The 144,179-nt window shown below is 41.0% G+C and overlaps 2 protein-coding genes and 1 long non-coding RNA gene across 11 annotated transcripts in view; 2 read left to right on the top strand and 1 right to left on the bottom strand.

Moving 5' to 3' along the window:
- RTTN (rotatin) overlaps positions 1-26,504 on the bottom strand; it is a 106,737-nt gene extending 80,233 nt beyond the window's left edge. For 2 of the 3 annotated variants that reach the window (XR_004984390.2, XM_036418611.2), the window contains exons 1-11: positions 26,366-26,504; positions 25,815-26,002; positions 24,168-24,345; positions 21,690-21,779; positions 19,195-19,285; positions 17,762-17,876; positions 16,423-16,573; positions 13,694-13,859; positions 12,463-12,644; positions 9,032-9,147; positions 1,965-2,135 (exon numbers count right to left, since the gene is read on the bottom strand). Coding sequence is in view for 2 of the 3 variants with exons in the window: in XM_036418611.2 (XP_036274504.1) it covers positions 1,965-2,135; positions 9,032-9,147; positions 12,463-12,644; positions 13,694-13,859; positions 16,423-16,573; positions 17,762-17,876; positions 19,195-19,285; positions 21,690-21,779; positions 24,168-24,345; positions 25,815-26,002; positions 26,366-26,396 (1,479 nt within the window). In the remaining variant the exon portion in view is untranslated. Of the gene's footprint in view, positions 1-1,964; positions 2,136-9,031; positions 9,148-12,462; positions 12,645-13,693; positions 13,860-16,422; positions 16,574-17,761; positions 17,877-19,194; positions 19,286-21,689; positions 21,780-24,167; positions 24,346-25,814; positions 26,003-26,365 lie in introns of those variants that run through there. The other variant, XM_045574297.1, reaches the window with a different exon arrangement.
- A 30,806-nt stretch (positions 26,505-57,310) lies between these two features.
- Positions 57,311-85,570, top strand: SOCS6 (suppressor of cytokine signaling 6). 6 transcript variants are annotated; one of them, XM_045574861.1, is made up of 4 exons: positions 58,877-58,998; positions 63,020-63,213; positions 64,013-64,144; positions 83,001-85,570. In XM_045574861.1, exon 4 carries the CDS (start codon positions 83,130-83,132, stop codon positions 84,735-84,737), a length of 1,608 nt encoding a protein of 535 aa, XP_045430817.1. In that variant the 5' UTR covers positions 58,877-58,998; positions 63,020-63,213; positions 64,013-64,144; positions 83,001-83,129; the 3' UTR covers positions 84,738-85,570. The 6 variants fall into 6 exon arrangements, with proteins under 6 accessions (XP_036273596.1, XP_045430815.1, XP_045430817.1 ...); XM_036417703.2 differs by lacking the exons at positions 58,877-58,998; positions 64,013-64,144 and adding an exon at positions 57,311-57,434; XM_045574859.1 differs by lacking the exons at positions 58,877-58,998; positions 64,013-64,144 and adding an exon at positions 57,755-57,865.
- A 15,298-nt stretch (positions 85,571-100,868) lies between these two features.
- On the top strand, positions 100,869-122,164 carry LOC118707443. Of its 2 annotated transcripts, XR_004984282.2 has the most exons (3): positions 100,869-100,930; positions 102,519-102,584; positions 120,450-122,164. It is a non-coding gene; the product is annotated as an uncharacterized LOC118707443 (long non-coding RNA). The 2 variants fall into 2 exon arrangements; XR_004984283.2 differs by lacking the exons at positions 100,869-100,930; positions 120,450-122,164 and adding an exon at positions 104,696-106,075 and having other exon boundaries at positions 101,538-102,584.
- The last annotated feature ends 22,015 nt before the right edge of the window (positions 122,165-144,179 follow it).

The raw sequence follows: 144,179 nt of genomic DNA, 5'->3' as shown, positions 1-144,179 counted from the left end.
GTTTACCTCTGCTATAAACCTAAGGCATGAGATCTCTTCCTCTAAGTATTTTGTATATGTACACACAATCACACACACACAAAAAATGCAATAATCTCCTGAAAACAAGAACACTTTGCCACCATAGCTGAGCACATACCTCAGGGCTCAGTAAGTACCGTATTTTTCGGACCATAAGACGCACTTTTTTTCCCCCAGAAGTGGGGGGAAAAAGTCCCTGCGTCTTATGGTCCAAATATAGCCTACACATATACTTTAAAAAAAAAGTTTTTTTACTTGCCCGGCTCTGTGTGGTCTCTGTGTGCTTGCCCGGCTCTAAAATGGTTCTAAATGCTGCTGTTTACTTTACAGGGTTAATTACATGTGTTTATGACTGTGATGTTGGGTTTTAATGCACATAAAATATTTTAGGACACTATTTGTTTCAGAATCTTTTTTTCTTCATTTCCCTTCTCTAAAAACTGGTGCGTCTTATGGTCCGGAGCGTCTTATGGTCCGAAAAATACGGTACATGCTGCTTTGAAAAACACTAAACCAAGTATAACTAAAGACTGATTTAAACAAAAACCACTTTTTATTTGGTTTTGTTTATACTGAGGGGGAAGGAAAAATTCAAAAAAATATTTAAAACAGTTCTATAACACTCACAGAAAACTGATCCTTAACTAGTACAAAGTCAACAGGCCCCAAATGGAATTAGATGTTTTATAAACTTAAATCAATTATTTAAACTGAAAATATTGTGTGTGTTTTTAATAATTGTCTAACTTCATGATAGAATTTTATACATCAATTAAGAAAATAAAAAGTTAAAAATTCAATATTGGGCAGAGTAACTCACTGGGCAGAGCTTACTTGCTGAAATGCTGTCTTTATTAAAGAAAGTTTGAACATGATTTATTTCATAAGTAATCTATTTTAAAAATAATCATTAACCGCCTGAAAGACTAAGATTAAGAGCTGAATCAGCTAAATAATTCCTTTTAATCAAAGAAATTTAAAGTTACCAACTAAATATCAGAAACAATAGGAATCAAATGTTTAGGTTACTAAGCATAAAAATAAAACCGGACTATTAAGACAATAGCTATTGGGAAGTCAAGCAAAATTTCATTATTCTGTGAAGAACTGTCCTAGTGGGGGAAAAGAGAAAGCAACTGAATTACCTGAACACCTACTATTCCCTCTCAGCAAATACTTATGGGCCCCTGCTGCATGGCAGACACCATTGCAGGTCTGGAAACACTACAGGAAGCAGAAAGAAACCTCTGCCCTCATGAAGCTAACACTCAGTGGAACTGGCAACTTCATGAGGTAGAAAGTTTCACAGTCAAAATCTACTTCCATTTTTGGTGGGCTAGAAACAGGCAGAGGGCAGCATAACCTTGTCTTTAAATAAACGGAAGGAGAAATTTAACAGCACTGGAGTAACATCTTTGTTTAGATCTCATGTTAAAGTTCTTAATCAATCAAAACAATTACAAGCATCTATAAATCAATACTTTGGTTACAGTCTCTTCAATGACCATATTCACTATTTTAATGAACTTCCAAGTTTTAAATATATTTAGAAGAGCTACCAAAAATTACAGGTATTGATTTGCCTTTAAAAACAAAACCAAATAAATAAAAAATAACTACCTTCAAAAAAATTGGAGAATTGGCTTTTCATTTTTCTAACACTCACGTAAGTCAAAATAAAACAATTTATTGATTTCTGTTTTAACTGACTCCTGCCCAAATAAGTACCTGTCTAAACATGTTACACCATCATCTTTAAAAGTTCCTAAAAAAAAAAAAAAAAAAAAAAAAACTTTACAGAATTAATGTTTTTTTCTATCATATGATTTGTCAAAACTGTTAGCCATTTTCCACTTTGTACACCTTGGAATGATCAGAAGGGATTTACAATGTGTATATGTAACATTCAGTAAGCTACAGGTGAGTGCCACTCCCTGCCTTACCTTTTCAACAGGGAGCAGCATCTGCAGCAGCCGAGCTGCAAACAGTGAGACGCTGACAAAGGCCATTCTGTGGAGCTTGCGAACAGCCTCTGGGTGCTCCACACTGAGGCTACTTTGATGGTAGCACATGGTTTCTCCCAGGGACCCCAGCACTGCGAGCAGCTTCTCTTTCTACAAACATTTAAACACAAAATGGGAAAACAACCAATTTGGGGGCCAGTATGCAAATGTCATAGAGGACAATTTAAAACATTATCATTAAATAACAAAAACGAACAAAAAACAATTATTCCTCTCAATAAGAAGAGCCACCAATACTGCTAACAAAGAATGATAAACACACCTAATTTTTTTTTAAAAACTAACAGTTTTTTAAGCATTTACTTTGATGACTTTTAACAAAAAGTAAAAAATTAAATGTGCAGTGAAAAAATACATAAAATACATAACAAAATACATAAAATATAAGTATTTAATAATTCATTATTAAAAAAAGGATTGGGTAAAAGGGGTCGTCTGTTGATGAAATGCATAATTAATAGTAAGGACCAAATATGAATGAGTCTGAATAACATACAATAATATCAAGTACAACCTGTTACTGAAATGAAGGTGGATTTTACAGGTTCTCACTCAGTCTTTTTGAGCCTAATTAATAAAATAGATATAAACTTAAAAATCGCAAAGAATACAACTCCTCAAGTTTCCAAGGACATTGACAAAGACCAACCATTTACTTAATCACAAAAAGAACTTGAATATATGTATACTTAAGGCTATATTCTCTAATCCCAAGGAAATAAAAGTAAAATTAAAGCCAAAATGAGGGCAAAGCTTACAAAACTAAAATTAAAAAAAAAAACGAAGAGCCATTATATTAATAATAACTACTGGACTAGAGAAAACTCAGAAACATAGTGACAATCTTATCACATTAGCTGGCAATAATTTTACACACTTCTTTATTAAAATAATACTTGTATATTCCTACAACATATTTTTTTACTCAAGATTAACTTTGGCAATTTACAATTTACTAGGTGTACTGGTTATTAATGCAGATTTTTTTCAATAGATGGAGCTACACATATGTTGGTATATATGCAATTTGACATGTATGCTATTTTGTAGTATTGACAGCAAGCTTCAAAACTTTGTATGTCAAATCTGCTGAAGGTGTTAACATAATAGATATTTTTATGCTTAAAAATGTTGAATTTTGTGCCTAAAAAAGAGCATTTGCGGGGAGTTATAATTCATTATTTTATTTTGAAAAAAAAGTTATTGTATACTTCGGGAAGCTTATGGTGAATATGCTGCATCTCAAGATGCTTGTGAATGCTGGTTTAAATGCTTTAAAAGTGATGATTTCTATGTGAAAGACAAAGAATGTCCAGGTCAATGGAAAAAGTTTGAAGAACAATTACAAGCACTATTGGAAGAAGATGTGTGTCAAACTCAAAAACAACTTGCAGAAAGATTAAACGTTGCTCAGCAGACAATTTCCGATCATTTATAAGCAATGGGATTTTAAAGGAAGGAAAATGGGTGCTACATCAACTGAAAGACAAATGGAAAATCGAGAAGTCATCAGTAAAATGTTGCTTCAACAGCATGAAATAAATTCTTTATTACTTCGAATTGTGACTGGCAATGAAAAGTGGATTTATTTTGAGAATCCCAAATGCACAAAATCATGGGTTGATCCAGGTCAACCATCAATACCGACTGCAAGGCCAAATCGGTTCAGAAAGAAGACAATGCTTTGTGTTTGGTGGGATCAGGAAGGTGTAGTGTATTATGAGTTTCTAAAGCCAGGTGAAACCATTAATACTGATCACTACTGACAACAAATAATCCATGTGAACCACAATTTGATCATAAAACGACCAGAATATGCCAGAAGACACAGCAAAGTAATTTTCCTTCATAATGACAACCATCATACACTTCAAAACCAGTTAAAAACACATTAAAAGATTTTGTGGGAATTACTAACCCACACACCATAACCAACAAACCCTGCGCTTTCAGATTACCACTTGCTCTGATCGATGGCACATGTACTTTCTGAGCAGCACTTCAAAACATACGAAGAGCTGTGGCTGGTTTGGCTCAGTGGATAGAGCGTCGGCCTGAGGACTGAAGGGTCCCAGGTTCGATTCGGGTCAAGGGCACGTACCTTGGTTGCAGGCACATCCCCAGTAGGGGACGTGCAGGAGGCAGCTGAGCGATGTTTCACTCTCATGGATTTTTTAAACTCTCTATCCCTCTTCCTTCCTCTCTGTAAAAAATCAATAAATTAAAAAAAAAAAAAAACACATACGAAGAAGTGAAAAATTGGGTCTCTGAATGGTTTGCCTCAAAACAAAAAAAGTTCTATTGGGACAGTATCCACAAATTTCCTGAAAGATGGGAGGAATGTGTAGATAGCTATGGACATTACTTTGAATAAAGCACTTTTGATGTTTCTCTTGAAATTATCATGTTTTCTTTGATTACAAAATCCGGCATTATTAACAAGTACACCTAGTAAATCAATGAACATATTTATTTTTTCCCTCATTTTTTTTATTAAGGTATTATGTGTGTACATATCTTACCATTACCCCCTCCCCGAGTTTTGTGTCCATTGATTATGCTTATATGCATGCATACAAGTCCTTTGGTTGATCTCTTATCTCCCACACCTCTCCCTAACCTTCCCGCTGTAATTTGACAGTGTGTTTGATGCTGTACTGTCTCTGTATCTATCTTTTTGTTCAATAGTTTATAATGTTCTTTATTATCCATAAATGAGTGAGATCATGTGGTATTTTTCTTTCATTGACTGGCTTATTTCACTTAGCATAATATTCTCCAATTCCATCCAGGTTGCTGCAAATGATAAGAATTTCTTCTCTTTTTTTTTTTTTTTTTTTTGAACATATTTAATATCTCAGTATCAGAGAGCTTTTATTAGAAGTCTATCTACTTGTGCCGAAACCAGTTTGGCTCAGTGGATAGAGCATTGGTCTGCGGACTGAAAGGTCCCAGGTTCAATTCCGGTCAAGGGCATGTACATTGGTTGCGGGCACATCCCCAGTAGGGGGTGTGCAGGAGGCAGTTCATCAATGTTTCTCTCTCATCAATGTTTCTAGCTCTCTGTCCCTCTCTCTTTTCCTCTCTGTAAAAAATCAATAAAAATATATTTTAAAAAAAAAAGAAGTCTATCTACTTGTGAAATTGTTTCAAATAATTTTCCTTATTCTAATGATGAATTGAGTGCTTCTCAAAATAGTGCAGAAAGGAAGTATAATACTATGTGAATCAGTATTGGATTTTCACAATTTCCAGCATTTTTTCTAAGCCAAATAAAAGCGGTTTCTTTTTAGTTTTTAGGAGAAAAAAAAGGATTGAAAAATAGTAACTGGTCCAGTTTTAATTTGTTGGGCTAAAACAATGTTTAAAGACCTGTGAAGTAGTTGATGGGGGGTTGGGCAGTTTTCAGAAGATATTCACAGCTTTTACAAAAGAAGGTACAAAATTAAAATACTCGATTAGGATAATATTCTAAATATCCCCACTGAAACAGAATTTATAGTGCAAACAAGATTTCTCAGTCTCTGCACATCATGAAACAGATTGTGGACTACGTAAAGCATCTGAAATAGGGACTGGCACAGAATGTCCCCCATATGCTTCCAGCCTCACACCCCTCTACCTCCCACTCTGCAGCCCATCACTAGACTAAGTGTGGCCCTCACCAGGCACTTCCCCTCTGAAGGGCAGCTCACCTGCCTTCAGAATGACTGCCACCCACTCAGCACCAGCAGGAAGCAGAGCCTCAGCAGGCTCCCAGCCCTTTGTGCCATTTCCACCTCCCATAGTAACTTTCATTGCCCCACTAGCCCCACCCTTTACCACCAAACAGCCATTCTCTTCCCTCACCAGGTAAAACAGCCTACTTTAATTTGCTTAGCCAAGTCGTAATTGTACTGTAAGACTCAGTTCAGTCACGATTTACAAAAAGCCCTTCCCGAGATCCCAAGATGGCAATGTTTTCAAAGCACTCTTGGCAATAAAACATAGAACTGACCTTGAAAAAGAAACTGCCTCCATTTTCTCATCTATACATGGATATCTACCTTACTGGGTCGTGATGATTAAATGGTTTCATAAGCACGGTGTGGTTAAATAGTATCTATCTAGTAAGCAGAATGTCTAATGGATCTTTATTTAGCTATATTATTCATGCCTCCCTCCATTTTACTAGTGTCACAATAAATGGACCTACGTCCCACCAAAGTGAAAGCTGCCCCTCATTCACCTTGTACTGCAGTGCCTGGCCTATGACAGGCCATCAGAAATGTGTGGTGAACTAAAATAACTGTCTCTGACTAGGGCAACAGCAAGGAAGGTGTATGTAAGTTAGAGACCCCACTAACCCAGTTACAAGTTCACAGTCTGATCCATTCCCCCCAGTGAGTCCTCACTGGGTATGAAGCCTGCTCTCAACCCTTTCAGCCCACTTGAACTCCAATTAGCAAGTCTTCCCACGAGCCCAGACATCTACGTTACTGGCTCACAGCAGGTCTGGCATGAATCGAGAAGCAATGAAGCGTAGAGAAGGAGAAAAGACTGTTTTCAGTGGCACTGGGATGACAGGAGTGACAGAAGGCAAAATGAACAGAGCCCAACCCCACAGTCTGGGTTTATGCGGCAGGAGGTGAGGCTCCTTTCTCCCTGGACCTAAGTTAAGGTGTGAAAAAGGAAACAGCCTTGGCTTCAACGGAAGCAAAGAGAGGGCACCCTTCAGGTCAACCTAACTTTTACAGTGCTTATCAATGAATTTTTTATTTAACAAAATATAATAATTTTAATAAAAATCGTATTTCTTTGTTTACTTCAAATTAAATAAAAAATATTCAACTGTGGAGATTTTTTTTTCTTTTTTTGTTATGCATACACAAACTGAGTGACAGCGTTCCAGACATGAATGCTGTTAACACTATTTGGAAAGATCTAGAGTAGGGGTGTCGAACTCAATCAGAGAAGGGGCCAAAATCTAAAATCCAGCCTAAATCGCGGGCCGAATGGTTTACTGAACAGTCATAAACTGTCATTGTGATGGAAACGCAGCGGAGTGCAGTGATGACAGCGCGGTGCAGGCCACATTGCAAGGCCTGGCGGGACAGATTTGGCCCGCGGGCCTTGTGTTTGACACATGTGATCTAGAGATTTGATTCCTCGGGTATTTAATTTCTGAATTGGTAACAACACATTTATTATTTTGTTCCTTTAAGGAGTCAACAAAAACACTTCTTTCTTTTTAAACTTGGCAAAAGTAGAACATTAAGTAATTCTAATTGTTTATTTTTATTAATATACTAGAAGCCAGATGCACGAAATTCCTGCAAGGAGCTCAGCCCTCGCAGCACTGGCTTAGTCTGGAAGGTGGTTCGGCTGTCTGGTCTAATTAACTTATTATGCTTTTATTATTTAGATAGTCAAGGCACTGAGATTTTTCCTGAGGAATTTATTCTTTTAAACAAGTAGATCAAATATGATGTCAAACAATACTTTTTTATTTAACATTTTTAACATACCAACTGGCACTTATACAACAGATTTAACCTTTAAAGTAAAAGTAATTCACTGAATCATAAAAGACTAGCAGCCAAAAGTTAAAAGTGAACGACTAACTTTTACAGATAAATATTCTGGCCAACAAAATTTAAGTTAATTTAAGAAGCAACTGATAAAGCAGTCTTCACACATTTAAGGAAAAAACTCACTTGTTGAAATCCTTCAATATGTGAAAATCTTCTAAAAGTACTACAAAGTAGTATGGTAACTTTAAGAGCTAAAGAAAGACTTAAATGAAGAACTATCATCCCTATTTCATAAATAAAGAAATTGAAGGACTTGAACAGTATATTATACCAACTGAAAAATATTTAATTTGTTTCTTTTCAATAAATATTTGTTTTTAAAAGAAAGTTTGGGAGTTCTAGAAATGGGTATTGAATAGTAAGTAAATTCAGTATTTTGTTTGTGTTTGTTTTTTTCATGGTCTAACCTCTATTCATAACAATTTCAGGCAGCATATAACAAAGTTTAATAAAGCACAGACCTAGGTCAAAACAACATAAAAAGAAAAAACTTTCATAACTATAAGAGTCAATATATATTTTTATAACTAATAAATTTTACTTCCGCTTCTGACAATAAAAGAAAAAAGGCTGTTACAATTTACATTAAAATACAGAACATAGTTCTTCAAGAAAACAAAGTTTATCCAATAACAGCAAAATAAATAATATAAAATGACTAATGATTTATGACATTGAAATGTAAAAAAGGATACAATTTATAACTACATGGAAACACTCTAGTAGTTCATAGATATCTTAAATATTATATTACAATATAATATTTTAAGACTCTTGTACATGTACTGATTGCTCATGCAAAATATTACTTAATCAAAAGATTTCTTTCAAAGAAAATAAAATGTAATGCCATATTTCCCAAAATATTTCCCCTACTGAAATACAAATAGGAAAAAACAAAGCACTCAACAATAAAATTAATAAATGCAACAACATGGCTATAACTCAAAATAATCAAACTAAAGGGGGGAAAAAGAGGTGAAAAAAGCATACAAACAATGAATACATTCATATAAAATTCTAAAAAATGTAAGGTAATCTATATCATAGGTGTATCCATATGTCAAAATGCATCAACAAACTTTAAGAAACATGTGCAAGCTTATCATATGACAATTATACTTTATTAAAACTGTTAAGACCCACATAAATATATTCATACACCTACATGAAAAAAATGTGCAAAAAGCAGCCCTAATGGCTTGTTTTGGTCTTGATACATACTCCTCCATTAAAAGAAACCAGAATCTCTGGAGAAATGGCCTATTCCAGACTATTCACAAAATAAGCCTGGGACTGCTGTGTCTAAAAGAAAGAAATTCAAAGCCTAATGAGACAATGATGCCAGTTTTAAAGGACCAAAATAAAATAAAATGCTACTACCCAAATCCCAAGGAAATAACTGATTCTCACCATATCTATAGCAAAAAGACTGCTGTCGTCCCAGATATCTACTGAAATTGCTTCACCAATAAGTATTAAATCCTCTGCAAGCAATTCCAGAACTCTTATTATCATCTGTCTGCTACCTAGAAAAACAGTCAGGAGAGAGAGAAGAAAAAAGTTAACTTTCAAATCAATAACTAAATGCCATATTGCTCAATTTTCTAGTCCAGCCCCAAAATTCCTATTTCTCTTTAATATCTTATATGCTTTTAGAACTATTGAAGGAGATAAACAGGGAAGCCACAATCTACAGCCACCGTTAAAGACTTCTATTCTAATTATATTCTATTTAACTACAAAGAATCAAATGTGCTCATAGTGAGAAAGATACTCAAGAAGAGAGTGGCAGTAATTTAACTATAAGTATGGTGGGACAGATTAAACTAATTTTTCAAATTCAGAGACCATCCATGTCACATGGCACATGTGACAAAGCACCAGGGTAGTATAGAAAACACATTCTAAGGATTTCCTATGTAGTACCACAAGGCTTAAGCCTCGTCATAAACTGTATTTCCTGCACAGGAGCTGCCTGGGAAGCTAAGCTTGGACTGGAGCAACTGAAGAATAAATGTCCATGCTAGCATTAGCTGAAGAAACTTAAACAAGTTCTATCTGGCCAAAACCGGTTTGGCTCAGTGGTAGAGCGTCGGTCTGAGGACTGAAAGGTCCCGGGTTCGATTTTGGTCAAGGGCATGTACGTTGGTTGCGGGCACATCCCCAGTGGGAGGTGTGCAGGAGGCGGCTGGTCGATGTCTCTCTCTCATCGACGTTTCTGGCTCTCTATCTCCCTTCCTCTCTGTAAAAAAACAATAAAATATATTTAAAAAAAAAAAAAGTTCTATCTGAAATAGGTTCTCAAGCCCATGCTCACATTAAACTCTAAAAAATGACCCTAAGGAACTGTGCCACACCCACCAGCATAATGCCCTTCTCCATATAGCCATAATAACAAATTCTATATGCCATAATCCACAATTCTAAGTGAGACGGACTTTCCTCAGCCTTTCTGTCCACATACCAAAGGTCAATTTCTAATGAATAAAAGTAAATTACCAGATCATAAGGGTCTAGATTAATCATTTCATCAGAACAGCTGGAGAAAGTTCTTTTAGAAATCTCTTATGATATTGAACAATTATAAATTATGCAATAATTTACCACAAAAGAGCAAGAGAACATTTAGAAAATTTTATGTATCAAGATACAGCTTCATAATTATCAATCTGACTTTTTACAGCAAATTAAGGAAAGGTTAAATGCAAAATCATTAAATCTAAAACTATTCCTCTCAGTACACCATGCAGACAAACATATCTATAATAATAAAAACATAATATGCTAATTAGACATCCCTCCGGACAACCTCCAGGATGAAGCCATGGCTGCGAGGGCCAAGCCAGCCACTGTGGTTGCCTTGGCCCGAGGCAAACCACCAGGGCTGTGAGCATCCTATCTAATAAAGAAGGAATATGCTAATTGACCATCACACCCTCACAATATAATGGCACCCAAAGCCAATAAAAGGGGAATATGCTAATTGACTGCCACTCCCTCACAAGATGGTTGTGTCCACAGCCACAAGACGGCGGTATCCAGTCCACTCAGCCCCCCACAGGGGAAGACAGTTGGGGACGATCATGCCAGCAGGGGGGCAGTTATGCATCAATCAGGCTGGCAGGGGAGTGATAGGGAGGCAGAGTGGTTAGGGGCAATCAGGCAGGCAGCAGGAGAGTGGTTAGGACCCAGCAGTCCCGGATTGTGAGAGGGATGTCCAACTAAGGGACTGAGCCTAAACTGGCAGTTGGACATCTCCCAAGAGGTCCCAGATTGGAGGGGGTGCAGGCTGGGCTGACGGACATCCCCCTCCGTGCACAAATTTCATGCACTGGACCTCAAGTGTGTGTGTGTGTGTGTGTGTGTGTGTGTGTGTGTGTGTGTGTGTGTAAAATAGAATAGAATAATATGCTAATTAACCGGGATGCCAAACGGGTCAACCAGATAGGAGGAGGTTGTGCACACAGCATCAGGGGTAGCGTGGCTGGGGCCTCTGCTGGGGGAGGGCCTGATCAGCAGCAGCCACAACTGCTTCAAGAGCTGGAGAGGGAGGCAGGGCCGGATCAGCAACTCGAGGGTGGGCAGTGCCACATGATTGGGAATCACTCACTGGGTTCCTAGGACTTTATAATGCTAAGTTCAAATTTTCCTTCACCACATTATTGGTACCTGATTTACTATACATCCTATCTCCCAGAAGCAAAGTCACTCCATCAGAAGTTAGGTGTACAGTTTTCCTCAGGATAAAATAAAAATTTTAATGCTTTCCAAACAAATACCTACCTCCCACTTTGCTCCCCATCACCCTCAAGCAGGCAAAAGGTAGCCATAGGACTTAAGAGCCATTAGCATGTGATGCATTCTTTACTCAGCCAATATAAATGAAAAAAGGCAAAACTTGTATTTATATCTCAACAAGTTTATCAATTACTGAAAATGTATAGATTTAGAGAATAAAAATCATTATTGCTTCCAAATCTTTCTTTACCATCAAAATGCAAAGTGCTTCAGAGAGTGGACTTTGGCTTCAGAAGAACCTTGGATCAAGTCTGTTCTTAGCTGTCTGACCTTGGACTAGTTTCTGAATGACTCCTGATTTGTAACATGGAGATAGAAGCAGATCTACCACAATGGAAGAGGGCTGGTGTGAGGCAAGCATGAAACAATGCACATGAAACCAAGCAGCTCAACTCATAGTAACTGTTGTTTGATTGCTGGACTGTCTGCCACTCGCCATTTTGGTATCTTTCTATAACTAGTCACTAACATTACAACTACATTCCAGTGTATATATTATAATACACCTTTGCAACTTTACTTAGTACCTTGGAAAGAAAATATTAAACATTTGGCTTTTTTAAGTTTTGTTATTTGTCTGTTTTGGGGGGTTTTTTAGGAAAAATTATTGCAAAGGTAAAAATCCAGTTGTAGGTGTGTTTCTAACATGTTCATAGCTTAAATAACAACCGAGTAAAAAGAATGAACTGAAAGCAAATCAGAAAGTTCCTAAGAAGCAAAAGCCAGAAATTTATTTATTCTGGTCTATTCGTGTGGCTCACTTTCTCTAAATGACTGCAATAGCATGGATTTCTCAGTTATTACATTTAAAGCGGCCACACGGAGTGAATGCTGTGCACAAATAGCCAGATAGAAGCTGGCATCACATTTAATTGAGAAATAATAAAGGCTGTGTTTTCTTAGGAATTTGTTCCCCAATAAATGCAGGTGCTAAACGTCCCAGCATAGACAGAAGGTGAAAAAAAGAAAAATAAGAGTACCAGAAAACAGTCAAAACAATCACAGTTTACATAAAAAGTACTATGATTTCACAAACAACAGACCTGTTCTCAAAAGAGGCACTGTGGACTCCAGGAGGCAGACACAGAACTGGGGGAGGCTGAGCTGCTGGAACTGCAGCTGCAGAGTGTCTTCCGCCTCCAGCTCGGGCAGGTCAAAGTGTGCCACATCCAGAGGTGAGGGGACGGAAACCCTGGAGTTCACATGCTCATGACTGCTGCTCCCGCTGTGAAACAAACAGGACAACCCTGAATAAGGAGACGGCCCACACACAGATGGACTGCACTTCTGTGATGGTGCATTGGGAGCCTCAGGTTGGATAAGAGTCTAATGCTTCATGTAACAGTTCTGGTTGGATTTGTAGAAACTCTGACAAGTCACAGCATTAAATTCCATCAGCATGGCTCAAAATCGCCAATGGAACCAAAAATGCCTTTCTATTTTGCTTTTCAAACTGATGTTCTAGAAATGTGTCAACATTCTTACTATAGCAATCGGCATTAGCAAAGATAGCCTGTTCATTTAAGGAAACCAGGAAAATTCATTGCAAAGTTCTTCTGAAATTAACTCATAAAGTCAAAACTCGATAGTTAATTTAGTTGACTAGATTTTCTGTGATTTCCACCAAATATTCAAAGTAAGCCAATGTTACTAACTGAAGAATGATAGAAAATGCCAGAAAAGCAAGAGAAATAGACTACTTCAGTTAGTATATTCAACATCACATAATGTTTTTAAAAATACACCAAAAGATGAAACATCCCATCTATGTTGGCTTTCTTTATAAAAAGATCCTTACTTTGGGTGTAAAGTGGTATAGTGGAGATAAATATGTATAGAAGTTCTGAACTTACATTTGCAAAGACCCTAAAATTTGGACTTTTAATGTCATCCACAAGTGAATCTGAGTCACAGAGGTACACTAATGCTACTGGACATGTAGAACTTGTTCTGTCACTTCTTCAATTACCATATCCAAAACATCCCAAAAATATGGAAATAAGCCAAGTTCTCTCAAGCTCTGAAAGGCCCAATGAGGAAGTTGACACTTAGGAGTAAAATCTACAAGCGGAGTGTATGCTTGTGTGCTGAGTACAGAGTTGTAATATAATATTTATGTCTTTCTGTGGGTCGTGATCAAAGAGGTATGAAAGCCATTGGTTTAACCCAAGGCGATACCTGAGCTAATGTTACAAAAGAGAAGACAGAGAAAAATAATGATCTCCTGTGAAATTAAAACCCACACACAAGCTAACCAGGCTTTCCCACAGTCACCTGGACGACACTGCATCCCAATCCTGGCCATCTCCTCTAGGACGCTGGCCTGTGCGTCCAACCACAGAAGGCCGGGGGCTGCTGCTTCCTGGAGAAGGGTTCTGAGAATGATGAGTAACTCTTACTTCATAGCAGTAAGACAAGGAGGAATTTTGGGAAACTGTATCTGGAGGCGGGGGGGAGAGAAGAAAATTATCCCTTAGTAGAGACAGATTACTGATTATGTAATATTTCTAACAAAACTAATGTATTAGGAATACTTCTATAGGGGTAAAAATAAAAACAAAGGTCAACCTTTCCTGCAAGTATAAAATCAGTACATCTAGGTTTCTATCTAGTCTGATTATACGAAGTCGTCTAGCCAACACTATTCACTTATGACATAAGATTATCAAGACAGAACATCAGATCACACACTCCCTGCTGAAAACTCCCCAAGAAACCCATCTCAAACCACAGGCAAAAATTAACTCAAAATGGATCAGCAACCTAAATATGAGTTAAAATCCTAAAGCTAAGAGAGAAATATAAGGATAAATCCTCATAATCTTGAATTTGGCAATGGATTCTTTGATGACACCAAAAGCACAAACAACCAAAAAATAAACTGAACTTCCTCACAATTAAAAAGTTCCATGAGTCAAATAAAGAACATTATGAAAAAAGTGACAACATACAGAATGGGAGAAAGTATTTGCAAATTATATATCTGATTAGAGGCCCAGTGTACCAAATTTGTGCACTGGGGAGGGGGAGTGTCCCTCAGCCCAGCCTGCTCCCTCTCAGGCTGGGAGCCCTCAAGGGATGTCCTACTGATGGCTTAGGTGGGGAATAGGCCTAAGCCACAGTCTGGCCTCCCTCTGTGGGAGGCAACTGGGCTGATCAGGGGAAGGCACCACCCCCAGCACCCCACTGCTGCTGCCACTGCCAGCCACCACAGCCACCAAAGTGTTTTCATTAACATAGACTCTATCCCTTCACCATGAAAAAAATGACAAACTTTCTTTAGGCATTTTCAAGATGTCTCTTTCATTGGATATAACATTTCTTTCTTCTTTTTTATCCTCACCTGAGGTTATTTTCCCATAGATTTTTAGAGAGCGTGGAAGAGAGAGGGAAAGACAGAGAGAAACATCAATGTGAGAGGCACACTTCAATTGGTTGTCTCCTGCATGAGCCCTGACCTGGGCCTCAGCCAGGGAGGAGCCTGCAACCTAGGTACATGCCCTTGATCAGAATCGAACCCAGCCCCCCTGCAGGTTTGTCTCTTCTTCAGCCTCAGCACACCAGCGCCACAGCCGCAGGGCTGGGGTTACTGTGTGTTGTTCTCTCTGGCTCTGAGGCCACCCTGTCTATTGTTCTCACTAGGATGACTATGATTAAAAAAAGAAAAATAACAAGTGTTGGTAAGATGTGGAGACACACCGAAACCGGTTTGGCTCAGTGGATAGAGCGTCGGCCTGCGGACTGAAAGGTCCCAGGTTCGATTCTGGTCAAGGGCATGTACCTTGGTTGCAGGCACATCCCCAGTAGGGGGTGTGCAGGAGGCAGCTCATCGATGATTCTCTCTCATCAATGTTTCTAATTCTCTGTCCCTCTCTCTTCCTCTCTGTAAAAAAATCAATAAAATATATTAAATAAATAAAAAAGATGTGGAGACACTGGAAACTTCAAAAATTGTTGATGCAAATGTAAAATGGTGGCAGCCACTGTGGAAAATAGAGGGGCAGTTCCTAGGAAAGTGAAACATAGGATTAACATATGACCCAAAAATTGCATTCTCAGATATACACCCAAATGAAATGAAAATGAGGCTTGAATAGATATGCCAATGTTCACCAAACATTATTCACAATAACAAAAGGTAAGAACATCAGAGTCCATCAGCACATGAGTGAATAAATAAAATGTGGCATATACTAGAATGGAAAATTGTTGTCATAAAAAGAATGTCCTGGAATATGCTACAATGTGGATGACTCTTAAAAATATTATGCTAAGTGAAATAAGCCAAGTTCCCCTTGCATGGATTACACTTGTATGAGGTACTTAGAACACACAAATTCAATAAACTAGAGCAGCAATTTTCAACCAGTATGCCACAAAAAATTTTAAAACTTGTAATACCTGACTACTTAGTTAGGGTACCTCTTTTCCCTCAGACTGTCAAATAAAAAAATGACAACAGTCAACACAACAACAGCCATCCTATGTGAATGAATCAAAATAATACCCTGGAGTTACCAGGGGCTGCAGGAGGGATTAGCGGTGAAGCATGATCACCAATCACTCTAACTTAGTATTCAACTTTCAATGCACTGAAATACAGTTTTGAGAAGGCCAGCCTAGTACTATATTTGTCCATTAGGTGGTGCTTTTTCCATGAAAAGTCAGGGATTGTGATGATATAAACTCTGACATCAAAAGTTGCATAAAAATAGTTGTCATAATATAAAAAATCGGTATTTTTCAATCCAAACAATTTATTAACACAACATATAATTTGCTAAAATACCCAAACAGCTGGGCTCAGAATCCTAGTCCCTGGCTTCCAGCAACACTTCGTTTTCACAGTGTGCTTTCAAGGGTGAGTGATCATTAGCTGAGGAATGAGAGTTTACTTATGAGAATTTATATCCAGTAATTTCTAACAGTATGTATAATGGGGTTCTTTCTCAGAAGAATATGCAAAGACTACCAGTAACTAGTGGATAAATAAATATAAATACCTTGTTTGCTAGAGAAAAAGCCTGGATCTCGGTAGAAGTGAAGTCTGTGTCGTAAACACATGCACAGCTGCTGCAAGCAGGATACTGACTGCAGTGCCAAGCGAGGTGTCCCCTCACCTCCGAAAGCCAGCTTCAGCAGAGAGAAAAGGCTCTGAAATGAAGAACCATGAAAATGATAATGGGAACTAAGTGCTCAACTTCAAAGGAGGATGTGAAGCTGAAGGAAGGTTAAGTGAATAATCAAAGCAAATAAGTTGCCAAATATTTGAAGGCAAGAAACAGAAATGGGCAAAAAGTGATTTGGCATAATGCAAGAATATGGATCAAAATAAAATTAAATGTGAATAGAATAGTCAGTGTTTCTTATATCTAAAACCTGTTAGGGGAGCACCTATTCTGAGAGAACACAGGTATTAGGTATTACTCCCCATTCAGGACATGAAGTTTCACAGTACTTCCTAAAAAACACATCCAGGTTTCCACATCTCAAACAGCTAAGTCAGTTTACTATGTTTTGGTAATTAATAGCTTTTCCTCTGCTATCATTTAACAGTGGCCACATATGGATTAATAACTGCCATTCGCTGGAATGATTTTCAGCGCTGTGACTGTGGAGCTGCAGATATGCCCCAATTCCAGCCCTGGGTCCCAGTGCCTCTCCTGTACAAGCCTGGGTCCCAATGCCTCCGCTGTACAAGCCTGGGTACCAGTGCCTCCGCTGTACAAGCCTGGGTCCCAGTGCCTCCGCTGTACAAGCCTGGGTCCCAATGCCTCCGCTGTACAAGCCTGGGTACCAGTGCCTCCGCTGTACAAGCCTGGGTACCAGTGCCTCCGCTGTACAAGCCTGGGTCCCAGTGCCTCTGCTGTACAAGCCTGGGTCCCAGTGCCTCTGCTGTACAAGCCTGGGTCCCAAAGTCTCTGCTGTAGAAGCAACAGACCAGACTGCAAAGAACCCATCTTCATTCCTCGTATCACATTCCCTCAGCATCCAGCACTGTGCCTAACATACCAGATAATCAGAGAAACAAGCTATTCTTAATGTCAGGAGGGTTCCTGCTGCCTAACCTCAATTTCCAAAGCCTATTAGTATTCACCCTTTAAGTGACCCAGAAGTGGTAAATTCAGAATAGCCAAATTGGACTACATGTGTCAAATGAGACTACCTCCTATCAGAAGAACTACCACTACCCAAATAAGTCAGAGAACAAGTGGTTTAAACATTTTATCCTTCAAATACAGCAGTGCACAATTCTTTCCTAAGGACTGCTATGTTGCAAATTTTGTTTCCTTCCAAAAATTCTCTATTCCAAAACCTAAAACAATTAAAAAGCATACACACCTGAACAATTTTCGGCCTTTGAAGGAAAATCTCAGCAGGAAAATCTTGCATGATAACGTCCTTCAATAGTTCACAGGTGTTCCAGATCAAAGTGTGGTTACTACTTCTTAAAGAGCTACAAAAGAGCATTATTTGTTTTTTAAAAGAGTTTACCTATCCCAGATTCTAAGTCACTGAATAGCAAATGACTCTACTCACATCCTCCAGGTCTCAGCCAAGTCATCGCTTCCCCTGGGAAGCCTTCCTCGATCTGGTCTCTAAACAATAAACAACTGTGGACAGGCGCTTCTTCCACAGCCTGTAGTGGATCTGCTGCTATGTCAACTATGGGCTTTGTACCCCCACTAGACCCCTCTCAAGATGGCATACCCAGAGCCTATCACAATGCTGCTAAATGAGATTAAGGAGGTCAAAGGGCACAGAATTCAATAACATCTGTTATGCAAATTAAGAAATAAGACAGAAAAAATAACAGTAACTATAGAGTTTAATTATAGGAATTAGGCTCCTTATTGCTCTTCTCTATTCTAGGTGACTCAAGCTGGAAGGTCCCTCTGTACAGAGGATAACCCTCAGCTTCTCAGACAATAGTCTCCCTCCTAGAGATGTAGCAGTGGTTTACTCTCCACCCCAAGAAACCAACCCCCCTCTCTCAGCCCAGCTCCAGTCCACCAACCCCATCCCCCACCCATAGCTGTGCACTGGACAGCATCTCTCTCCCTAAGGGACTGACTCAGAACTGCCAGATCATGTCCGTCCTGCCCCTTTCCCATTGCAGCTACCTCTTCAATATGTTTTTCCAAGAGAGTTTACTGAGGCCTCAAAAGTGCCATCAGCAAAAATCACTTCACAGCATCTTCCTGTCTCTGGCCCTAATGCTAGCAAGTTGGTCTTTATTTTCCAGATTCATGTGTGTGTGCAGGTGTGCACGCATGTGCATGTTTGTTGTAGTAGTCACAGAAATTAAAGTTTCAGAAAAAAAAGAAACTAGACATTAAGATACTCTCCCAATTTCTATATATCAACTGCCTATGTTGGGATTGAGGGTAATGACATCCATTACATAAGATCAGGGGTCCCTAACCTATCACAAAGCCCAATTGAAATAAACATACTGTCTACTAAAAAGACTGCATTTATGTTTAATTTCTCCATTTTCACTAAGCAAAGGCACAGCAATGGCCAATCGGAGGCTGGTAAATCAGAGATGACGAATGAGCATGAGACTTCAGCCACAATCTGCAGCCTGATTAGAGGCAAACAGGAATTTTCTGGCTTACATTCTGAAATACTGAAAATCATGCATATCGTCCCATTACTCCATTCACTGGAGCCACTTGTGTCTTTCTTCCTGCTGAAATTGTATAGTAGTGACTACCAGGTGCAAGGCTAGAAGTGAAGCAAAAGTAGCTGAACCACATCAGGCACTGTACCTTTCATTAGAGGAGAGGACGTGTCTGTCAGTTGAGGTCAGGGGTAGCCAAGGAAATGTAGAAAACTTCAAACACCTCACAGTCTGAATCGCTGGTAATGGAAGAGCACAACTTACGCCATCAAAGAAGACAATGTTGACAGACTCACCTTTAAACTAAGTCCCCAAATGAAGCTACATATACAGGAGCCTACAATGCACCAAACAAGGCCAGCTGCAAATGTGTCCATCCACAAGATAAATAACAGAGCACACTTTTCGTATTTTAAACAAAACTCATAGGTTTTAATTAGAAGAGCATTAAACACAAACTCATACTGAATGACATTTAGTTGAGTGTGTTTTTTTTTAATTTAAATTCTTCATTGTTTAAAGTATTACATGAGTCTCATTTTTCCCCCATTGACCTCTCCCCGGCCATTCCCATGACATTTAGTTTCAATTACATTTCCTATTTTACTGACTGACCAGAATATAAAGCTAAGATAAAAAGAAATGGTATTTGAAGACCTTTAATTACAGAAATTAAAAATGACTTTAAAATCACATATTATATCTAATTAGTCATGTTTAAATATCCTAAATGGTGTTAGATGCTTAAACCTCTTTGAAGATGACTTGAAGACTGTAAGGTTGAAAATCAAATGTCTTCAACCTTAAAGATTAAAAGAAATACGAGAAACCAACAAAATTTTAAACTACCACAGTTCAAACTAATTTTTAATAGGCGTATTTCCCCGGGTTCATTGAGATACAATTGACATCTAACATTGTATAAGTTTAAAGAGTACAACACGGTGATTTAATACACATACACTGCAAAATGATTATCACAGTAGAGTTAATTAACCTCTCCAACCTCTCACATAATTACTAATTATTTCTTGTGGTAAGAACATTAAAGATCTACTCTCTTAACATTTTTTTAGCAGATTTTATATAGTACAGGTTTAGGTAGCAACACTGAGAAATAGTATCTACAAAACCCTTCCAAATGATAAACAATCCTTGTTCCTAATGCTTTGAAAAGAGCATGGAATCTTTATATTCAGATAATTATTATTTATTTTTTTTCAAAATGACATCTTTTTTTTTTTTAATATATTTTATTGATTTTACACAGAGAGGAATTGAGAGGGACAGAGAGTTAGAAACGTCGATGAAAGAGAAACATGGACCAGCCGCCTCTTGCACACCCCCTACTGGGGATGTGCCCGCAACCAAGGTACATGCCCTTGACCAGAATCGAATCCGGGACCTTTCAGTCCGCAGGCCGACGCTCTATCCACTGAGCCAAACCGGTCCCAGCACAATTGCGTCTTTTAAAAGTGCTAACATAGCTGGGACCAGTTTGGCTCAGTGGATAGAGCATAGGCCTGTGGACTGAAAGGTCCCGGGTTCGATTCTGGTCAAGGGCATATACCTTGGTTGCGGGCACATCCCCAGTAGGGCTGTGCAAGAGGCGGCTGGTCGATGTTTCTCTCTCATTGATGTTTCTAACTCTCTGTCCCTCTCTGTGTAAAATCAATAAAATATATTTTTTTAAAAAGATTAAATTATTAAATAAATAAATAAATAAAAGTGCTAACATAAAAGCAGAGTTTGCTTTCTCAGAGAAAAGCAAAAGGTGGGTGGAGGGAAGGATAGGCTTACACTGCACATAAAAATGTGTCCAAAACAAGGCAGACCACTAATCCACACACTGCAACTCACCTGCATCCCCACAAGTGTCCTTATTGTTTTCAGCAGCTTCACTCAAGTACCACGCTCTGCTCCCTTCAGACACCTCTCACTGCCACTCAGCCACACACACAAAGGACTACCATCTCAAATCCAAAGCTCCCTATAAGCTTAACAAAATTGTTCCAGAAAGGGAAGATAAAGTGTTTTAACAGCTGAACAAATTTTCTGTTCTATCTTATGCTATTATTTAATCTGAGAGTTTCTAAAGAACCTTTTGAAAAACAAGCATCCAAACTGAGTTCAACTGAATCCCTGATGTCAGCAAATATACCCTAGAACACACATTTTTTCCAACCACACAGGACACAACCCAACACGAATGTCCCAGAAGAGATCTCTAAACAGAACTCTAGAATCAGCGGATGTTGGGATAAAGACAAATAAAGAAATGAAGAAGACGCTGTGTCTTGGCTTGAGTGTCTGGAAGACGCGTACACTGAGTGAGCTGGAGAATGAGATGAGGAACGCATAGTGCACAGCACAGTCCCTGATGAAGGGTTTGTGTCCAACAAGCAACGAAAGTACTACTGCCACTATCACCACCTGCCTATCCAGTTGCTCAAATGCAGTTAGAATAACATAAAATGTTACCATTTAGACTCTACATCCCAAACTAGTTTGAGGAAACTGAAATACTCAGCGTGGTGCTGAAACATTCAAGTTTGAGCACAATGTGTCTTCACAACAATGAGTAAAAGTACATTAATTTCTGATGTACCAGGTCAGCAGATCTACTTCCCTACATGTACTCACCCAAAGGTGCTGGAGGCACTTTCATCTGCTGGAAATGACTTCTGTCTTGAGGAAAATATCCTGTTAAGATTTCTGGCGGCTGTGGCAATTCTGAAAAGAAAATACATATTACTGCATGTATTATTATTGATTCATTATTTGCTACAAATGAAAGGTACTCGTTTCAAAATTAATGTTTTCTCTTGAGTTTTTAAATCATTTTAAAAATTAGAAACAACCCAGTTTTGTTTTGTTTTTCTCTGAATAGTCTGTCTTCCTAAACCGGTAAAAAATGTGAATGTTGAGCTAATTTCAAACTGAATGGTTTTTCCCTCCCTTTTTCTTTTACCATTAATATAATTATTTGTTAGAATAAAATATCTACAATGTACATAAAGAATCTGTTACAAAGTATTTATTCAAGGACTGTTCATCTCTGCTTCTAAGTCTACCTCCTTCCTCTCTTGTATTCCAATTACACAGTGCCTGGTCACTAAAATTTTCATTAACATCTTTTTAAAAAGTTGTCAAAGTCAAAGAGGTCAAGCACTATCTTTCAATGTCTTTCATGATTCTATCACATGATTACATATTCAGCAGTGCAGATACAATGACAATGAGAATGAGAAAAAGGCTAAAACTACATTTTCTAATTTTCTGTTTGAAGTTTTCACAACAGTTCTTAATATTAATTCAGATATTAAACATTTGCCTTACTTCTAACCTCATCTATAAGGAACTACCTTGAAAATTCACAATTTAAGATTCTACTTTATGGCTTACACTAGGGGTGTCGAACTCAATCAGAGAAGGGGCCAAAATCTAAAATCCAGCCTAAATCGCGGGCCGAATGGTTTACTGAACAGTCATAAACTGTCATTGTGATGGAAACGCAGCGGAGTGCAGTGATGACAGCGCGGTTCGGGCCACATTGCAAGGCCTGGCGGGACGGATTTCGCCCGCAGGCCTTGTGTTTGACACATGTGGCTTAGACAGAAATTGTACAATCCGTTGTTAAAAATCACAATCATGCAAGGACCCAATAAGTGGCATTTACCACTGTTCTTGTTAACAGTGGTACCAACAGTCACAGCAACAGCAGTACAGCACTAATACAGAGGAAAATGTGGTAGCAGAAACACTTTTTACCACCCCATCACATAAATTTTATGAGCCTTTTTTTTTTTTCTTTAAATCAATTCAAATGCCTTCCACATTCAAGGCACTCTATTGGGCATAAAATAACAAGAACACAAATAGAGTCACTAACAGCTCAATAGCTAATAGATGTCGGGCCTCATGCTGAGCTCTTTTCAGGCACTGCTCATTTAATCCTCACAATAATGTTATAAAATGTTCTTTCTCACTGTCCCAATTTTGGGCTGAAAAAACTAAAGGCTGGAGCTGTTAAGAATCTTAGCCAAGGTGACAAAATTAATGACAGAACTGGGCCTGAAATCAATGTCTCTTTGACTCTGATTTTATACACTATACCATGTGCAGCTCATTTTGATTGGACCCCATAAAAAAGTCATAAGCTAGGGCCCATATTAACATCCCCTTACATGAAAAACAGTCCAAAAATGCAAGTGTAAAACATTGAGAAAAATCTCTAGCTCATGGTAACGAGTGCTCAAAAAAATCTGTTACTGTTAAATAAATAATGTGTCAAACTGGTCTCACAAAAAGAAACTTTTAGGCCACTTCACCAAAAAAAGCAATAAATACAGCCCAGTCTGTGTGGCATGGTAGTTGAGCATGGACTCGTGAATCACGTCCAGTTCAATTCCAATCATGGCGCAGATCCGGGCTTCAGGTTCAGGCTCAATCCCAGTAGGAGGCCAGGCAGGGGGCAGTGGATAGATGATTTTTTCTCATCATTGGTGTTTCTCTCTCTCCCTCTCCCTTCCTCTCTCTGAAATCAATAAAAACATATTCTTAAAAACAACAACAATAATAAATACAAGTGTATCCTCCTCTGACAGTAGAGGAGAGAAAAAAGGTCAAGCACATGTGTGTTAACACAAGAAAAATAAGTTGGGGGATTTTTTTTTTTTTAATCTAAGGTCCCTTTCCTTATAATTAAACACTAGAACCAATTCCATATAATAAAGAGTTAATATGCAAATGGTCATCATGCCCTCATGCCCTCGTGCTGGGGCCAGGGGACCTGAGGCTGCAACCCCTGCCCTGCCGGGCTTGATGGGAGTGGGACTGGCCGGGTCTGGGTCTCACTTGATTTCCAGGTGCACGTAAGTGGGCAGGGATTTGACTCTGGGTCCTATGGTGCACCTCAGACTGTGACAAGAGGGAGATTTTCATATACATTTTACTAATTTTCTTTCATCTCTGACACTTCTATTATAGAGAAAGGGCAGATAGCAGTATTAAAAGATTTCCTCTAATTAATTCCCTTTTAATGTACACTAATTTCGTGCACCAGGCCACTAGTATATTTATATTTTAACTGAATGCATCAGAATGATTCCAAAGAGTTACCAATCTGATCTGTCTGGTAAGATGCAGAGCACAGGGCAGGGACTTCTGAAGGAAGAATAAAAAGTCCATCCAGAATGCCATCGATTTCAGCCTGTAGACTTGGCTCCACGTTAGCACGAAGTTTAGATAAGAATTCAACTGCACCAAGATCAACCAAATGCTGGACTGCTGGGGAATACTGAAAGCATAAGAAGAGTGTCTTGTGAATAACAGTATATATCAAAGACTAGACTTTATCTTACAACACTTTGGGTATACCAGATGCTCCTTTTTTAAAAACTAAATCTTGCACTTAAATACCCAAAAGTAAAGAACTTCCATGAATAGGACACAGGTTTATAGAGACATAAAACATTTAACAACAACTACGAGAGAAAAACCCAGACACTGAACACTATAATTCCTACTTATTACTTCTGTCTACTGACATTGACCCTATCTCTCCTACCTCCAACCAGCCAAAGGATGCAAAGTAATAAGAATCACCCTGGCCCTAGCCAGTTTGGCTCAGTGGATAGAGTGTTGGCCTGTGGGCCAAAGGGATCCCGGGGTTCAATTCTGATCAAGGGCACATGCCCAGGTTGTGGGTTCAATCCTTATGTAGAGCATGCAGGAGGCAGCCAATTAATGAATCTCTCTCATCATTGATGTTTCTTTTCTTTTTTTTTAATATATTTTATTGATATTTTTACAGAGAGGAGGAAGGGAGAAAGATAGAGAGCTAGAAACGTCGATGAGAGAGAAACATCGACCAGCTGCCTCTTGCACACCCCCTACCGGGGATGTACCTGCAACCAATGTACATGCGCTTGACTGGAATCGAACCTGGGACCTTTCAGTCCGCAGACCAACGCTCTACCACTGAGCCAAACCGGTTTCAGCTCATCATTGATGTTTCTATGTCTCTCTCCCTCTCCCTTCCATTCTGAAATCAATAAAAATACATCTTTTTTTTTTTTTTAAATCACCCACAACTGCGCAGCGATTGACAGTTTTGAACGGTTAAACTTGCAGTTTGACATCTGACTCTGGCAACTAACTATTCTCAAGTATGCTGAGGAACATAAATCTGAAAAACAAATATAGGAAAGGCAATTTAACACCCTTTGTGAGATGTATTAACCATAATGGTCTGTGTAACATTATCTTTAAAAGAGTCCTTTTTCATGTGGACACCGCCCAATTTTTAACATGCAAATAAAAGAACACCCGGAAAAACAGAATGACAGCTATTAATCTCCCCAAGATGATCCCGAAACCCAGAATCCACCAGAACTCATAAGATCTGTGTCACTTCAAAGCACAGTGGCGACAATGTGAGATTTAACATCACAAATCAAAGAAAAAAGGAAATGTGGTCCTATAACCAGATGAGTTAAAAATGCACCCTCCCCGGTTGTTTTTCAAAAACCTTTAACATTCCCAGGTTCGATTCCGGTTAAGGGCATGTAACTTGGTTGCAGGGCACATCCCCAGTGAGGGGTGTGAAGGAGGCAGCTGATTGATGTTTCTCATCGATGTTTCTAACTCTCTATCCCTCTCTGTAAAAAATCAAAAACCTTTTACATGAACTTTCCAACAAATGCTCCAATGCAATGATCTAGGAAACACTCGCTCCTCTGATTCTTTACGTCGAGATGCTCGCACCTTCACCAGCCTGCTCAGCAGGCCGAGAACCTCCGCTTTCATGGGGACCGACGGGAAGTTGAACCATTGCAGCAGGTGCACGAACAGCAGCCGGTCCCGAGCCAGGTCGGCAGCGGCGATCAGGCTGAGCTCCAGTTTGCAGAGCACGGTCCGCAGGGCGCGCTCGCGGATCTCCGCCAGCTGGTGACCTGCGGGGACACGCCGCTCGCAGCCGGTCTCCGCTCCCCTCCGCCCCGAGCCGCCCACCCGCCACCTGCCCCAGGACCGTGGTTACGCGAGACCGGGGGCGGGAGGGGGGGGGGGGAAGAGAGGGGCGCAGTGTCAGAGGGCGGGGGTCGGCGGGGTCAGGAGGACAGAGAGGAACCAATGCTTCCACCAGCTGGGCCGCTGGTGCCTCGGGCTAGCTCACTGCGGCATTGACATCAAGTCCGACACGGGTCCCCGGGGACTGCCCTGGTCAGGCCGGGATCGGAAGGGAAACGTGACACGGCCATTTCAGCCAGTGACAACGACAGGAAGGCGAAGCCCGCGAGGACGGCTCTGACTGTTACCGAGTTTCCTGATGAGCCCCGTCAACACCATCGCGTCCCTCTTTCGGCCGCCGCCGCCGGAGAATTAAACCGCCGCGCCACAGCGTCCGGTCACGATGACTGTCCCCCCGGAAACTCGGGCCGTGGGACAACGGGTTCCGCGACGCCGGGGCGAACCACCCGGCCGGTGAGAGCCATTCCGCGAGCTGCTCCCGGCCCTGCGTCCCAAGGGAAGCTTAAGAGTTTTTCTATAGTGGCTACCACGCAGTTCCCACACAGCCATCTCGCAGGTAGGGACTGGAAAGAATGAGGAGGCAAGCCGAGGTGGAACCGGCTTTGCCCGCTCGGCACGTCGGGACTTGTAGTTCAGGCCCAGCCGTGCTCCAGTCCAGGAATTCCGGGCCCGCCCCCGCGCCCGCCAGCCTGGGTTCCCGCGTCTGAGCGCGGGGCTGCGACAGAACCCCGGCCCAGCCATGACCCTCGCTCTGCAGCGATTCGCTTATGTCCCTGCCAATCTGGGTTCTCCAGGCCCAGAACTTTACAATTTAGAATGCAGAGGGGGGTTTTTTGTTTGGTTTTTTTTTTTTATATATATATATTTTATTGATTTTTTACAAAGAGGAAGAGAGAGGGATAGAGAGCTAGAAACATCCACCAGCTGCCTCCTGCACATCCCCACCGGGGATGTTCCCGCAGCCAATGTACATGCCCTTGACCCGAATGGAACATAGGACCTTTCAGTCCGCAGACCTACGCTCTATCCACTGAGCCAAACCGGTTTCTGCTAGAATGCAGAGTTTTGTTTTATTTTGATTTGATTCCCATACTCCGCGTTACTAAATGACTTACCCTCTTTAACTGCGTAATGTACCTCCAAAATCAAACAATGTCAGACAAGTTCAGTATAAACAAGCAACCCACAAGAGGAGAGAGATGGGGAAAAGGAGATAAGAGAGCAGAAAAAAAGGTGCTGCAGACAGAAGTAAAATTGGGTAAAGGGGGGCCGGGTAAAAGTTTAAATTTGTATTTGAATGCATCAAAGCTGACTTTTGCACTAACACATGTGAACAAAGAGGGGAAACATTCTAAGCAATGGGAAAGCAAGGACAAAACTGAATTTGTAAAATGGTTTGCATTTTAGAGAATATTTTATCTCACTGACCTTTTCAGTTTCCTGGGAAAGGGATGTCAAGGCAGCTATTCCCATTCCTATTTTGCCAAAAAAAAAAAAAAAAAAAAAAAGCGGGGGGTGGGGGGTGGGGGGTGGGGAGAGGAGGGGTTTACAATCAAAGAAGTGCCTCACCCAAGGTCACATCAGCTAGTAAGTGAGGAATTAAGCATCTGGCCTTAATTTTCTTTCTTTTTTTTTTTTTAATATATATATATTTAAATATATTTTATTGATTTTGTACAGAGAGGAAGGGAGAGAGATAGAGAGTTAGAAACATCGATGAGAAAGAGTCATCGATCAGCTGCCTCTTGCACACCCCCTACTGGGGATATGCCCGCAACCAAGGTACATGCCCTTGACTGGAATCGAACCCAGGACCTTTCGGTCCCTAAGCCGACGCTCTATCCATTGAGCCAAACCGGTTTCGGCTTTTTTAAATATATTTTATTGATTTTTTTACAGAGAAGAAGGGAGAGAGATGGAGAGCTAGAAACGTCGACGAGAGAGAAACATCAACCAGCTGCCTCCTGCACACCCCTTACCGGGGATGTGCCCGCAACCAATGTACATGCCTTTGACCAGAATCGAACCTGGGACCTTTCAGTCCACAGACCGACACCCTACCACTGAGCCAAACAGGTTTCGGCTGGCCTTAATTTTCTTTGTATTCTTAGGACCTTGCTTCCTTTGCGTGTGTAGAGAGTGACCTTTGAACAAATCTTGAAAGTTAAGTAGGAGTTTATTTGCCAGGCAAAGGAATGGAGTAAAGGGATTCTAGCTAGAGAAAACACTACATGCAAAAAAAGGCAAGGATTCAGGGGGAGTCTGTCAAAAGAAGGGGAATGAGAAATTATAGGTGACCAAATTAGCTCTGGGGGGAGGGGAGAGAGAGGAGAGTTGGGAAGGAGGGCTGATAGCCTGTTGGTTATTCTTGAGTTGCTGCCAACTCCTGCTCCCCCCTCAGCCATCCTCTGCAGTAGTAAGTGATCTGTACCTTCTAGCCTTCCAGGCCCTTGGCTTCCTGTCACTGTGGAAATCAGAGAGTGGGAGGAAAGAGAGGTGTGGGTATTTAATTGAGACTCCACTAGCCCATCCCTAGGCCTGCCTGGCCAAGATTTTAACAGTGGCTGCCTTCCCCCACCCTGGGTGACAGCTCCTGGTGGATGGGGCCCAATCGACCAATGGACAGGGCCCAATGGCTATAATCAAAAATAGAGGAAATGACTTCGGGGAGATAATTGGAAATCTCATACATTGTAGCACTATTTACATTAATCAACCTCGGGCCCTGCTGCAGTGCCTCAGTGCTGGAGGGTTGACCTTATGACACAGGAGATAATGGCTCAATTCCTGGTCAGGACACATGCCAAGGTTGCAAGCTTGGTCCCCAGTAGGGGGTGTGCAGGAGGCAGCCCATCAACGATTCTCTCTCATTATTGGTGTTTCTCCCTTCCTCTCGGAAATCAATAGTATATAGATATATAATTTTTTTTAATAGTCAATGGTAGAAGCAACCCAAATGTACCCCATGGAGGAATTTGTATATTCAGAAAAAATGAAGTAGTGATACCTGCTACAACATGCATGAACTTGGAAAACATTATATTAAGTAAAAAAAAAAAAAAAAAAAAGCAAGTCACAAAAGGCCACGAATTGTATGATTCCAGGTATCTATCTATTAGTCTGTTCAGGCTGCCATAACAAAATTCCACAGGCTGGGTGGATGAGACAACAGGAATTTATTTTTGCACAGTTCAGAGGCGAGAAGTCCAAGGTCAAGATGCTGGAAAAACTTAGTTTCTGGTGAGAGCCTTCCTCCTGGCTTGAAGAGAGCTGCCTCTAACTGAGACCTCAGTGGCCTCTCCTCTCTGAGTGTGGGACAGAGAGAGAGGCTCTCGGTTTACTCTTCCTCATCCTACAAAGACACCAGTTCTATAGGATTAGGGCCCTACCTTTTTAATCTCATTTATCCTTAATTACTTCCCTGAAAGAACTCTCTCCAAATACAGGCACATGGGGAGTTAGGATTTCAACCTATGAATTGGGGGGTGTAGGGGAGGGACAATTCAGTCCATAACAATATGAAATATTCAAAATAGGAAATTTGATAGAGCCAGAAAGCAGATTTTTGTTTATAGGGGCAGGTGGAGAGGGAATTGGGGGGGTGGGGGGAGGAGACTGATAAATGGGTACAAAGCCTGGTAGGAGTGATGGAAACGTTTTTTGGACCTAGTTAAGATGATGGTCGTACAACATTGTGAATTTACTAAATGCTGCCAAATTGTACACTTTACTTTTTAAAATAAAAGACAGTTTTATTAATAAAGAGATCTCATAGCCAATTGGAAAGCTGCAGATGCCACATTAAGAGCCAGGTCTTGCAAAAGTTATTTTCTTAGAGGATGTATAGATATCTCTTTATTTTCCACTGAATAGTACACTTAAAATTTTTTATTTTATGTTATGTGAATTTCCCCTCAATTAAAAAAAGTAAATGGAACTTTTTTTTTTTTAAGTCATAGAATAACTTTTGGCAAGTATATGGAGAAATTGCAACCCTTATGCACTGAAATGTAAAATGTTGCAACAGTTTTGGAAAATAGTCAACAGTTCCTCAAGAAGTTAAATGTAGAGTGACTGTATGATGCTGCAATTTCACTTCTAGGTCTACACCCCTCACCACCAAATGAAAGCATGTTATTCACAAAAACTTGTACATGAATGTTTATAGCAGGATTATTCAGAAAAGCCATCATGTACAGATAACCCAAGCATCCGTCAATGGAGCAATAAACAAAATGTGGCTCATTTATACAAGGACATATTCTTTAAAAGGAATGAAATTATAGGTCCTGGCAAGTTAGCGCAGTTGGTTAAGCATCATCCCATATGCCAAGGTTTCAGGTTCAATCCCTGGTCAGGGCACCTAGGAGAATCATCCAATGAAATGCATAAATAAGTGGAACAGCAAATCAATATTTCTGTGTCTCCCTTTCTCTCTCTCGAATCAATAAAATTTTTAAAAGAATGAAAAGAATGAAATCATAATACATGCTTGTGGAAGGTCACGGCCAGCGTGGCTTTCGGGTTCAAAGGCTTGGACAAAGAGCTTTGAACATACAAATGATACACACAAGCCAAGATTAATTTAATTATTATGGGGGGAGGCCAGGGCGAATTCCAGTAGGGCAGTCAAGTTCCACTGAGTCTCCTTTACCCAGCTGCTTTTGTTTACTAGAATACACAACTGCCTTTTAGGAATGCAAACAGACATATTAATGGTGATGTTTATAGTAAACAGTATGATTATCAGGTTTTGGGGTGTTTGCTTTAGGCCATTGAGGCAGCCTAAATGGTCATATGATAAAATGGAAGTTCACCCTGTGAGTTTCAAGGAGAGTCCAAATCCAGCCTTCTGGCCGACTCCTCACATTTATATTAATTACTGTTGATCTTCGTTTCCAGCACATGTTGCAACATGGATGAGCCTGAATATATTACAAGTCAGGCCAGACACATAAGGACAAATACTATAGGGTCCCACTTGTAGTCTTTGCGGACGTTCGAGTCAGGTCCAGAACCTGTATGAGGAGGTTAGAGTCCCAGATTGTAAGACTCCCAAATGGATTTAGAGAGTGCGGTCATAGTTTTGTTTGTTGACTTCTTTGTTTTCCACCCAGTGGCCATGGGCCTCCAGAGTGTCAGTCAGTGCCTAGCTTGTTTATAATATTTTTATCTGTACAAGTGCACTATTACTCTGTGGCTTTCACCAGACTCCCCAAGCATTACTAGTATAGCACCTGCAGATGTGGATAGAGCATCAGTCTGCGGACTGAGGGGTCCCAGGTTCGATTCAGGTCAAAGGCGTGTGCACTGGTTGCAGGCATATCCCCGGTGCGGGGTGTGCAGGAGGCAGCTGGTCGTTGTTTCTCTCTCATCGACGTTTCTGGCTCTCTGTCTCTCTCTCCTTTCCTCTCTGTAAAAAATCAAGAAAAAATATATTTTTTAAAAAAGAAAAAGAAGAACAAAGAGAGGGCTCTCGTCCACTCTCGCCTTTGTCCGATGTGGAAACCGAGGTCAAGGTCACAGAGTTGGCTGGAGGAGGTTCCGCTTCTCTTTCCCACCAAGGTATTCTGAGTTTCAGTTGGCTTTCCCTGTGGGAGCCTTTCCACTCTTTAAGGGCGCTGCTGGAACTAGCTGTCCTTGGAACAAAGGAAGGGATTGTGGCGCAACTCCTAACTCTGCCGGTCCTGCCTTCACCGAGTCCGGTGGGAGTCCTCTAACGAGGGAGGGAGGAGGGCGGCCAGAATAGACACAGAGAAAGGGTACAGTGTCTGCTGACAGCTGCGGCCGGGAGGGAGAGGTGCCCACTGTAACTCTCTGGATGTCCTCTGGCCTGAATGACTCCCCTGAGAAGGAGGCAGGAACTAGAACAATGGCTCCCATATCGGAGCACAATCTAGATGCAGCGCTGGGCACAGCAGGCCCGGCTTCCAAGGGAGAGGATGGAGAGCTCTCTGCAGTGGGGCCTTCCCAGAACAAAAGGAGAAGGGGCAAACCTGGGCTCAGCACAATGACCACACAGACAAAACGGGCCGCTGATGCAGCACCCAGCCAGCCGAAGAGACGTAAGCCCTCTTCTTGGCGCGAACTGGCTGTTTTGGTAATAAGATCCTTTCTCAGGTGCGTCGCAGACCGTTCGTCTTCATGAACACACATCAATAAGTTTGGCTGAAAACCTCACAACACAGAAGAACAGAATACTTAAATCCAATAGTGAAGGTGCCAGAGTGGTCCAGTAAGTGACGGCTGGATGCCCAGAAATGGTGCCCTTTTCCAATAAGTCTCAGAAATGTTGTGCCAAGTGGCACAATGCTCAAAAGAAGTGTTAGTTAAATTAGTAGATTAGAATTGCCATCTAATTATATTGTGGGGCACAGTCTCTCCAGCCTGAAGGGGCAGTCAGGAAGAGCCGATTCCAACAGGAGCAATGTCCCTCCTGGGACGAGAAGGGGTGAGCTCAACACAGCTGCTCCTGCAGCGGCCTCAGGCCTCAGCCCACCAGGCTCACCTGGGGGTGGTGAGAGACACGGTGACGGATGTGAAGATCCCAGCAACAAGTCACTGTCCTGTCAGCGGCTATTTAAAAAGTCCCAGGTTCAATTCCGGTCAAGGGCATGTAAAATATGTAGTACATAGATACAATTTGTATACAATTATCTAAACATCGTATAGGTAAATATTACATGGCATTAGAAATTGCAAAAATATCTTATGTGATTAACTGGTGTACATTTGACAGCAAATGAAGCAATTTTATTTCCAGCATCATAAGAATAAACATGCAGCCTGGCTGGTGTGGCTCAATTGGTTGAGTGTTGGCCCATGCAAGAAGTCACCAGTTCAATTCTAGGTCAGGGCACATGCCCAGATTTCAGGCTTAATTCCACTAGGGGGCGCGCAAGGAGCAGCTGATCCATGTTTCATTGATGTCTCCTCTCTCCTCCCTTCTACTCTCTAAAATCAATAAAAACATTTCTTTAAAAGTATACTGAATAATATATAAGTTCCTTTGTGGCCGCATCTACAGTGTACTCAGTGTCACTTTACATTAAAGAACCGAAATCCTATTTCACAGTCACAAAATTCTGTGGCTGTTTTCAGACAATCTTTTCTGGCCATATATTACCTTTCTTCACACAGAATAATAGGCAATGAACAAGTGTTGTTCCCAATGGAAAAGCTGTCCCTCAAGACAGTGTTGAATTCGATGCTATTAAGTGGCTGAGGAAGGATAAAGATCTTCCTTGTTAAGATCTTGTTTTACCAAACTAGGTTTTCCACTTAGAAGTATTGATCAGTTCCGCAGGAAATCCTAGTGGCTAGGAGTTTTATTTTATTGCAAAAAAGGACACATTCCCTTGGAAACTGTTAGCCTTTTTCCTAAACAAGCTAAATTGGGTAACACTTGGGGGAAATAAAAACAAATTTATATTGTGGAGCAATCAAGTATATGCATTGTGGGTGAGAAACACACTTTCCTGTATGCCCAAAGTTCTTCTGGCTGGTCTAATAATCAAACAGACCTGAGACAGATTAGCAAATAACCAAATGTAATGCATACATACAGGAACCCCGCATACATGAGAGAGGCAGGCACCCCAAATGCACCAGAGGTTCAGCGACAGAAGAAGAACATGGGACATAATACATCCTGAGCCAGGGAGGAGGTGAGGTGCTTTGGGGGCTTCTGAGGGTTACTGCAGGATGGTGAGACAAGCAGATGCTTAGTGAATGAGTTTGACCTGTTCTATAGACAGGTCAAAAAAGGTTATCTCAGACAATCACTTGTCATGGCCAAGGCCCCTATTTCAAATTCTTCTAATCTAGGCAGTTAAGGGAGGGGCAGAAGTTTCTTTTGAACCTGAGACTAACTTGCCTTTAGCTCCAAAAATCTGCTCACCACTGAGGCACACCTTGGGGCGACTGGCTCTAAACCCTCACGGTGTGATGTCTAATAAGACTTAATCACTGTCTATTTTATTTTATTTTTCTTTAAATATATATTTTATTGATTTTTTTACAGAGAGGAAGGGAGAGGGAGAGAGAGTTAGAAACATTAATGAGAGAGAAACATCAATCAGCTGCCTCCTGCACACCCACAACCAAGGTACATGCCCTTGCCTGGAATCGAACTCGGCACCCTTGAGTCCACAGGCCGACGCTCTATCCAGTGAGCCAAACTAGCCAAGGCTCACAGGGACCTATGTGCCAAAGTGCCTGGCCAATAAGTATCCCGAAAATATTTGAGTGATTATCACTGCAGCTTCATTTTTTCCTCTTTTCTCTTTCTTCTGTTGTGTGTGTGCCTGTGGGGAGGAATTAGTGCCTGAGTCAGAAGATGGAAGGGTGTTGTGCTGGTTTGGAGAACCAGCTCCGTCACAGAAGCACCTCCCCATGGGCCAGCATGCATCCAGGCTGCCTTCTCTGAGTTGGAGTTGGGTGGTTCCTTTCATGAACTCTGGAAATTCAATTTGTAAACCATTGCTCTTGGCCATCTTAACACCAGCTTGTTGGGAGACAGAATTGAATCCGAGATAACAATCTCTTTGAAGAGCATGTTCCATAACTGAAGGAAGGTATTCAGGGGAAGTCCAATTCCTATTTGAACATTTGCAGCCTTTTTCAACACTGCCCTTTCATAAAGAATCATTTCTCTATTCATTACAGATTTACTTACTGGCTTGAACAACCCGAGCAATGGTGAGCTTTTCTAACAAGGAAAAAGAGGCAGTACATCCTGCATACTTTTCAAAGGTGTGTCTCTGTTAGGAAAAACTAACTGGGGTGTGGTAGAGGCCACAGTGGGAAGTAACAGGCTTATCCAAACAACAGCAACAGGGGACACCTGGTGCACAATGGAAAACTCAACAACTGGTGCAAGCTTACTGGGATGTTTAGATTGGAGCCAGGAACAAACAAAAAATAGTCTTATTGAACATTTTGAAGTCATTTTTAAAGTTTTTCTTTTTAATTCCATTTAATAGTGATATTTCTTTACACAATCTGTAGGGCATTACAATACAAAACAAAATAAGGGTTAATTGAAGGAATTTCAAATAATACATAATAGCTTGAATCTGTGTGAAAACCCTTTTTGTACAGTGAATATCAATAAACAACACAGTTCACCCACCGGGGCACGAAAACTTAATGGATCTGCCTCATATTTGCCTTTCCCGTGTCCAGACACAAAGGATCGCATATGATTTAACTGTGGTTACAAATAAAATACCTGGTTCTTTATCTCTTTGTTTATTCAAAATTATTTTTCTCAAAACCTAATTGCAGTGGTACATAAGGCAAACGTCTACAGCATAATATTCACTCCCTAATACCCCAGCAAAGAATTTTTTAAAAAGAAAATATCTGACAATGTTTTGGAGGAAAAAGTGTGACATTTTTTGAGCAGCAATGGAATGTTGTTTTAGTGGGTGGAAACAGTAACAACACACACTCAGAAACACTTTCTCATATTTAATGGAAAATACTTTTCAAACATATTGCAGTTTATCTATAGAAAAAAGTCAATGTACAGAAAAGTGAAATGTATTGCTTATTTTCAGAGTCATAAAAGTTAAAAACTTTAGACTTTGTTTATTTACATGGACAATGGAATAAAAACTCTAATGTAAAGCAATATTTTTAACAGTGATTATGTTAAGGAGGTCTGATAATCTGTGCTTTTCTTTGTTTTTACTCACATTATGATATAGATACAGAAAGAAGATAGATAGATAGATACATAGACATAAACAGACAGACAGATAGATAGATGAGTAGGTAGACAGACATGAAAAATAACCAGTTTATATCAATGGTTTTCCATACATATATTTTAAATGTGGGAGTACATTTAAAGCAGAATTACTTATTTCACTTAAAAAGCTGCATTGTATCATCAGCTGTATTGCATTGTTTAGAATCACAAGTAGACAATACTGTAATTATAAATATCTACTTACGTCCACCTATAAAACAACTCAGAACTTCAATGCAAAAATGCACACTGACTGAAAAATAAAAGCACATACCATTTCTTTTTGCAATACCCACCTTCCCATAATGTCATACAGGAAGACTTCTACAGAAGAGTCTTATCTGGCCAAAAAAATAATTCCTATAATTTCTATCATAATCAATGTTCCAATATTCTGATGAGAGAACACAGAAATTAGAGTGGCCAGTGATTCCAAGTTTAACTGATCATCAGCATTATATTAGGAGCTGATAAACAATGAACATTTGTAGGATAAGTATGCCGCAAATATTGTATGCATACTTATGTACAAAATTATTTGCTGTTTTCCTGAAATTCAAATTCAGTGGGCCTCCTATATTTTCTCTGACAACCCCAATTGTATGACTATCAGTAAAACCAGCTTTACATACAAGCAATCCCTACTTTTTCCTTTAGTGCATTTATGAAAATCTCATCAGAGAACTGTAAAATGAGGATGATTTAATCTTATTAAACATAAGTTTCCTCTTAGCCAGGGATCACCATTTATTTTATCAGATACCACTGTACATTGGTCAATTAAAATGCAAATGGAGGCTATTTTTCCTGATGAACAGACTTCAGAGATGGATAAAACTCATGAATAACTGATTAATAGTGGAAAATGGTATGTGGGTTATAATGGCACTGTTAGATAAGTCAATCAGTGGAATTGGAAGCAGGAAAGGGAATACATGGCTGTATAATTATAAGATGCTCTATGGACGATACCACAGCAAGACATCCCTTAGGGGAATGTGGTACACAGGGCAATTTCTAGGAAGTATTGGGGAACACATAATCTTATTATAGGCTTCCTTCTCTTCCTAACCATCAATTGTTGTCCAGCTGGAATCTAGTTAAATAAATTTCAAAGGCTCCCTGGAGGGAATAGAAAGGCCACAAAAAGGTGGAGGGTTTGTTTTCTTCTTTTGCTTTAGAAGCAGGGGGGTGGGGGGAGTGAAGAGTGGGTGTATGTTCCAATCAGTTTTGCAATAACCACTAGGGAGAGGGGGTGGGGGGAAATGGAATCAACCTGTTTATTTCCTCCTGCACTTCTCCAACAATGGGCCCCTCTGAGACAAAGGACTGATGCCTTCGGTGGTCAAGAAACTATGGCTACCATTTACAACAGATGCCAGCATTCTAGGAGGTATAGACTTTAGAGAGCAAGTGATAAGTCATTTGTCACTTAAAAATAAGAGATATAGCTTGACTATCAGCAGTGTGCAGAAGAATCATCCCCAAGACGTTTCCATTTGTCAGGACAGTTCATGAAATGCTCTTTTCTCATGGGTTTCGAAGTATCTCCCGTCTCCCCTTCACTCCAACACCCTGGCCTCAGACAGAGTCAGAACTGATAGTACTTAACTGCTTGCTCCCTGAGTCTTGGCCGAATCCAGACAATGCCCACACCTTCCTTCTAATTCACCACCGACAGTACTGAGAACCTAGTACTCACTCCCATTTTTTCACTGTTCTCCGTAACACTTCATTTTGCTCTGGCCTGTGACTCTATGAGACAGAGGTCGAGTGAAGTAAATGAAAGCTTGGATCTGAGTAAAAATTAGAATCTAACCATTTTGATATATTGGTCATCAGCTTTCAAGTTTGGGAGACCTTATATTTAAATGTTCTTAGATTCATGTAAATGAAATCTTCTTTCTTTTTTTAAAAAATATATTTTATTGATTTTTGTACAGAGAGGAAGGGAGAGAGATAGAGAGTTAGAAACATCGATGAGAGAGAGTCATCAATCAGCTGCCTCTTGCACACCCCCTACTGGGGATATGCCCGCAACCAAGGTACATGCCCTTGACCGGAATCGAACCTGGGACCCTTCAGTCCCCAAGCCGACACTCCATCCATTGAGCCAAACCGGTCTTGGCATGAAATCTTCTTTCTTCCCTCCGTTAGAGAAAAGGTAAAAGATTAATGATTTGAAGAGAAGCCAAAGTAAAGAGAAAACAAAGCCCGACAAGTAGGTAAGAGCTGTAATGAAATCGTGGGTGACCATGGAGTGATTATAGTTTGTCAAGTTAAGTAAGAGTAAAATCAGATTTACATAGTATAAGCCACATAACTGCTATTTTTCCCAAATGACATTGTCTTTTTTTGCTAGTTCAAAAAGATTCGATTTTATTAAAAACTTGAATTTTTTTGACTTAAGATAAACTTATAGCTGAAACTGGTTTGGCTCAGTGGATAGAGCATTGGGCTGTGGACTGAAGGGTCCCAGGTTCGATTCCGGTCAAGAGCATGTACCTTGCTTGTGGGCACATCCCCAGTGGGGAGTGTGCAGGAGGCAGCTGATCAGTACTGCTCTCTCATTGATGTTTCTAACTCTCTGTCCCTCTCACTTCCTCTCTGTAAAAAATCAATAAAATATATAGTATTCTAAAAAAAAAAGATAAACTTATAGACAGTAGTTTCTCAACATAATCTCCTTTGAGGGGCAGGAGATGAGGAGCAAAGCAATTGGAGGCAAGACTAATGTATTACCGCCTAAGAGAAGACCAGCAAGCAAAGACTTCTCAATTCTGCTCTTAGAACTAATATTTTGAACAAACCTATTCGTAGATTTTGTGTTTGCTTTACTTAAACAAATTGTTTCTAACAGTATCTGCTCATTTTCCACAACTTTATATAGTTTCTTAGAATACCCTTCTCCTTTATCACTTTATCCTAGGTTTCACATGAATAAATCATTTATTTACTGTCTTCCAATATAACTTTCTGAAACCCATTACTCAATGAAGGGGAGTTATAATTTTTAATAACAGGCACTTTAATATTGACTTGACAGTAATTAGGCTAGTTTTTCTGCCCAGTAAACAAAATTGGATGTGTTCAAGCAGGAATTGACCATAAAAACTTTAACGTGAAATGCCAATATTAATAGTAGCCTGTTTCCAATCCTTTTGTTCACTTTTCATGTTGTTTTATTCATGTTTTCAACTATTTATTGTCAAAATTTTTAAACATACATTGGAAGGAATACTATGATGAACCACTACACTACACATTATGACATTTTACCTCAATTTCAACATGAATCTCCTAAAAAAAATATTCTCCTGTATAATCACAAAACAGTTCTCATATTAAAAATAATAATAATAATAATAATAAGCCTAGCTGATTTGGCTCAGTGGATAGATCATTGGCATACTTACTGAAAGGTCCCCAGTTTGATTCTGGTCAAGGGCACATGCCTGGGTTCTGGACTTGATCCCCAATTGGTTGCAATGGCAGTTGTAAAGTGGTAACTTTCAAATTCCATCAATTCTTCCTTCCACATTTATAAGCGATTATCAATTAATCTCTTCTCTGCAGAGAATGGTCTGTATTACTGGGTTGGAATATACACAAGTCTAATTCTTCTATTCTGGCTACCCTTTCAATGTTTTAAAGCCATGAATTTAGACCCCCTCATTAATCTTGTCTCCCAATTCAACATTCCCATTTCTGTAGTTGTAACTCAGATCTGGTCACTGTCTCTCAAATATGCTCCAATTTGCACCCAGAAAATATAATTTCCCAGTGGGGATGAGAACCAAAATGGCGGTGTAGGCAAATGCCTGTTCTCACTGCCTTCCATAACCACATCAAAATTACAACTAAAATACAGAACAACCACCATCCAGAACCATTGGAAAGCTGGTTGAATGGAAGCCCTGCAACTAGAAAAGTAAAGAGGAAAGCATGCTGAGACTGGTAGGAAGTGCGGAGGCACAAACTGGCTGGTCCAGCACCCACTTAGGCCACTTTTTAATCAGGAGGGAGATCACCTCTTCAAGGCTGCCTGGAGGAGCGAGGGGTCCCAGCCCACACCAGATGCCCAGCCCAGGGTCACAGAGTTGCAAAAAGAAGTCCTTAAGAGCAGAATGAACTACGGGCAATAAGAACTACGGGCTGAAAAACCGGTGTGGATTGGGACTGCTGGAGAGCCAGCTGCTCTTCTTAAAAGGTCAGCACCACAAACTGAATTTACAAGCTACTGCTTCCTCTGAGCTCCAGTGCCAGGGATCCAGACACATATGAGGAGAAATTGACTGTCTGGCATCAGGGCAGGAACTAGGGGGCAGCTTTCTTCCAGATGGAGATGCTCACAATGGTCATTGCTCCTTGCTGGAACCTCCCTGGTGCAGGGCTGACTGGCAGACATTTCTGTTTGCTTTTCTCTGGAGATTACCTGAGACTCCCCCATGCACCCAAGTTATGTGAGTAACCTTATAACTGTGGTTTTGAACTTTATATCCAATAGTTTGCTTTTTTCCAATTGTGACATGTTTCTTTGTCTAGACATTATAGTCCCAGTAAAGCAGCCCAAGGTCAGCATAGTTTTGCTAAGGTCACTGACATCTTCCTGTTGATGCATATTTTCACTGAAATTGCTGAACTAAATTTCCTTCAGCCATATGGTTCAATGTTTTAAGACCAAGTATCAAGAATTTATTGTGTTAAACTCCATCTTAGTTTATCCAATCCAGTTGTCCAGCTCTTTCTATTCAGTTTTTTTATACTAGCTAGGAATCTAAGGGGCTCTATATTTTTTATCCAACCCATTCATAAATTTGGATCAGCAAAGGGCCAACGACAAAGCTTGCCCGTGATTATGATCATTTGACATTTTTTCATTATGACCACTCACCCTGAGTTCAATCTAACAAACGGTTCTTGCCTCTAGCTAACATTTCTCTATTGAATCCTCAAAGATATCATATGAGAGCTCTTAAGATGAAATACCCTGGATCTACAGCATGCTCCCTAATTACCCCTTTGGTCACACTGCCTAAAAAAGAAATAAGGTTAGTGTGACATCACTTGTTTTTAGTGAAACCATGCCATAGTCTTATGATCCTGGCTTTCTTTCCAAAGGGTTCACAAACTGCTGAATATCAAGCAATCCATTCACCATTGTAACAAGAGATCTTTTTAAAGAGTAAGCATGAAATTCATGCAGGGAGCATTATCTTAAACCTCAGATAAAACAATAAGTTGTATCACTTGCTTCTTTAAAATTTTCTAAATTTCTATAGTGCTCTGATGATGGATGGATGAATATTGCAGAAGCATGAAAAGATAATAAATGGCAATAAGAATATTAATTTCCAAAGAACACCTTTCATTTAGGTTTTTGACGCACTGTTTTACATTTTATGTTTATATTTTTAACACATTTTCATTATCTTTAAAGGTTTGCAGTTTCCTAAAGGAAAACAATGTTGGACTCAGTCCTATTCCCCAAAACTGCTTTGAAAGTTTAACGTTATTAGTGTGCAAAACTGTGGTGCAACCCATTAAGTAAGGTTTCTAGACCATCAGCTTTATATGTCTGATAGGTCTATAAATCTATCTAAACAGAGTGAGGAGAAATGGATTAGAGTGTCCAAACAAAGGAATGGTGATTTCATGGCAAGCAATTCAAAAAATAGGTTCATCTGTGTTAAAAATTTAGCATTGCAAGTTATATTCCGGAATGAAAATTCATACTGTGGAATTGATATCCCATTACTTCAAAAATTAAAAATATGAGCGAGGAAAAGTCCCATGACTATTTTTGCATAGCCTTAGAACACTGAAGACGTGTTTCTGGCAATAAAGTTTCCTAGGTCTAAAACAGCACAATCTTTGTCTTTGAATTCACAGAGGAAATCAGTCAGTAGTGCAACATGCAAAATTTCTCTGTGAATTAGTGCTGCTAAAAATCAACAGGGTGAGGTACGTAGTTGACATTGTAAAGACATATAAATATTTTTATATTGATGCACATGAATGTTCTGTTTAGCTGAAGGTGTTAAGACAGTTAAAGAGCTAGCATCCATGTTTAAGGTTTAGGGAATTCATGAATATGTAAAAAGTTGATATGGACTCAAATGCTAAGCATCTAATCTAAGAGAAATAACATGTTTAATATTGTTACAATATGTGAAAGGATCATTTCATTGTTACAAAATATAAAATATTGAAATTACATAATATCAATTCAAAAGTAATTTTTAAAACCTATTTAAAAGAGGATAATTTCATTAATTTGTTTTCCTGCAAAGAAAACGAGCACTTTACCTTTCTTGATGGGAATTCCACTAGGAATTCTGGGTCTAAGCATTTCTTGGTAATTTCCAACTGCTATTGAAATAATAATATTTTTCCCCAAAATTTCCAATAATTGTCACATTAAGCAAGGAGTAAAAGTTATAAGGCTAAATGCTCTCTTTCTTTATCTCCTCATTAAAAACAAGGTGGAAATTGTCTGCTTCTTTTTCAGTATTTTTTTTTTTAATCTAGGTAATTACTGTGGTTTGGGTATTATTGTTTATCATGATAGCCTATATTTTAGAAAATTATGGAGTATATATCATACAAATGAAATCAACTTGTTAGTAGTAAATTATACACAATATGTTTTACTGTGGAAAGTTTAATATTGATTTCATATGACTGTCCTATGACTTTGTTTCTCTGCCCTTCCTTCACCCGATCTAAACAAACCATGTCAATTATAAATTAAACCTGGGCTCAGGAAATGGCTGACCACACTTCCCATCTATGTGTAGTGAGCTCCCCAGGACTATAAAATTAGTGGGATATAATATTGTCTAGGTTCTGGGCCAATTACTTTTAAAATAAACATTTTTTAAACTAAAATGACATCTTACCAATATATGTAATTTGATTTAGAAAATAGTTCTTAAAATTAGAAGAAAGTCTTGGCTTAGTTTCTATAAAGCTGTCACATGACCCGAATCCATTATTCTCTTCAGATAGATGAGTTCCATTGGGAATGTCATTTAATTAAATAAAACAATGCATGTTCTGCTTAATATTTGTGTTCTTATTTATCCCATAAGAGGGAGTTCACATAGTAGAGAAACTCTCATTTTACTAATTATATTAAATAATATTTTTTCAGGCTGGTGAATGTAAAAGGATTTTTGAAGTATAATTGTCTTCTAAATAGTTCTGTGTTATATTCAATAACTCAACATTGTGTTAATTTAATAAATTAAGATGCTACTTTCCTCACCTTTTAATCCTTTTGAAAGAAAAAGTCTTGTGATTCTTAGATATGCTGTTCATGTGTATGACTTCTATCTTTACAAGAATAAACTTTTTCCTTTTTCTAATATAAAAATATTCAATACAATCTACAATATTATACAATCCATAAAAGTGAAAGCCTTCATAAAAAAGAAAGTCCTGACATAATTTGTTCTGAAAGTTATTACCTAATGTCATTCCTGTTTTCTATCATGATAGACATCATGGATATCAGACAATCAATATACTTATGCATTAGAGTCTTAACTTTGAACAAAAAATTCCAAAGTAAGAAAATAAAAATGTAGCTACTTCCAGACTTAAAAAAAAAAAAAAAAAGACTAATTAAGACCTTTGTTTCACTTAGAGGACATGGGTGACATAGAGTTCAGATATTACAATCAGAAATGAGCTCAAATGAAGGGATTTTTATTGGACCAATGACAGAAGGTTTTTACCTTCCATTGATAAAACACTGGGATGGAAATACTCAAAGTAGTTTAACAAAAGAATAAATATATTTTCTGACCAGTTTAGATATTTATAAGCCTAAGAGAAAAGGAATAGAAAGGGATTAATATAGATAAATGAAAATCACAGATTATTTAAAATTTATAAGTTAATGACTTTTAGAATATTTTTACAAAACCTAGTAACTATATATCATACAACACTTAGATAAATAACAAAAATTGCTCATTCAAATTTTAGTTCTGTATCTTAGCCTCTGTAGGGTTGCTAATGGCCTCAAAGCAACCATCAGATTGATGTTAATTAGTTAATTATGTTCTCAAAGAGAATAAGATTTCAGTGTTATCTGTAAGATATTTCAGAAGCTAATGAGGTTCTGGAATTATAGTTGAAATAGCATTAGTAAAGAAGAAAGACAAAGCATTTTCACATGTACATATCTATAATAAAAAAAAAAGGCATAATATGCTAATTAGATTGGACAGCTGAACAAACTTCTGGACAGCATTCCAGATGTTCTTCCAGATGAAGCTGCAGTAGCGGGAGCCGAGGCAGAGGAGGTTAGGAATAATCAGGCAGGCAGGTGAGCAATTAGGGGTGATCAGGTAGGCAGGCAGGTGGTTAGGGGTGATCAGACAGGCAGGCAGGCAGGCCAGCGGTTAGGAGCCAGCAGTGCCAGATTGCAAGAGGGATATTCAACTGCCAGTATAGGCCCAATCCCAGCAGTCGGATATCCCCTGAGGGGTCCCAGATTGTGAGTGGGTGCAGGCCAGGCTGAGGGACTCCCCCCTCTTCCCGTGCAGGAATTTTGTGCACCAGATCTCTAGTGAGAAGATAAAAGAATGGTGGCATAACTACCTGAGGGCTTTACTAGACACACAGACACTATAAACATTGCTTATTATATAAGTAGTAGTATAAGGGCTGACCCTACACAACCATGGGAACTGGTTAGGCCGTCTCTGGAAGGCAGTTACCTTTCTCTTTGGTGTTTGGTCTTTGGTCTGCAGGAAGAAAAGACAGTGTCGGATCTGGGATGCCTGAGCATGAGCAGCAGTCCCCAAAGGCAAACTGAAGCCTGGTGAGTCTCTCATCACTTGCAACTTGGTGATGCTGTGTCCTGCAGGGGAAGCTAGTACTTTTCATCTTAGACCTAAACTCGCCTGGCCCAGGCATCAGAGAAAGGAAAGGGGGATGTGGGGTGGCGAAGCAGCTGCCCAGCCAGGTACTGCCCACCCCGAGGAGGGGGGCAGCAGGGAAAGAACCACACGCCTGAGACTATACCTGTGCCTTTCCACAGATCTCCCCAACGTAAGAGTAACAGGACTGCTACTTCACTGCCCCCCTTAATGTCTCTGAGGCTTGCCCTAACTAGAAATCTATGAAGACGAGCATTCCCAGAACTGTCATCCAGCCTCTCCAAGTTAGCACGTTACCAGGCCACCAGCGTGTGCAAAAGGATTACCCGGAAAATGAAAACGACAGCGTAGTTCTGCAGTGTACGCTCCAGTGAAACTCGCCCACGCTGCGAACCTGCATTCCATCCGCTCACCTGCCAGGGAGAAGAGGCTTTCTATCCATCAGAGTGCGAGCAGGAACAGAGGCAGACGCAAAGGAGAAACCAACCGTAGACAGCTGGCGCAGGGACAGTGCACAGAGTGGTGAGCAGAGTTCAAGATAACTAGGGACAATGACACCCAGGAACTGGCAACAGTGCGTAGCCCCCAGAGCGGCCTGATTTGGCAAGAAGAGGGACAGCTCCAGTGAGAGAGGGAGGGTGGGTGAGAGGCACAGCTGCAGGATCTGGAGCCAAGGAAGGCAGTCTCTGCCCAAACTGCAGCTCAGCAAGAAGGATGGGGGGGGTGTGAGGGGTTGGGAGGGAAGCAAGCACCCCGAATTCTCTCTGCTCTGGGGCCCACTCACATATGATTTCCTAACAGTGCTGGGCCTGCTTGGACCAGTGGGTAAGGAGGCCCAGGTGATGGCGCCATAGAATGAGGTGCAGAGCAGAGAAGGGTGAGGAATGGATTTGAGTGGAAAGCAGATGCTAAGCAGCATAAGTGACCAATCTAAAGCAAAGGGTTCCTTTCACAAGCAGGATTTTGTTTTAAATGCCATTTGCTGATCCTACTGAAGAAGTTGTCCGTCAGTAACAGAATTGTGTGCATTACTAAGGATACCCCATTTCTGGGAAATGCTAAGTTACTTACAAAGCCATTGTTCCTAAAGGCCTGGCTCTCCCCATCCAGGTGGTTTTTATTTGCTCTTTGATGTTATGCTGCCTCCTGCAAAGTAAGGCAGACCCTCACAAGGTCCCACTTCGTCCCCAGTTCTCCTCATCCCACTGCATCCCAGCATCAAACCAGCATGCCTTTGCCTGAGCTGAGGGGCAAGGAAGTGGAAGCATCTCCCTTGCCCACAGGCTTGCTGCCTTGCCCAAGGTACGGCAGCTTCCGCTGGGGGACCCACTAGGCACCTGGAACAAGGGAGGGCAAGAGCCTGGTCCTGTCAGTCACCTTGGATGAGCCACACTGTTGCCAGCACACAGTGGGGACAGCTTCAGCCTTGCTCAGGCCAAAACATTGTGGTCCCTTGCCCGCATCAGCACCCAGGTAGACCCTAGGAAGCCAGAAAGGGGCCAGCAAGTGAGTCCAGGGACCAGGGACCTGGAACAGGAGACTTAGAACCTGACTATGGGAGCTGGACTATGTGAGCTGAGGCTCCAAGCGCCTAGAACCATGGTCAGCAAACTGTGGCTCGCGAGCCACATGTGGCTCTTTGGCCCCTTGAGTGTGGCTCTTCCACAAAATACCATGGCCTGGGTGAGTCTATTTTGAAGAAGTGGAGTTAGAAGAAGTTTAAGTTTAAAAAATTTGGCTCTCAAAAGAAATTTCAATTGTTGTGCTGTTGATATTTGGCTCTGTTGACTAATGAGTTTGTCGATTACTGCCCCAGGGCATGTTCCATTATCTCCCAGGATTTCACAAAATTCAAATTTGAAGAGAAAGCTATTCACAATTCCAGCACAGAGATTAACCCACAATTGTGAGACCCCCCTGACTGTGGATCCTGGGCAACTGTGCTAGTCCCAAGCCCATAGAGCCAGACCTCGGTAGGGCTTCAGAGTATTTTTTTTTTTCCCCCTAGAAATTCTCTCAGGGATTTTAACCATGCAGTCAATTTCCTGTGTCTGGAACATCTTGTAAATGAAATGAGACTGAATTGTTGAATATCTGGACGTCGAGATAAAGATTTTTTTTGTTTGTTTTCTAATTTAGTGATGGGGTTTCCTATTTATCAAATAGTCATTAAGTGATGTTCCTATAATCTGGCTGCATTTCCAATAACAAGAAATGTTTAATACTAATTTAGGATGAGAAGGATTTTGTTTTGAAAGACACTTGGGATTGCTGTGATGTGAACTCAGGGTGGCTTTGATAAGCAGTTGGGAGATATTTTACAAGGCACCAGTTCTGATTCTGACTCTAAAAACAACTATTTTACTTCTTTCCAGATATTAAGGTTTTGAAGTTTTATTCTGACACTGATAAAGTGAACTATTGATACTCTTGGGCAACATTTGACTCTTTAAAAAATTTTTTTTAATGTTTTTATTGATTTCAGAGAGGAAGGGAGAGATAGGAATATCAATGATGAGAGAGAATCATTGATTGCCACCTCCTGCACACCCCCTACTGGGGATCAAGGCCACAACCCAGGCAAGTGTTCGTGGCCAGAATCGAACCTGGGACCTTCCATTTCGCAGGCCAATGCTCTATTTACTGAGCAAAACCAGCTATAGTATTTGACTCTTTTATTTATTATTATTATTTTTAATATATTTTATTGATTTCAGAGAGGAAGGGAGAGGGAGAGAGAGGGAGAGATAGAAACATCAATGATGAGAGAGAATCATTGACTGGCTGCCTCCTGACGCCCCCTACTGGGAACAGAGCTTGCAACCCGGGCATGTGCCTTTGACCAGAATTGAACCTGGGACCCTTCAGTCCCCAGGTCAACACTCTATCCACTGAGCCAAACCAGCCAGGGCTTGCCTCTTTTTTAAAAAAACACTAAAACTAGTGGTTAGGGGCAGCTGAGTGTGGCTATTCCCACTGATTTGATACATTAAAAGAAACTATAAAATTTTGCCTACTACTTTTATTATTTTAGTTATTTAAAAAAATTAACAGGAAAGCTCTGATCTTGCCTTTTAAATATGAACTAGAGGCTTGATGAAGATTCCTGCAAGAATAGGGCTTCCATGCTGAAACCAGTTTGGCTCAGTGTATAGAGCATCGGCCTGCGGACTGAAAGGTCCCAGGTTCGATTCCTGTCAAGGGCATGTACCTTAGTTGCGGGCACATCCCCAGTAGGGAGTGTGCAAGAGGCAGCTGATTGATGATTCTCATCGATGTTTCTAGCTCTCTATCCCTCTCTCTTCCTCTCTGTAAAAAAATCAATAAAATATATTTAAATAAAACAAACAAAAAAAGAATAGACCTTCCTTCCCCTGGCTGCTGGCACCCAGGACCCAGGCCTTCACTCAGGCCACCATCTTCCGCCTTTGCTCCGGCCCAGAGTCATCTTCTGCCTTCACACAGGAAGAATTTTCTAGGAAGAATTTTCTAGTTATATGGATTCTAGTCTGTTCTCCAGCCTTTTGTTGTTGTTATCCCTCACCTAAAAATATTTTTTTCCATTGATTTATAGAGAGAGTGGAAGGGAGTGGGAAGAGACAAAGAGAAAGAAACTAGGATGTGAGAGAGACACATCAATTGGTAGCAGCGGGATCAGGAATTGAGCCTGCAACTGAGGTACCTGCCCTTGACTGGACTCAAACCCAGGACCCTTTAGTCAGCTCTAAGCACTGAACAAACTGGCAGGGTTGATCTCCAGCTTTTATGTGGGCACACGGTAGGCCTATCCCCCATCTGTCTAAAAGTTAATACCATTTCTCGGCACCAGTTGGAAATAAAAACTTAACTACACTCCAGCCATTTGTTGTGAATAAATGTTTATTCCACTGCCCCTCAATTCTTAGCAGCGACTCAGTTGAGAGATTCTCTGTTTCCAGTGGTGATGAGTTGACCTACCTGGGACCCAGCAGGTCCTCTGCAAAGGAGAGGTGCATGGGAGGCTGACTTAGCCTTTATCTTGTAATAATTACTAATATACAGCGAACTATAAACTCTACATGTCAGTTATTTCCAATTTCCCTTGATCAAAAATTTAGGAATGAGATGGAATTGAAAACTGGTTCACTCCTCACCTTTGTCATGTGATTGTGCCATCATGTCTTACCTAAAATCTGGTTACCATGGATATGGCGAGGGATTCTTTCATGTCAATGGTGAAGAAAAAAACGTGAAGAACATGCTCAGGGTTCTGTTGATGAGGTAATGGGTTGAAATTAAGCAGTTTGTGTATTTGGAACCCTCACCAGTAGATATTGAATGTCATTTTCTTAAAACATTACTCTTCACTAAGTGACTAAGATGAAATATATAGTCTGTGACAAATTACATTTTATAATTCAGGTTCATATTAATGGAGAAGGGAGGTAAACCAGGATAAGGTAAATATGTTCCCTCCACACACACAAAGTTTTTTTTAATAAAAAGAACACAGAAAAATCTTTATTATATCAATTAATACCAGGTTTTGAATAAGTTCAAATATGTAAAAGGACTTGATGATTACAAAATAATTATCAGTACTTTCTGCTCAATGTTGCTATGAAATTAGATAAAGTCTTTAAAATTCTAAAATTGGGCATATTCATATACAAATTAGCCACTTGGAAATCACTCCTCACTTTCTTTAAGGGGGAGGGGTGCTATGCGGGACATTAGTTATCTACTACAGTATAACAAATCACCCCAAAATGCAGTGGGGGGGGGGTTAAATAATAAACACATAGTATGTCATGGTATCTTTGGGGCAAAAATTCAGAAAAAACTTAGTTGGATGGTTCTGGTTTGGGGTCTCTTGTGAAGTTACAGACAAGGTGTGGTCTGGGCTGCTGTCATCCAAAAGCTGTCTGAGGCTTGGGATTCCAGATGGCTCACTCATGCAGTGCTTGTTGGCTGGAGGTCTCAGTGCTTGCCTACTGGGGCTTGAGTCTCCTCAAAAAATGGTGATAGTTTAGCAAGAATACCCCTAACCTCAAGTATCTTCTTAGTAATTTTCCCTTCATTGACCTGCCTTCAATCTGCTTGTTGGCTATGAATCTCCCGCTGCTCTTTACTGTTTTCAGAGGTAAACCTGCTCTCTCTCCCACTGCAATAGTCTTCAAAACTATCACAATAAAGTCTTCCTCACGGTTATATCAAGTGTCGGAAAATACTTTCTCTGATTCCCTCTAGGGCACAGTGCTGTCAGTTACCCAGTTCCAGCTCAGGTCCACAGGTCCACAGAGTCCACGGGTGGCTCCCTCCCCTTGGCCTGCCTCACTCCCAGGTGCAACCTGTCTCTTCAAGGGCACCAGTCTGGCCCTCTGGTTTTCTTGAAGTGTCTCATCCTTTGGCTTACCATAGGGAGGCAACAACCCTTCTCTCTCTCTCTCTCTCTCTCTCTCTCTCTCTCTCTCTCTCTCTCTCTCTCATTGGAGGAGAGAACACATCTCTTTTGTTCCCTGAAGCTAGATAGGTTGGCTAATTCTGGTGAAACAGGTTTGGAGCCATTCCTTTTGCAAATCTGGCCTACTTCAGCCCTTAGTGTAAGGTGCTCAGCACCTATTGTTCCCCAACCTCCAGCCAAAACTCTGAGCCAAGGTGACATTAACGTGGATCCTGGAGGCTAAGCCAGTCTCTGAAAACAACTCACAGTACTTCTTACACAGCCGGTGCCTTTGATCTCCAGGCCCTCAGCCAGCCACAGCTGACGCGTGACTTGGATAGGAAAGTCTATTCACACCAATGCCAAAGGTGTGTTCATTTTTGCTATGCCACAAGATGTTTGAATGACTAATATGTTTTTCTTGCTCCGGCACAAACCTCACGCTTTCCAAATATACCTGCTCTTCATTGAAAAGAGTAAAATTAGTTCTATATAAATTATACTTAATTTAAATGCTTTCATACTCACTGACTGGTGGCCTTGTGTATCATGACTTTCATTCTTCATATTCATCTTGGGTGGCTCACTGAGTGATATAACACTACCCCTTGACAGCTCCAAAATCTGCCCCTTTAATTAAGGAGATAAATCCGACTTTCAGCAAAATTAAGGTATTCTGTGATCTGTGACTGGCTTCATTCTCAAGAATGTATCTGAACAGTAAACTCAAAGACAGCTACCCTAAAGTAATTGTTGCCAATCCAGCATTTTTTAATTTTTGAAGGAGATCTGTACATGCCAGCCTAAAATATGCCACGTTAGCATACTGGTTATTTTGAGCTGAAGGCAATTGAAAAACAACAGTAGACAAATTAAGAGCTCTCTGCCCTCCTCCTGAAAAGCAGGGCATAAAGGTGACATAAATTTCCATTTATAAGGGTGTTCCTCTCTCTAGGAAAACTGAGATGTGAGAGATGAGTCTGCATAACAAACCTTATTAAACAGCCCTTAATCACCATACATTTCTTATCACTTTTCTGTAAGTTTCTGTCCCTGGAACCCAAACACCCTTTCCTTTGTCTGGTCACCTTTCTATAATTTATCTCCTGCTCTTAAAATTCTACATAAGCCCTAAAGTCTAACTGCTTCTTTGGGTTTTCATTTCTTCTCTGTGAAGGCCTGTGCACATAAATATTAACAGAAATTTAAAACTGTTATATGCCTTTTCTTCTATTATTCAGTCTTTTGTTTAATTTGCATGCCCCAGTAACAGAACTGAAGAGGTGAGAACTTTTTCCTCTTTCACACTTTGGGTTACTATCCTCTGAAAAAGTAAAAAAAACTAAAAGATTTGGTAATGAATTAGGCTTTTATTGATGGGTTTCAGAACATGTTACCCCAAAATATAGCACTTCAATACATTGAAGATTTCAGGCTGAAAAAATTTAAAGAATAGTTTGTGTAGTGTCTGACCTTCCTTAAAGCAGGTAATAAAACTAAGGAAAGATTTTCTAATCTAGCTCTGATGCAGGTCAGATATGCTCTTTTTTCTTACCCGAGGAAAAGGAACATCCTTATCTCCAAAGACAGATGGACACAGAGAGAAATCTGAACAGACTCCTTGCTAAACTTCCTCAATTTACTACCCTTAACTCAAACTCTTTGTCCTAGCATATCTTTCAGCAACTTTCCACTCTTCATCAAACCTTGGATGAAAACACTCAAGTCTAAACCTTTCCTCAGGTCTTATTTCTCTTATGAAAACTACTGTGTCATGTAAAACTTTTCACCACATTCCAGCCAGATCCGTCTTTTTCCTTCCTCAAACATGCCAAGTTCTGTGATAGCTCAGAGATTTTCCTAGAACACCCTTTTGCTACGTTGTCTCATCCTCATCCTTCACTTGCTCAGGGTGGCCTTCCTGTACCAGCACATGTAAATGCCACTCACCCCTTTCCTAGTTACTATTTACCCCATCACCCCGTTTATTTCCTTCATGGAGTAGCTGTATAGTTCAATCTGGTGTTGACTCTTCCCTCTCCTCTCTTCCCCTACTCCCATTACATTAATCTTTTTAATGTCAGAATCCTGGTCTGTCCTATTCATTCCCTCATTCCCTGCACTTAGAACAATGCTTGGAACATAGGCAATGCTCAATAAATACGTGTTGAATATTGAAGGATTGAAAGCTACAGCCTTGTTCCATGCATCCCAGCAATCTTCATGATGCTTCCTTTCTACTTGAACAAGACAATCTTGTAAGTTATCTGTGTTGGTTTCCTAAAGTTGCCTTAACAAGGTACTACTAACCGAGTGGCTTAAAACAACAGACATGTATTCTCTCACAGTTCTGGAGGCGAGAAGCCTGAAATCAAGGTGTTGGCAGGCCATGCTCCCTCCTAAAGCTCCAGGGGCGAATCCTTCCTGCCTCTTCCAGCTTCCAGTGGTTGCCAGCGCTCTTGGCATGCATTTGCTTGTAGCGGCAGAACTTCCATCTCTGCCTGCATCCTTGCAGGGCATTCTTCCTGGGGGTCTTTGATAAATGCTCCTCTCATAAGGAACCAGTCAGTAAATGTGGCCCAATCCAATCCAGTATGACATCATGTTATGTTGATTACATCTGCAAAGACTCTATTTCCAAATAAATTCCCACTCACAGCTTGAGGAGTTAGGACTTCAACCTATCTTTTGGGTGATACGTTCAACCCACAACAATACCTAATACAGTATTGAGATTAGAGGCTCCAAAAAATAAATTTCTTTCAACTGACTTTTCCGTGAGCCCCACCTGAAATTCCCTGCTTGGATTGATTGCCAGCCCTAGGCCGTTTGCTTACTTGAAGCTCTGATACCCTCTAATTCTCCTACCTCTTCCTCTTGGAAGCGAAAACCTGGTATGTTAATAGCTCTAGTTGAACCCCCTGGTTGCCAATTGCTACTCATTCCCCAAGAGCCAACCACTAATACACCAGGATAGCTTTCACATGACATGTACTTCATTGGATCACTAGGAAGACCTAATATCCATTGTAGTTATATAATTTAGTTGTAGCGTCGGCTTTTTTAATGGGGTAGAGGAGCTAATCTGGGAATCTAATGGCCATTTTTAACACTGCATTTGTCCTTAGAAACATTGTAGATTGAGTTGATACCCTAAATTACAAATAAACCATTGGGATGGAATTGCATAAGTATACTGGGGAACATAGATATAAGAAAGTTAAAGATGATGTGAGAATCAAATAACAATATAATTGTAACATAGGAATACAGGGCAATAAACAACTGATGACATTTACAAGTGCTATTGCTTCTAGGGAGGTTACAAATACCTTCAATAACACCAAGTCTCAAGGAACACAGCTCCAAGCTCCAATCAGTTTTACTCAATGACATAGGAGATAAAGTCTTTCTTCTTCTTTCTGATTGCCAGGCCTTCCTGTTGCTTTCGAATCCCAAACATGGGTGGAAATTTGTTTTGTCTGTAAATGCTGACCCTGCTATGGAGTTCCAGCTTTTGAATTCAGTATACTGACAACGCACTCCATCTTGTCATAAAGAAAGGAACTTGACGAAATGGGATTCTATCCAGATAGCAGTCTTGCTGGCAAGAGATGGTAGTTTGAGGCCACCCTGAGCTGGCCAGAGTACTCTGGCCCTCTGCCTGTTGGAGGGAAGAATTCCAGCACTTTCTTCCATTTTTGGGTGAATAGGGGTAATTTTATGTGCTATTATTCTCTGTTGTAGGACACACCTCCTCCTAAGTTTCCAGAATAAGCAAACACATGCCATTACCTCCTCATAATAAAATGGGTATTTGCTGGCTTGCTTTGCACTAAATCAACAGTTACTTGAAGAAGTGAAAGACTCCTCAGCGGTCAGAGGGACCTGGATCACGGAAGTAGAGAGGGCAGACAGGAGTGAGGTATTTCTTTTAATTATCTACAAATAAAAACCTTTGAACTGAAACAGAAAATAATGTTTAGCTGGGCTCAATGTACCAGAGACTCTTATCGCGTAGGAATAATAGTTGCCCTAGTGATACCTTTCTGAGGAAATAAACAGGTACACACCTACCAGGCCTTAAACATCCTCAGAGCCCCTTGTTCTGGGATGAAGGCATCACTCCTTTGCCCTCAGTAGGTTTCCAGCGAGCAGAACCCAACTGCTGATGGAAACAACACAGACATTTTCCCTTAATAATTATACTCTGGAAGGAAGGTTTTTTTCACTTTCTAAAGGACAAACCAGCCACTCCTATATCTTAAAAATGAATCTTTGAAAGCATTCTGAAAGCACATTTATCTCCAGGCTAGTCTCAAATAGATGGAGAGAGGAATGGAATATTCATCTTTATTCATCAAACATTTCTTGAGTCCCTATTGTGTGAAAAGTCTTTTTTCAAGGCACTGCTATGCATAATACAAAGATGAATGAACAAAACACCTGCATTCAAAGGAGAAAAGAGCAGAATTATGGTTGCAATCCTAATGGAATATGAAGTGTGTGCTCTAAGAGCTTGATCTAGGTGGTATTTCTAATGGGGCAGATCTGATCCTTGACTGATGATGGGCAAGATTTTTTAATATGAGATGGAAGAACATTCTAGGCAGCAAGAAAAGCATGAGTTGGAGGTGGAGTTACCCAGCCATGAAGCAAAGTGTCATTTAAGGAAACAGAAAAATTCCAGGTAACTGAGTCATTATTTTACACTTCAGGTGGAAGGTAGAGTGAACACTGACTTTATTATAACCTGGTTCTGACCTGGACAAACTGGGACCTATTGTGACACTAGTAATTGGGAAATTGCAAGAATAGCCTTTTTATTTTTATTTTTTTTAATCCTTACCCAAGGAATGAGGATATTTTTTCCATTGATTATAGAGAGAGTGGAAGGGAGGGGTAAAGGGAGAGAGAGAGAGAAAAAAAGGAGGGAAACATTGATGTGAGAGAGATACATTTGCCTCCTGCGTGGTGTGGGATCGAACCTGCAACCCAGGTACATTTCCATGACCAGGAATCTAACCTGTGACCCTCCAGTGCGCAGGCTGACACTCTAACCACTGAGTCATGCTGGCCAGAGCTGCAAGAGAAGCTTTGATTGGGAGGAGACTGCAGTGACTTCATTACAGAGAATAGGGGTGGGGATGGGAGGCGTGGGCAGGCCTAGGAGTACTATATTAGTTCCCTGTGGCTGCCACCACAAACCAGGTGCTTAACATAATAGAAATATATTCTCTCATGGTTCTGGAGGCTAGCAGTACAAGGTCAAGATGTTAACTGGGCTGTGCTTTCTCTCAAGGCTCTCGGGGAGGATCCTTCCTGGCCTCTTCCTAGCTTCTGGTGTTGGTAGAAATCCTTGGCTTGTGGACAAATCACCATCGTCTGCCTTCGGGGCATTTCCTAGTGTGGCCTTCAGCTGCATTCGGTCTCTGTGTCTCTTGTCTGAGACACCCATCATATTGGATTAAGGATTTGCCCTACTCTAATATGCCCTCCTATTAACTGAACTACAATACACAGGCAAGGACCCCATTTACAAGCAAGGTCACATTTGGAGGTTCTAGGGGACCCTCCTGAATTCAGTACTGGTACCAAACAGGGACATTTGACTGGGTGAAGATGCTCATGACACTCGGGCAGGAGGGCAAGGGGACAGGGACAGGGAAGTCCAGAACTTGGAACTGTGCTTCCTTGGGCAGCCTCCCCCGGGGGCTAAGAGGGTGCTTTAGCTCTGAGAGTACACTTGAATGTCAAGGTGAGGTTGAAAGGCTGCCCATTGTATTCCATCCTGTGTCCACCCAATGTTTTCAAGTCTAAGCTTCTTTATTCTCTATTTTCCTCTTCTGGAAATAAAACCAGACTTGAAATTGGGTGATAGACGTTCAAGTCATGATGACTCAGCTACTTTCAACTTTGGGCAGTCCTGTGATTTCTGAGTCTGTTTCCTCCTCTTTAAAATGAGGATGTTGGAGGATGATCCATAAGGATCCTTCTGGCTCTAGAAGCTATGACTTTAGGAGGAAGAAGGTGAACTCTGCTCCGCTGCCCCTGTTAGGATACTTTCAATAGGACCCTTCACCATTCCCATCTTTCTCCCCCAATGTATCTATCAGACAACATTTGTGGTTGCAAACAACAGAAATTTATTATATTTTTAAAAATATGTTTTTATTAATTTCAGAGAGGGAGAGAGAGAAACATCAATAATAAGAGAGAATCATTGATCAGCTGACTCCTGCATGCCCCAACTGGGGATCAAGCCCGAAACCCAGACATATGCCCTGACCAGAAATCAAACCGTGACCTCCTGGTTCATAGGTTTACACTCCAACAGAGCTATGCCAGCCAGGGCAGAAATCGATTATCTTGAACACAACAGAAGCTTATCAGAAAGCAATTGGGGGCTTGGCACCCAAGAACAAACTGGTCCAGGTACCCCATTAGGATGGACCTGGTCCCCCTTCTTCTCCCATGAACCCTCCAAGTTTGTGAGCTCTTACTCCAGGGTCAGTTCCCCGGGTGAGAGTCTCCTCTGTGAGAGAAAAGATAAGATTTCCCCAAAGGGAGATTGAGTTGTTGATAAAAGGAAGAGTTGGACTGGTCGACTGCCAGGAGAACATGTCCACAGCCAATAAGTACAGTATTTGGATTTCAGCCAAGGATGAAGATTTTCATAGTATATGTAGCCATTAGTATCTCTAAATGTTGTATTATTAGACTGTTATCAATGTTATTTTAAGTTAGTGGTTCAGAGCTCATATTCTGGAGTCAGAGAGACCTAAGGGTGAATTCCAGCTCTGCCCCAGGGTAGTGGTGACTTTGGGGGAAGTTATTTATTGCTTACACTTACATACAGGGAGCCTGCTTCCTCACCAGTAATGTAGGAGATGATCAGACTGACCTTATAGATTATGGTTAAAATTAAAGGAGATGATATATACCAAAAGAGCTTAATGTAAAGCCTGGCCCACACCATATACACTGCCCACTAGTACATTCAGCCAATTTCCAAAGAAACGAGTCCAGTTAGCGGCTCCAGAGTAACCTTTGAGTTCAGGGGCACAAACCAGAGCGAAGTCTTCCTTGTAGAAAACCCCCACTGAAAAGGACTAAGTGGAAACGTATTGAAATATAGATGGCTTGAAACAAGGACTAAGTTCTCTCTGAGGAGGCACATTTCACGATTCAGGCAGAGGAGGCGTGGCCAGGGCTTCCCCACGGCGGCCCCGCGGTCCCGGGTCTCCCATTCCCCGCGCGGACAGGCTGGGTCCCCGCGCCAGGTGAGCGAACCAGAGGCGCCGGGGGCGGAGAGGACCGTTCGGGATGCGGATTTCGGGGAGCAGAAAGGGAGCTGCCTCCAGGGGGAGCCTGGGGCAGCCAAGGCTCGGACCCCACTAAAGGCGGGACGGCTCCCGGCCTCCCTGGTCCCCGCGTGTCCCCGTCTTCGTCCCCTCCTCCCGCGAGTCCCGCCCCCGCGCCCCCCCAGCCCCTGCTGGCCCCGCCCCGCCCCGCGCGCCCCCGCCCCCCGCGCCGGACGCCGCGGGCCGAGGAGTGGGCGCGGGCGGCCGCCGGGAGGAGGAGGACCGGGAGGAGGAGGAGGGGAGGGGGCGGAGGAAGAGAAGGAGGACGGCGGCGGGAGGAGGAGCCGGGGGAGGAGGGCCGCGGGGCAGTCGCGCCGGCGCTGGGCGAGGAAGCGGAGCGGCCGCCTCCGGTGAGCGTCTGCGGGGGTCGGGCGGGCGGTGTGCGCGCTGCCTCCTCGGGGCCCGGCCGTGGCCTCGGGACGCTGCCTCCGGCGGCGGCGGGGCCGGGCCGGGGCCGGGGAGGCGGCCGGGGCCGGGGTGCCGGCGGCGCGAGGCCCAGCGCCTCCTCGGCGGGCCGGCGGCGGGCGGGGAGCGGCGTCCCGGAGCCGCGGGAGGGCCGAGGCCTGCTTCCGCCGCCGCCGCCGCCCGACCCTCGGCCTCCGGGGCCGCCGCGCGCCGGGCCGGCCGCCGCCTTTGTGGGGCGCAGCCGCCGGGAGAGGCCGGGCTCGGCGAGGCCTGGGGCGGCGGGCCTGCGCGGAGGCTCCGGGACCCCTGGGCTCGGGGCCGGGGCCGGGGCCGGGGCCGGCGGGGCCCTGGCGGGGGTGGGGCTGTCCTCCGGGGGTGCTGCAGGGTGAGTTCGCTCCCCGGGCCGTGTGGATTGCGGGGTTCCATCCAGCAGCTCCCCGGGACCCGGGGCAGGCCGCGATTCCGTTCGCCTCGGGAGTTGGCAACTTGAGGGACGCGGCGGCGGCGGCTCCGTGCGGAGCGGGGCTGGGGACCGTCCTCAGTGCGGGGCCGGGCACCGAACTCGGGGTGTGAGCAGGTGCCCGTGCCGCCGGGATGTGGAACTCGGGGCCCCGTCCCCGCTCTCTGGAACTCGGGGCCAGGTGGGGACACGCGGTGGATGGACGGAGCTCAGGCTTCCGGGAGGGGAATCCGGACCTTGGCACTCGGTGCCACCCAAGTCCCTGGACCGCTTTCCCCGGACCAGGCACCGCACATCCCAGCAACAGCGAGAACGGGACGGAAGGGCTCCGGGACACCTTTCTGATGGGCCGTGTGCCCTGGAAGGAAACCATACTTGTAATCAAACAAAAGTAAACTGCTTTTTTCTTGTAGGTTAAATCACTGGGGTGTTCTCAGGAGGCATGCGTTTCTCCACTTTTTTTTTTCTTTTTTTTTTTTTTTTCTTAATCCACCAGATACCATCGCATGAAGCCAGCTCCACTTACTTAATGAATGAATGTTAAGTGGCTTAGTTAGTGCCGGAGAGGGCCAAGCGTTATTTGAAAACACGAATGGCGTGGTTGACCTAGTTTCACAGGTAAAACCCCCAAAACGTAGCCCCTGATGCGACTTGCCCCAGGCTCCTGATTTGTCCCTAGTGCTTGCTGCTCACCTGGCTCGCAGGTGGTAAGGCTCAGAGTTTCACCGGCTCTGATGGGAAAGTGTGGCCTCAGCACTTAGGTTCCAGCCCTGTCCATCCCTGATGGCCCTTAGGGAAGCCAGCTCTCAGATCCGGGACCTGATAAGAATTCTTAGAAGTTACCAGGGTTTGGTCATTGCTTGTCACTGTTGGGTCTGGTTGAGGATCAGCCATGTTATTCACCTGAACATTTGTCCTTTTTAGGACTCCCTTCAGCATATCTGAAACATTTCCCCCTCTTTATTATGGTGCTTAAATATCTTCTGAGTTGGTGGGAAGTATACTGTCCCTTTCCCCTTCTTTTTTATTTTTTTATTTTTGTTGATTTTTTTTAGAGATAGAGGAAGGGAGAGGGAGAGAGACAGAGAGAAACATTGAAACATTGATGAGAGAGAAACTTCAACATCAATTGGCTGCCTCCTGCAACAGCCCCCTCTGGGGATTGAGCTGCAGCCAAGCATGTGTCCTGACCTGGAATGGAACCAGTGACCTTCTGGTGCATGGGTTGATGCTCAATCATCTGAGCCACACTGGTTGGGCCCTTTCCCCATCTTTAATGGGAAGGCCTTAAACATGACTGCCGCAGGATCCAGGGACACTCTGTTGGGTGTCACCTGGCGCCCTCCCAAGGCAGCAAGCACCTTGCCAGGGGTGGCAGAGAAGGGGTTTGGTACCATTGTCTTGGGCTGCAGCCCAACGGGGCTGTGCTATGACATGGGAGGAAAAGCGGCTGAAGGGACTGGATTCCTACTCGTTCCTTTCAGTGGTCCTCTTTTTAGGGAACAGAAGCAAGTCCCTTAAGACTGTCTTGTTATGCAACCTCACTCCTCACAGATAACTGGTAGTTTTCTCCATTGCGGTCAGTTGTCAGGAAACTTTCACGTTACTAATATAGTATGTGTCTTTTATTTTGCTCATGGAAGTCATTGTGCGATCTTATTGAAAAGTCTTACTATACTCTGCAAAAAGGGAAATGTTATGTTCATTTCTGAGTTTGTGGCAGTTACTGTCTTCTCTCAAAAATACAAAGTGATGTGAAATGGGTTGGTACAAACTATGTTGAATTATGATCTTTATTTATAATCCAGTATAAATTTATAATCCAGTATAACTAGTGGGTGTGTATGCATCCATTTTAATACTTCAGAAGGGTAGACATATAAATGACCCAGAACTAAGATCACTTTCTTGCTGTTTTCTGTTTGTTGTGCCTGTTATGGGAAGTGAAGGTTGTCCGTTTTGGTCCTCTGACCTCATGCCTCACCTCCTCCAGTTTTGGCAAGGGTGCATCTGTGGTCCCTGTGTACTTTTGTAAAATTATTCCTTTTCCAGGGGAGGAATTCATAATGTCACAGAAAGAGCAAAGTTTCTTGTGTGACTAGATTGATCAAAAGAGTTGTCCAGGTAGTAAACTGGGAAGAGCGGTGGGACATGATTTATGTTGGACCAATAGTGAAATTGGCATTAATATTTTATGGTCAATTTATTATGCTTATAAGTAGTGAATGCTTTCGAACTGAGTGTACATTTTATTTATTTTAAAAATATATTTTGTTGCTTTTTTTTTTTTTTTTTTTTTTTACAGAGAGGAAAGGAGGAGAGAGAGAAACATCAATCAGCTGCCTCCTGCATACCCCCTACTGGGGATGTGCCTACAACCAAGGTACATTCCCCTGACCAGAATCAAACCTGGGATCCTTGTGTCTTCAGGCCAACATGCTATCCACTGAGCCAAACCGGTTAGGGCACATACATTTCACTTTAAACTGGGGGTCTTCTTTGATGATTCACACAAACATCAAATTTTACTTAGTTGGAACAATTTCTTTTAGGGGCTGCTAGTCTTGATGCTTTCAAGAATAGACATACTAGGTAAAGTCATTTAAGATTTCAGTTCTCAAATTGCACCTTTAGAGGTGTTAGATCTTCAGTAAGTATACCTTACTAGCTTTGTGACCTTGAACACGTCTTATGTTCCCTCCAAGTTTATTCCTTATATAGGGCTAATGTGGGGATAGTCATCCATTTAACAGTTGTTATGAGCGTTATTTGTTGTCATGGGTTATAGTATTTCTCTTGGCTTCTGCAGAATTCACAAGTTATTTATTTATTTTTAATTGACTTTATTGGGGTGACATTGGTTAATAAAATTATATAGGTTTTGGGTGTACAATTCTATACTAAATCATCTGTATATTGTATTATGTTAACCACCCAAATCAAGGTTCCTTCCATCACCATTTACCTCCTCTTTACCCTTTCCTACATCCCTCTACCCCACCTTCCCTTTCCCTCTGGTAATCACCATACTGTTGTCTGTGTCTATGAGGTTTTTTTTTTTTTTTTTTTTCTTAATCCCTTCACCTTTTCACCCAGCTCCATAACCCCAGTGCCCTCTAATAGCTATCAGTCTGTTTTCTAAAGTCTGTTTTATTTATTTTTTTTAAGTACATTTTATAGATTTTTTACAGAGAGTAAGGGAGAGGGATAGAAAGCTAGAAACATCGATGAGAGAGAAACATTGATCAGCTGCCTCCTACACCCCCCCACTGGGGAAGTGCCCGCAACCAAGGTACATGTCCTTGACCGGAATCGAACCTAGGACCTTTCAGTCCGCGGGTCGACACTCTATCCACCGAGCCAAACCGATTTCGGCAGTCTGTTTCTATTTTGTTTGTTTGTTTATTTTGTTCATTAGTTTGCACATATAAGTGAAATCATATGGTACTTGCCTTTCTCTGACTGGTATTTCACTTAGCATAATGCTTTCCAGGTCCACTCATGTTGTCATAAAGGATAAAATTTTCTTCTTCTTCTTCTTCTTTTTTTTTTTTTTTTTTATAGTTTGGTAATATGTGTAAATGTACCACAGCTTTTTTTATCCAGTTATCTAGTGGTAGACATTTGGGTGTTTCCAGATCTTAGCTATTGTACTAGTAAATAATGCTGCAATGGACATAGGGGTGTGTATATTTTTTTAAATCAGTGTTTTGGGCTTCTTTTGTTATATTCCCAGAAGTAGATTCACTGGAACATAAGATAGTTCCATTTTTAATTTTTTTGAGGTGTCTCCATGCTGTTTTCCACAGTGGTTACACCAGTCTGCATTCCTACCAACGAAGGACAAGGATTCCCTTTTCTCCACATCTTCGCCAACACTTGTTTGTTGCTCTATTGATGGTAGACATTTTGGCAGGTGTCATTGTAGTTTTAATTTGAATTGCTGTGATGATTAGTGACGGTGAGCCTCTTTTCATATGTCTATTAGTCATCTGTATGTCCTCTTTGGAGAAGTGTCTATTGAGGTTCTTTGCCCATTTTTAAAACGGGATTGTTTATTTTTTTGGTGTTGAGTTTTATAAGTTCTTTATAAGGGTGGGTTTTTAAAAATAAACAGGAAATCTTATTTGCTTTATCTGTACAACTGCCTTTCTCAGCATTGGTGTGAACTTTAAAGAGACAATTCATGGAGATGTGTGAGTTCAGTGCCTGGCCTATAACAAGTACTACTAATAATAATTAGATTAAAATACACTGTGATCGGTAAAAAGGAGTATTCTGGTTTATTGGCAACGTCTAAGTAAGACCTGGTTTTTCTTGTTAAGGAAGCCGTGTGTGGGAAAGGGTGAGAGTCCAAAGGGACAAGAAAAATGTCGATAGGAGAGGAGAGAGTGGGAGTCCACATAAGTACTCATGGTGCCAGCTATTAGAAAAGTGAGGGTGGCAAATGCTTACAGTGTCAGCCACCACTGGGTTCCTTGGCCCTGGGTCATGGCGGTCAGTGGTGGAGGATCGAGAACAAAAAAGGTACTATCCATGGCCCTCTGCAAGGCCCCCTGCTCGATTCATGCTGTTTTAGTATTGCTTTATCACTCTTAACAGCTGACATACTAAAGTTGTTTCTTGAAATTATTAAAAGGGCATCCACTCGGCGACTATGTTCGGGGAGCAGTGGCTATCCCCTTGTCCCTGGGAGCAGACCATTGAATAAAGAAAGAAAGAGGAGAAGAAAGAAGACAAGATCTGGTCTCTGAAGACCTAGATGACAAGCAGTAATCTGAACATCACTGAACCCTGAAGGTGTCACTGTGCCATCCTGAAATTTGCCAACAGGTAAATTTGGTTATCTGAAGAGGCATCTATCTCTATCAATTTGGTAGCAGTCTGAGATTATTGTATATTCAGTGTACACATTTGTACTCAAAGCTTTTATTCTGAAGGCAGAGGGATATATAGTTCGTATTAGATAAAATTTTTATAAAAAATGTTAAGAGTTTAATGTTATTCTTTAGAACTATGTAGACAAGGTGTGTTCACCAAGTGTTCTAGACAGCCTCTTAGGTCGCTGCTTATGTTGAACTTGTAGTGGTAGCTGTTGCTCTGGCTACTCCAGAAGCACGCTGAATGGTTGAAGGAGCAGTACAGTAACACACTTTTAAATCATACTTTGTATGATTTTCCTTTTATGAATTTTGCTTTGATGTTTATAATAATGAAGGTGTTTGTTATTCAAGCTTAATTTCAGTTTTTAAGTAAATATTTTTTTGGCAATAGCTACTTTTGTCTATTGGCATTGCTTTTTTATGTAGGCATGTATCAAATGTAGAATTGCATTAGGATTTTAGTGGTTTGGCACACTTGCAAAATTATTTTATTGTAAAATTAGTAGGAACTTGTTTATTATAAACTAGCTTCTTTCTTACTTAGATGATGAGGAAATTGAGACTGTAAGTGATTACATAGTCTTCCCAAAGTCACATACCACGTTACAGATTTCATAGTGGAGTCTGGTGTAGACACCTCTTCTGGCCATTGATGCAAGATGTTTTATTTCCTCCTGGGAGCAAGGGAATTTGGGTTTGTGGAGGAAACCCTTCACGGACGATGTCACAGTTGATCTGGCCCTTTGCAGGGTGACCTGCGTTTGATTGGGAAGACCTAGAGAGGACAGGAACATTATCTCAAACAGGCTGAATCAAACCGGAGCTATATGTTTACTGCCCTGATTTGATGGAGCTCATCCTCCTAGTGACTTCCTAGACAGGTGATGGGGCAGGGGGTCGTGTGTGTGTGTTTGACACCTGGCATGTCAGAAAATGTCCATGTTCTAACTATTTGATGTATAGTCCAGTTGGGTATAGTTTTCTATGTTACCGTTTGAGTAGGTAGCAGCCTAACTCTGAAATCTCAGCAACAAATAAAGGTGTGTTTCTCGCTTGTACCACATGGGCCTGGTGTTGTGCTGTGGGCCTGGCCTAACTCTAGCTTCATCCTTGAGTTCCAGCCTACTGTCACCTGCGTTCCCCTCCCATCACCCATGGCTCGGGCTACCACAGCAGATAGAGGGAGAGCAAACAGACTGGCACTGAAATACTTGGCGCAGAAGTGACACATGTCACATTTGCTCCACAATCCATTGTCTAGAGCCAGCCGTGCCCCTGCTGGGATGCAGAGAGATGTGGAAGCACACTGAAGTGATTGACTAAATGTGTGCCATGTTGAAAGCCCATTTCTCTGGGGATTTTTAAGGCGTTGCTCTGCCAGCTTCTAGTGCTGTATCTTAGCAGCATTACACATCCCAGTCATTTGTATGTAATATTTTTCTCTTTCTGGATGCTTTAGAGTACCTTTGTATTATCTCCTTAACTCAAAAATGTGCCTGATGGTTATTTTTTTCTTTTTGGATAGACTGAGCAGTCCATGGATCCTTAGACTCCACACTTGGATTTTTGGATTCTGGAAAGATGTTTAAAATTTCTTTTATAACGCTTCCCCTTGAATTTTTTCCCTGCCTGACTGAAGCTCTTTGTTGGATGTTGGGCCTCTTGAATTGATGTATTAATTTTTCCCCTTCAATTTTTAAGAATCAGCTTTTTTGTTGTTCTTTTTTGGGTGGTGAATATTCTCCATTTTTCTCCTTTTGAATTTTAATTTTGGCTTCAGGAGGTCTTGTGTTTTAACTGTTCTCTTCTCCACTTTTGCAAATAAATACCATATGATTCTTGTTTCAGGTTTGCGATAACTTTTTGTAGGTGTGTATTTTGTTGCCTTCCCTTCCAGTAGGCTTCAATTTCAGCTTTTTCCAATTTCTCTAAGTCAGTTAACACTGTTGTTGTTTGCTTTTTATTTCTCATTGACCTTGTGTTTTTGGGGGGTGAGAAAGAGGGATACTAAAGATATAGAAGTATATGTTTCATAAGCTCATGCAAAGTTTTGTTTTTTTTAAAATATATTTTATTGATTTTTTACAGAGAGGAAGAGAGAGGGACAGAGAGTTAGAAACATCGATGAGAGAGAAACATCGACCAGCTGCCTCTTGCACACCCCCTACTGGGGATGTGCCTGCAACCAATGTACATGCCCTTGACCGGAATCGAACCTGGGACCCTTCAGTCCGCAGGCCGACTCTACCCACTGAGCCAACCCGGTTTCTGCCAAAGTTTTTTTCGTTCTTTTTAATAGTTTGTGTTTGTTTTTCTAGCATTGGTGAATATTAAAGCCTTTTACTTTAGGGGGAAGTCACATATAATTTCTCTTTATTTATTTATTATTTTTTAAATAAACCTTTATTGTTCATATTATTACAAATGATCCTCATTTCCCCCCCCCCTCCATTGCTCCTCTCCACCAGGTTCCCACCCCACCCTCTGCCCCCCCCCCATTGTCCTCATCCATAGGTGCACAGTTTATGTTCAGTCTCTTCTCACATCCCCCACTCCCCTTTTCCCCAAGAATCATCAGTTCACTCCCCTTCCATAACTCTGATTATATTATATTCACCAGTTAATATTGTTCATCAGATTTTTTTAATTCCCTTGGTTTTTAGATTCACTTGTTGATAGTTATGTATTTGTTGTTCATAATTTTTATCTTTATTTTCTTCCTCTTCCTAAAGAACTCCCTTCAGCAATTCATATAATTGTGGTTTGGCGGTGATGAACTCCTTTAGCTTTTTTTTATTTGTGAAGCTCTTTAACTGGCCTTCGATTCTGAGTGATAGTTTTGCTGGGTAGAGGATTTTTGGCTGTAGGTTCTTGCTATTCATCACCTTGAATTTTTCTTGCCATTCCCATCTGGCCTGCATGGTTTCTGTTGAGAAATCAGCTGATAATCGTATGGGTGTGCCTTTATAAGTAACTACCTGCTTTTTTCTTGCTGCTTTTAATATTCTCTCTTTGTCTTTTGCTTTTGGAATTTTAATTATGATGTGTCTTGGTGTGGTCCTCTTTGGATTTCTTTTGTTTGGGGTTCTGTGCGCTTCCTGAACTTGTAAGTCTAATTCTTTTACCAGGTTGGGGAAGTTTTTTTTTTTTTTTTTCAATATGTTTTTGGTATCTTGCTCTCTCTTCTTCTAGGAAGTCCCATAATTCTGATGTTGGTTCGCTTGAAGTTGTCCCAGAGGTTTCTTACATTATCTTCAACTTTCTGGATTCTCTTGTCTTCTTGCTTCTGCGGAGGAGTGTCTTCTGGCTCTTTATGTTCCAATTCTTTGACTTGATTCTTGCGACCTCTGTTTTTAGGACTCGGTATAATATTTTTTTATTTCAGACATTGTATTCTTTATTTCTAGTTGATCCCTTTTCATATCCTCATAGGTCTTGTTTATTTTATCGGCCTTTTCTAGGAAATTCTTGAAAAACCTTATAACCGTGGTTTTGAACTCTATATCCAGTCACTTTTGTCCTCTATTTCTTTCGTTTGTCATCTATTTCCTTGTCTTGGCATTTTCGCAGCTTCCCTGAATTGGTAGGGTGGCTTTGTGTGCTAAGTTGTCCTATATGGTTCAGTGGGTCAGCCTCTCAGTGACCTGAGGTGGACACTCTTGGTACAACCCTTTGTGGACTGTGTGTACAGCCTTATTGTAGTTAAGTCTTGATTGTTGTTGTTATCACTGGGAGGAATTGACCTCCAGGCCAATTGGCTGTAATGATCAGCTGTGTCTATGCCAGAAGATAGCCTTATTCGACTAGACTTGGAAAATTGCAAAAGCCTCTGTGCTCAGCTTGAATAGGGTGTAGTTTCAGAGTGAAGCCTACAGCCTTGGCTTTCTGTCAGCCCTGCCCTGTGTGGTTCCTGAGTCTCAGTGTTCCTCAGTGCCTTTGGTACTCCCTGCTTTGGAATTCACTGTAAGCACCTCTGAAAGAAAGGTGCCCTCGAGTTTTGCCCACTATCAAACAGTCAAGTCTCTCCCCCAATGAGCCCGGAACTGGGGTTTAGTGCATTGGGAAGTGGGGTTCAGTGTAGTCTGGAGCTTTTGTCTCCTTCCCGCTAGGGCAATCCAGCGGCACAGTCAACAGTCCGTCCTCTTTGCGCAATGTGCATGCCTCCAGGACTCTGCCTTTCGCCACTCCCCTGAATTTCCGCCTTACAGCCCAGATTCCCTCCTTATGAGCCTGGGCCCCCAGGGTCTGACCAGGAACTGGGGCTCAGCACAGTCTGGAACTTTTATCTTCTTCCTGCTAGGGAACGCCAGCCAGGCACTTAGCCTCCCCCTCTTCTTTGACTCCTTCTTCTCCCTGCGCGCGCACCATGTCTCCGTACCTTAGGCTTTTACAGCTCCTCTGATTTTCCTTCTGGTTTTCTCTTTCCTTCTATTATATAGTTGTAGAATTTCCAATCAGTCAACTTTCCTGTAGTTGTGGATAATGTCCATTTAGTATTTTAGTTGTATTTTTTGAAATTGTTGTGCGAGGCTGCAGTTAGGCGTTTACCTATGCCACCATCTTGGTTTCTCCTCACATAGTTTTTTTTTTTTTTTTTTTTTTAATCATGTGATGGCAGAATGCTATATAAATTCTCTCCGAGAGCGTAATTTCTCTTTAAATAAAGATTTTCAGTGTGTGTTCAGCTAGTGTCATCATGGAGGCACATTTCTGTCACTGAGCTCCATGTAACTTAAATATGAAATGCCTGCTCTCCTACAGTGGGCAATGCAAATTATTTTAAGTTGGATCATTTTTTTAAAAATTGTTTTTATTGATTTCAGAGAGAGGAAGGGAGAGGGAGAGAGAAACATCATTGGTTGGCTGCCTCTGGCACACTCCCCTACTGGGGATCAAGCTTACAACCCCGGCCTTGTGCTCTGACGGGGAATCGAGCCATGACCTTCCTGTTTATGGGTCGACACTCAACCACTGAACCACACTGATTAGGCTTAAGTTGGATCATTTTAATATCAAGAGGTCGCATGTGCAGATCCTACAATAAATTATTACATTAGATAATTATCAGTTTACAATGCACATAATGTTTTCCATTCTGTAAGATTATTTTTTGCTTAATAGGACTATAGTATTAATTTGAATAATTATTGCTCCCCTGGATCCCCTTTATCTCTAAAAATTAGAAATGAGGTTTATGTATGCTCTTAATATATATTTAGTAAATCTTATGTGTATTACTTTTTGAATCCCAAATCTGTTATTCTTAATTTCATTGTACTTGCAGAAAATGGGGAAAGATGATATTAACCGAAAGTTCATATTCTCTAATGCACTCTGAATGAAAAACTCATGTATTCTATGCAAAAGCATTTGAGTAATTGATAAATTGTTATTTAAATTGGAGACTTTGTGTTGAGATCTAAAAGCTGAGAGCATTCAAAACAGTTGTGTCACTTTTAGTACTTATATTTTTAAATACTTTAAAAAAGATTTTTAATTGATTTATTTTTTTAGAGAGAGAGAGAGGGGGCGGGGGAACATCAATGTGAGGGTGAAACATTGATAAACTGCCTCCTGCATGCCCTCTACTGGGAATCAAGTCCACAACCAGCACATGTCACCTGACTGGGAACTGAACCAGCATCCTTTGGGTGCATGGGATTATGCTCAACCGACTGAGCCACACTGGCCAAGGCACTTTACATTTATTTTTATGTGCACAATGCCTTTAGGAGTTAAAAGTTTTTGCTTTAGTAGTTCAATATATTTAAAAGATTTTGTGTGTAAAGGAATATAACTTTAAATTTTGAAGAATGAAAAGTAGTGTAAGAACTTTGTCTAATATGCAAATGGTTATCACACCCTCAGGCTCTCATGTCAGAACTACTCAGACACTCAACACTGGGAAGAGGAATGGAGGCCAGCCAGGCACAAATGAGCTGGCCAGAGAGGAATGGGAGGGACAAGCCGCTCATCCCAGCTGGGGCTGTGGTCTGGGAGAGGGGCAGTCTGCCTGCCCTGCAGTCCCAGGTGCCAGTGGCTGTGCCTGTGCCTGCAGCCCAGAAGAGGGACAAGCCACCTGCCCCTCGGTCCCAGGCTCCTGTGATTGCAGCCCAGGCTCCTGTGATTGCAGCCCAGGCTCCTGTGATTGCAGCCCAGGCTCCTGTGATTGCAGCCCAGACAAAGCTGCCCACTCACAGTCCCCTGTGGCTGTGGCCAACTCAGGCTAAGCTGGCCCAAGTCCTGGATCCTGCAGCTGGTCAGAGGGAGGGAATCCTGGGTCCCAGGTGTGGGCTGAGGCAGTTAGGGGTGATCAGGCAGACAGGTAGAGGGGCAGGCAGGCAGGTGAGTGCGCGGTTAGGAGCCAGTAGTCCTGGATTGTGAGAGGCAGGCAGACATCCCCCTAGGGGACCTGGATTGGAGAGGGTGCAGGCTGGGCTGGGGACACCCCCCACACCCCGCCCCAAGCATGAATTTCGTGCACCCGCCTCTTGTTTGTTATAAATTCTGAAAGGGTTTACCTGCTCAGTAGTTAAACAGTGAGGCCATTCTTTCTCAAGGGCAGTCTACGTGCTGAAATTGCTTAGGGTATTTGCTATGTTTTTAGCTGAAACATTGGTGAGTGCCTAGAAAGGTATAAAAATATGTACATTAAAATTTAATATGCACATATATAAAGACTGAGGATTTGTTACAAAAGTATACTTCTTTTTAAATCCAACATGTTTAAATCTGAATTGGAGAATTAAGAAATGAGTTTATTTCATTAACTAATTCTTATAAGCCAGCTCCATTAATATTTTAAATGATTGAATCTATGAACTGTTGTTTCATATTTAGTTGACTAGCTGTGGATTGAACACAGTTAAAGGGAAAGCTGTTTTGAAATGCTCACATAAAAGTTCTCTGCAGGTTTAGTGTCTGAGTATCTGCATAGTTTTATTTTCATTCAATCAGATAATCTTGGGGCTGGATAGGTTGTAGAGATCAATGTGTTATATGGGAAACTGAGTCTCTGGGAGATTCACCCAGTGTCACACAGAGAACTTAGTGATACTTCATGTTTTTATGTAAGTATTCTACAAAGTAGGAGTAAATCACTTGAACATTTTTATTAAAGCTTTTGCTGTAATTATAAATTTATTCTTAGTTTATTAAATTTTAAATTAAAAGTAGACAACTTGCCGAAACCAGTTTGGCTCAGTGAATAGAGCATTGGCCTGCGGACTGAAAGGTCCCAGGTTCGATTCCGGTCAAGGGCATGTGTGTGGGTTGCGGGCACATCCCCAGGGGGGTGTGTGCAGGAGGCAGCTAGTCGATGTTTCTCTCTTGTTGATGTTTCTAGCTCTCTATCCCTCTCCTTTCCTCTCTGTAAAAAAAAATCAATAAAATATATTAAAAAATAAAGTGGACAACTTTAAGTCCACTTTTTTTTTTTTTAAATCCTCACCAGAGGATATGTATTTATTTATTTATTTATTTATTTATTTATTTATTTAATTTTAGGGAGAGGGAGAAAAGAGAAACATCAATATGACAGGGAAACATTGATTGGTTGCCTCCCATATACACCCCTACTGGGGATTGAGCCCGCAACCTGGGTATGTGCCCCGACTGGGAAGTGAACCTGTGACCTTTTGGGTGTATGGGACAATGCTCCAACCAGCTGAGCCACACCAGGACAAGTCTACTTTTCTTAACTTGGTTATCTTTAAATTTCTTTATCTACCTTTGTTAGCCATACAGGTATTCCTGTTGCTTTTTAAAAATGAAGCTTATTGTGGTAAGATCTAGAGACCCTAAAAGAAGGCAAAGCAATTATATTGCATTTATTCTGTTTCGGTTACTTTTATTTGCATGTAGTTCTCAAGAATGTAAAGAGACAGAGATTTTAATGCTATGTGCAAATTAACAAGTTAGCTTGACATGGTTACATGGTTGCTGCCAGGAGACTCTGGGCCTGAGATAAAGGACTTTGTTCAGGATACTGTCCTTAGCCAGGGCATGAGCCTTTATGCCACCTCCCTGAGCACCAATACCTGTTGAGAAAAGAACCTAGGGGACAAAGGGGAAAGCAAGGAAAATACCTAGAAGGCCACTCTGCAATAATGCTGGTAACAGGACAGTAGCTTGGACCAACAACATGGTGGAAAGTGATTGGATTCTGCATCTGTTTTGAAGATAGCTGATATTGGGATGTGGGATGTGAGAGAAAGAGAGAAGCCATGGATGATCCAAATCCTTTGCTCTGAGCCGTTGGGAGAATGGAGTAACCACAAATGAAAGTGGGAAAGGCTGCAAGGAGAGGAGAGGTGGGGAAGAATGGGAATGATCCAGAGCTTCATTATGAACTCGTTATATCTCAGGTATCTTTAAGACAGCAGAGTGGCCCTAGCTGATTTGGCTCAGTGGATAGAGTGTCGGCCTGTGGACTGAAAGGTTCGGATTCAATTCCAGTCAAGGGCACATGCCTGGGTTGTGGACTTGATCCTCAGTAGGGGCGTAAAGGATACAGCTAATCAATGATTCTCATCATTGATGTTTCTATCTCTTCGTTTCCCTTCCTCTCTGAAATCAGTAGAAATATATATATTTTAAAAAAGGGAGTTGATCACTGGTTAAAGAGATAGAAATTCAGGCATGACTAGTGTGGCTCAGTGGTTGAACTTTGACCTGTGCATTTAGAGGTCACTGATTCAATTCCTGGTCAGGGCACATGCCCAGGTAGCAGGCTCGATCCCCAGCAGGGGGTGTGCAGAAGGCAGCCAATAGATGTTGAGGTTTTTCCCTCAAGGATGTTTCTTTCTCTCCCTACCCCTTCTTTGCTCTCTAAAAATTAATAAGACATAAAAATAAAAAAAGGAAATTCGAGAGTAGATGACACAGCAATATTATTTAGGACATGAGAATGAGTGAAGTTGCTAAGGACATGAGTGTAAATGAAGAAGAAATGACCAAAGTTGAGTGTTAGGGAGCTCTAAAATTAGAGATTGGAGGCAATCTGAGGCTTGATCAACTGTGTCAAATGCTGCTGAGAGAGCACCTAAGATTAGGACTGAGAATTGATGCTGGATTTGCAGTGTGGACGTCAAAATAAAGTACTGGAAAAAGTATTTACAAAGTCTTCTGCGGTCCAGTTGACAGTTCTGCTGTATTTCTTAGTGGTCTGGTTTTCCTCCCTATTCTTTCTACATAATCAAGACCATGCTTTACATATGATTTTGTTTCCTGTGTTTTTGCACGTAACAAATGAACAATAATAAGAACTTTTCCCCACATTATTTATAACTTTGTATAAATATCAATTTTAGTGGTTCCCTCAAGTCCCATTGTGTAGGCGTGTGGATTTTATTTACAGTTTTCATGCTATTGAAACTTAGAATGCTTCTGATATTTAAGACCTAAATTTATTTATTATATATACTAATGTGGGTGACATTATGCTTTGGTTTTATATTCTTTAAGATTTATAAAAATAGCATTATTGGGTCACAGAGTATGCATATTTTTAAGATTTGCATATATCCAAGTTTTATTTTTATAACTATGCTAAGACATTTTCATGTAAAGGATATCATTATTTAGATAAATCTTTTGCTTATTTGACTTGTGTAAAATCATTACTATTTTAATTTGATTCTTATGAGGGTTGGTATTTTTCTGGGAATGTGTTGAGCTAGTTGGTTACTTATGTGAAAAAATGCACATTATTCCCTGTCTCACACATATCAATACTAGATTAATCAGGAACTTACATTTGAAAAATACAACTTTGGTACTTTTATAGGAAACACAGGAGAATTTAAAGCTGCCAAGTGTCAGGGGATTTCTTAAGATAATAGAAGGGCTGAAACCGGTTTGGCACAGTGGATAGAGCGTTAGCCTGTGGACTGAAAGGTCCCAGGTTAGATTCCGGTCAAGGGCATGTACCTTGGTTGCGGGCACATTCCCAGTGGGGGGTGTGCAAGAGGCAGCTGATAGATGTTTCTAACTCTCTGTCCCTCTCTCTCTTCCTCTCTGTAAAAAATCAATAAAATATATTTAAAAAAAAAAAGATAATAGAAGGGCAAACAATGAAAGAAAACTGATAAACTTGACTAAAGTAAACTGAGAAATTTCTGTTCAAGGTATTACAAAAAGAAAGAAAGTCAGGATACAAATCCTACACTTTATACCAGTGGTAGGCAAACTCATTAGTCAACAGAGCCAAATATCAACAGTACAACGATTGAAATTTCTTTTGAGAGCCAAATTTTTAAAACTTAAACTTCTTCTAACGCCACTTCTTCAAAATAGACTTGCCCAGGCCTATTGTGGTATTTTGTGGAAGAGCCACCTCAAGGGGCCAAAGAGCCACATGTGGCTCGTGAGCTGCAGTTTGCCGACCACTGTACTATACAGCTACAGAGAAAAGAAAGATGATCTGTGGAACTGTTGTGGAGTGATTTCTAGAATATACCTGCCATGTCATAAACCTTTTTTGTTCTGTATATTTAGCCATGCATTTGAATTATTTTTCCTACAGTAATAAAAAGGAAAAAAAAGAAAAACGTTGTTTAAAAGCCAACCCATTTTACATTCCCACTAGCAGTGTATGAGGGTTCCAGTTTTTCTACATTCATACAAACTGGAGGGCTTGTCATTCTAGTGGGTGTGTAGTGGTATTGCATTATGGCTTTTAGTTACAGTTTCTCAGTGACCAGAACTGTTAGCACTTTTTCCTGAGGTTCTTAGTCATTTACATGTCTTCTTGGCTAAAAGGTCTATTTCAGTCATTTGCCCATTTAAGAAATTTTGTTATATAGCTTTCATATAAATATATGTAAATATATATGCCCTATATAATAAAAGCCCAATATGCTAAGTGTCCAGTGGACTGGTCAGCCATTCAACCAATCAAAGCGTACTATGCCAGGCTGCTCAACCGCTTGCTATGACATGCACTGACTATCAGGAAGCAAACAATTGACCAGTCCCTATGACGTGCACAGACCACCAGGGGGCAGACAGTCAATTGGCCAACCAGTCCCTATGCACTGACCACCAGGGGACAGGCACTCTGATGGATAGGTTAGCTTGCTGCTGGGGTCTGGCTGATTGGGACTGAATGAAATGGGACGGATACTCCCTGGTCCCCTCCCACAGTACCTCCCCTGCTGGCCAACCTCCCACATCTCTCCCCAGCCCCAGTCGTGCATTTGTCAGCCAGGCCTGCGCCCTCGTGCAATCCAGGACCCCTCAGGGGATGTCAGAGAGCTGCTTTCGGCCCAATCTTGCAGTGCAGGCCAAGGGACCCCACTGGTGCATGAATGCATGCACTGGGCCATATACATATACATATACGTATACACATGTACACACACACACACCAGATTATTATGATCTCTGAATGCATAATAATCTGGCCATTCAGTGTGTGTGAGTGTGTGTGTGTGTGTGTGTGTGTGTGTGCATATATATGTATATATTAGAGGCGTGGTGCATGAATTTGTGCATGGGTGGGGTCCATACAGCCTGGCTAGGGGGAGGGGACTTGGGTGATTGGCCAGCCTTCCTGATATTTGGACAAAGAAAAATGGACAGTTTGCATATTAGTCTTTATATAGGATATACACTGAGTGGCCAGATTATTATATGTTCAGAGATCATAATAATCTGACCACTCAGAGTGTGTGTGTGTATTACCCCCCCACCTCCCTTTACAAATTCTGTATCAGATATGTGAAATGCAAATATTTCCTCCCAGTCTGTGGCTAGTCTTTCTCTCAACAATGAGTTTTTGAGCACAAGAATTTGGACATTTGAACACTGTCTTAATGAAGTCCAAAGTTGAGTGGTTTTCGGGAGTAAGTTTCTTGGTTGGTGCTATTTGTCTCTGAAGTACTGAAGTGGTTACTTTGGACAGGTAGCCCCACTTCAGAGCTGTGTTTTGCAGAGAGGATTTTTCAGCCCCTTCCATCATGCCAGACATGGATCCTCTGGGTGTGTACTTTTCCATTTTCAGATGAGGAAACTGAGACATGGATGCCCCAGGTCCTTAGGCAGTAGTGACTGTGGTCTGAGCCCAGGTCATGTGGCTGCAGAACTGTGCTCAGGCGCACTGGACTTTGTCCCTGTGCCCCATGATGTGTTCACACACTCAGTTAAAGTGGTGGTTACTGATCATGTTCTGAGGGGTCAGCACTATGTCTATGAACCTCCTAAGGTTTCGTTTGCTCTTCTCTAAAATGGAGATAAAAAGATAGCATGTTCCGAATAGAGTACTTGGGAGAATTCCAGAAGATTCATGTACATCTCTTCGTATGCACATAGTAACCTTTGACTGGGTGGTGGTGGCAGTGTTGTTAGTAACGAAGTAGTAACGGGGTGACAGGAACCTCCCCTCCTTCTGGTGTGAGTTGGGCATCTCAATGATGGTAGCATCCTAAGTATTTATTTTACAGCCCTTTTCATAGTCCTGTGTCAGTGTTTGCTTATAGTGAGTACTGGCACCTAAGGACTTGCTTTTTCATCCTGTGGTTTGCAGCTTTCTCCTTAATACCTTTCAAGGGAGTGCAGCGTTTTATTAGGACCAGGATGTGACTTGGAGTGATGAAATCAGGCAGGCAAAGGAGGCGAAGAGGTCGGCTTTCGTTTCGTAAAGTTACAGAATTACAGAATCGTAGTGGCTGATAACTGCTTGTTGTACGGGGTGACCTCAGGTGCCAGGGTGTTGGCTGGGTAAGATGTTCATTCCTGGTGTCCATAGGTGCAGAGCTGCCAGAAGAGTCTAAGTCGAGAAGAGGGAAGACAGAGACTGAAATATGAGTGTGAGGTCCGTGGAGGGAGGCAGGTGTGTGTGTGGGGGAGACTGTGTCACAGATTAGAAGGTAGGAAGAACCAGGTACAGTTGGGAACTTTTAGCAGTAAAGATTAAAGAAAGTTGTTGAGATCTTTGACCTCAACGGCATCAGAGACCTGCTTTTCATGATTCCAGGTGGCTGAAACAGACACACATTCTACATGCACTGCCTCTTTTCTTTTGTAAGTATGGATAGGGTGGTTTTTCTGTATTAAAATAACACCTGCCCAGTGGTTACAGAAAGATCTAATATAGAAAATATGGACTACTGGGGGCCTCCGCATCCCTTATCCTGTTCCTAGAGATAATCACCTTTTAGGCATTTACTCTACATATTTAGGCATCTAGATGTATACACAAATGAGGTCATTCTTGCATTTTGTTTTGTAGCTTGCTTTTTTCCAACAATGTGACTTGGACCTCTTTCTTTATCTGTATAGTATTTCATTGTATTGATAGATTATAATTTATTATACTAATCTACTGATTTTTGATGTGTATTATTATTGTTTCTTGGAAGATATTTAAGTCTGCATTTTTACCAAAATGAATTAGGCAGTAGAAGTCTGTGTAGTGATTAAATGGGCTCATTCTATAGAATCAGTTGTGTGATTTTAGGCAAGAGCCTTAATCTCTGCCTCAACTTCCCCATCTATGCATTGGGAACATTACTATTGTTATTGCTACTATTAGCCTCAAGCACCCACATAGCCTCATAAGTGCTAGATATTTTTTAAAGGCATCACATATATGAATATATTTAACCTGCACAACTGACTCAAGTGATTGATACTGTTATTTCTAAGAGGGTGGTTTAATGGTGGAGCCAATATGTATGTGAATTTATGCATTCTGATTCCAGATAAGCACTCCTGCTGTGTTATACTTCTGTGTGCATAATACCGAATTTACAGGGTTATAAGAATTAAGTAAGACACACTTATTCTGATGGCTTAAAATAAAGCCTAGCATCTAATAGGCCAACAATGGACCAGTACTAGGTACTTGATCAAGTATTATTAGTGTTTGAGAAAAAATATCAATGCTATATTACATTGTTTTCCATATGTCCTTGTTTTGGCATGAATATATATATAAAAGGCAAATTCCTAATAACAATCACTTGGTTAAAGCATATGTGAATTTAAAAATTTGATAAGTATTTCAGATAATCCTCCACAGATTATACCATTTATACTTCAACAGTAAGTTATGAGTGCCCAGTTTCCCGTACCCTTGCCAGCATTGTTAGTGATTGAACTTCTCAGACTCACAGATGAAAGATATTGTTTTGTTTTGAATTTCCTTTTCAGTGAATTTTTAGAGTTGAGATACAATTTGCATACAGTGAGACTCACTCTGTAATGTACTGTCTGCTGTTTATACAAGTGCATTCAGTCATGTCACCATGATTTAGGACAGTTCCATCACCCCAAATTTCTTTGGCTTCTTTTTGATTAATAAACTGAAAATCTTCTAGGGTGTTGATTGGTCACTTAAATTATTTCACCCGTCTCTTGCTTGCTTTAGTTTTGCTTGCTTTCTTAAAGCCTGTCTTCCTTCCTTTCCTTCTGTCATTCTTTTTGTGTGAACTGTTCATTTGGACATTTTGCCCATTTGCTGACAGAATTGCGTGTTTTTCTCTTATTCATTTCTGAGAGTACAGTCTGTATTACAGAAATTTATCTTTTGTCATAATGTGTTTGCAGTTTTTCTCCAGTTTATCTTCGTTTTCTGCCACTTTTTGGCAATCTAAAAATTTATAAATTAAGCTTTATTAGATTTGTCAATCTTCTCTTTTGTGGATTCGAGGTTTTATGTAATGCATAGAAGGACTTCTTGCAGTGCAAGATTTTTATTGTAATATTTTCCCCCCTCCAGTCATCTAGCATGTCCTTATAGTCACATACTCTTGATTTGTGTCTTGGTCTATTTCTTGACTTTCTAGTCTTTGTTTCCCCCTTTAATTTTAAGCTATTACAGTGTGTTTTAATGTCTTGTGTATCTTATTCTCCCTCATTTGTCCTTTGAGTTTTTTACTTCTTTCATTATTTATGTGCCAAAGTTAGCTTCATTATAATTTTGTCAGGTTCCTTACAAATTCATTGTTGATGATTTCTTGGAATTGGATCTTGAGTTAATATTTTGACAGGAGTGAACTGTTTTATTTAAAGAACAAGGTCTGTCTGCCCTGGCTGGTGTGACTCAATGGTAGAGTGTTGGCCCATGGACAGTAAGGTCTCGGGTTTGACTTTGGTCAAGGGCACATACCTGGGTTGCAGACTCCTTTTCTATCCCCTGTCGAGGTCCATGTGGGAGACAATCAGTCAATGTGTCTCTCTCACATCGATGTTTTCCCCTGTCCTCCCTCCCCCTCTCTTTTCTCCCCTTCCACTCTTTAAAAATCATTGGGAAAATATCCCCTGGTAAGCGTAAGCTGTGTCTTTTTGTATATCTGTAGAACAAGGATGATCCTCTGAGTAAAATTCTTGATGTGGTTTCAGATTTTGCAATGCAACTAAGTTAAGAAACTATCACTTGTTAATTTTTGGTGTAGTATCACAGAATATCCACAGTTACGTGGAAAGATTATATGAAACGCTCCTCCCTCTTCCAGCTCTGTGTCTGTAGGAGGCTCGATTTTCTTCTTACACTTGAACTAAAACAACATACTGGAGCAGATCAGATACAGATGCAGATGTGAGAGTCCACTATCTTAAGTCAGCCAGTAATCTACAGCAGTGCCACTTCTCTCAGTGAGTTTTTATTGTTTGGAAATTGTATTTATTTTTCATGAAAATATTATTTATGTTAACATGAATGCATATATTGTCATTTAAAAATAAATTAAAAATTAAGTGTTTTTAAATCTTCTCAGTTTTAATTTCTAAGAGGGTAAATTTTAGTAGCATCACCCACATAGACAAAGCTTCTTGTGGTTCACATTCAATTTTAAGAAGATAAAGGGGTGCTAAGTCCAGAAAATTTGGGAACCACTAATTTGAGATGAACCAGCAGGGCAGTTTATTGTAGGAGAAGAGGTGAACTTTGGTGTCAGCAGCCAGGCTCAGATTCCAGGTATGCGATTTCCTAGGGACAAATTATTTTTAACTCCATTGGGCAAATTTTTCTTTTTGAGAGCCAGTTTCCTCACTTGTAAAAATGGCAATGAAAAAGCTGTTTTAGTTGTTAAAGGTAAGTAGTTTGATGCTGTCTTTTAATTTATTAGGTGTTACAATGACAGGAATGACTATGTCCAATCATTTTTTAAAAAGAGATTGGGAAATTTCTTTTTTTTGGGGGGGGGAAATTTCTTAAAGATGTTCTGCCCATATGTATAAAATATTCATGCCTAAAACCTCTTCACTTATAAATTCATACATATTTTCAAGTATACATGTAAACTTAAGTTTTTACAATTAGAAAAGTAGTAAAACGAATTCAGAACATATACTTCGGTATCACGACACAGATGGTAATCCTATAAAGAGATGGCCTATATTTTTAAAAGTGCAAACAGAAAAACAGATACTCTTAAAAATTCCAGAGTAATCTTTGCCTAAAAAATGAAGGGGGAAAAAAGACCATATAGCCTAATAGAACTTTTTATAGTTTCTCATGTCTCTAGAATTGAATCTTATTTATGTAGTGTTAGTATTGAGTTGCATATGGATTGGTAGTTGAAAAAGAAATAATCGATCAAGTAGATAATTACCAAGTCCTTTTATTGTGGTGATCAGTCTCTTGCTTTCTATGAAATGGATGCAATAGTGGGAAACAGAACTATGTGACCCCAAATTTAGTGAGGTTAATTTACTTGTGAATACTTGCCACATGGGAGCAATTATAAACACATCAGCCTCAAGGTGCCTATCATTGTGGAGCAGTGTTCTTATTAGTTCACTGCACTATTCATTCCACACATACTTATTGAGGACTTTCTTTGGGCCGGGTGTAAGCTAGTTGCTAGAGATAAAAAGTTGAGAAAAAAATTGACACACACTCTGTTAGGATGATAGATAATTATACAAATAGGTCTAAGCATACATACTAGATGGAAATTCTAGGCAGGAGGAGGTATACAGCTTTCTGAGAGGCTGGGATTGGGGCATTTCATATAGGAAGATAAGGGTGTGATTCTTTAGCAATTGAGAGGTAAGCTGAAGTTTGAACAAATTAATAAGGGGAGACTGAAAAAACAACAACAAATACACATTTCAAATCAAAGGGCCAGTAGCTTAGAAGTTCTGTATTTAGAGACACTGTGATGAATATGGATGCTTTCAGTGTGAGTGGAGCAGAAATCAAGTAAAGAATGAACATACCATATAGGACCTTATGGGCCACATTATGGAGTTTTATTACTTCATTCTAAATAATGACAAATTGTCCTTTCATGTGAGGAACAAGAGAATGAAGGTGGTCAGGGTATCTCATTAACATACCTGATTGGAATTTCATGTCTAAAATTCATTTACTCATAATTACTGAGCATCTCCTACACCCTTGGTCTGGTCCTGGACTCTAGGAAGACAGTAGTGGATAAAGTAGGATTAAAATTCCTGCTTTTGTAAAGCATACATTCTTTAATATAAAGAGGTAGAGAAAGACGACCAACATAATAAATCCGACTAACATGATGCAAACACATTATACATCTTTTTACCAGAAAGCCAATTTGTTCATTTTTGCTTACTATTTATTTCCTTGTCTCTTGCTATTTCTGTTCATTTTTTCTTGTTTTTATTTTTTGTTTTTACAATTTTAAAACACACACACACACACACACACACACACAATTATTCCCAAGTGAACTAATTCTTTTATTTTACTTACATTTTACATAAGCTACTTTCTAATGGCAAATATTAATTCATCTTAATTATATATTAACAAAATATCTAAATTCTGTTCCCTCCAATAGGCTTCTTATTCTTGTCAAAAGAGATTAGGCTGAAATTGATTTGGCTCAGAGGATAGAGCGTTGGTCTGTGGACTGGAAGGTCCCAGGTTCAATTCCGGTCAAGGGCATGTACTTCGGTTGCAGGCACAATCCCTGGTGGGGGCGCCAGGCAGCTGGTCGATGTTTCTTTCTCATCGATGTTTCTAGCTCTCTCTCTATCCCTCTCCCTTCCTCTTTGTAAAAAAAAATCAATAAAATATATTAAAAATAAAATAAAATGTATGAATTACTTATTTCTAAAAGAGAGAGAGAGAGAGAGGGAGGGAGGGAGGGAGGGAGGGGGAGGGAGATTAGGTATTGTGGTATGTCTTACTTTGTGTATAAAACCTATACTGTCTACTTAAAAGGTGACCTGCCAGCTAAAGTACATTGTCATTTTATTATCTAATTTTCATAAATGCCCGTATTTTTATCAAACAAACAATATATGTATTAAATGTCACATGTTTATGCTTTGATACAAGGTAGTGGTACTTGGATACTGAATTCATATGATATACAATAATGTTAAAAAGTAACTGGTGTTCCAAATATTTATATGCATTTTGTTTTTTGCAACATGCTCAAAAACATAGGACATGACAATAAGACTTTTTAAAATTGCTTCTTCTTTATAGAGATAATGTTGCTGATCCCCCAATAAGTTGTCTGAACTGACTGTTTTACTATAAATGATTTCACGTAGATTCTGGCTGCACAGAAGGCAAGTTCCATCTATAACTAAATTAATCATTTGTAAGACATCTCTCTCCTTTCAACTTCTGCGTTATCATCACTATATCACTAATGGATTTGTCTTATAATTTATCCGTTGATCAATCTCCTACTGGATTATGAGGCCATAAACCCTATATTATTCTGCATTTTACCACACAGTGCTGGGTATATAGTAGAGCTTTGTAAATGCACAGTGAATTAATGAATGTCATCAAGGTTAGGGGAGGTCAGAATCTTACTCTTTGTTAGCATTTTGCTCAAGTTCAAGTTTCTTACATTATACTTTGATGGTTGCACAAACTGCAGGACACGGCCACAGAGGAAATAAACCATTCGAAGTAAACAGAATTATTTCTGTGATCAGTTAATTTGAGTTAGGAAGCCAATTTATTTTTCTTCTGAAATAACTTTCAGTCTCTACAGAATTAAAATTCTGTCATTTCAATGATGGAACAGTGTACAAAAAAAGTTTAGAAATTATGTTTCTGGATATAGAAGTAAAAATTTGCCATTGGACATTGCAAAAAAAGAAGAGGAAGACATAATTCTGGAACTATGTTTCATGACCTTCTTCCCAGTAGATCTCCACCGGCCATACCCAATTGTACGGGAGTGCCAAAGGTGGGCACCGGGCCGGGGGTGGGGGAGGGGAAAGAAGGTGAGTAGGCCTGGGAGGGAGAGAGCAGCATTGCTGAGCTTTCCTAGAGAGCTTATCACAGATTTTGGGATGCTTTTATCTTTTTGTATTTACAGGTGTTTACATTTTTAAAAACATGTATAAGTTGTTGAGGAATCCACTAGGCTTGATATTCTCTAAGTTTTTAGTTCTCCTCTAAGTGTTTGGTGTTTGTGGGACACACTGGTGGCTGGGCCCTGTGTGAAGTAGTGCTGAAGGTGAGCATTAGGAAAGACCTGAACTTGGACCCATAATTCAGGAGACAACAAAAAGCAAGGTATAAAAAGAAACAGGTAGATTAGGGTTTGTTCTTTAAGCATTATTTGTCAAATGCTGATTACATAAAAGGCACTGATCTATTTCGTTGGGGGAAATGGGTGAAAAAAAAACACACCTGTTTTAATGGACCTGACCTTCTTATGAACATACCTGGGTGTCTTTGTTCAAAAGCTAAAGGGTTGAAACTGAGTAAGATAAAAGTTTTGTGAAAAAAATTTTATTGTGACATTTTAATAATATTTATTTATTTATTTATTTTAGAAAATGCCTCTAAAAGGTAGATGAAGCTGGAAAAGTATGCAGATGCAGCGTTGCATATGGCCTGTCCTAATGTTCAAGGACAGTATTCCAGAGAGAAATTGATTCCCTTGGATTTGGTCACCAGTCATAATGAAGAAAATCAGTCTTAAAACCTTCCGGAAATCTTTCAATTTGACTAAAAGTAAAGAAGAAGCAGATTTCATGGTAGTGCAACAGCCCTCACTAGCTGGTGATTTTGGGAAAGAAGATTCCTTGTTCGGTAGCTGTTATGGGAAGGACATGGCCAGCTGCGACATCAACGGTGAAGATGACAAGGGGGCCAAAAACAGATCCAAAAGCGAAAGCCTCATGGGTACGTTAAAAAGACGGCTTTCTGCCAAGCAGAAGCAGAAGGGCAAGGGCGGCGGCCCCTCTGGGAGCTCTGCTGACGAGGACACCTTCTCCTCCTCCTCAGCACCCATGGTCTTTAAAGATGTGAGAGCTCAAAGGCCCATCCGGTCCACGTCCCTCCGCAGCCATCACTACAGCCCTACGCCATGGCCTCTGCGGCCCACAAACTCTGAGGAGACATGTATCAAGATGGAGGTGAGAGTCAAGGCTTTGGTGCACTCTTCCAGTCCAAGCCCAGCCCTCAACGGGGTTCGCAAGGACTTCCATGACCTTCAGTCGGACTCGGTGTGCCAGGAACAGAACAGTTCCCTGAAGAGCTCAGATTCTCCGAACGGAGACCTGCACCTTCACCTTGATGAGCATGTGCCTGTCGTTATCGGACTTATGCCTCAGGACTACATTCAGTATACTGTGCCTTTAGAGGAGGGGATGTACCCTCTGGAAGGACCCCGCGGCTATTGTCTGGACGGGTCTTCTCCCATGGAAGTCTCTGCGGTCCCTCCTCCCGGGGGAGGGAGCTCCTTCCCCGAAGACGAGAATCAGGTTGACCAGGAGCTCGTGGTGGCCCCAGAGATCTTTGTGGATCAGTCGGTGAATGGCCTGTTGATCGGCACCACGGGGGTCATGCTGCAGAGCCCCAGAGCAAGTCACGACGATGCCCCTCCGCTCTCACCGTTGCTACCTCCAATGCAGACGAATCCGATCCAAAGGAATTTCGGCGGGATCACTGGCGCAGACGCCCACGTGGCAGAGAGTATGCGCTGTCATTTGAACTTCGATCCTAACTCTGCCCCTGGGGTTGCCAGAGTTTACGACTCAGTGCAGAGTAGTGGGCCCATGGTTGTGACAAGCCTTACGGAGGAGCTGAAAAAACTTGCAAAACAAGGATGGTACTGGGGACCGATCACACGCTGGGAGGCAGAAGGGAAGTTAGCCAATGTGCCCGATGGCTCTTTCCTTGTTCGGGACAGTTCTGACGACCGTTACCTTTTAAGCTTGAGCTTCCGCTCCCATGGCAAAACACTTCACACTAGAATCGAACACTCAAATGGTAGGTTTAGTTTTTATGAGCAGCCAGATGTGGAAGGACATACGTCTATAGTTGATCTAATCGAGCATTCAATCAGGGACTCTGAAAACGGAGCTTTCTGCTATTCTAGGTCTCGGTTGCCCGGGTCTGCAACTTACCCCGTCAGACTGACCAATCCGGTGTCCCGGTTCATGCAGGTTCGCTCTTTGCAATACCTGTGTCGCTTTGTTATACGTCAGTATACCAGGATAGACCTAATTCAGAAACTGCCTTTGCCTAACAAAATGAAGGACTATTTACAGGAGAAGCACTACTGAAATTAGGGGAGCCCTGAGTCCTGCACTTTGGGAGGAAGGAAAAGAGATTGAAATACAGTTTACAGATGTTCATTGCTATCAGAATCTTTGCTGCCATACTATTTCAGTTTTCTATGTAAAAGAGTAATCAATTTGTTTTCAGGTGGGAAGTGTGGGCAAGGTGTCTTGGTTTTATTTTGGTTCTTTAAAAAGGGAATCTTGAGGCTTAACAAGTGTGAGTTCTCTTTCATCAATGTTCAGAATAATCACAATGTGAATGATCAGATTCTCCTTTCCCCCACCCCCCGTCCTTTGCTGCTATCCACTGTGATTTTTATGCATTAAAAGCACATTTCATGTGTATTCAACCCTAAGTAAAGTTGAATGAAACTTACAGAATGAAAATTGTCATGTCTCTTTAAATGGCCCATTTTCAAAGATAATGTTGAGAAATCATACCCTTGTGATAGAACAGAGAATTTACATGTACACTGAAAATGATTTTTTAATCTCATACTTGAGAAAGATTTATTTAGAATTATGAATTGATGTAATCTTGGGTACTGGAATGTGGACCTGCAACGTATCTTTTATAACACTCATTTCTAAATTATTTTAAAGACTGTGCTGTTTTTTTGTTTTGTATTGTGAAAATTTGAATTTTTCTGTTGCCTTCATTTTCATCTTGTGATTTGTCTATTTTAATAAATGGCCTTACATAAAAAAATCATAAAGAACTGCATATAACCAGTTTAGAAATTGTTGCCTTTTCTGTCCTAAGTTCTGGTACAAATTGGCATAACATATAAAGATCTATGGCATTAGAGATATTAAAGAAGTACTAGATGGTCATAGTTTCCTGTGATAGTTTTTTTTGTGTGTTTATTTTCCTTTGCTAAAATGTTTTTTTGTCTCTGATTTCTTTTGTTTAGTCAACATTTTCTTGGGTGAACTTGGTATAGAATTGGTTTTCATAAATGGACTAGATTCTCTTGGAATATTAAAGTTTCTATAAAATTGAAACTGATTTGAATAGAAAGAAAACACTCTTTTAAAGTTGGATTTATGTTTTCTTATGTATAGTCACTATTAAGATGTGCTAGATTTGACCTTTCATTCATCCCTCCAAGAAAACAAACAACAAACCCAGTGACTTTAGTTGAAAATTTGTAGAAATTGCAAACACCATTGTTTAATGTTTAAGAAAAACATTAAAACTATATCATATATGTGGAATTCTTGTTGCCTTCTATATATACTGCCATTTAAAAGCCGGTTTTTATTGTTTTATTTTTTTTAAGTCTTAGGTAAATTGGCATTGTTAGTTATTTTAACTTTTAGATTCAATTTTTGGGTTTTTTTGGGGGGGAGGTGATATCCCCAGTACTTTGTAGTTATTTTGAAATGTAGTGTTTACCCACTTCATGATTCTTTAGTGTAGTATTTGGGGATTGCCTCATCCAGAAAATGTTTTCATCTCAGATGCAACATGTAATTTATGACAGTTTTACCTTTGTCACTCAGTTTTCCTAGCTTTTAACCCCCCCACCCCCTCCCACACACCCCCACACCTCTGTTTAAGAACAAGAGTAAAGGTCTTAGGTCAAATTTAATGACTTTGTCATTCAGACATAGTAGTATCCCTTTTTTTTTCTCTTTGTTTTTTAGGGTCAGAACTGAGATATAAGAAAAAAAGGCACAATGCCATAACATAGTGTTATGGTATTTTAACGTAAAGGGGGAAGGGTACTTAATTTTGGTGGAATGTTGATTGTACCTTGTTCAAAGCCTCATTTTCTGATGTTTTCACCTAAGAAGATGGAGTGTTGAGTATACTGTAATAATATAATTTAAGTGTTCACTATAAGCTATTTGGATTAAGAACTATTACAGAGTTGTAATCTTATCAAATTAATGCAAGACATTTAAACTATTTTTTTGCAAAACTATTTATTTTTAAACAATTTAAAGTCTATCTAGGGTGAGTTAAAAGTCCCTGTGCATCTATATTAGATGGCAGGTATTGTCACAGATCACTGTGTATTAATAACAGATGTTGAGATGGCTTCTCCATGTTTCTAGAAGCATTTACATGTACCCTTTGTGAGATCACGGTGCACAGGGGTCTTTGGACAGCCCAGAACCCCATCTCAGCATGCGGGCGTAGCCTGTTCCTTACATTTTCTTCATGGGAATGTGTTTAAGATCTAGCCATTTAGTTTCCAGTTAAAATTATTATGATTCTCATCTGAATGTTTTTAAAATTGTATTTTGTGTTTTTATGGAAAGCAAATGTTGATACTCTTCTAATTTAGAAAGTCCGTTCTTACGTGCTTTCGTATATTCATATATCAAATTCTTTAAAGTAACATGTCCTCTTCTAATTGAATTTGAAATTCCTAGGGTCTGATACTCTGTTGATAAAAATAAAAGTATTTGCCAAGAAATTATTTACAAACAAAAAGAGAAGTATTGCAGTATTTTCTGCTTTTGCCTAGAGAGAACCATTTGGAATAGGCAATGCAATTAGGAAAGATTGGTTTTACAGGATCCTAAAACAGTTTGATTAAAAATGGGAAGGGGAAATGAGAGATAAATGTAGTTTGATCTAGATCAGTGTTTTTCAACCTTTTTTGGGCAAAGGCACACTTGTTTCATGAAAAAAATCACGAGGCACACCACCATTAGAAAATGTTAAAAAATTTAACTCTGTGCCTATATTGACTATATATAAAGTAATTCTCTTGAATAGGAATCAAATAAACACAAAGAAAGTATTTTATAATTACTTTATTATGAAATATTAAGTAAACAAAATAGTGAAAAATTATAAAATTCTTGTCTTGTCTGCACCTACGGCACACCAGGCAACATAGTGTGCCGCGGAACAGCGGTTGAAAAACGCTGGTCTAGATACAATTTGGATAAATTTTTGGATTATATTGAATGGTGGCTTAGATGATATGGACACAAACAGGGAGTGATTTTTAAAATATGATTCTAAAAATCTGAACTCAAGGCATGAAAGAAAACAAAAGCTGTATCCTTTTGCCATAATAAAATGAATCATCTGTTTTTATCAAATATTTCATCAAAAACCACGTTGGAGGCCAGAGCTATTTCCAGACTTAGTAGGACACTATTATGCATTTTTATAAAAAGAAAGCTTACAAAGTACTTGAAAAATATCTCACTCTTTCTAAAGAAAACTGTTATGTTTCTACTTGGTGCAATATCTGAAGATTTCGAAGTCAAAAGTATTATATCAGAGGAAATGATCACAGAGCTAAAAATAGTTTTTAAGGAAGCCAGCTGCACAGGGCAACCTTCTTGCTATGAAGAAAATCATGTGCCAAAGGCTAAATCATTGGCACATAGGAACTATAATCAAGTATACATTTTCATTACTGAGCCAGTATTATTGAAACAGGACAAAATTAACATCTTAAATAGAGGATATATGCCATTTCTCTGCTTGTGCTAAAGTCTAAGTATCTTTCTTAACAGCGCTTTCAGAAACACTAGTCTTAATCATCGTCCATTTCACATTGTATACAGCAGATTTGCTTTATGAGTGATTCTGATAATATATTTTCAATCTTAGTGGGTTTTCATGAAATGTGCAGTCTGATTTTGAAATTGAAATCTCTACCAGCATTAGACAGTTTTGTTGAAAACTATTACTTTCAATTAGGAACAATGGCCAGTTCCATAAATAACTTAAAAATTCTGAAGTATGGGTACACTAGTAATCACAAATTTGGTTTCTTCAAGTACTTTTTTAATCCTGCAAAGATGGTTTTTTATAAACATCCTTTGTAATAATTAGTCACAACATGGCAGATGCTGTTGCTGAAAAGTGATTCAAACAGCCCATCCAGAGATGATGAGAAATTCTTACAGAATTTTGTAATAGGTATACACGTTGGGTTAAAGGAATTTTGTAGTCAGAGTGCCATGAAATTAATCCTTGGAATCCAGATTGCTGTAGTTTACACTTTTCTGTATGTTTCCAATCAGGTGTGTATCATTTGTACGAGAGCACCACACAATGAATTATCCAAAGGCCATTGATTTTAATACGTGTTTTGGTTTGTACACAAATTATAGTAATTACTTGCACATTTTTGGAAATAATTGTATAAGAATTTATGTATCTGCTTCTAGATACAGTATGTAAATAAAAATTTCATTCCCAAGATCTGCCTTGTAGTGTATTTAATAACCAGGTGCAGATTTTAATTCATAGAGGATTAAGTAGGTAATTTCTAGGTGTCCCATAAACAGGGACCAGCAAACTAGTAAAAAGGGAAAAGTGAAATAGTGTCATTCAAGGGAGACATCAAATTAGGAGTCAGCTAATGTTGCTAATATCCTGAAGCCTTTGACATAAAGGCTGAAGAGAATAGGCAGAACATTTAAACAAAGGATCGTTAAAATTATCACAATAATATAATTGTTTCGATTGTGACATTTAAAAAAGTATGTCTCATTGCTTAATAGTATTTCATGGAACTAGAACCAAGTTATCCTAGTGCATTGTGCAGAAGTTATTTAGATATTCACAGCCAAGAATTTTTTTTATTTTTTATTATTGTCTAAAGTTTACCTTATGTCTCCTTTTTCCCCAATTGACCCTTCCCCAGCCATTCCTATCCGGAGCAAGCCCCCACCACTCCAGTGTCTGTCCATTGGTTATGCTAATATTCACGCATACAAATCCTTTGGTTGCTTTCTAACCTTCCTTCCTCTACCATTTGTCTCTAGATCAATCTATTCTTCATCAAATGTGTGTTCTTATTCTCCCTTACCCCCCTTCCCCATTCACGCCCTTATTCCCCTGTTGTCTGTGTCCATTGATTAGGCTTACATGCATGTATACAAGTCCTTTGGCTGATCTCTCCCCCTGTCCCCCACCGGCTTCTACTTTCCCTGAGGTTTGACATTCTGATAGATATTTCTCTGTTTCTGGATCTGTTTTTGTTAGTTTATGTTCATTATATTCCATAAATGAGTGAGATCATGTGATATTTATCTTTCTCTGCCTGGCTTATTTCACTTAGCATAATGCTCTCCAGCTCCATCCATGTTGCAAATGGTAAGAGCTCCGTTTTACTGCAGAGTAGTATTCCATTGTGTAGATGTACCACAGTTTTTTAATCTACTCATCTGATCGGCACTTAGGCTGTTTCCAAATTTTAGCTATGGTAAATTGTGCTGCTATGAACATAGGGGTGCATATGTCCTTTTTGATCGGTGTTTCTAGTTTCTTGGGATATATTCCTAGAAGTGGGATCACTGGGTCAAATGGGAGTTCCATTTTTAGTTTTCTGAGGAATCTCCACACTGTTTTCCACAGTGGCTGCACCAGTCTGCATTCCCACCAGCAGTGCACGAGGGTTCGTTTTTCTCCATATCCTTGCCAGCACTTGTCATTTGTTGATTTGTTGATGATAGCCATTCCGACAGGTGTGAGATGGTACTGCATTGTTTTGATTTGCATTTCTCAAATGATTAGTTACTTTGAGCAGGTTTTCATATGTCTCTTGACCTTCTGTTTTGAAAAGTACCTATTTAGATCAGTTGCCCATTTTTAAAATATATATATATATAATTGATTTTTTACAGAGAGAAAGAGAGAGGGATAGAGAGTTAGAAATCGATGAGAGAGAATCATCAATCAAGTGCCTCCTGCACATCCTCCATAGTAAATGACTTGTTGAGAATCTGGGGTTGACCTCTGAACTTCCATCCTTTTTTTTTTATCATGCTGACCATAGCCAATTTCTTTTATTACCTGCCACCCCACCTTTAACTTACCTCACAGGTTTTCAACTTTCTGAACCAAAAATATTTTAACCTTTATTTCACTGGAATTTAGTTTTTACTGTCTGCTATTTTAACCTCCAGTGTAGGTTTTTATAATTGTCTTTTTTAAATATTTAGCTTTATTTAAAAATTATTTAATTCTTCATTTTATTTTTTTATTGTCTAAAGTTTTACATATGTCTCCTTTCCCCCCAATTTAACTCCGCCTATTTAATTCTTTAACTTTTTTATATTCCAGTTTCAAGTTCTAAGGGTTTCCTAACCTGAAACTGTTTTGAAAATTTGACTCTTGCGTTCCTCCTTTGTACATGACTTGTCTTGCTAATCATTGGGTGCCTTTGGCCAGCAGCTTTGTCCCCCTTATTTTCCCCCAACAACACCTCCTCGAAGGAGTCCCGACTCTGTGGAGTACTAGGGTTGGGTAGCCAGACTCCTGAAGTTATTTTTATCTTACGCTGCATTTTCCCTACTTAATACCAGGACACCTCACCATTTCTTCTGGAAGAATGAGGGACCCCCTCTCACCTCCCAGAACAGGCTCCCTCAGGTGGTAAAAGCTGAGGTGAGGCTTGTCAGTCTGTGGGTTATTTGATAGGGGTCAGGAACAGTATAAACTGCCTTGCCTAGAGCTCATTTGGGACCAGCAAATCCTGTCCTTGGTAACTGGCCTGCAAATTAGGGTAAATCTTAAACTGAAAAGGAAACTCTTTGACGGTGTGACCTGGATTTCTCCACACCAGGAAAGTTCTAGGGAGCACAGGTCTCTATACAAGGCTATTTCTGATCTCTATTGGCTTTGTGAGCCTAATAGACATGAGGATTTGGTGACACTAGCCTAGGTCACATGTGAATTTATACAGTGTTCTTTAAATGTCTGGAATTTCATCCTGGAACCTCGTTAAGGAGAGCCCCTGTGTTCCTTGTGTAAATAATGTGCTCGGTAGCCCCTCCCCCGCAACAGTATTAAGAGGTGGCACCTCCAGCCCTCTCCATGGGGAAATGGCGTGCTGAGGCTCCTGCTCGCCTTGCCACAGTCCATTTCTCTCCTCACCGCAGTGCTTGACAATCTGGTTTTCTTGTGGTTGGCAGGAGGTGAGCAGCATTTCGCCCAGAGGTTTATCAGCCTAATGGTGGCCATGGGATGTGACAGTTGCCTAGAAAACCAGAAGATTATGTCTCTATAAACACAGGAGAATCCATTGCTCCACAACAACAGGCTCTCCTGGGATCTAGTTATTGGAATTAACAGATCAAACTAGATAGCTGGATTTTATACCCAAAGTCTGTAGCCTCCTCTCTCCCTGGGACCCTCACTTTGTTTCCTTTTTTTTTTTTTTTTCTTTTCATTTTGCCTCACTTTTTTTAGATGTTGTATACTTAAGTTGATATAGTACCCAGTAAAGATATGCTGGATATGCTCACAGAATCCTTAGAAGACATCTATGTCAACTCTGAATTACTGTGTTCCTATTACAAATTTACCTTCATTAACTGTATGGAATGGTCCAGTGTTAATGAATTCATTCATCAGTTCTTTCACTCAGAAAGGCAGTATTGAGCTCCTAGTATGTCCAGGATTGTGAAAGTAATTTCAGTGACATGAGTGCCAAGGAAGGACAGGGTTCAACAAGACCTGATCTTGAGGGGAGAGGTGGTGAGTAGGGAATAGAATGTAGTCTTCAAAGGGGGAATGCTTTTGGTTCCCCAAACCATTATAGTGTGATGACGTGGTGGGCGTAACTCAGAGACTCCTGCCAGGATTTCCATGCTGTTCTCATCCTCTCATTTCACCTATAGTCTCTGGATGTCACCTTTGTTCTCCAGCTTTTCCATGTGGTGAGGGACCTAGCCTCTGTCAGCCCTGTGGTCACACTGTTAGAGTTTTCTAATCAGGAGGGAAAAGGAGTTTCTTTAAGGCTCTAGCTAAGACTCCAAATTGCTTCAACTGCATCACATGTTCATTTTCGATCCCCATCACTGTGGTGGCCGGAGTCATGGACTTGTCGGATGGGTGGAGCTGAGCCTTAGGGCTCCTGTGGTCAGGAAACAGGAGCCAGTTCCAACAAGACTTTTCTCCCTCTTTGCTCCCAGTAGAGAAGGTGGTACTGAATGCTCCATTCAAGGGGGAAGTGCTCATACATAAAGGAAGTGAGCTAATGAAAAGATTTAAAATATGTATGAAAAATGTGGGCTCTTTCCCACAGAGAGTTTTGTATTAAATATGATCCATTTATATGAAGCCTATTTAAATATTGTGGTAGACCTTTCACATTCTTCTGAGGTAATTGACTAAGGTGACTTATATTTAAGTTATGCTTAAATACAGGATGGGGCAAAAGTAGGTTTACAGTTGTGTATATATTTAGATTTTTTTCATAGAATAGTGCAATTATCTGGCCAACTCATCCTTAGCAGGTAATACAGTATCTGATGTGCAGATGTGGGACAATAAACTAATATTGACCATTCCTTGGAAAATTATGTGAAAATATTTGAAATCTGTAAATGCCATGTGATCTTTTTAAAAAACCCTCAGTTTACTGGTCCACTAATGGCTGACAAAATCATTGATTGAAAGGTTTCCTCTTTTGCTCACTCTGTGAGAACCCACCTCTAGTCAGAATTGTTTTGTTTTCTCCAACTACCATTTATTAACTTTGTAAATCTGTTGATTATGTCAGTTGATGCACAACGAGTTTTGATAGAGATAAAAGAAAATGTAAAAGTCATGTCAGAATAATGCCTTTCCCAATTGTTTAGGACAAGGGATAATATAAAGAGAGAAGAACAAGGAACACAATATTTGAAATTCTTAATTTTAAAAGATTTTTAAGAAGCATTGGGGCAAGGAGCAGAGAGAGAGGAGGTTTTAAAATTTGACTATTTTAATTTTAATAAATATTGCTTATACTAAAACATTTTTTAAAACTTAAAAGTATCTTAATTAAGAATCACTGATTTATAATAATATTTCAATAGCTAATACTTTTCAGATATGTGAATTGCAGAATAGATACAAGATTCCCGTGGCATAAAATTTTTTGTTTCATCTTCATTTCCCTTTTTATTTTTTACCCTAAAAAAATTGGAGTGGTATAAAGATTCTGCTGTGCCCAGAACATGAACTTTATTGAACAGTATCAGATACTGCATGCATGGAAAGAAAATACTTTTTCTTATTAAATTATTTAAAGAGACAACTTTTATTGTGATAAGTTAAGAACTTAGTATGTATGCCTAATGTGCAAAACTTACATTTTCCCCCATTGAGTTAAATGCTTAGTTGTAAGGATAATTCTCATAGTACATATGATGCTACAATGCTGTTTTGGTTGTTTAAAAATTCTAGTTAATCTATAATCAAGAAAACTTTTCCCCCTTTTATTGTCAGATGAATCTATTCTGGATGGAAAACATCCTGTAATTAATTTGCTTTTATTCTGCTCTTTGCCACCCCATCCCAGGAGTGTTTTAACACTAACCCAGCTCTTTAGCTTTCCAGAAACAGCATTTTTGTAATTATGTTATGTATGGCACACGTGCACGGTGTTACACTGTGTCTAACAAAACTCCCTTCTTAAAAACAAGAATTGATTTCTTTTGGGTAGAGATTCAGTTCCAAGATATTTCATCTGGTCTTCACACATGAATAAATAAAAGGTAAAAGGAATTTTAAGTGGCCAAAACTATTCCATTGAAGGTTAAAATTGACAACTTCTTTTCCCTTCTTTGGTACACCCTTGCTTTTCTTTATGGATCTCTATATGAAGCCATTTTAATGAGGAAAAAAAAAATACGGCAAAGCACAAGACAAACACGTAAATCAATACTTTTTCTCCTGCAGTGATCTTGGGGCTCTCCATAAAATGTGCTTGCATGTCCCCAAATAATTTGCAAAATGATTTTTTCATGACTTTAATCACTTTCTGAGCTGCTGTCTCCATTTACCAAGGCAATAGCCTCATTTTCATGTGAGAATACCTCTTGAAGGCACAACATTAGGAAACCAAACTTTATATCTTTTGATTATGGGAAAAATATGAATGTAATTCACTTATTAGAAACCACATAATTTTGAAAGCCTTCAGTTGGAAAGTACAGCTAAGGTCTGTAGAAATTTATATTTATGTCTTTGAGGCTTAACTCAAATCTTAACTACTTATTTTCCCAACAATGATGGCTGATGGTTGGCTTTGATTGCTTTAAAAAGTGACTTAGGTTTTTGTTTTTTTCTTTTCTTTTTTTCTTCCTCTCTCTATTTCTAAGGAAGTGGTTTTTCACTGTTTAGAATTTGAAGACAATTGGTGGAATCCAAAAATGCAGCCAACTAGAAAGGGAAATCTGAACTTGAGTTTTTAGGGCAATTTGTACAAGATACTGACCCCCCCCCCCCCATCCTGCTTTATATAAAACTAAGGCCTAGTGAGTTCAGATTCGTGCGCTGGTGGGGTCCCTCAGTCTAACCTGTGCCCTCTCGCAATCTGGGACCCCTTGGGGGATGTCAGAGCCAGTTTGGCCTGATCCTCACAGGCCAGGCCGAGGGTCCCCACCAGTGCACAATTGGGGCTGGAGAGGGAGAGCGACTGCAGGAGGGCTCCAGGGTGTGTCTGGCCCATCTTTCCCAGTCCTCATAGGCCGGACCCCAGCAGCAAATGAACCTACCAGTTAGAGTGTCTACCCCCTGGTGATCAGTGGGTGTCATAGCAACTGGTCAAATGATTGAACAAGCTGTCAGACACTTAGTATATTAAGCTTTTATTATGTACCGTGTTTCCCCAAAAATAAGACATCTTCCGAAAATAAGACCTACTTACAGGTTTCCTTCTGATTGAAATATAAAGCATCCCCCTGAAAATAAGGCCCCCCCTAGGCTAAACATGAGGGATTTGGTCCATTGATTCTGAAAGAAATGGAGTCACAAGAAATTCATCAGAAAATTCAGGAATTGGATTGTTATGATGATGTTCCAGAAGATGATGACATGATTGTCATTGAATAAATGAGTAAATTTTTGATACTGTAGGATTCACAGTTTGTCTGGTTTGTGTTGACAACTACTGTACTATCATACCGTATACAGGTAATAAATTTCCTTTATTTTTATTTAATAATAAATGTGTACCATATTCTTCTTCATGGAAAAATAAGACATCCCCTGAAAATAAGACCTAGCACATCTTTGGGAGCAAAAATTAATATAAGACACTGTCTTATTTTTGGGGAAACAGGATAGAATAACTAGACATTTATATTGTTTCTAGTCATTTGTAGTTTTTTAAACCATCTATGTTTGCCATGTAAAAAGAAGATTAAATGTAAATTTTTCATTTAATAGAATTAATAATTTATTTAGTTTGAGTTATTCATTAGTTCAAGGGCATGAAAGATTTTATGTACACCAGAATAGGTAAAATCTATCAACTACTAAATGCTAAACTTCATCAAGTGATAGAATATTGGATTTTAACCTTGCTGCTAAACTGTTTCAGTTGAAATGATTTCTCTATAGGAGCTGAGTGATAAGGCTTAACAGGGTGGGAATATATTTCTATTGTTTTCAGAGGAAGTTAAAATACAAGTCTAAATATTCAGTCACTAAAAGCTCTTAAGTAAAGCTCAGAGTAAAAGAAATACATGCACTTGTTTTTTCCAGATTCCATTTCCGTGTTAGCCTTAAGGTAAAAATTCACTTTTAATATCATAAAGTAGGTTTTCAGAACTTGTGATAGAAATGAATATGCTTGGGCCCAGGGGTTGAATATATATTAAGGTAATCTGTTTGCATTTTAGCATGAATTTTCCAATTGTATATATCTTAAAAACTTACAGCTTAGTAAATTTTAGTTTTCATCTAAATAGATTATAGGAAAAAGTTCTGGAGGAAACTGTAATCGCCCAGATCTTTAATGATATTAGGTGGATTATTGTCTGTTGACAGCTCTCATTTTAGCAGTTAATTATAGACTGCTTAATTGTTCACTTTATAGTTTTCCTGTCTCCACAAAAAAGATGTTAAAAACTGGAAAGAAAGGTATGACATTACTATAATATCTAGTGTGTAGGACTTGATTATATGATTAAAAACATCTAACTAACCCTGTTTAGGTCAGCCTCTTTCTGGCTGCCTTTCTCTTAGGCATGGTATGAATTCTGATGGCTCAGGCAGTCCATGAAATCTGGGAAAGGTTCCTGAATTCTAGTCCTTTGAGGATATTCCAAGAGGTCTAGGTCCAGTCTATCCAGTTGTGGCCGTTTAAAGTCATGGCTGCAAAGTTTTTGGCACGCCCACCATCCAAAGGTAGGGATCATGTGCCCGTCCCCTTTATTTGGACTGGCTTGTGACTGCTTCTACCAGTAAACTGTAGAAATGACAAGAGGTTAACATCTGGGGCTCAATTATAAAAGACCCAGCTACTTCTGCCTTATTCGCTCCTGGAGTCCTGAGCCTCAGGGTACAGTGTCTGGCTACTCTGACATCGCCACACAGGGAGACCTCAGACCTAGCTACACCAGTTCTCCAGTCATCCTTGCCCAGGCGCATGTGCACAAAGGCTTCTTGTGCATGAAGCCATCCCGGGACTCTGCAGGACAGCTGACCTGCTAGCTGAAGACCAGCGTCATCTTTGTCAACCCTTCATGGAATAGAAGAATCACCCAGCTAATCCCCACCCAACCAAATTACAGACCCGCCAAACCACCAACAAAATGTTTTTTTTTTTTGTCTTAACAACAGTTTGGTATATTTGTTATGTAACAATACATGACTATAACAATATTTTATTAGAAGGCAGCTTCCACACCCTCAACATCAAATTTGGCCTTATGGATTCTTGGCTGAAACTCCAAAACCCAAGGGCTCAGTGCTTTACTGGGGGCCAAGGTGCCACCTGCATCCAAGGTCCTCCGCCTACAGAAGACCGCTACGAGCTCCCCAGGAAGGGCCACATTCTTCTCTTATTCTTAGAACAACTCTCACTTTCCCAGTGTATCTCACAAAATGAGTTAGCTCTTCTCTAGGCAAGGGAATTCAGAACTCAAGGAACTTAAGACTATCTTGCTTAAGAAGAAAAGAGGACAATTTCTCATGTGTCCATGGCAGGAGAAACTGCCATCAATGACCAACCCAACCCCCTCCCCCATAAAATAAAATGTCTTATTCAGTGGTGGCAGATTGGGGTGAGGAATGTGTATTTTAATTTTTCCAATTAAAAAAAAAAATGTTGTTTGCTTCCTGCACTATAGCCAGAGAGTTTTATAGTGTGTAATTTTTAGAATTTATTAAATGTTCTTAATATCCCAAAATATGATCAATTCTTTAAATCTATCAAATGTTTATACCAAATACATATATGTGAATATATTTTAAAACTATCTGTTAATTATATTATTCAATTCTTTTTAAAAATAATATTTTTATAGACTGATTTCAGAGAAGAAGGGAGAGGGAGAGAGTGATAGAAATATCAATGATGAGAGAGAATTATTGATTGGCTACCTCCTGCATGCTTTCTACTGGGGATCAAGCCTGCATTCCGGGCATGTGACCTTACCAGAATCAACTCAGGACCCTTCAGTCTGCAGGCCAATGCTCTATTCATTAAGCCAAACCAGCTAGGGCTTATTCAATTTTTAAAATAATAATAATCATGTACATACTATTTACTCTGGGCCAACCACTGTTCTAGATATTATGTAAATTAACTCTTCACCCATTTACTCTTAATCTATATGTACCTGTATATTTAAAGTGGGTGTCTTGTAGACAACATATAGTTGTGTCTTGTTTTTAGCACCACTCCCATAATCTATCTTAATTGGTGCATTTAGACCACTGATGTCCAAAGTGATATTGATATACTTGAATTAGTATCTAACATATTTGTTACTGTTTTTCATTTGTTGTCCTTGTCTTTGTTCCTATTTTTGTTTTCCACACCTTATCTGTCCTTTGCAGTTTTAATTGAATGTTTTATATGATTTCATTTTCTCTCCTTAGCCTGTCAAATTCTTTTTTTTCTAAAAGTGATTGCCTTGCAGGGGTCCTCAAACTTTTTAAAGTGGGGGCCAGATCACTGTCCCTCAGAGAGCTGGAGGGCCAGACTATATGAACTACTAATTCCTACTGTAACACCTTGGCTGCGCTCACTGCCCAAAAAACCTGGCGGGCCGGATCAGACTCCTCTGCGGGCCGCATGTGGCCCGCGGGCCGTAGTTTGAAGACCCCTGCGAGTTTGCAATATACACTTACTATTAACCCCAAGTTCACTTTAAAAAACCAAATTTTTAGTGACTTCAGAGAAAAAGGGAGAAGGAGAGAGAGATAGAAACATCAAGGATGAGAGAGAATAATTGATTGGCTTCCTCCTGCACACCCCCACACTGGGGATTGAGCCTGCAACCTAGCCATGTACCCTGACCAGAAATTGAACCATGACCTCCTGACTCATAGGTCAACATTCAACCACTGAGATACATCGGCCAGGCCCAAGTTCACTTTTTAAAAATATATATATTTTATTGATTTTTTAGAGAGGAATGGAGAGTAATAGAGAGCCAGAAACATCAATGAGAGAGAATCATCGACCAGCTGCCTCCTGCACACCCACCCACTGGGGATGTGCCCGCAACCAATGTATGTGCCCTTGACTGAAATCAAACCTGGGACCTTTCAGTCCACAGACTGATGCTCTATCCACTGAGCCAAACCGGTTTCAGCCCAAGTACTACATTTCATCAGTTGTGTGAGTACCTTATAATAACAAAATAATCCTAATTCCCCACTCTAGTTCCTTATATCATTACTGTTATTTATTTCATTTATATGTAAGCATACATAGGCATAGGAATATTCATAAGCATACATAAATACATTGTTGCTATTATTATTTTGAACAAACTGTTATATGTTAGCTAGATAAAGAAAAAAAAACCCTTTTATCTACACTTATTCTTTCTTTGATGTTCTTTCTTTATGTAGGTCTGAGTTTCTGGCTTAGATTATTTTCCTTCTGTCTGTAGAACTCCTTTTCATATTCCTTACAAAGCTGGTTTGCCAGCAACACATTTCCTCAATATTTGTTTGTCTGAGAACCTCTTTATTTCCTTTTCACTTTTGAAGGATAATTTCTCAGAAATTCTAGTTTGGTGGTTTTCTTTTTCTCTCAACAGTTTAGAAATTGCCTTTTCACCTTCTTCTTACTTCATGGTTTCTGAGAAGTTAGATGTAATTATTATCTTTGTTCCTTTATAAGTAAGGTGTTTTCCCTTCCCCTTTGGCTGCTTGCAGGAGTTTATCTGCAATGATTTTCTGTGCTTTGAAAATGACATGCTCTGGTGTAGACTTTTTATTTTTTGCATTTATCCTGCTTGTTCTGTAAGCTTCCTCAGAAAATTTACGTAATGTTAAATGAGGTAAGAGCCCTTTGAGGCTGGTGCTATCATTGCTCACTCCCACGTAAGCTTGATTGGTGAGCTTGAGGCAGTGAGAGGTGAGTCACGTGGCCAGTATGTGGCAGAACAAGGTTTGCATTCAGGCAATTTTATTTCTGTTTTAAAGGCTCTATGGTTTGTGTAGACTTTATCTCAAGCCACCTCACATAATTTTGAAAGTGTTGTAGTGTGTCTTAACAAATGAAAATAAAATGCTGGCTTAACCTTAGTTAACTCAAATAATATTTATACTTCTAAAATATTTTTTCCCCCTCTGCTACTCCTGGTTACTCCAGTTTTGCTTTCTTTGTAGCCATTATTTGAAAAATCTCTCTGACTTTTAAGTATGCTTTTATATTCTTTTGTGTTTCTGATTGCCTTGTATTTTTCTCCTTTTCTTTTTCTTCTATTTTATGATTATTATTCCAAATGTTTAGAAGTAAAAAAAAAAAAAATGACCAGGATGCCTTCAAGACAATGGTTTGAATGAGCTGGCTTGATTCTCCTTTTTGATCTGTGTTTTCTCTTCATCCAAACATAGTTTCTGGGAGGTGCAAGGACTTGAGTCATTCATTTGGATTATTGTTGCATCATCAGGAGAGTGCCTGATGGGAATTGAAGATATCTAGAATCTAACCTCCCCTGACTTACTTGCTGTCGTTATGTGGGACTACATTTTGACTATGGTTTAAAGGTAATCCCTTAATTTCATGTTCTTTGCATCTTTTCTTCTCTAAAATAGTAGCCATGATCTTTCATCTCTCCTCCCTACCAGGATATTTTGAAGATGAATTATTATGAAAACAAAATGAAATTATCAATCTCTCCAGAGATGTTTTCTCTATAAACACAACAAACAAACAAACAACAACAACAACAACAAACCCCAAACCAAAAACAACAAAACCCTGGCTCTCATGAACTCTGTGGTCTTCATAGCTGTGCCTGGAGGGCAGGTAAGTAAGTAATTTCTCAATAAATGAGGTGTTTTGAAATTCCTTCCAGAGAAGTCTGGCATTTATTTTAAATTCACTTGGAGGCTGAGGAAGCCTGGAATCATTCCAGCTGGTTCTTGCTCTGCAGGTAAATATTGATTCCATGAATTAACAAGCTGTTTCAGGCTGGCTATTCACAGATTTGGCAGTTATGTTGCATTGTTCTTGAGTTACTTTGATCTTACTAGTATATCTTTGGGACTCCTGTAATATTGTAGGTCCCAATGCTTCATCTGAGTCAGCACATGTCTTTTAGTCATATGCAGCATACTAAACTGGGAGAAACAGTCTACCTGTTCAGAAAGGACACACATTGTGAACTTAGTAAGATGTTTAGAGGTGGGTGTTTCCAGATTGGTTGGTGACAATGTTGTGGAGGGTCCCTTGCTCTTCCTTTCCTTTCTCCCCAACATCGGTAGCATATTGAGGTCTTGTCTTTGGTTTTACTGCTTTGTGGTCAAGTCTTCCTTGGCCTCGTACGAGTGTAGAGGTAAAGGTCTTCAAGAGAAAAGAACATGCCTTCCACTTTCACCCGGGAACAAAAATCTTTCTCAGAACAAAAATCTGTCATCTGTTGGAGTAAGAGGAGGTGAGGTGTTATGGTTTCTTTGAGCTGCGAGGGTGGCAGGACAAGGGTGCACCTTGCTTTTTCAGCAACCACACTGAGAGACAGGTGGTCAAGGTGTTGTCATAATTACAATATAGCCAAAGTATTGACTGATTTTTTGTAGGCACTAGCTATGTGGCTTATAAGTATTATTTCAATTGGTTTTCAATGCAATCCTAATGGGAGGATATTCTCACCGTCTTTTTAAGAGAATGGGACAGAGAGGTCAGGCAGTTCGCTCTGGGTCACACAGCCATGAGCTGCAGAGACAGGATTTGTTCTTTTTGACTTTGAAACGTGTATTCTGGAGTTTTTTGAATGACCTCTTATAAGAACACTCTTCTTAACTTAGTGTGTTTGCTCACATGCTTTAAAAAAATCAATATTTAAGCAACCAGTTTTAACTTTTGACACATTTTGGAAACAGGAAGGAGATGGCTCTTGTAGAATGAGGAAACAGAAAATGCTGGTGTTCTGTGTCCCTTTTGATGGTGAAACTTCAGTGGTTTGGATTTGCTCTGGAAGGTCTTTCTTGAGAAAGTCTTGGCTCTTGGGTTTTCTATGTTGTTGGCAACGCAAAGACTCCTTCCTGTGAAAATGAGCTCCCCATTGTCCTGGGGAACAAATAAAGAATTATCTCACTGCCTGACAGCATTTCAATCATTGTTTATTTAAGTCGCAGATCTCTACATATAAAAAGGAGGGTGGGAATACTAATGGGTAAATTATTAAGGCAAAATGGGCATATTTCTTATTGTCTCTTGCCTAGAAGACCTTTTCCAAGAGTTCTGGCTCTTCCCACATAATCTTTGCGTATTTGTCTTCCTCCAGCTGCTGTCCGAGGCCATTTTTATTGTCTTTCTCAGTCATTTAGTGAATGAATTTGGAGAGATCAGTTACCTACTCAACCACCAACTCTTCATTCATTCTCCTTTCTGATAGAAAAACCATGTTGTTGGGATTGACCTCACCCAACATCCAAGGTTGGATCCCGATTGGTTTCAAACAGTAAATGCTTACTATTATTTCCAAAAATATTCATCATTGCAGAGTCCTAACCTTACACAAACAAGGGGCAGGTAGAGCCTGTGTATCTTCCCTGAGATCTCACAGAAAACCTTACCTGCACTCTAGCACAAACATTTAAAACATGATCCACCAAAAGGAGCAAATTTTCAGTCCCGGCCCCCACAGTCAGCACTGACAGCCTGGAATTTCTCTTAATATGGAATAAATTCCCCTTTGTTTAGTGCTCCAGTTTTCTTTTAGTCAGGTTACAGTACCCCCTTTTCATTTTAGCCGGTTTCTGAATGAGTGGCTCTCTTTTTCCTTTGCTTGATTCTCTGGATCTGGCCTGCTGATTCAGCACGTGGTTTTGTTATGGTGCAAGAGTTGAGTCAGCCCGATAAAGACCAGAAGTTATCTCTTCTTGGATGTTGAGTAAATGAGGAGTTAGTAGCCCTAAACACTCCTGGAAGCCACCTCCAGGGCAAGAGGAATCTAGCATAATATACACTTGCATTTATATTATGCTTAAAACTATATGTAGACAAGAAGATGGAAAGATATACAAAATAAAAACAATTGTTCATTGTTCAGCTATAAGGATACTTTTTATTAAACATTTATAAAAATTCTATAATTTTGCTTATTCTTATACCAAACCAATAAGCGTAACATAAGAAGTTGGTTTTATGTTTTTTTTCTTTTCTTCTTGTTCTGCTGGAGACAGATAAAATAAAAAGGGGGTTAATGTTTGTTGTGAAGGTAGCAATTTACAATGGAATCCTCCAGGGTCAGAGGCAAGCATCCAAGTTTATTTAGTGAAGCAGGCAAGTATGCCATACCTCCCACTCCTTTTTGAAACCACTGTGGCTGTTTGTTGAATTTATGTTTGCAATTTGATATGAGCCAGGGGGTCATATTAGTAAAGGAATGGTTTTAAAAAGAAAAACCACACTCAAGAAAAACTTCAGCCAATTTTTGGAACAAACCTAATTACTTATTCATGGATATCCTAGCTCACGGTGTCTGCACCATGCAGCTTGCTGACTGGAGCCCTTCTGAGAGAATTATTATTATTATTATTTTTTAATATATGGGGTGTCCCCTCCCCCCAAATATATATACACACACACTTTGAATAATTTTAAAGGCATTGCTTATTAAAATACAATTTCTTTCCAAAATTGAGCTATCAGCTGTTAAAGTGTGTATACATTTCTTTTGGACATCCCGCATTTTCATTCCTTGGATTTATGCAGGTTCGTGTTTTAAGTGCAGAGATGCGCAACCTTCACCGCCTTCTGTTGTCAGGAAACTCTTAAAGTCCGAGTTGACAGGGTCGGCATTTTATTCTTATTGTTTGTCCCAGTCATTTAATTGTGTGATTGGTGCTGGTGTGTTACATCAGTTCCTAAAGGATACCGGCTTTTATCTTAGGATGCAGAGTTTCAAATAGAGAACAGCCTAGGGTGACTGGACGAAAAAGGTCAATGGCAAACACAATTTCAAATAATAACCTTGAGACACTGCTGTCATGTGGAATGATAGGATAAGGAACATTTTATTTTAGCTTCTTTGACAATTTATGAAAATTAACATCAATGTTTAAAAAACTAGCTTAAACATAAGAATACGAGTTTTACAGATATGAGAAAAATACATTTACCTATATATAGAATATGAGCTTTTATCATATATATTTACTGCTATTATTTATCATCTTTGTCAGTTTTTTATTAGTACCAAATAATCTTTTGTATTAAATGTCCTATTAACTTTTATTATTATTATTTTTTAATAAGGTTTTTAAAAAATAACATTTTATTGATTTTTTTACAGAGAGGAAGAGAGAGGGATAGAGAGTTAGAAACATCGATGAGAATCATTGATTAGCTACCTCTTGCACATCCCCTACTGGGGATGTATCCGCAACCAAGGTACATGCCCTTGACCATAATCAAACCTGGGACCTTTCAGTCCGCAGGCTGACGCTCTATCCAATGAGCCAAACCGGTTTAGGCCTATTAACTTTTATTAATATTGCTATTCCTACATGTTTTTTTTTTCTTTCTTATTTACCTGGTGAATTACTGCCCACCCCTTTATTGTCACAGTTCCCATTTCAACATTTCCACAGCTCCCACCGCACAGACTTAGAATGGTGCTGATCTGGTTCTTCACTCCCTCTTGACCATACTTGCTCCAGAACATACTTGCTCCTCAGCATGGAGGGAAACTTTCATGCTTACGTGATTGAAAACACTGAAGATCCCGAATCCCACGATTTCCTGTGCTTCAGTGATGCACTTACGTGTTGGGCTAAGTAAGTGTGTATTCTTTCCAGTTGAATCCTTTGCCATGCTTGGTGCTGCTAAAGAGAAAGAAGATTCTGTCTGATCATGTGACTCAGAAACTTCATTCTGAATCAAGGTGTCAGGCGGACCAGGGTGGGTGCAGATGTGCTACCCAGGTCCACCCACACTAGTCCTACTTGCTTCTGGTTCTGAGAGGATGACCTCCAGAAATGAGCAGAGCTCTCTGGTCGTGCAAATCCTTCTGAATAACAACCCCTTTTGTGTCCGGGATGCACCAGATAGGATGTTCTTTATCAGCAAGCAGTCCATGTCCTTGAGAAAGGAGCTGGAAGTTCCAACATTACCCTCCTTATCTCCAACACAAAACCCCAAGGCTGAAGACAGCGGCAAATGTTTAGTTAATTTAATATTAGGTAATGAATTGGAGGAGGCCTTCCTGGTCCCACCCAAGGGTCCACCCCCCCTGGTTGGACTGGTTGCCACCCACTCATCTGTCATCTTGCTCAACTGTCACCTACACAAAGCCTTTCTTTCTACTCTCGGGGAGTGCCAATGGCTTCCTCCTCTGAGTCCCTCAGGCCTTTGTGTGTGCTATATTTAGAACTAACCACATTGTTCTGTGATGACTTGCTCAGACATCTGCCTCTCCCAGGAGGTGATGAGTTCCTCGGAGCCAGGGACTATGTCCTCATCATTTCTATACACCCATCTCCTTCTGCAGAATAAGTATTTGAGTCTGTTTTTAAATTTCTGAATTCCTCCCTGTGGTCCCTATTGCCATCGGCATAAAACTCCTGTCTTTGCTCTGGTGAGCACCTCAACACCGTCAGAGTGGACATCCCAGCTCCCCTGAGTGCTTTGGGCGCTCTTTCCCCTCTTTTCATCCATAATGTTCCCTCTGGTGGAAGGTATCTCCCCAAACATCCTTGCTCTGGGCTAGCCCTCCCTCTTTCTCCAGATCGGTTAGAAACACACCTTGGGTGCTCATTCCTAAAACATTCTGTGCTTTTCCCAACATGTGATTTTACACATGCTACTGTGATCTCCTTCCTGGTGTCTACTTTACCCCCTAGAGTGAAAGATCCTTGAGCCCATACTCAGTAAATATTTGCGGATTATATTCTTTACCAAGTCTGTGTAATGTATCATGGAACTTGGTAATAAAATAGAACAAGTGTGCAATGATTAAAAAACTTGAATTCTTATCTAGGTTCTGCTACTTATAGTGGGAGGAAAACAAACCAATAAAAGCTTGCCCAGTTGTAAGAGTGCTTTAGCAAAAAGTAGACATAAGCAAAGAAAAACAGCCCTGCCGGGAAGTAGGACCAAAGTACAAGGACAGCGAGGAAACAGACAAGTCAGCTTAGCAGCACCTGGGGTCCGCGAGGTCCAGCAGAAAGGGAACAGCAGCTCTTTATTTTAGATAATTTACTTGTTGATTGATTTTAGAGAGAGAGGAAATTGATTTGTTGTCCCACTTACTTATGCATTTATTGGCTTCTTTCTGTATGTGCCCTGTATGTGATCAAACCCACAGCCTTGGCATATCCGGATGACACTGTAACCAACTGAACTTCTTGGCAGGGCTGTAACAGCAACTCAATGGCCCGACCATGAAGGAGCCAGGATAGACCTGTGCTCAGGTGGAGTGGCACCAACACTACCCAAGGGATAAAAGGAAAGAAGAAGTTGTTGGTTTTGTATAAAAATAGGACATGGAGCCTGAGGTTTATTTATTGGTGTGCATGTCTGCCGTACATTCCCCTGGTGGAGCCGCTGGGACAAAGCTGTCAGCCCTGGGCCTTGCTGCATGGTGGGGACCTGGTGGAGCTCATGCTTCTGCAAGGCCAGTGACATGATGGAAATGTGACAGCTGCTTGGCCTGCTTGCCCTGGGTGTTGTCAACATGGACCACCTGAGCGAGAGCTGGCAGGTTCTGCAAAGCTTGGGCCTGAGCATCTTTCTTGGTAAAAATGAGGATGTAGACTTATATTATAAATTTTAGACAATAATTAGCCTTCCAAATTTTATATATATATATATATATATATATATATATATATATATAAATAAAATTTGGAAGGCTACATACACACACACACACACACACACACACACACACACACACACACACATATATATATATATATATATATATATATATATATATATATATATATATATATTTGCTTATGATTTCTGTCCGTGGCCATTCATGACATTGACTATAGTTCTAGGGAAAAAGATGTGTGTCTTGTGTCCTCTGTACCACTACTGAGCTGTTGTCCCGGCTGTCACACACAGTGGCTGTTGTAAAATGTAATTCACTCCAATACACATAGAGCCATTTCTCTTTAAATCTCTCTCCCTGGTGGGTGAGGCCCATAAAGCCTGTATTGGCACACCTTTCTTCCTTTTTAGCATATTTATTGAACAGTTATCTGTCCCTCACTGCATCAGGTTAGCACCGAGGACAGGGAGTCAAAGTAGAATGCTGCCTGAACAGTGAGGGGTCTTGCACACAGAATGACGATTAAGGGGGACTTATTGCAGTTGAAAGGGATCAGCATATTTGAGGTCCTGGCATTCAGGAGGCAGAGTGGTGGTGACTGATTGACATCAAATGCACAGGCTCTGAGTTCCAGTGCCTGCTCTCTTCTCTTTGCCTCTTACCATTTGTATGATTTGGAAAAGTTGCTTGCTTTTCCAAACCTCAGTCTCCTGACCTTGGAATGAGAATAAAGGTGTCTGCCTCCCTTCTGATGATATATATTTTTAAAAAATATATAAACATTATCAGGAAACACTGATGGTCTGCACCATGATAGACCTCCTCCTGAATCCTATCCTTACTCTGTTTTGAAAAATTACCTTTTGTCCATATGTTCAGTTAGTTTGATAATTCTATCAGCTTTAATATTACTATATTAGTCTATATTTGAATCTCAATTTTCTTTGTTTCTGGTGATCTATATATATTTATAATTCCTCTACTCTGGATGACTTCATCCTTTAAGTATTTATGCTGTCTACTGCAGATGTCTACCCTACTTAGTTAATGTTTACCTGAGTTAGACCTATTTAATTATTCAATCCAATTTAGACTTTGGCCCTAGTTATGCAAGCACTTTCATATTTCTCTCCATGTTATTTTGGACTTTTAGTCCTTGGAGAAAATTGCAATTAAAAATTTGTGAAGAAATATCAGGGGAGCACATGGTAAAGTATGTGATTGTCTAACCACCTGCTGTACACTTGAAACTAATGCACAATAAAAATGAATGTCAACTGTAATTGGAAAAAAATTGTGAAAATCAGTTCTCCATAAAGTAATAATAGCTATTAGTAAAAAACTACCAGTAGATTCACTTACCAAGTCTCTTTGAGCAAGAGGAAGGGGAAGAATGACAGGACTGTGACTTACTGACCCCTAACAGCATGAAGGGTTGGAGGAGGGGTTCCAACCTAGGCTTGGAAAGGTCCTCATTTATAAAAAAAGAGGTTGAAAATTTGAGTGAGAAAGAAACCCAAAATAATTTATCTGTATCATTGAAATAAAAAAACAAAACAAAACCCAACAGGACAGATCAGGTTTCATGATAATTTAAAATATACTAAAAATCAAATTAAATGTAATTAATTATGCTTTAAAATATTAAATGTGATGGAAAAAAACCTGAAACAAAATATAAATACTAAGCAAATAACACCATGTAATCTAATAAGCTTTAACAATGTAAACTGATGTTCATGCAGTAACATTCTAAATTGCCCACCAGGAGTGGTTATTAGGAATACTTGAGAAATAGCTGGTATAAGTGATGGGCGGTATCCGAGTGGCAGGTACGGGCAATGCTGGGGTGTGGTTGGGAGAAGCCATCACCTGACTTTTAAACTACGTCACATTTCATGTCTTAGAATGTGCCAGGATCTGACCTATGCCCTCGGATGACACAGATTAAAAATGAAAAGTTACAGCATAAGTTAGTATCGATAGTTGGGCATATCTGCTTTCTGATCTTAAGGTCAAAGAAAGAATGTACTATAAACAAAAATGATGAGGTCAACGAAACTGAGCACAGAGATGTTAAGAACTTTCCTGAGGCCACACAACTAGTGAGGGAGCGCTTACATTTGAGTGCATACTCCTGCTTAATGCTGACTCTCCTTGCCTTGCTACAAAGATGCAGAATGTAAATCCATATGCTAAGTACTCATTCATTTTAACTGCCATTTTTATAACCTTGATCTTAAGAAGTATTTCCTTGATGTACCAACAGTTTGAGTTTCTCTTCATGGTTATAAGAATTATCTTTACAAAGGAGCCCACTGTGCCTCTCAGATATCTATCCCTTGAGTTTGCCTTATCTGAACCAGCAGGTGGTCCAGATCCTCAGTATTTCTGACCAGGGTTACTGCAGCAGCATCTGGCTCTTCTTCCTGCCCAGTATTTCCCCATTTCACCCTTTTCCTACAGGGCAATCAGTCATCGTGCTAAAAGCCAACCTGATTTCATTTGTTGATTTCATCACCACCAGCAATTCATCAATATCATGGAAAGAGTGAGTGAATGAATGAATGGAATGAATGAAATAGAAGACTTTTATTAGCTATAATACTCTCTCCATTAGGTAGTACTTAGATAAACACTACCACATTAGACTCTCTCTCTCTCTCTCTCTCTCTCTCTCTCTCTCTCTCTCTCTCTCTCTCTCCCTCCCTCCCTCTCTCTCTCTCTCTCTCTCTTAAAATATATTTTATTGATTTCTTGTGAGAGGAAGGGAGAGAGGTAGAGAGTTAGAAACATCTATCACCTGCCTCTTGCACACCCCCTACTGGGGATGTGCCCGCAACCAAGGTACATGCCCTTGACCAGAATCGACCCTGGGACCTTTCAGTTCTCAGGCTGACACACTCTCCACTGAGCCAAACCGGTTTAGGCTAGACTTTCTCTTTTGTTTCTAGGTTTTTTGTTTTTTTTTTACTAGCAGTCTCTTCCAGGGACTTAATTCTTTCAATATTTCATTTAGTCCATCAAGTGATATTCTGGGACTTAAGAAGTAAAGTGAACAGTAGTGTTAGTGTGGTTTACACTCTAAGGGCACTTTATACTCTTCATTTTCAAATTGCTGTCCAATTTTCAGCAAATGGTTATAAAAAAAATACTGGTCTCAATCCCACATGGCTAGATCTAAGATATGTTTTTCTCTTAATTTTGTTGCTTATCTAATATCCATAAACATTCACCACACTCATGCCTTTCACTATAACCATCATCGTCATCATCCTTCTTATTAGTCAGCCATCATGTGACTCTTGAAGCCTCCCCACCTTGACCCTTCACTCACCATTATGAACTGAATTGTGCCCCACCCCCCAAGTCATACATTTGAAGCCCTAACCCCCAATGACTGTATTTGGAGTTAGGGCCTTGAGGGAGGTGATTAAGGTTAACTGAGGTCATAAGGGTGGGCCCTAATCTAATAGGACTGATAAGAAGAAAAGGACTCCCCAGAGGTCACTCTCCATGCGAACGTGTAGGAGAGGCCATGTGAGGACCAGTGAGAAGGCAGCTGTTTTACAAGCCTTACCAGTAAGCAATCCTGACACCTTGATCTGGGACTTGTAGCCCCTAGAACTGTGAGAAAATAAATCTGCTATTTAGGTCCAGTCTGTGGTCTTCTATTATGGCGGGCTGAGCTAAGGCACTCACATTGCCATGTGAATCAGCAATCCAGCACCTCCCACTTTCTTCTCTTCTTCCTAGAACACCCAGGTGGGGTTGTGTTTCACCTGGAGCCCAGCATCTTCGTCACTGGGCTTGCAGGGAAGAGAGTGGGCGAGAGGTGGGTGAAGACACAGGACAAGAGGGAATAAGGACTCTTGGGTGCCCAGAAAGTATTGGGATTTCCAAGAAGGAAGAGGGAATGAGGGTAGGCTAATGGAGAACGTGAAGGAAGGAAGGCAGTCATTGTGTGGTGTGGACATCTGGGCAAGGAGCCCCCCATTCATGGATCAACTGCTCTGACATAGGCTTCCCAAGACAGTGGGCTCAGCGATCGTGGTTGGAGGAGGTCTTGTGAGTAAAGCAGCGGCAGCTGCCCTTCTTTCTGGGTAGTCCTGATTACCTTAAACACACACATGGATTTACCTTCAGTTTTGAGCCTAAGACAATATCAGCAATAACCTCCCCTTAACAGTATCTGGCTTGTAATTTTATAACTTAGAGGGAAAGGGAAAGTTTCTTGTACCAATAAGTTTCATTCACGAACACAAAATATGTTTCCCCAAAGAAGGGTTGAGGAAACGGGAAGTCACTGGGTGAAGACGAAGGAGATGATGCTAATTAAGTAGAAAAAGGAACAGAAAGTAGAGAACAGTGCGTGGAGGTGAATGTCAGGACACTGGGCAGCAGCTTCAGGATTCTGTTCCAGCCCATACACTTCAGTTCATCAGAACTCAATAAAATAGAAATGGCACAGTCATCATTTCCCATGCTTCTTAGTCAAGTATGACCTTAGTACTGCAGTAACGAGGTGGGGAAATTTGAACTAAGTGGCCACATTTCATTCATTCTTCACCTTCTCCAAGATTTGGTCTGTGGTTTTCCCAGGACAGCAGTGTGGGTTCCCATTTGGTGTGTTGGGACCATGCTCGCTTCCACCTTCAGGCCTCCTAACCTCCAAGACAGCTGCAGGCTGTCCGTTGGACCAGATAATGTTGTCGTTGCTATGTTTGGTGTCGGGGCGTGGGAGCTAGACTTATGGGGAGATCACTTCCTACTAAGTTATATAAATAACTGACCACCGTGTTGTACACCTGAAACTAGTATAATATTGAATGTCCACTGTAATGGAAAACAAAACAACACTCCTAAACCATCACCTAAAAGGACACAAACCCTGATAGTTGCTACATTGTTCATGCTTTAGTGGACAGGTGAGGCCATGGGAGCTTGTCAACACAGGTGGGTGAGGAGGATCTGAGGGAGCTGTAAATGTGGTTGGGTAAAGAGTTAATTATTATTCCTTCTTAGGTGCTTAAGGGTGTTTCTGTTTTTTTATACCCAAAGCCATAGGGGCTGGAGTTCGTCACCATGGGCTGTGGTTGTTCAGCATTAGATGATTTAGAAATGGGTAAACCAAGGAACATTCCAGAGACCAGGACACTGAGTGTCTCCCCTCGACTCTTCTTTGGGTTATTCTCAGTCCAGCTGGATGGCCCTCAGCCTCAGATGCAGCTCAGATGGCAAGGTGTGGACGTGATGGTGTGGGTGGGTGGCTGCTGCCTAATCTTTCATGAGTTATTTCTCCCACAGGGGTACTAAGTGGGTGCCACTGATGGAACCATGCGGCACTGCCCTTCCAGACCCCTCCAAGGCTGTAAGAACTTTCCATCTCAGTTACCAGAAGAAAAAAAAAAATTAAGCTCTTTTCCCTTTCTCTGGACACAATTTTCCAACCAGGTTTAGCTTATTTGTGATCCCAGGTTTTGAATAAAAATAGCTCACTTGCTAGGGCTCAGCCATCTCTTTGACAAAGCAATCAACCAGGCTCAGGAGGTGAGCTCTTTTTTTTTTTAAATATATTTTATTGATTTTGTACAGAGAGGAAGGGAGAGAGATAGAGAGTTAGAAACATCGATGAGAGAGAGTCATCGACCAGCTGCCTCTTGCACATCCCCCACTGGGGATATGCCCGCAACCAATGTATTGTACATGCCCCCGACCGGAATTGAACCTGGGACCCTTCAGTCCCCAAGCCGACACTCTATCCATTGAGCCAAACCGGTCTCGGCATGGAGGTGAGCTCTTTTAAATCTCCCCAGGGGACAGGACACCTCCAGGGTGGCAGTGGGCAGGATGTGGTGATGGCAAATCCCTTGAGATGTGCTCCAATTCACTCCAGATCTGACCGCCCTGCACCACTCATGGCAGTGGACTCAGAGTGTAAAGTGTCTACGGTCAGGGTTGCTAGGCCACCAAATACTCTCAGGGAGATGAGAAAGGAGCAAATGCTGCTTGCTGGAGTGGATGAGGGGCAGGGCTCTGTGTGTAACCATGACAATACAGTGATGGGCAGGCCTTTCTACAGTGTTCCTGGTGCTGAGAGACAGATGTTATTTACTTCCTGATTCTTTTCTTTAATCAAAATTTTATTAGTGCATGGTATCAGGGTTAGGCAGAAAATGTATATATAATACACATTCACTGAGAGATTGCCAAAGAGCTTACTTTCTATAGGACAAAAATGACCAAGTTTTCAATCTGTGAAGGTTACTCTTCCTAATTATGAAAAATATATGTATTCCTTAAAAAATATATTTACTCCGAAAGGAATTCAGACAATTAAAAATGTAGAAAATAACAAAGTGGAATTACCCCATACTCACTCCCTTCAGATATAGCCACAGTTTACAGGTTATATATTTAAAAAATCTTTTTAATATATTTAGGAATTTTTGAAAAACTTAAGAGAGCACTAAAAATTCAAAGGACATGAAAGTATTGATCTCCCAGTTAAACAAAACTATCTCAAAACCTTTCCCCAATTCTATTGCAATATGCCATAGACATGACCTATTTCCCTAGAAGGATGTTATTGGTTAACTCATAGATGAGACTTGTACAGATAGCAGCCCCGGAGGGAGCAGGCATGACCCTGACGGAGTCTGCTTGTCTGAGCTGCATTCACGGAACCTACATCTGAATCACTTATCTTTGTGATTGCTCATTCAGGTAATGCCACAATAGACCTTCTGAAACACACTCTCTCAGGATCCTCAAGCTTGAAATTGAGGCACTAATCCCTGACCCATAAAGCACTGACCCCACAATGTAGTGGCATCTTGTTTTCTGAAGGTCTGAGAGATGGCTTACGAGGCTGACTAAGTGGTGACACACTTATCGGGAGAGGCAGCAGGTTCCCTCCTCCATGGAGCTGGACAGAAAGGATGTAAGGACGCCATGGTGTGTTCGGGGACTTTCCCCCACTGAAGATGTCATGTAAATAGTTATGGATGGGACATTTAAGCAGAGATCATACTTGGAAGAATTTTGTAGGCCATTGTAAGGAATGCCTTTGCTCTCTCTGTTCCATCTCCCCAGAATGCTTTCCCTCTGAATTTGCCTGTCAAAATATTAATCCATGCTTTATAGCTGAGCTTAAATCTCAGATTCAGTGTAAGGTCTTTGATAAGAATATTTTTCTCATTGTTCTTTTTTACTAACACTTTTTAGAATGCAAGCTTTGTTTTTTTATTTTTATTTTTTATTTATTTTTTAAATATATTTTATTGATTTTTTTTTGCCCTCCTCCCTCCCTCGCATACATACCCTCTCTCCCCAGAGTTTTATGTCCATTGGTTGTACTTATATGCATGTACACAAGTCCTTCGGTTGATCTATTATCTCCCGCAGATCTTCCTCCCCTCCCCACTGTAATTTGACAGTCTGCCTGTTGCTTTACTGTCTCTATATCTGTCTCTTGGTTCATCAGTTTATAATGTTCTTTATCATCCACAAATGAGTGACTTTGTTTTAATTATAGTGAATTGTCATTATCTGTTTCCTTCACTTGAGAGCAAACTTCTTAAAAGCAACAATTAGTGATATGTGTAGAAACTAAGTTAGTTCAGTGAGGTATAAGTAGATGTTCAGTTCATATACATTGAATGAACTTACATAGCAGTCCATACTGGAGTGTGAGGATAATTACATTGTTTGACGACAACATTAGTCATTTCCACAGGGGACTCTTTATAGCGCTGGAGCACCTAGAAATTAGAAAAAACATGGTTCTCATCTCTTAAGGTGGCTGCCTTCATTTCCACCTGCCTCTGCTGAGTGATGGAGCCAATCTTTACTAAGTTATTATTGTTCTTACTTTTCTCAGGATTAACAATTCATTGGCCAAGATATGTCAGTTGCCTTTGCTTTTGTTCTTTTTCTTCACCTTCTAATTGTGCCATTGAGCACTCCAGTATTGGCTTGCTTAGACACAATTAACACCCTGACCCATAGGTCATTCCTTCGCCCACTTCATACAAATGCTTCTTTGAGCAAGGATCACACTCTTTGTAGCTTTGTTACACTTCAGTAACAACACCTGGGTGTTGGCTGTCCCTCTTGGGAGAACAGGATGGTCAGAGCATTCAGGTTCATATATCTTACCTAATACACAAACATGTAACTTGACTGTACCTTGGCTACACCCATAGCTAATTGGAGTGACTATGCAAATTAACCCCCAAAATATGGTGGTTTATTTGCATATATAGGTACCGAGCACCTGAGTCCCAGGAACATCCTGGCACCCAGGTCACTGTGAGATAAGGCCTAGTGCAGGAGCGGACCCCCTGCGATCAATCGCAGGGAGCTGGGGCTCCATTCCTGCTCTAGAGTCTTTTGTTTTGGGCAGGCCTGGGCAGGAGTGGAGCTGGTGATCAGAGGGAGCCGGAGAACCCCTGCCCAGTTCTAAAATTTTGGCCAGAGGCATTAGGCTTGGGCAGGGCCCAGTGGCGATTGGTGTGAACTATAGAGGAAACACCTTTTCTGACTGCACATTGGCTAAGCTTCCTGTATGCCACTGGTAATATTATTAGTAATTTGGGTAATAAGAATCCAAAAAGGTGATCTAGGCTTTTTCCACCACACTTCTGGGGGAAAAAAAACAAAGGTCCACTGCTGGAGGGCTAAGAAATGTCATATCCTGCCGTAGCCAGTTTGACTCAGTGGATAATGCCTCAGCCTACTGACAGTAAGGTCTGGGTTCAATTCTGATCAGGGGCATGTACCTAGGTTGCAGGCTCCTCCCTGGCCCGGGCCCAAATCAGGGCTCATTCAGGAGGCAACCAAACAAAGTGTTCCTCTCACTTTGATGTTTCTCTCTGTCTTTCCCTTTCTCTTCCACATTGTCTAAAAGTGAATGGAAACATACCCTCAGGTGAGGATAAGAAAGAAAGAAAGAAAGAAAGAAAGAAAGAAAGAAAGAAAGAAAGAAAGAAAAAAGAAAGAAAGAAATGCATATTATATGAAAGTCACATCTTAAAAATGCTTGAAGAAAGTTGTCATTTTTTTCTTGGTGAAGGGACTGGAATTCGTATTGATGAAAATACCTTGGCAGCTGCAGTGACTGGCCGTGGCTACAGCAATGGGGTGAAGGGGCTGGTGCCTTCCCCCGATCAGCCAGTATGCCTCCCACAAAGGGAGGCCAGACTGCAGCTTAGCCCCCCTACCCATGGGGAACGGGCATAAGCCATCAGTAGGATATACTATGAGGGCTCCTAGTATGTGAGAGGGGGCAGGTTGGGCTGAGGGGATTTTGTGCACTGGGCCCCTAGATTGTGTGTGTGTGTGTGTGTGTGTGTGTGTGTGTGTGTGTGTGTGTAATTGATTTCAGAGAGGAAGAGAGAGTTAGAGAAAGATAGAAATGTCCATGACAAGAGAGAATAACGAATCGGCTGCTACACTGGGGATGGACCCCTCAACCTGGGCATGTGCCCTGACAGGGAATGGAACCTGGTTCATAGGTCAACGCTCAACCACTGAGCCACACCTGCCAGGCAAAACATTTAGTTTTGAGCTCCATATTTGATGACCAAAGAATGTATTTATTCGAAATATCACCTGCTCCAAACTGTGACATTTTACTCTGTGAGGAACCCGAGAGCAGGCCTGAGATGAAAGGACAGGTCTCCGGTCTGCAGCGCAGGCCAGCAAAGCACCGTCTCTCCAGGTGCAAAGGTCTCCCTTTGGAAGATAATCAGGTAGGTGTATTTCCGTCTTCTAAGATTTGCTCCAATTTGCATATCAGGCAACCATCAGTTTTATCATTGTTTCTTCATTTGGAGACAGACCCAGCAAGTCTTGGTCAAGCCCTATGATTCATTTCCTTACTTTCAAGCAAAGGTCAGACAGCTCCCCGTTCAGAGTTCTGCCAAGCGCTCCCCTTGGGGGAGGGGTGCAGCCGGTGTCCTCTTGACCTAAAAGGGCTCTGGTCGGGCCATGAGTCATTAATTCCCCAATGTCTTTTCCAAGCGCAGATAAAACCCCGTCCATTAAACGACGGGGCAAGGTATGGAATGACGGTTGGCACTGCTCTCGGAAAAAAAGTACATTTCCTTTTCCAAAGTAAAATATTTATTTTTATTGGCTCACAAATAAATAGGAGGGCTAATAGAAACTAACAAAAGGGAAGTGCACTTTGGAGAACTGGCCTCGTCTAAAAATGAAGAAAAAGTACTGAGCGGTGGGAAATTTTTACATCAGTCCTCTTGTGACTTAGAACCATTTTATAGGCTTATAAAGTTTGCTAGAATGAGTAGCTCCATGGATTGATTTAGAATTATAGGGATTCAGAGCTGGGGGGAGAAGGGGGCATACTTTAAAATGTAGCTGATTCAACCCCCCTTATAGTGCTGATGGGGCGGGGGGGAAGGGCCACAGTGTTCAGAAGCAGGACCAGTTTCCAAATTCTTGTATACCTCCAATCAAAAAGTTCAGGTGGATCTCAAATCTTGAGGGTTTGGGCTTCCAGAATGATGGAAACTCAGCAAAGAAGCTGCGGTGGCTGGCTGACCTGCATCACCTCTCCTGTGACGGGGGTTTGACCCACGTTCCCAGGGCATCCAGGCTGGGGAAGAGGGCATCCCTCTGAGAGACTCTATGCTCTGAGGCTCACTAGGTTTGTCAGGACTTCTGGGTGGGTGGGGGTTCAGGCTCTCTAGACCTCTGGGTGTCTCTCAAATGTTCAGGTTGGTTGTGGGCTTTCTAGGAAACTGGAGCTACTCTGAGAGTTTGGAACGTAGAAGGTGATGCTTAGGATGAATACTTCTACATATTAATACATTACTCCTCTGCTTAGAAATCTTTAAACGCCTTCATTGCTAACACCGATGTTTTAAAATGTAGGTTTCATTATTATTCAGGCCTGGTGATCAGCAGCAATTGCCACTGAAAAGCTGTTGTGTTACTCACAGTTCCCAGAAGAGGGGGCACTCAGAGCAGGGCCACATGAGCAGCTAGGTGGTCAGGAACCCGGAGCCAAGTTAGCAGCCTTTCCCGTGGTTTCCTCCCGGAAAGAAAGGGCAGGCTGGGCAAGTGCGCTAAGACCAGCTTGTTTTAATATATTCAGGGGCCTCTGGGGGAGGGGCGGGGAGAGGGGGAAGAAGCTGCCTCTTATCTGGTGCCGACCCTGTGACGATTGGGGCCTGGAAATACCTTGTTGCCTCCTGGGGTGTGGCCTCTGGTGGGGTCATTTGTGTAGGAAAGATGGGCAGTCTGCTGCCGTGTTTCAGAATCAGCCAGCACCAGAGGTCAGCAAGGCCCCTGATGCCAGAGCATCAAGAATTCAGACAATGCAGAATCCACAGTCTTGGCATTTGCAGAAGGGAGCACTCTAGACAGTTTTCCTGGTAGATGAGGGTCCTGTCGCCCAGGCTGGGGGCTGCTGTGCATGGCACCTCATTGGCAGCCCATAGAGTAAGCATGACTCTCAGGGAGGAATGCTGCTGCAAAGAAAGCCATTAGTCTTTACTGAACACTGTTCTGCCAGCTGGTTTAACTGTAAAACCCTTTTGTAAAACGTGATGCAGTTTGAAAGATGTCCCAGCCTGGCCAGCATGGCTCAGTGGTTGAGCATCAACCTATGAACCAAGTGATCACAGTTGGATTCCCAGTCAAGGCACATGTCCCGGTTGTAGGCTTGAGCCCAGTGTGGGGCATGCAGGAGGCAGCCAATCGGTGATTCTCTGTCATTGATGCTTCTATCTCTCTACATTCCTCTCTGAAATAAGCAAAAATATATTAAAAAAATAAAGATATCCGAATGTGGGGTTTTCGACTTAGAATCTAGACTTTGCTTTCAGCTCAATCTGGAATTCAAATTTGCTTGTAAGAACCAGACATGGCAGACAGGCTGGCTTAATTTGAGCCGACATAGCAGCTTTCCCCATACCTGCCTCTAAGCTGTGCCCGAACTGGGTTTTCCCTGTCCAGAACTGAGCCCTGTGCTTTGTACTAATCCACGTCATTCCCACACCACCTCCTCTTGGAAGTCCTCACCAGCCTCCCATGCTTCCTACCTTGTGTTGGATACTCTTCTGAGCGTGTCACAGCATTACTAACCTCGTCATCACAACAGCCCTGCAGGCAAGATCTGTTTGCATCCCTAGTTTAAAGATGAGGAACTTGAAATGCAGAGGTGCTGAGTGACTTGTCCAAGGCCACGAAGCTAAAAAGTGTCCCGGATATCATCTCCAATTATTGCTATTTGAAAAAATGAAATGGGAGCCACATAGGCACCTTCTAACAGATAGGTGGTGTTAATATGTGCTTTAAATCAGAGGGAATCTCTCCCTCCTCCTCTCCTCCTCCTTCTTCTTCTCCTCCTCCTTCTTTTCCTCCTCCTCCTTTCCTTATGTATACTTTTTTCTAGTTCTTTATCTCCCAAATAAGGATTTTCCAGTCCCCTTTGCAAGTTCTTAAAGAGCCCTATGTGTTGGGACTTTGAGATCTCAACCAAAGGCCTGGCCTGGCACCAGCACTGATAACTTCTTCTGGGGAAGGTTTATAAACAGGTCTTGCAGCACCAGACAATTAAAGGGGCAGTGGCAAGATTCAGATTGCTAGCCCTCAAAATGTCTCATTTTCTCCATCAGGAGGACTTACTGATCAGTGTCTGGCTCATAATAAGCAATATACTCTCATAATAGCTGTCACTGTTATTGCCCTCTGCTTAATTTCCTTTGGCTGAGAACATGCCCCTGAGTGACAGGTATCCTGCAGAAGCCATTTGGAAGTTCTGATGTCACATGTAGAAGAATGAGAAAGTTGGCATTTACCATTTGGCTCCAAATCCCCAATTGGATCCTTTTAAATTTAATTTTATTATTTACCTATTCATTTTTAAAACATATTTTTACTGATTTCAGAGAGGAAGGGAGAGGGAGAAAGAGATAGAAACATCAATGATGAGAGAGAATATTGATTGACTGACTCCTACACACTTCTACTGGAGATTGAGCACGCAACTCAGGCATTTGTCCTTGACTGGAATCAAACCAGGGACCCTTCAGTTCTCAGGCTGACACTCTAGGGACTGAGTCAAACCAGCTAGAGCTCCTTTTATTTAAAAACTTTATTCCAGTTTTATTGAGATATAGCATTGTGTTCATTTTATTTTTATTTATTTATTTTAAAATTTATTTTTTTTTACATTTTTATTTCAGAGAGGAAGGGAGGGAGAGAGAGAGAGAGAGAGAGAGAGAGAGAGAGAGAGAGAGAGAGAGAGAGAGAGAAACATCAATGCTGAGAGAGAATCAATGATTGGCTGCTTCCTGCATGCCCCCAACTGGGGATGGAGCCTACAACCCGGGCATGTGCCCTGACCTGACTGGGAATCGCACCATGACCTCCTGATTCCTAGGTCACTGCTCAAGCACTAAGCCACACCAGCCAGCAACATTGTGTTCAGTTTAGATGGACAATATCTTGATTTGTTATCTTGTGAAATGGTCATTTTCAAAGGCCTGTTTTTCATCACCACCTTTCCAGGGCTGCCTGCCAGGCTGGCTTTCGACAAGTACCTGGGACTTTGCTGCAGGCCAGCGGATGGCCTTTCACAGGGAGGAGCCTTCAGCCACAGGCAAGGCAGCCACACTGCTCATGAACACCCAGTGGCTCCAAGGCCTATTGAGGCAAGAAGCCCGTTTTCTAGGTAGCTGCCCTCGGATGCCAACAAGTGTGTTTGATTATCTTTTGTCATGGAGGAAGACACAGAGGAGGGAAGAGGTTTCCCCAGCTTCCGCTCCTGAATCCGTGATGAGGTGTCTCGATGCCCAGGCCATCACCTGCCGGGCCCTGGACAAATATGGTCACTATACTCACTCATCCAGCACCAGGCCAAGGTGAGGTGCTTGGGACAATCTCTGATTTCTTCCCTAATTCTTTTTCCCTGGTGCTCCTGGCAGTGGCAGGAAGACAGATTCATTTGCCAGCATCGGTATTTTCTTCATTTGCTTTGACAAGAGGGCAGCAAACTGTCTCCGGGGAAGAGCTGTCAGTTGCTGCCTGTAAACCTGAGACAAGGGCATCACCAGGGTAACCTCCTTGCAGAGGGGCCCTGAGCTGCTTTGAGGTGTGGGGAAGGGTTGTGGGAGCGGCCGGGAGGATGTTTTCTTTACACGGCTGCCTCCACACGCTGGCCATGGCCATCTGGTGGAGACTGCCTGCAGTTGTCCCACCAACAGGAAAATGATGTCTTATGTTAGGAAGTATCAATGAAGAACTCACATTTCAGAGTGTTGACGTGCACAGATACTTTGTGTCCTTTACTCCAACTCACCTGTGTGCCTCACCTGTGTGACTGCAGAGTCCTCCGAGGGGACAGGCCTGGCCCCATGTGCTTCCTCCATTCCTGGAAGAGAGCTCAGGACGTAATAGATGCTCAGTAGATGCTGGTTCCATAAGCAAATTAATGGATGTTCTAAAGGTTTCATAGGTGGCCCAAAGGGATAGATAGTTTCCTAGGACCCAAAACTACTAGGAACAAGAAGTCAGAAGTGGTTGTCTCAGGTGAAATTTCCAACAGTGTAGGACATTTCTGACTTCCACGAAAGAATTCTGATTTGGTCCATGTACCTCGGAATAATATCTATGTTATACTAGTAAGAGGAAGCCACTTATCTTTTGGTGAGTAGGATTTTATGGACTTCGGTACCATTACAACAGAATGGTACATATATTGGGAGAATATATACCCCTGCTTTTCCTTGAAAGGGTGTTCCTTAGGCTAATGAGAATCTCAGTCTAGTAGGTAGGTCTAAGAATGGAGATTCAGTATTGAGTAAATGTTGAGAAAAGAGTTGAGGGAAGGTGCCATGAGGAATAATTTGTGAGGTTGAATCAATCAAAGCTACTCTGTTTAATTCCAATCTGAACAATCAATGTGTTAAGTCATCTCAACAATTTATTCAAATCAATACTCATACAAAAGAGGTTGAGTGCACATATGCAGTCCGGTTCCTGAATCACAATTCAGGGGGTTTCATATATGCACTTATGGTCAGAGTTGGGTAGACAGAGGAGATATTTTGCTTTCCTCAGCACCTTTATCTTAAACGGTACTGCAGGTATGTGGCTGATGTCCAAATGTCAAGGTGAAACTCTCTTGCCTGTGGCCATTTAGTTCCAAAATTGTAAGAGAAACTGTTATTTTTTTTATGGATGCTTTAAAAAACCCTGACAGATTAAATACTCAATAAGCCTTACCTAGTATCAACTGTGTATGTGTCCACGTCATTGGCTAAACTAATATTTACTGCTCACTTCTCTTAGCACTGCACCTGTATTGACTTATTTCATTCTTGAAACCCTCTGTGAGGAAGTTATGATCATTCTCTCATTTTAAGATAAGGATGTGGAAGCAAGTGAGGGTGGCTGATCACACACCTCCTGAGTGACCAAGCCAGGGTGCCCAGGCAACCGATCCTGTGTCCACACTTCACTGCTGAGTTCTGCTACCTGGGATTCACATAGGGCCCCTGGTTAGAAGCCACATCTGTTGTTTCTAAATATGTTCTTTCAGGGAGATTATGGAAGGAAGTCCATGTTAGATAACATTCACATATTGATAGGATACCATCCACAAGCACAGAATTGGGGCATGCTGGGCTTATTTCAGCTTTTGAAATCTACCTACATTTCAAAATGTGGGGTGGCTTCTGAAACAAACCTCTAAAACCAGTGAAGTTGGATTTGCTGCCCTTTGGGGACAAATGAACTTGGATGATACTGAGGGTTGGGGACCCAGGCTGTCCCAGATCCCCAGCTGCAGCCTAACGTTCTCCCTCCCCTGACTTATAGTGAAATGCAAGCATTTTGGAGTCTTTTAGTATTTGTTCAAATTAAGCCAGATGCCACAATACTCTTTTATTTGTTTTAACACTGGGTTGTGTTCCAAATGAGAAGGCTCAGTGTGTTTTTGTTTTTGCTTTTTTTATTTGCATTTCTGTCACCCAACACCATTTAGATGAATAAATGTGGATAAAGAGGTGAGAGACTATGAAATCTAGAAAACAGCATGGATGTATGAATGATGCCTAAGTTAACAAATTGGGCACCCGGAGAGTCTCTTCTGTGCCCTCATGGGTCTCTGTCATGTTGTCACAGCGCAGACCCTGCATAGCAATATTTTTTTGTCTTGAAAAACAGCAAACCAAGGGTGTTAAATAATAATGATGAATATAATGTAAGAACAGCTTCTAAAATAAGGGTTGGGAATAATCTTTTGGGTGAGAGTTCTGGCAAATCCAGATGTCAGGCCACAGAACACTTTATCAATTTTGAAATATAGTCCTGCCAGCTCTCTTTGTTGAGGAGGGCCCCACAGCAATTCTGAATAGATCTAAGGATGCAAAGGACACCTAATACAAGAGGAAGAATCATCTTAAGAATGTCCATCACTCAAAATCAATCAGCAGTCTCGCCACCTGCTATCAAATGATCTCACTGCAGCTTTCTCCGAATGCCTCCATGCAGGGGCAGTGTGGGCCTTTAATAATGTCATGACTATGAGATCGAAGAAGAGTCAAGTCCAGAGATTTCCCTAAGTGAAGGTTCCTCCCACAGAGTCTCATTGTCAAGGTTGCTTACATCATTGCATACTCAACAAGAGTCCACTAATCATAGACATGCTTGCACATGGGTGGCTGACAATAGTATAAAAACATGTCCACTCTTGATAGAAACCAAAGACTGGCAAATAAAAGTGGAGAGGAATTTTCCATTTGGCAGAGTTGATAAAAGAAAGACAATGGTCGCTGTCTATGAGGGCGTCAGGAAATGTTGGCTCAAACCCACGTGGAGGAAGTGTACACTGCTATAAAATTCATTTATTGCTTTTTCAGAAATCTCTCTATATAAAAGCCTAAGTGACTGTTACGATGGGGCAGCCAGAACGACTGGTCACTATGATGTGCACTGACCACCAGGGGGCAGACATCAATGCAGGAGCTGCCCCCAGCCCACAGACCCCGATTGCTGATGGAGCCTGCCAGCCAACTTCCCAGCCTCTCCCCCCGACCCCACAACCCCCACTTCCTCCCCCTGCCAATCAGGGCTGGGCCTCCTGGCTGGGATGGGAAACTGGGGGTGGGTGTTGGTGGATGCGGGCAGCAGGGAAGGAGGAAGAACGGAGGTGGGGAGGCAGGGAACCTGATCGGCCCTGATCACCAGCCAGGCCAAGGAACCCCATCCGTGCATGAATTTTGTGCACCGGGCCTCTAGTATTAATATAAAAATATTTTTAATTGTTCAGGAACTACAAATGATAGCAACTTAAATATCTTCCTGGTAGGAAAATGGCATACAATGACTTATGGCATATCCATACAATAAAATACACTGTAGCAATTAAAAAGGAAAGCACAACAAGAATATTTAAGGACTAGAAGGATACTTGGAATATATTTATGGAAGGCAGGATAATGTAGCGCGCCCCTCCCCCCCCCCCAAAAAAAAGTGTCCAAATCTGTCCCTGGAAATTGTGAATATGTTCTGTTGCCTTGTAAAGGGGAAATTAAGGCTAAAGGTGGAACTGAGGTTGCTAGTGAGTTGACCATGAGATAGGAGGTTATCCTGGCATCTGAATGGAACCAATGTAATCACAGATTCTTTATGCACGAAAGAGAGAGGCAGGAGAGTCCAAAAGCAGTGATGTGATATAAGAAAGACTCAGGTGACCATTGCTGGTGCTGAAGATGGAAGGGGGCCAAGATCCAAGGGGTGTAACACCTTCTAGAAGCTGGAAAAGGCAAGAAAATGGATTTTCTCCTAGAGCTTCCAGAGAGGAACGTGACATACCGAGTGAGGTCAGGCCTCTGAGATCCATTTCTGACTTCTGACCTCCAGAACTGCTAACATAATGCATTTGTGCTGTTTGAAGTCATCAAATATGTGCTAATTTATTTCAGCAACAATAAGAAATCAAAACAACATTTAAGTGAAAAATGTCTAGCTTTGTAACATGTACTTTGATATTTGCCTTTGATATTTGGAGAGCATATCGTCATTATTGGAGCAGGAGTGTTGTTAATAAGAAAAAACATCTAATGTGAACACATGGCAGGAAGGAAGGGCTGTACATTTTAGGGGGTGAGTTAGGTAGGCAAGGGAGAACTGACTCTGCTCTCTTGAGGAAGGCTGAGCATGGTAATGAGTTATATGAGAGCTATTTAATAACAGCGTGTGGGCAAGGCTGGGCGAGGACTTGCCAAATACTGCAACAGAGCCAAGGGAGAGAACATCTTTGCGTTGCTCAATTTTTAAGAATTATAAAATATATCACAATTATAGAAAATTACAAAGAAAAACACCACCAGCATGCGCACTTACCACTCATCTCTCTCCTAGATCATCTTTTGGCGATATTTGCTTCAGACGGATTAACATGAGGATGCCTTACCGATCTATTTGATCGATCCCCCTCTGTGAGGTCTTGCATTCCTCCCCCACTCCATTTCAGGCATGATTTTTTTTTTAAGTTCCCACTTTGGCATTTATCTCTAAATTACTGATAATATCTGATAAGGTTGAATGGTGGACCCCAAAGATATGTCCACCTCCTAACCCCCAGACCTGTGAATGCGACCTTATTTTGGAAAAGGGTCTTTGTGGATGTAATTAAGTTGCAGATCTCGATGAGATGATTCTGGGTTTATCCAGCAGGTCCCAGATTTCATGGCAAGTGTCTTAAAAGGGAAAAGAGCGGCCAGGCGGGGGTGGAGTCAGATATTGAAGTGATGAAGTTTTAAGCCAAGGAACTGCGGGGGCCACCAGAAGCTGGAAGGAGCCAGGAAGGGTTGTCCCCTCGAGCCTTTGGAGAGAGCACCTTGATTTCAGACGTCTGGCCTCCAGGACTGTGAGAGTGTGTGTTGTAAGCCATCAGTGTGTGCGGATTTGTTATGGCAGCCCCAGGAAACTCATACATTGTTGTTTTGAAAAAAAAAACATATTTTTATAGATTTTTGTACAGAGAGGAAGGGAGAGAGATAGAGAGCTAGAAACATCGACGAGAGAGAGTCATCGATCAGCTGCCTCTTGCACACCCCCTACTGGGGATGTGCCCGCAACCAAGGTACATGCCCCCGACCGGAATCGAACCCGGGACCCTTCAGTCCCCAAGCCGACGCTCTATCCATTGAGCCAAACCGGTCTTGGCTACATTGTTGTTTTGAATCTTTTAAGTTTCTGTGATAGTAACTTGGTGTACAAAACATTCAACAACCCGCTTTTTCTCCCTGTTTGACATCTGTTCATGCAGCTATGAGCATTTTTAATTTTACTCATTTTCTTTGCTCCATAGAGTTCCACTGTATGACTTTGTTACTCTCTAGCTGTGTGATCTTGGGCTGACTTCTCTTGTGTCTCAATCCGTTAACCTAGAAAGTGGAAAAAGTTGTCACCATAAAGACTGGAGTTAGCAAAAATCAAAAAAGCCTACCTACTTCATGGGGTTATTTTGAGAATTAAATGTGGTCATATTTTGTAAAGTCTTGCCAATAGAATACCTCGCAAACATAGGAACTGCTCACATGTTCATTAAAGAATACACTTATTTCTTCAATTTCTGAAGGACTTGCAGGATGGACGATTCTATTTTGTCTTTGTTCTCAACGAAGGGGCTTTGATTATTCCTGCACGTGGCTCCTGGTCCACAGGTGGAAGAGTCCCAGGGGTCCATACCCAGATGTGGAATTATTGAGTCTTGAGTAGGCACACCTATCATTTTTCTAGATCTTGCCCAATTCTCCTTTAGAGTTTTTGTAAAAATTTAGCTTCCTATCAGCTATAAATAAACTCGTTTTTCCATGTCTTTGTCAACTTTTGTTATTATCAGAGTGTAAAATTTTTGCTTATCTGAAGGTTGTGAAATTGTTTAATTTCTTTACATGGTTTAATTTTACTTTTTTAAAAAAATATATATTTTATTGACTTTTTAAGGAGAAGAAGAGAGAGGGATAGAGAGTTAGAAAATCGATGAGAGAGAATTATCGATCAGCTGCCTCCCGCACACCCCCATCGGGGATATGCCCGCAACCAAGGTACATGCCCTTGACCGGAATCGAACCTGGGACCTTTCAGTCCGCAGGCTGATGCTCTATTCACTGAGCCAAAACGGTTTCGGCTAATTTTACTTTTTGTTTACGTGTTACTTTTCAGATTACTATATAGTAAGATTGAGCATCTTGGGATGTTTGCTGACTACTTCTGCTTCTTCTGTGAACTGCATGTTCATGTCCTCTGTCTCTCTTTCTGTTAAGCAGTTTACCTTTTCGAAAATGTTTTTATCACTTTCTGTGGATGCTAGATGCTTGCACTTTCTTTGTATGAAGTATTGCATAGATTGTTTACCAGTTTGTGTCTTATCTCTTCATTTTGTTTACAGTGTCTTTTATTTAATGAAACTTAAAAATTTCAAGTAGTCAAATATATCTATCTTTTCCTTTATGATTTGTTCTTTTAAATGACTCTTGTTTAGGAAAACCTTTCCTAAACTAAAGTGGTACAATCTTGTTTTTATATTTCTCTTAAATGTTTTAGTGGATTTAATTTTTATGCCTAGGTTTCTAATATACTTTGGGTTATTCTATATATGATGAAAGTGAGGAGTATATTTTCTATGTCAATGACCAATTGTCTCATATGTACTGAAAAGACCAGGGTGCCTCTGGGCTCTCCAAGGCCCCGGTCTGCTTCCCTAATCTTACAACCAAATCCACTCCTCTAACTGACTATGTTCTTGTAATGGGTATTACTGGACAGGCAAGTTCTCATTCTTCTCTCAGCTTGTCTTCTTCAGAACTGCCTCTGCTATTGTTGGCTTCCATATGAATTTGAGACTTGTATGAGTCCACTTACAAGAAAAAACCCTGTTGATTTTTAATTGGAATTTCCTTTTTTAAGGTAAATTTCAATATATTTATGAATCTTTCCATCTATTCAAAATGTTTTTGTATCCTTCAATGATGTTCATCATTTTCTCTATATTGACCTGTCCATATTTTTAAATATTTATTTCTTTGCATCTTGTCATTTATGCTACTACTTTTTTGGCCTCGTTTTTATTTTATGTTAAATTCTGTACAAGGTCATTGTTTGTTTATTCCAAAGCTATTGCTAAATTCTTTAACAGTTTTGTTTGCATTTTGTTTAGCTTTTAACAATTATTTCATTTTTTCCATTACCATTTATCCCCTCTATGCTCTCTTTCACCTCCAGCCAACCCCTCCAACCCCACCCATGTTGCTTGCATTTTTAATGGTGACACATTTTCTACAAATTAGGAATTTTGTAGAAATGTTACCTCTGTGATTCTGCCAATACTCATCTCTCCCTTCATTGTCTATAGCAGAGCATGTATTTTTTTTATTTTTTACCAAGAGGAGTCATGAGTGTGTGTCTGACATCTTCAGTTACAGAGTAATTAAAGACATGTCTCTCTCCTCCCCCCCCCCCCACCATCCCTCCCTTTGGCACTGAATTGAAATGAACACACACATACACACACACACACACACACACACACACACACACATGTCAGGGAGGAAGCATTATATATAAATTCCACCCACTCCTCAGTTTCTTTGCTTTTGAAGGGGGAAGATCCAAGTTGATTTTTGCATGAAACATATATTTTTAACAAGTTTATTTTTTAACAAGTTGGTATTTTATAGTGTGCTGTAACCATCTGTCACAAAGTCTAAAAATCAGATATACCAAAACTAACTTTTTTTTAAAGAAATAAAAAAGAGTAATTTCTTCAGGACCTTTATATCCCCAAAGGGATTTAGGGTAATTTTGCTTTGAGGCAACACTGACCTCCTGTGGCCAGAGAGTCTCAAAAAATTATTCTCTTCCTTTTTACTAGGAGTTTTCTTTCTAATAATTTCTCTGTCAGACAAATGGTTATTTTCAGTGCACAAAATTTACTTTTATTTAACCATGTGGATATAGTTAACCTATAACTCTGTCACCAAGGCCACAAGTAAGAAAGAACCCTCTGCTCCTTGGTGAATGTGCAGGAGCCCTCTGGCGTGTGGGAGCCTCACAGAGCAGGGGGTGCCAATTTGCCTTCTGGGCCTCTGAGTCTGTTCCTATTTCCTGCATTTATTGCACTTTTCCTTTCATTCCTGTCAATGAATCCATTTTATTAAACGATTCTCAGGAAGGCCTTGGAGTCAGTATTCCTTATTTACTGATATCTCCTTATCCTTCTCACTCCATCAATTTACTTTCCAATATAACCGTGTCCCATTCTTTTCCTCATTCACTACCATATCCTTTGAAAATGACAGTATCCCCAGACTCGTTGTCTGGTTTCACTCCTCTCTGTTTTTAAATTGAGATATGATTGACATATGACATTACATCAGTTCCCGGTGTACAACATGATGATGCAGTATTTGTACATATTGTGAAATGGTCACCACAATGAGTCTAGTTAAGATGCATCACTACATAGTTACAGGATTTTTATTCTTCTGATGAGAAATCTGAAGATCTACTCTGTCAGCAACTTTCCAGCACACAATAGAGTATTGTTAGCAGCACAGAAAGAAAACCACAGGTATCAGCAGGATGAGGCAGGCTTGGAGGGGAGGACACCTAGAACTCTCCATCACAGAATGGAGGAAGTTGGTTGTCAGCTCTTGACAAAGCCATTTTTGTGTAGAAGCAATGGAAGCACTGACAAAACAAATATGGAGGCATGGTAGAAGTACCCAGAGGGAACGAATAATTATTTAGCTTTCTAACCCCGTGCTCACCACCACCCCTTTAATTTTATGATTATTTAATTGATGCTTTGTCCACTGAAGTTCAGAACAGTGAAGGTCGGGGGAGATGAAGTATCTAAAAATGCTGAATTTCAGTTGATTTGTGGATAGTATGTTAGGTTAACAAGATCGAATGAAACAATTTTTGTGGCCCATTCTGAAAATGATTCTTGAAACATAATCTAAGATATCACAGATTTTACTAATCACATACATGCTTTTATTAAAAAGACACAGAGCTAGCCCTGGGAGAGAAGCGATGTTGTCAATCATGGGAAAGTTTTGCAGCAAAATAATAATACTGCTGGTAATGGTCAGGCCTCAAGTTTCAGTGTTTCTTCCAAGGTTGTGGCAGATTCTTTCTGAACCCAGGAGAGCCTAACTCTGGATTTTAGGACTCCGTTGGCATTTTAGACACTCAGGAGTTAGGGCTTTTATGTTTGCTTGCTTTTGTTGTTCACTTGGCCCTTGAGAATGTAGCGTAAAAGACAGACAGCACTTTGAACGGAAATGCTAGGAAGAATGGTTGGGAGGCTAGATGGCAGGTGGTGGTGGTAAACATAAAAGACCCCCCTCCCCCCACCTAAGGGTATTCAGCTTTGAGATGTTTCATAAGCAGATTGTTTCCCAGAGAATGAAGAGTAAATATATATCCAGTTTAATGCTCTGTTGAAAAGAAGCGAAGATTGTCACTAGGAAATAAGATAAGGGAAGTAAAGGCCGGCTACTCCCTTGTGCTTGCCTTTCAATACGTTTTTATGTTTGGCGCTCTATTTCTGGATATATATGTTGTTGAATACATTCCTATTTTAAAACCTCCCCCATCTTTTGTGAATTGTATGAGTTTATCTCCACCTTCCAGGACGGTGGAAATAAGAAGATTATTTAGTTGTGTTTTATCACTGTGGTTAAGGAAGGGCTCTTGTTGGTTTATCAGCAGCGCCCCCTTGTGGCATTTATATGCATTTCTTAATTCTAAATAGTGGGGAAAATATCAAGGACAAGTAGAGGCTAAATTTGATTTATAAACATTATTTTATTTTTCAGGCTGTTGATTTTTATTTTCTCTAGTTGTATCTGTTAGTACAGGGTAAAATTCATTCTTATGGCATGGGGAACTGGTCTAATGATATTACATTTAGGACTGAGCCTAAGTGAAGACAAAGATCAAAATTGTTAGCAGCACAGAAAGAAAACCGCAGGATGAGGCGGGCTTGGAGGGGAGGACTCCTAGAACTCAAACTCCTAGAACAAAACAATTTGCTTTGAAGACATTTTGATCACAGTGACCAGTAAGTCATTGGCAAAAAGCCATGTCAAATTTTTACTCATGACTTGCTTTTTAACACTTGAATACTTTAATTTTAAAATAAACTTTTCTCAAGATTAAAGTATTTTTTGTTATTATTTCATGGTATCATATTCCTTTTATCTTTATTTGAACTTAGGACATAAATTCTCAAAACTTTTTCATTAATTACTAAAATATGTATCTGTGTAACACCTTATAAGCTCATACTCAAATTCTGTGTGAAATTATTTGGAAATTATTTGAATAAAAATTTCATATGTGAGAGATATAGACTCACCAAATTAGAGCTAACATAGGCTTTAAATTTCCAAAAGAAAAAGTCTCCATGATTCCAATTATAGGATTAAAACTCAGAATTAATGCATTTCACACGAGCTGAATTTCTTGCTATGACTTTTGCTCTAACTCTAGAGTTAAAATCAATGTTAAAATTGATTCTTTTATTGTTGTTGACTCTATTACAGATGTCCCCCAGTCGCCCCGCTCCGCCCCCCCCCCACCGCCCCCCAACTTTGTCACCTCTACCCAGCCCCTCCTCCACCCTCTGGCCTTCACCACACTGTTGTCTGTGTCCATGGGTTATGCATATGTGTTATTTGGCTAATTTCTTCACCTTCATTAATTCTCCCACACCTCCTTTTTGACATTTGTATGTTCCCATGCCTCTTGACAACTTTTTGTTGTTGTTTGTTTTGTGGTTGTTATAGTTTTTTTTAATTTAAAATTTTTTTTTAAATCTTTTTTTTATTTTTTATTGCTAGAACTGCTTTTCCCTCTGTCCTTCCAGTTTTAGTCTTGTTGGAATAATTTAGATTGGGAGGTCATCCAGAGATCATTGAAAATACCTTAAGCTGTGGAGGTGAGCTGCGGACAGAAGCCAAGGCCATGGGTGGAACACAGTCCATGCCCCTCTGCCCCACAGTTGTAAGGGACCCTCTGCCTGGGAAGTTGTTTTTCTAAGAGGCTGGGTTCAGAGTGATCACAGTCAAGTCAGTGCCCCACTACACTGCCTGGAGGCAGAGCCCTCACTTAGGGGAGAAGAGCCTGTCCCCACATTTCTGATGCCTCCATCTGATTTGTTACTACTTTTCACTTTTGAAACCTACCAATGAAGATTGTCTACACTAGTGGGGGGAGGAGGAAATCAAGAGTTTAGATTTCTTTTCAGTTGCCATCCTATGGTACTTCCTTAGAATAAATTAGTAATAAATAAAAATAATCTTGAAATAATATGGCAAAAAGATAACTGTGATAGCAGCTCACAGACTAGGGCAGCTTTTAAATATAGGATCAAACCAGAGAGCAAATATGGTCAAAGGCTTAGAAGAAAACTCTGTCAATAGTTCTAAGTGAATGAACAAGAACTGTGCTCTAGATCAGAAGGCTGACTTTCCAAGAATACAGAAGGTAATGGGAAAACTCTTCTCTGGTTTTCATGTTGATTCCATAAGACAGGAATTTCCCAGAATTGGAGGAATTTCCATAAGACCTACAGAACATGTTCCAGATGCTTAGACAGATCACCATGTGCTGGAGACCTCTACACATGGGCTGACTATAGAATGTGCTGGTCACTGCGGAAAATAGATAATTTCTCCCTGTGGTGAAAAAATGGAAACATCGGCCTAGAAAATGAAAATTATTTTAACTCCTTATATACCAGTAGATGTCATTACTTTTCTTATAGGGTAATTGCACCCGGATTAGGAGCCACCATACATCGTGTTCATTATGCCAAGGGCTCATGCAAATAGAATTATTATGATTTTAATAATCAGGTTAGGTAAAAATTTAGGGACCATCTGCAACAGAATGCCACCCTACATTTGAGATTAAGGGAGGGGACAAATAGGCTTGTCTTTCTGTTTTAAAGTCCTCACAGCACAGCAAAAACATCAGAGAGGCATCCATGGTGATTGATTTGACAGGTAAGCTTACAAGAGCAGCTCAAATTAAAAACAAAATAAAATAAAAAATCCCAGCCTCTGCAAAACCAGGCTCTTCTTTTTTCATCTTTTGACATTTCACTCCTAAAATTAGCTTTTTGATGAGAAAACTGCAGTGTGTCATACCAAAGCTAGTAAAGGTGAGGCAAATGCTCGAGATTGAAATTGAGTTGGTTCTGCTGTGCTGCTGATACCTGATAATTGGACATTGGACTTAGGGCCACTGTGACCTTTCGCAGTGAGGAGGGAAAAATCTCTATCCATTTTGCTGGAATTCTTTCTATATTTAAAACAGCTTTTTTTTTTTTTTTGAATGAAGTAATTCACTCTTCTTTTTAAATTAGCAATACCTAGCAGCCTATTTTTCATGTCATTCTGTGCCTTTATTCAATATTTCTAGTTCTTAAATCAGTAAAAGCCAGTCTGTTTCTCATGTTCTTAACCCCTTTACCTCCACTCCTGTTTCCCCACCCACTGCTGGTGGAAGTTACTAGTGTGACTTATCTTCCCTCCCGCTGCTGACTTTTTGGCACAGCCCACCTCCACAGCGTAGGGTACGTTGTTAGGGCACTGGGCTAGACCTAACCTTCTCCAACCCCAGGTATCCGCCTCATGCCTCAGTTTCCTTCTTCTCAGAGATGAGCCCTGTTGGCCCACAGGGGCCTGACCCAATGTGAATAGCTCCTATAACATACCACGTTTTACTTTTTTATTTTTATTTTATTTTTAATTTTTTATATGTTTTTATTTTATTTTTAATTTTATATATTTTTAATTTTTTAAAAATTTTCTTTCATTTTTTAATTAAAGTATTATATGTGTACATATCTTACCATTGGGGGTTCCCCCCCCATTCCCATACATGCCCTCCCTCTCCAGAGTTTTTCAACCATTGGTTATGCTTATATGCATGCATACAAGTCCTTCAGTTGATCTCTTATCTCCCCCATATCTTCCTACCCTCCTCGCTGTAATTTGACAGTCTATTTGTTGCTTTACTGTCTCTGTATCTATCTTTTAGTTCATCAGTTTATAATGTTCTTTATCATCCATAAATGAGTGAGGTCATGTGGTGTTATTCTTTCATTGATTGGCTTATTTCACTCAGCATGATGTTCTTCAATTCCATCCAGGTTGCTGCAAATGATAAGCATTCCTTCTTTTTTTTTATGGCAGCAAAGTATTCCATTGTGCAGATGTACCATAGTTTTTTTATTCAATCATCTGCTGACTGGCACATAGACTGTTTCCAAATCCTAGCTGTTGTAAATTGTGCTGCTATGAACATAGGGGTGCATATATCCTTTCTGATAGATGTTTCTAGTTTCTTGGGATATGTTCCTAGGAGTGGGATTACTGGGTTAAATGGGAGTTCCATTTTCAGTTTTTTGAGGAAACTCCATACTGTTCTTCACAATGGTTGCACCAGTCTGCATTCCCACCAGCAGTGCACGAGGGTTCCTTTTTCTCTGCAACCTCACCAGTACTTGTTAGTTTGTTGATTTGTTGATGTTGGCCAATCTGACAAGTGCATACCACGTTTTAGCCAATGCATGGGTGCAGGCCCTTGGAGCCTGGTCCCATTCCTGCAGGCAGTCCTCTCCGAAAACAAACAAAACTCCTTTCGAGGCCAGAAGTCAACCCAAGAAAATGGGCATTGTTGCCACCACCCAAGCATGCTTTGTCTTCTGAAGGCAAGTGACCACACACGAACAGCTCCTGTACCCCACCGTCATGCTGGCCCCTACACCAAGAACCCTCACGTGGCCTTAAGCCCGCCGGGCCTTGCTTGGGGGTCTCTGGTCTGTTCACAACTCCGCAGTAGTGATGGGCCCTTTGGCACAGTCTGGGGGGGGGGGGGTGGTACCACGAAAACCCAGGCAGATCAGGGGCCCAGCCATGCAGCCAGGTGGGAGCGGAGGCGTGGGCTCTACTGCACAGGCTGCTTGGGGTCACATAATTCAGTGGCAGGCACCACCCCATCAGTCTCTGGAGTGCCATGTGTCTGCACAAGTAGCTCATGGGACCCAGGGCGCATTTGCTTCCAGGGTGCGCTATTGGGTAAGGGGTGGGGGTAAGGGTGTGGGGGTGTAGAGGCTGTAGGAGGTATGGGGGGTGTGGGGTGTGTGGGAGTGGGGTGGGGAGTGTGGGGGGTGTGGGTGTGGTGTGGGGAGGGAAGGAACTAGGAGTGCATGGCGGGGAGTGGGGGGAGGGCGCGGGGCGGGGCAGCAGGAGGCGGTGACTGAGGTGCGCAGGTGCCCCAGGACCCCTGGGAAGTCCCGCCCAGGAGCCCTGGGGCTGCCTTTGGGCTGCAGGCCTGAGACCCTGCGTGGACCAGCTCTAACCAAGGGGCAGCGGGATCTCCTGGAAGGAGTCCACGTTGAACTTAAACAGGCTCCTCCCCAGGCTACACACTGGAGCTCCACTCCTGCCTGAGAGTGTGATGAGGCTCCGTGGCCTCACCGGCATCCGGACTGTCTGCACGGGGCCTCCTGCGTGTCGGTGGCGGGAACCAGGCCCGGGTCCCACCCGCGGCGGGAGGCCAGCCTGCGGACAGCGCTTATTCAGGGGCAGCCAGAGGGACTCCTGGCCGCGCACGTCCACTCAGCATGTGGTTTTTACCAGCTTTAGAGAAATGGGACATTCGTATGACTTTTTTGGCAAAGTTTCCTTTTTGTGAAGGTGTTCCCAAGCCCAGGACGTGGTCAGCGGAGTTCTCCTGGATCTCTCTCGGAAAATCCCTGCTCTTTCCTAAGGTAGGCGTGTGCACGTGGGTGCGCAGGTGCAGGTGTGTGTGCGCGCAGGTGCAGGTGTGTGTGCACGTGCAGATGTGTGTGTGTGTGTGCACGCGCAGGTGTGCGATCTGACTTGGGAGGTGGGTGGTGTGCCGGAGGGAGAGCTTCAGGGCCTGCTGCCCTCCTGGTTCCGGGGAGTGGCCCAGGCTTGCTGGGACAAGGGGTTCACCATAGCCCTTGATTCTTTGTTAGTGTAAAAACACAAAGCTAAAGTCCACGCACTATTTCATTCCTTTGAGGAAAAGAGAAGCAGCCCTCTGTTAGAGACTTGGCTTTGATTTTGGCAACAAAAATAAAAGGAAAAGATTCTAGCCTTTTCTGAAGAAGTCAAACTTACATCTTTTAAAATATATATATATATATATATATATATATATATATATATATATATATATATATATTTTTTTTTTTAATATATTTTATTGATTTTGTACAGAGAGAAAGGGAGAGAGATAGAGAGTTAGAAACATCGATGAGAGAGAGTCATCGATCAGTTGCCTCTTGCACACCCCCTACTGGGGATATGCCCGCAACCAAGGTACATGCCCTTGACCGGAATCGAACCCGGGACCTTTCAGTTCCCAAGCCAACGCTCTATCCATTGAGCCAAACCGGTTTCGGCTTAAAATATATATATTTTTTATTGATTTTATTTTTTTATTTTTATTTTTTTTACAGAGAGGAAGGGAGAGTGATAGAGTTAGAAACATCGATGTGAGAGAAGCATCAATTAGCTGCCTCCTGCACATTCCCTTGACAGGAATCAAACCTGGGACCCTTCAGTCCGATGCTCTATCCACTGAGACAAACTTACATCTTAAAAAAAAAACCCACAAAACCCCAAACTTTGCCAGCATACTATTCTGATTGTTCAGACATTTTCTTACAGGGTTGGGGCTATTTAGTTTTGGAATGAAAAATTATCTACCCTTCTCCCCAGTTGTTTCCTGCAACCCTTCATCATCACACAGTGACATGGTGAGAAATGAATGCCAGTCAGTCTGTTTCAAGTCCAGAATGCTTTAGGATAAAGTGTCACTTAGAGAACTGTTCCTCATGGAAGGGAATCTGGAAGAATATTACACATTTCACCATTTTTTAAAAATCCAAAATCCATCTGTGTTTTTTTTTTTAAATAAATTCAAGGATACTTTGAATGAAAAAGGGAATAAAAATATGAGTAATATACCAGAGGGTTTAGAAATGAAACAAAAAATTGGGAAAGGGTTTGACACAAATCGAATAGACCAAGTGCGGATTTCCTCAATGTGGAAGAACTCATAAACATTAACTGAAATGTTGCTTTAGTAAGATCCAAAAAATCACATAATTGGATGCAGTTGTTAATTTCCCCCCCTGCATTGTTTTACAGATGAATAAACTCAAATAACCTAAGATCCAGAGGGCTTTACACACCATCGCCAAGTTGGTTAGCGGCCATTTAGAGCGCCCTCAGGCAGGTGGCTAAGTGGAGTTGTTGCCATCTGAGCATTGTGACTCCTCCCCACACCTGACTGAAGGTTAATTTTATGTGCCCACTGGGCTGAGGGATGGATAGCCAGCAAAATGTTATTTCTGGGTGTGTCTGAAGGGTATCTCCAGAAGAGATTAGCAGGTGGGCTTTGTGCAGTCCTGGGGACCTGGATAGAGCAGAAAGGCAGTAGAATGGCACATCTCCCTGCTTGTCCATCTATGCTCCTGGTTCTCGGGCCTTGGGTTCAGGCGGGGGTTACACCACCAGCTTCTCTGGGTCTCCAGCTTGCAGGTGGCCAGAAGCGACTTTTTGGCCTCCAAAACTTCCCAAGTATATCCCTGTGACAGCAGTCCTCTTATATACATCTGTATATTAGATCTGTTGGATCTATTTCCTTGCAGACCCCTGACATACACAGGTGGTCCTCTCCTGCTCACGATGGAAATTCTGTCATCACCCTCTGTGTCATGCCCCTTCTGTGCAATGCAGGGACTGGGCTGCCCAAAGCATTTTCAGTGGGTCTGTATCAATGAGTTGCTGAGACCAAGACAGCTAGAAAATATTACAAGTAGTGACTAGACACGAACAAAGGGAAGAACAGTGGAAGAGATTTGGGAATGCAAAAAAACGAAAGCTGCAGTTCATAAATTTTACCATTCACAGGCCTTGCACTATTGATTTAAGCGACAAGTCATGTTTCAAGTGTCAGAATTTCTCACTGTGGAAAAAGCAGGGGTAGTTGTTTTTTGCTTTTGGCAAAATTACAAATGTGACTTCGGAGGCAGATTGATTGCAGTGTTTTCAATCTCCTATTAATTTAAAATCATGACTCTTTACCATGGTAGTGTGAAATAGCCATTGAATAAATAGAAGGATCATGGTAGCTTGTTTTCAGTATATTATTATTAGTTAACAAATGAGGCGATCCTACACATAGTAACACTTGAACTTCATCCTAATGAATTTTCAGACAGGCACCTAATGGCACCAGGAACTTACAGATGGATAAAGAACTCTCAGCTTGTTGTCTTGGAACATTTTATTTTAATGAGTGCACACAGTTCAGAGTGTCTATTATTAGCCTGCAAATGCTGCCAGCTCCTTTTTTTATGAAAATGCCGCCATTTTCAAAAGTGTAATTTGAAAATTTCACATTAAATCTTCATCAGCATTAAGAAATCATCACCAGATCTATTAATACTAGGTGAAGAATTGAAGAGATGCAGCAATATGAGTTCAAGATAATTCTTCTTTTTGTTCTTTTGGAAAATTCCTGTGGAAAAACATTCAAAATAACATGTTACACCTCTGTGTGGCACCTTTTAGTAACCCATGTTTGTGTTACATGGTGGGCGAAAGTAGGCTTACAGGTGTTCATATGGAAAATAGCACAATAATGAATAAATAATAATCTTACCTAATAATAGAGAACCATGTAAATTGACCATACCTCTGCTACACCCACAGCCAATCAGATGGCAGTTAATGTGCATACATACCTGAGTCCTGGGAACCTTCTTGGCATCCAGGTCACTCCCAGCTGGCTATCAAAGGGGCGAGGGGCCCCACTTCCCAAGCCTAAAGACTGGGCAGCCTGAGCCCACGATCAGAGGGGTGGGGTGGAAGCAGGGGCAGTGCCTGGGATCGAAGGGAAGGGGGAAAAATAATCAATGGAAACATATCCTCAGCAAGGATAAAAAGAAAGAAAGAAATGTCATATCCTATGAAAGATATATCTTGAAAATGCTTAAAGAAAGTTGTCATTTTTTCGTGGTGAAAGGACTGGAATTCGTGTTGATGAAAATACCTTGATGGCTGCAGTGACTGGCAGTGGCTATGGCAGCAAGGTAATGGGGCTGCCACCTTCCCCTGATCAGCCTGGTCGCCTCCTGCAAAGGGAGGCCAGACTGTAGCTTAGGTCCATCCCAACAGAGAGTGGGCCTAAGCCATCAGTAGGACATCCCTCAGGGCTCCCAGTATGTGAGAGGGACAGGCTGGGCTGAGAGACCCCTTCCCAGTGCACGAATTTCATGCATCGGGCCCCTTGTACAAGAATAAACTGTGTTTCACGTACTCACAACTATAAACCCACTTTTCCCCACCCTGTATGTTATATCACTTAACCCTAAGGACGACATATGTTTGGGACTGAGAGCATTTATGCCTTTTCACAGGGAAGGGAATTCAAATGGAAAAGCCTCATGATTTGATCCAGGGCATATGATCAGGATGTGGAAATCCAGAATTTGCATCAACGTTTTTATGATCCTGGTTCAGCTTCCTCTTCATTACATTATGGTGATGCTTTTCCACTTTGAACCATAAACTTTCTTTGTTTTGATATGGCCATTCCAGTGGGGAGTGGTTCTCACTGGGGCTTTAATGACATGGAACAGCTTTCCATGTGCTCATTAACCATTCGTGTAGCCTCTGTAGTGAAATGTCTGTTCACATCTCTTGCCCATTTGAAACTTTGAATGTCTTCTCAATATTGGATTATGAGCTCTTTATTTTGGATGCGATTCCTGTATCAGATATGTGATTTACAAGTTATTTCTTTACCAGTTTGCTGCTTGGCTTTTCATTTTCTTAGTGCTATCTCTTGAAGTACAAAGGTTTTTTAGTTTCAATGAAGTGAAATGTATTATTTTTATTTTATTTTATGGATTGTGTTTCAGGTATTGTGTTTGAGAACTTTTTGCCCAACACAAGTCATTACAAATGTTGCTTATGTTTTCTTGTAGAAGTTTGGCTCTTACAGTTTGGTGTCTAATCCATACAGAAATTCTGTGTATGGTGTGTGATAAAGGTTTCTGTTCCTTTTTGTTCTTTTTTTTTTTTTTTTTTTTTTTTTTTCATGTGGCTATTCAAGCATCCCAGCACCATTTGTTGAAATGTCTTAGCACCTTTGTCAAAATCAACTGCCCATTAATGTGAAGGTTTATTTGGGGACCCTCAATTCTGTTCCACCAATCCACATGCCTGTCCTTATGCCACTGCCACCCTGTCTTGCTTGCCTGTGACTTTGTAGTCATTGTGGGACTGGGTAGTGTAAGCACTCCCACTCTGTTCTTATTTTATAAAATCACTTTGGAGGTTTTGGTCCTTTGCATTATAAACGCATACCTTTTAAAATCAGCTTATGACTTTCTATAACAAAGCCTGCTTTAATTTTGATAGGGGTTTCATGGAGTTTGCTTATTTATTGTGTCAGAGTACTTTTACATGTTTTTTTAATTCCGGTATTCTTAACTGGGATAGTTTTGGGGGTATTTCTGGTGGGAAGAAGGGAGTTGAGCTAGGTTACCTTTCAGTTTCCCTTTTCATCATAGAATCCAGTCAGCGTTTCCCCCATGACACACATCTGGCTAATTTGCTAAGTGTCTGGCCATCCGACTGGTCACTATGACGTGCACTGACCACCAGGGGGCAGACATTCAATGCAGGAACTGCAGTGACTCTGCAGCAGTGGTTCTCTGGTTACACACCCCAAAACCAGAGAGGAGGGAGCCTGATTCCTCATGGGGCCACACAATTCCACCTTCGGCCGAGGGTTATGTTGTTGCTGGGGCACTGTCGGCCCAAACCTGGTTACTGCACACTTGTGTTTGTGTTTCACACCCTGTATGACAGCAGTTTTTCAGAGTGCTCTCTCCCACTCCAGGACTCCTTGGGGGATGTCAGAGAGCCAGTTTTGGCCCGATCCCACAGGCCAGGCCAAGGGACCCCGCCTGCCAGAGTGAGGCAGATGCCTTTTGAGCCACGGTGCCACCCCAGGTGTGGCTGGTAGGGGAGGGACTGCAGGAAGCTGGCTCTAGGGTGTGTTGGGCCCAGCTCACTCAGTCTTGCTCCACCCTGCCAGCCACCTAATTAATTTCCTTTCAATGTACACGAATCCATGCACCAGGTCACTAGTGTTTGTATAAGAGAGGATGGGTCTTTACAGTGGGGAGACTTGTGGCTATCCATTTGTCACCGAGCATCTTCTGAGTTATCCCTGGCAGATCCAGAGGTGCCTTGCAAGCGAGTGAGTGGCAGTCAGTCCTGGAGGTTGGCAGTCCTAGAGGTTGGCAATCACCTGATGGGCAAGCAGTCACTCCTCATGCCATAAAGAGTGTAGGTAGCCAAAGAGAACTGTAGAGATGACACAGACACATGCCTATTGCCAGGTGGCAGGCAGGCAGCATCTTCCCACTGTTTCCTGACACAGAGCTATGTTCCGTGGGAGGCAGCGCCCCACCGAACCCCCAGCCGAGCAGTCACTCTCTGGTTTCTTCTGGACCATGTGGTACACAGTGGGATTTGTAGCCCTCACTGCTGATGTTACAAGGTCAGAGGCAATGACCTTGGGAGAATTCGCACTCAATTTGATGTTTATTGCTTCATGAATGGGAATTGTTTTCTGCCAGTCACGAAAGCAGCCGAGTCCTACTGTGCAACGGGTGCAGCTAGGCCATTGCTGTCGGTTACAGCTCTGACCTGCTGGCAGCCTTAGCAGTGGGGGTTTCCCAGTGATGGGACTCTGCCAGCCTTTGGGCTCCTTTTTTCACCTGTGCCAGCATTCGTGCTGTTACGCAGAACAGGTTATGGCCACTTCAGAAAGAGAGGAAAGTTCCAAGTCTCTGAAGTTTAAAATTCACCAGAGAGAAAAGGAGCTGAGTAATCAGGCAGTTTGGTAGAAGCATGTCTGAAATGTGAGCCAAGCAATCAAATATCCCAGGACATAATGCCACAGCCGCCCTCGCAGGTAAGGGAAACATTATTGAGTAAAGCACCAAATCACTGAGAAGAAGCATGTGCTGAAGGCAGAAAATGTCATTAGTCTAAGGATGGAAAATCATCCATCATTTTCCCTTGCATGTTATAAAAAACACCACAAAGCATGCTCAATATTCTCAATTCCCAACTGCCTGTCCAAATTGAGGAGAAGTCTTACTGAAGCTGAAATGAAAGAGCGGGCCATAAAAGAGCATCATCTGGCCGGGGAGGGCCATAGAAGCCTCCTCATTATGCTAGTGTGGCAGAACCTGAGCAGGATTTTGTGTTTTTGATCAGGGGCCAACTCAGTGCAGAGATGGCGGCTCAGACGGGCAGGGAGAAGGTGAGAGGCCCAGGCCCTGTTGAATAGAGGAAACACAAAACTCCCAGATTGCTTCTTCAAAGGTGACATGGGACGTCGAGTAAGAGTATGGGTAACAAAGTCTGGTAATGGGAATGGACTGGAGTGTGTGTGTGTGTGTGTGTGTGTGTGTGTGTCTGTGAGAGAGAGAGAGTAACAGGTCCTTTTTTTTTTTTTTATAATGTTTCAGAGTTTAAAAGTATGCTAACATAAAAATCTGCATAACTAGTTTGGGGGGACCAGGCTCGCTCGCCACTTACTGATGGGACAACATGGAAGACGAGGTCACCCCATGGAAATTCCCATCCTCTCCCCACACCCAGCCAGCCCTTTCTTGCACTCCCAATCCCTCCTGTTCTTATTCTAGTTTTTGCTTCTTCCATAGCATGTTTCACCTTCTAGTATGTGGTTTACTTATTTATTATGTCTGCATATCTCTCTTTCACTAGAACGTAGTGGGCAGGAGTCTTGCTTTGTTTTATTCACTAATGTATCTCAGGCAGTGCCTGGCACAAGGCATTCAGTGCATCACTGAGTGAATGAATTGAGACCTAATGGGGAAGAAAAGGAGGATTCTTAGCCAAATAGGGAAGTGAAGAGTTATAACTTCTAGAGGAAGTGACAGTTCTTTTAACAGTCCATAGGTCTCTGCTAAAATTGTGTCTTTCCTGCATTGGTCCAGAGAGAACGTCTTTCCAAACAGTGCTTCTTAGTAGTTCAGCTGTGTCAGTGCAGACTGGGAACAAGTCCTGTGCAGCTCTGTAAGTTGGTGAGCAGTCCTGAGTTGTTTTTTTTAAGAGCATGCAGACTTTGAAGGATGGGAGAGGGGGATCCAAGCAGAAGTAACCCAGCCTCCTTTTAAAATATGCATATTGTGAAAATCCCATCACCATGCTAATATAAAACAGTATTTGTCCTTATTTTGAAACCACTGCATGAAAAGGAAGTTCAGTTTGCTGGGTCTGTACTTAAAACCCATAGGCTTTGTCTAATTTAAGAAAAGTCAAAAAAGTGGCAAATGCAGAGTAGGTCTACACATCAAAAGGTGTTGTTTCTGGCGGGCTCTCAGCAATTCAAGCAGGTTTGTTAATAATAGATTCATTTTTTCCAAGGAAATTAAGCACCAGAGAGGGCTGCTAATGTCCTCCAAGGCATACCATTACTCTGACACTGAACTTCTAGTTTAGCGGGTTTTCCAAATAAGTTTGGGTCACAGGAGAAGTCAGTATTCAGATCCCATTGAGTATGTGAATGAAAGGAGCCAGATGAACAATTGAAGTTTCCTCATTTTACAAATGAGGATTTGGGTTCATCAATTTGGGTTCTCCAGAGAAACAGTCCAATAGGATATATATGTATATGCATATATATATATTATATATCTATACATATAATATGTATTATAATAACTTCTATAACAAGTAACTTAGTTATTATATAATAATATACTATCATTTGTTGTCTATTGATTACAATGTGTTTATTGTAATGCAAGCTGGGGAGTGAGGCCAGCAGGTGGGCAGCTGCTGTCTGAGCCCACAGGCCTGGGAACCTGGGGACTGGGTGGTTTACATTCCAGGCTATTTGAGACCAAAGACAGGAGAGGACCAAGGTCCCAGGTCAAACTCAGTTAGAGAGAGCGGCTTCCCTCTTCCTCAGCCTTTTGTTCTGTTCAGGCCCAGGATGGGCTGGTTGAGGCCACCCAGGCTGGGAGGTGATCTGCTCCCCTGAGTCCATGGATTCAAACGCCAATTTCATCCAGGGCCCAGAATCATGTGTAGCCAAATATCTGGGCACCCTGCG

Source organism: Pipistrellus kuhlii, unplaced genomic scaffold, assembly GCF_014108245.1.
Source record: "Pipistrellus kuhlii isolate mPipKuh1 unplaced genomic scaffold, mPipKuh1.p scaffold_m20_p_6, whole genome shotgun sequence".
Lineage (NCBI taxonomy): Eukaryota > Metazoa > Chordata > Mammalia > Chiroptera > Vespertilionidae > Pipistrellus > Pipistrellus kuhlii.
Note: the sequence above shows the minus strand (reverse complement) of the source record. Positions and strands in the feature narration are given on the sequence as shown.

Coding starts and splice junctions, on each gene's coding strand:
- SOCS6 (XM_036417703.2), top strand. CDS start 83,130: ATGAAGAAAATCAGTCTTAAAACCTTCCGGAAATCTTTCAATTTGACT.